Here is a 121,896-nt window from a genome sequence, read left to right as displayed (position 1 = left end):
GTTTTATTGGGAGTGAACAGGACGGGATTAGAAATGAGTACATCAGAGGGACAGCTCAGGCTGAGAGGCTGGAGACAAGGTTAGAGAGGTGAGGCTGAAATGGTTTTGACATGTGCAGAGGAAGGTTGGAGATTTATGGGACAAAAGGATGTTGAAGATGGAGCTGCATCGCAGGAGGAAAAGAGGAAGACCTCAGAGGAGGTTCATAGATAATCCACTGTGACAACCCCTAAAGCAGGGGTGGGCAATTCCAGGCCTCGAGGGCCGGTGTCCTGCAGGTTTTAGATCTCACCTTGGGTCAACACACCTGAATCACATGATTAGTTCGTTATCGGGCCTCTGGAGAACTTCAGGACATGTTGAGGAGCTAATTTAGCCATTTAAATCAGCTGTGTTGGTTCAAAAATTCCTAAAACCTGCAGGGACACCAGACCCTCGAGGCCTGGAGTTGCCCACCCCTGCCCTAAAGGAAGCAGCCAAAAGAAGAAAAAGAAGAAGCACATAAATCTTCACCTGCAGAAGGAATTCCTGCAAAGTGCTCCTCAAAGGATATCGTACCATGATGATATAAACATGAGAAATTTCACCTTTAACCTTTGGGATCAAAAAGAAGCCTGTATGACTGCAGAACTGTGCTTCTATCTTGTCCTTCTGTCTTTTTTCTTGCTTTAGACCCTAGACTCCAAATCTTGGGGGTTATCTACTGGTTTTTGGATTAAGATAAGAAGTAGGTTAAAGACTGAGAAACAATTGGGTTATGAGTGATGTTGTGATAGTTCTGATGCCCTCGGGGCGAGCATGAGTCCCCGCCTGTATTGATCCCTGCTGACGCGCTCAGAGCAGCACAAATCACTAGCTGTTATCCACACACACAAACAAGCCCATCACGCCACACAGAAGCACATTCACACACCACCACCGCCACCTTTTCCGTAGCCCATTAGATATATCGACAATTCCACATTCACTTTTGTTTTTGTCTTTTTTTTTTTGCTCTAATAGGTTTATGCACAGCTGACCGAGCAGTAACACTAATGCTGCCGGTATACTCTGTGACATTGCGTTGAGTACAGGCTCTCCATGGAAATACGGACTGCTGCTCTGGTTGTTCTTTCCAGCATCGATTCGCGTGCAGTTGCAGCAGCAGCTCTGCCTCTGTTCTCCGAGGGATGCCAGTGAATGTGCCTGTGTGCTGCTCACCTTTCCCTTACAGTATCAGGCCCTCAGTCTGCAGGGGCTCAGGTCACTGAAGCGCTCAGTCTCAACCAGGAAGGAGCAGTGCTGAGGAAGGATGAGGCCCTGGGTTCGCTCCAACAGGTCCAGATCAGTCCAGGTAAGGTTTGTGCTTCTAATTCAAAATGTAAACACGTGACACCTTGGGAGATAAAGATAGTCTTAACTGTCTTAAATTAGAGTAATAACTAATGTAGTTTAATGGAGTGTTCAAAAGAATGACAAATTACACTACAAGCTTTAGTCAGCGCTGCTATTAGACTATTCAGAAAACTCCTGATTAAAGTGTACAAACATCAGCAAAAAAATAAAATCAAAATAGAAAAATAATACTCTGTCCAATCCCATCCACACCCTCTACAACACAAAGGTCATAGTAAAGATTAAAGTGTTAAAGGAGAGAAAAGAGTACTCCTTTAAACGGCTTTACCAAAAACTGAACTTTACAACCTTCATGAATGCAGGCTTTGCTGCAGGACTTAGTCTGCATTAGCTTTAGAAAAAAAGGTGTTTGGGCTCTTTCTGTGAACACACTGCAGCAATAAATCTGCTTAGCAAAAACAAACAGCAGTAACCGGCTTTAAACTGCACACATCCCCCTCCTGGGCAGATGAGCTCATTAAATCCTGAATTATATTGTTTGGTGCATATATCTGTTTTCATATTTAATTTGCAAGCTTCCATAAAAGTGTCGGGTTTGAATTCTGCTGCAGATGCCTCTCTTTGCAAATCTTTCCTCATTATAACTGCGGCGGTAGAGACGATTCACAGTGGAGGTAAAGACGCTTTGATTGAATCAGCATGATACGAGATAAAACATGTGAATTTAAATTGAAAACAAAACAACACTGTACTGGTGATCATTGGGGTTCAGTGTAGAGAAGCATAAGATGGGCTTCTCTCTCTACGTGTGATCAGAAGTGAGCTGGGCGATGACCATGTCATGTCCTCTAAAGACTGTGTGAGCCAAGAGGTTTAGATGCTTTGGTTTATACTGGAGGCATCCTGGCGTGCTTACCTCTGGCTCTAAGCATAAAAACTCCTCAGATCTCCCATTCAAAGTTTTGTCTACTATTTGTGCATATATGACATTTTTACATCATAGGGATGACAATAAAAGGTCTGCAGTACAATTCAAAGCCTCCACTGTGGGGTAGAAAATGCCCTCAAAACCAGTAATGAATCAATATAATGCTGTAGTGCACTGCAGCTTGATTATGTAGAGGATAACATAGAAAGTGATAATATTTGATTTCCTGGGGTTTTGATTATCTGTCAATGAGCTCTTAAAGGGGGCATGTTTTCAGGTTTAGTATGAAACAGTTTTATTTGCTAATAGTTCTTGTCTGTTAATCAATAACAGCAAAGATATAACAGGAGACGTGCAGCAGCTGTTCCTTTCGATTGTTATTTTTTACTTGTTTTTAACAATGAGCAGACCTGCTGTTTAATTCATACTTTAAATTATCAACAAATGTTACTTCCTTTGTGATTTTCAGCAAAAGCAGAAACAGATTTCTGGTAATATTAGCCTGCTCTCTCTGTCTCACACACACACTCACACACACACACAAGCATGTCTGTATGAATGGAGTAATTGTGCCTTCATGCACACTGGGGGGGAAGGGTGTTGTGTTCTGATGCTGTTGGAAACGTGGTGTTTTGTTTTAGCTTTGCATGCACATGAAACACAGAGCTTAACTTATCTGGGTAAATATTTCAGCCTGCATGATCAGTGTCTTCAAATTTCAAGCAACCACAGAAATAAGGCTGGTGTATTATTCGAGCTCTCATTTACAGCCAGAAAGGGGCATAATAGGTCAGGACTAGTGTATAGGATGGTGACCTCAATTTATCAGAGGTCAGTCACCATAATGTGGTTCAATGACTTTTTAGGAGCCGTATCCTCGACATGGTCCCCAAAATTTAGGGTCCAGTTTCTGCAAAGCTCTGGCTTTTGGAAAACTACAGGCTAGAGGGATTAAACTTTGCCTTATCCCTATTTATTTTTCACAGTCCTTTCTCAAGTGTTTCCCTCTGCCTCACAGAGGCTGGCTGCAGATTTAGATATTCAAGAAAACAACAAATCCACCAGTGTCCTCTCACTTGTGCCAAACAAACACACATTTCTGTGCCTCACATTGAAAGGCTTGGAAATGCAACAAATTCACTCACTATTGATTTATAGTCATTAGTTAGTGTGTCTGTGGGCCATGCACATAAAACAGCCCTTTGTATGTTGTGTGTAATTTGTTAAAACTTACTTTAAATATACTTGTTATCTAATAAATGTTATTTTTAAAGGTACTTTTTGTAAATACTATCTATACAATTTAACCCGATCTTCCACCACCAGGGGGCGGTGTTTCACAGGTGTGCTTTTGACTTTCAGTTTTTAGCCCTGCCTTTTTTCATAATGACTTGCCTGATTGAATCGCTGCACCGTGTTCTAGTATAAATGAGCAGAAGTACCGATAATGACTCTTCCACAGTTATCAGCAGTTTTAATTATTCTTCAATGGCTGCCCTTTCTTTTTTTTTTCTTTTTTTTTTTCTTTTTAGAATTGATTTTAAAAATTTACTTGTTTCATTTAAAACACCGCATGTCTTGCCTGCTGCTTCCATAACAAAGAGAGGTTTTCAGCCAGAAACCTGCTTAATTTCCCACCTCACACTTATTAGTTATTATCATATCATATTGCTTTAAAGAATTTAAATAACTTTTACATTTCTTTCTGACTTCTCTTTTGTTTTGAAGGTTTAGATTATATATACTTAAAGATGTCATTTCTTAGCTCACGAGTTACTTTTAAGAGTTTCTCGTACGTTTTGCGTGGCTCTGTTTCAAACTTAAATGGTGGAACTTTTATTTATTTATTTTTCATTTTGTAAGACGCTATAAAGGATGTATCTACGCATTATGAAGTCACCCACTGGTTTATAAAGCCCAGAGCTAAGCATTTTCACCACTGCCATCTTAGTGTTTTGAAACTGGATGTGATATGTGAGTGGTGAACCTGATTGTAAAACTCCACTATCAGTGAGTCGTTAGTCGTGGGCCTATGTGAAACACAGAATGGCCAAACCTTTTAATTTTCTATGCAATATGAGATGAAAATAGCGACGGAGCCCATAAACGCACCAGGAAAGAGTTCACTGAGGTAAGGGTTGTCTCCTGCTGGTCATTACAAGGAATGCAGATAAAAGACACTTTTCAGGCCTTTTCTAATCAACCTTTATTAACACAATATATAGCTGTATGGGACATAAAGTCATAGCGGCTGTTTTCTTAAATCCTGCTGATAGCTTTTCTTCATCCTGGAAAGTTTACCATGGGTATCTTTATTTTCCGAGCTCTGATAGATTGCCGGAAGACAGATTTTTTTGCGGGGTCTTGAAGGCAGCTCGACAGATGAGAGAATAGCGCGTGTCTGTGTGCGCGTGCGTGGAAGGCAGCAGCCCTGCCTACCGTTGACGTTCCCCACTCTTTCTCTTGTCACTGTTTTTCGGGAGGCGAACTGGGGGAGAGGTCCGCTCTTCTCTCGTCTTTCTTAGAAAACAGATGGTGTGTTCGTGACCCGGCGGAGACGTATCTTCGCCCTCACACGCCGGCGACTTCTTCAATTACCGCTGCAGCACTTTTAACCAAATCAAAGAGGAGAGGAGCCAAGGGCGGACTGGACAGAGAGGAAGAACCAACCATAGGACTCACACACTGGGAGGCTGCACGTCCGCCTGCTCTCTTCAATACATTGATTTATTTAACCGGGCCCTGAACGTCTCCCGGCGTCCAGAAGTGCTGCCTCAGCCGGTTCCTGCTTCCTTTTAAACTGACTGCGTCTTCGTGGACTGTCCCCAGAATTATTCAGCAAGCTAACAGGAACACACAAAGTCCCCTGCTTTTTTTCTTCTGAATTCAGACCGTGGTGGCCAGAGGGACACTGAGTCCTCGCCTCTGTTTCCTCTTATCAGCCCCTATCGGTTGCTGTGTTTTCCACCGGCTGTGCGCGCTTTCCTCCTTTCTCAGCAGAAGACGATGCAGGTGGAGGTAAACCGGTGACCACAGGGGCTGTTTTGTTAACTATCCAGCAGCGTGTCAACAGAGATGAGAGGATAGCGTCTGGGAGGGGATTTGGGGGAAAGCGAAGCGCTAAGTGGGGGGTTCAGTGTTGGTTTTCCTTCTTCAGATGAGGCAGACACACCATAAAGACATGAAGTGGATGTAGCCAACCGGTTCAGTTTTTTTTAAAGCATCAGTTTAAGCTGGATCACTGTCTTGGTGATCTGTGCTGCCTTCACGGACTGTGACAATGAGGATTTTATGAGAAGTGAAGCCTTTCCCCCTCTATCTACATACAGCCAGGCTAGTCTGGGGTGGCATTTCTTTCTTTCTTTCTTTTTTCACCCGGTGTGAACACAACCCAGACTTTTTTTTCTCTCCTGGACGGCGAAGCTCACTCAGGGACAAAAAATGTCTTTACGCACAGCACTGCCTGGGAACGAGCGGAACCCGGACCATGTAAGTAGATAATTAAAAACCATAGGCGTCTGTCTGTGAGAGGTTGCACTTAGGTTTTTATTATGCTTTTCAAGGAGCTGATCATAATAACCCCCGTCAGCCCGCGGGCCCAGAGATTAGTCTGCCATGTGCAAAGAGCAGCTGCAATCAAGCAAGGCGACGTAGACGCGCTAATCTCCCCTAGCTCATTTGGGACAGGGTGCAGTTGGACACACATGCTGTCCAGGATGGAGATATGAAGATTAGACTTTCACCTCCACCGGTGTTTTCATTGCGCATGTTTACCCCCCCTCAGCTCTCAGCTGATCAATAATTAATGCATCTGATGCAAGACCACCCAGCCAACCCTCACCTCCACTCCATCACCTCCACCCTGTCTGGCCCGCCCAGTTTCCACTTTAATAAAACCGCGACAGAAAGCTCAGTGGGCAGCTCAATATTGCAAAATCTGCTGTGTCAGGCTAGCCTGGTCCATCCTGCTGATAGCCTTCTGTGTCTGTGGCAGCGTGGGATTTTGGCAGACTGTGTTTGAGTTGTTCTTGATTCAATTTTTAGTGTTTGTAAATATTCTTGTAATTACTGTGAACCTCTCTAATGTCCTATGACATCAGTTGAGCAGCTGTGCAGAATATCCCCACCTCTGTCTCAAGGGCACCCAGCTCAAAGCAGCTTCTCTTTTTGGATGTGAAGGTCTAACAAAGACCACTTCCTCTTAGTGCAGCTAACAAAACACTGAATACTTCCTTTCCTGCTTTTTAAGGTTATTTAAAGTGTATGCTGTCACTGCCTCAGGCCCTGGATATCTTTTGTTTAGATAGGTGCAAATATTTCCAATACCAGTAGTGTCTCTCACTGAATTTTCCTGCATCCAGGGTTCTCAAAGTGCAGACCCGAGGCCGGTGGTGGCCCTTAGTAACATTTATTTGTGGTCATGAACACGACAAGGAATGATAAAGCATACACAATGTTTCCCACATTTCACAGAGGGATTGTAGGTATTGGTAATAAATAATTATTGCAAACGTGTGGAAGATTTGGACTGCTGCACTACAACAATAAGAATGCAAGACCTTTAGAAGTGTAGCTAACAAACGACAGCTTTTAAACATGTAAACTTGAAGGGTTGCAGACGTGTATCAGTAGCTACTGATGAGAAACCTGCTTAGTGAAACAGCAACTGACATCCCAAGGAAGTTAACGTTAACAGCATCCATCCTCAGGACACTCAGACATAATAGACAAACTTTAGCCTAACTGACTCAGGATATATCAGAGGATCAGACTCATTCCAGTGAAAGGAGCTGAAATATATGATGCTGAAGTTGGTGGAGAATGATATACTGGAATCTAGGCAGTTTAAGACCTGAAGTTAGGCTCACAAACAGCATTCCTGTGAAGGTGTACAAATCTTCGAGCATTCAATGGGCGAATTAGACTTTACTTAGATGCAGTGCCTCTATGAATTGACAACAAGTGCATTATTAGCAGGACTGCAGCCAAAGATCATTTTGGTAGTCGGCTAATCTGCCAATTTTTCTTCGATTAGTCAACAATTATTTCAATAACTCTTATCTCCTCTTCCTGTGGGCAAACCTGTTCTAGGCTCCAGTGCCTCACCTCCCCAAGTCTACCCACCTGTGAATATCACCCTGTTCTCTCTCTCTCCCCACAGATTAGCTACTTAATGTTAGGTGGAAAAGGTTTGCTATAGTATTAATGTGTGTAAAAACTAAACAAACAAACTAGGAGACAGTGTAGCTATCTCTGTTTATTGGTTTACAATCGCATTTCACTCATTAGCTGCCAAAAAGAGATTTTTCTGCCAAAAACTGATTTCTAGTATTTGCCAAATATTAACTGCCCGTATTTAAACTGCTCTAAATAACGTTTTGGCCTATAATTTGTGAAACAAATGTCAAATGACCTATCAAGTCATCTTGAGCCACAAACAGCATTCCTATCAAAAGGTGGAAGCCCAAAAGTGACGTTTATATCCTTTATTTATCCAGTTAAAATGTCTCATTGACGTTAAAAAAAATATTTTTAAGAGTAATCTGACCAAGAGGATCGCAGAAATTGCAACAAATATAATAATAGGTTTAAAAAGATGTCTTATGTGGCCAAAAAGAACCGGATTGGTTTGAATGTAGGTACAATAACACAAAGTCATAAGATACTTGGAAAACAGGTAATTTTTACATTTTATATATAATCACTTTGTAAATCATGTTCACCAAAGTCCTATTTACCAATATAAGTAAAGACATGACACATAAAAACATTGGAAATCAGTTTTAAGCAGATGATCATTTTTTGGCACAACAGCGGCGTTTTTAAATGCTTGTGCACTGCAGTAGTGCTGTCTCTGCTTTGCACTGTCTGTCCTGATGAACAGAATTAACTGTTTGGGATTTCCTTACCTGGATCATTGAGCATGCATCAAGATCTTCTTCTTCGTTGGTATTGAGCGCATTCTTGGCAGACGATAAGGGCGATAATGGCCACCATAGCTTCCTGCAGTATATTACAGTTACAAAAACACATTTATGTGGTATAGTATATGACGCATCGACAATAAAATTCTGCTTCCGCGTCATCGAGTATGTTGATGAATCGTTGTAGCCCTAATTTTTAGTAGCATTTTTTTTAATCCATCCAAGACAACACTGTTATTGATTCATAATTATGCAGTCCTCTTGCTCTTATTTTAAAAGAGGATGCTAAATTGAACTTGCTAGTGTCTCCAGTCTAGTCTTTCCCTGCTGGGTGGCTTGTAAGGATGTCGTTGCTCTGAGCTGTCTTTACTGTCCGATCCATTGCTCAGACAGATTTGAAGTCCATTGTCTAGGATTGCAGCTGCCGGCAGTAATCTGGAACCTGCACCATATAGAAAGATAGTACACTACACTAAGTTCACAGAGTACCACGATTGCAAGCAGCAGTCCAGGACCATGGACTTTGAGTCCATAGACTGGATAAGAAACTAACTGGAGAAGCAGCTGACTAGTGCTCCATCATTTATTGCCCCAGTTTATATATCATTTTATAGCATATTAAATTATCTAAGTACAGTCAGTGGGAAACACTGATGTAGCAATGTAGAACCAAGGGAGTGTTGCTTTTAAATGTCACTTCCTCTGTTCTTGCCATCTTAAAGTACTTTTGTGTCGAGACGTGTCTAGAAATACTTCCTTGCTAATGTTTAAAAATTAGAAGAAGATTAAAAATGATAAACCATTCTCTGAACAGAAGCATTTCAGACACTGTAAGGCAGCGGTCCCCAACCGTTTTTGGCGCCACGGACCGGTTTATGCCCGACAATATTTTCACCGACCGGCCTTTAAGGTGTCGCGGATAAATACAACAAAATAAAACTAGTACCGGTACCAAAAAAAGAAGATTTAATCATAACACACGTGAAAAAACCGAGTTAACGATAAAACGATAACAAAATAACGCTGAAAACCGATTTAAAAACCCTGAAAACCATACATTTCACATCTGAGCCTCAACTCTCGCGGCCCGGTACCAAACGACTCACGGACCGGTACCGGTCCGAGGCCCGGGGGTTGGGGACCGCTGCTGTAAGGGATCGACTGCTTGTGACAAATAAAGCTTTCATTCATTCATTCATTCATTAGGTCACTCTGGTTACGATAATTTATTGCACAACTCATTCTGGATTGTAGCAGTTAGGTGTTTATTGTTTATACCGCTTGCTGGAACGCTGAGGTACTTTTAGAGGTGGCAGAATCTTCTTTGACTTTTATGCAAACCTGTTGTAGCTGGTTTGGACATTTACACCACATCCAAATAATAAAAATTCAAAAACATTAAAGTTAGATCGAGGCTTGTGTTACAATAAAGATTAAGACTAAAGAAGCTCAGTCTTCACATTGAGGAGAATCTGTTTTGTCCACACTGTGAGATACCAAATAAAAGCGAGAGCCACTGGTGGATTCTTTCCCCTGTTTTTTAATAACTGCAAGAGTCATAAAACGATTTCTCCTGAAGCAGAGCAGTAAACTAATAATAGAGCCTGTTAAATGCTTGATGCAGTCTACTCTTGTCAAAAATGATCCTTGTAGAAATGCATATGTAGCATTAAAGCTGGTGAGAACTCAGCATTGCAGGGAATAAACCAGAATGATTGCTGTCCTTGCTCAAACACAAGCCTTTTGTCTTAGTAACCTCACCATGGCTACAACATGGGGTCCTGCACACCCCACCCCCACCTTCCCATTATTCCTCACCCTCTCCTGTCCATTTTAACACACACACACACACACACACACACACACACACACACACACACGTTCACTCGCCGACTTTGTGCCTTCAACTTACAGACCTTATCCCATTTTGATTTGTAGCGACGTCCGTCCGGAAGCAAGTTTAGCCACTTGGCAGATATCTCGACAGTGCATCCTGGCAGCTGTTTTAAGGCCTTTATCTAAATGAATGGTCAGACATCAATAACTTATATTTCAGGCTTCACTGCATCTTCGCAGTCACCCGGGTTTGCTCGATTATAGAAAAAATCCCAGTCACAATTATTTTGATCAATACTGAAATCATAATTGACAGGATTACTTACAGACTCTGGAAGAATAGAAGAGTTATGGAAATTTCAAAAGTGGATTTCTTTGTTCTTTCATTACAATTTCATTAGAAAGAAAATGTTAACTGAACCTAACGTGCTGCAGCTTGGCAGGAGTTTCCTTGGAAATAAAACGGTCGCGCTACAAGAAAACAATAAGAACATATTTGACAACAAGCCAAAATTGTAATTGAAATTAAACGTTATCAGTTTGCACAGCCCTAGAATCATCATTCAAATCTGCTGAATGATGCTCGATTATTGTGCTTGGTGCACCTTCCTAGCAAAGTAACTACATGTCGACACAAATCAAAAACAGCTGCCTACAACTAGATCCGCTTGGTGTTAATATGCAGTGCAAACACAATATGTTGATTAGCACAAACATAATCACAGTTCAACACAAGGTAATTGGCAGTAAGTGTCTCTCACAAAGCTAATGCACAAGCTAGCGTTCTTCCAATATAGACATATGCCATTTTCCCATTTTCATCGCTCTGATAGTTTAGCTCCATCACCTCTGAAGTCTTTCTCCTTCCTGTGTTGTAGTAAAACTGTTGTTCAATATTTATTACCTCCAAGTCCAACAGGATTAGCCCTATTTCACTTGTGATTGCACCAGTGCACAAGTATAAACGCAAGCAGTGATGTTGCTCAGTAGGTGTAGGGGCTGCTGGGCTTTGATGCAGAACTCTAAACCCACCCAAGAACAGTTTCCAACACTGATTAATTAGAAATGTTGTTTGTGCTTCGGATCTTCACGTTGAATGCCAGATTTCATTACAGGGTAGTTACAGATGGTGGTAGAAAGACAAATAAAAGTAAATGGAAGTTTTGAATGCAGCACACATGTGGTTGAACATGTTGGTGCATGTATTTGTGTGTTCTGCATGTAAGACAGGAAAGTCTCACATGCAAAAGGCTCCGAGACCATCACAAATGCGCAGCGCATGATATTATCATGCTGTGGCTTCGTCTTCTGAGATCATCAACACCACATTGGCTTATCATTCAGTCACATCACACATGACACGACAGTCTGCACTTTCACGCCACGCTCTGCAATTTACATGTTCTTACTCTCTGTTCTCTGCTTTGCTCTCTTCTCTTGTTCAGTCCTGTCATTTCCTTTAACCTCCCCGTGTATATTTCTGACTCTGTCGCAAAAGTCACCGAAACCAGAACTAATACCTGACATGTCCTCCATCCTTTTCACCTTTATACCCCAAAGTTAAAAAAGTCCCTGCTGCTTTTTGTACTCTTTAACTGCTGTAAGTCCTTATAATTACTCTTCTGTATTTTATTGTCTTGTGTATTTTTTTTTAATCAGAAAATTGCTAGTTGTACAATACTTCAAACCTGAACAAACCAAACCAGAATATCCATAAGGGCAGGATTATGCTTCTCTGTAGGCTGTGAACATTTTAGTAAAGAATAACTGACAGAAGGCACGTCAACAGTTTGCAGTAGGCGACATGAATAGCACATAATTTCTAGGGTCACCTTTCAGGACGAATGAATAAATTACATTTTGCTTTTTACTTCCACTCTTATTTTGTGTGCTATGGATAATTGAATTGTTTTCAAGGACGTTGTTAATATTTTACATCTCTTTGTAACTTACTGAGCTCAGTCTTGAGCTTATTGTGACAGTTTTACATCTTTAATCTAAGGGTACAAAAATAAAACGACGTGAAGCAAAAACGCACTGATATAGCACTTTTCCCCAGTCAGGCAATCATGCATGTATTTGACCAGTACAAAGAAGCCAGAACATGCAGGAGCAAGCTGCCAGGATTCAAATCCTTCTTGCTATAGGCTTGTATTTAAATGAAATAAGGAAATGACAAAGCGTTAAATTCTTAAATTGAAAATTAATATTTTCACTAATATTTTTGTTAAACTTATATGAGGTGTTATTAAAACGTTCCAATAAATCAACGTGATCTGTTTTGAAGTTGCATCTGTGTCAGTGTTCATCTCCCTCTGTAGTTTCCTTGTTTCCACATGCGGGTGACTTAACCCAACCTGCTAAACCTGCATCTGCAAACGGCCTGTGAGAATTTTCATAGAATCTTAAATTTTTTATTTAATCACAGGATCTTTTCTCCTCTTTAACTTTGTTTTGATGTGTATTTGTGTTTTTAGAAGAAAAGGTTTCGTGGGATTATCTCTTGAGTTTAGAATATTTTAAAGTCTCAACAGCGAAAGTTAATTACAGGTGTAATAAACGGGTTTTAATAAACAATAAACAGGTTGCATTGCTCTTCTTAATGCTGAATTGTGGGAATGGGCACACTTTTTTGCTTGGGGCTAGTCATAAGGTTTTAATGTGTGTGAGAGAGAAGGAAGTCGTATAGAGGGTGTGGGTGAGTGCTTGTGTGCACATGCACAGCTGTGTTTTCTTACAAAAAGGCCAACATGTCTTTCAGTGCACGACTGCAGGGCACGGCGAGGCTTTTGTGTTTCCCTGGACAAGCAAAAAGATTCAAGTACTTGCTGTCCAGACATGTTACCCAAAAACTGGCACCCTCCTTTGATGCCCACGTTGGCATTCATTTCACCTAGAAACACTCCAGATACAGTCATAAACAGCCTTAGGCTTTAAATCATCTGGTCCGCCGAGGCCAGCCGAACCATGCATGATGGGTATGAAATTAAGCGGGCTGCTGTTAAATTGCTTGCCCAGTTTTATAGAAAAATGTGAAATAGTCATGAGAACTATTTGTTTGTGCTTATAGATATAAACTGTCATGTTGTTTTGTGACAGCACAACTCTGAAACTGAAATTTTTCAATAGGAGGTATATTTTGTGCACGTAGCACATATGTTGCCTAGATTCTTCAGCCAAGACGTGTCACTGAGGCTAACCGACCTTTAAAAGTCACGAAAAACTTTTTGTTTTTACCAAACCACAATCTTTTTCTAAACCTAATCAAGTTATTTTTAATTCCCAACCAAAACGAGTCGTCTTTAATAGCCTGACCCTGACATAGTTGTTTTTATTGTCTGAGCCGCTTCCAACAGTAACATATTTGAAATTAATGACACTTTAAAAATAAATGAAAAACAAATGAAATGGAAAGATTTGTTATTCTTGTAGCACTTTGACTGAGGTTTCTTGTGTGAGCAGCAAAACCCCACGAAGCCTCCGCATGTGGACCTTTCTGCCCTTTAAAAGTGGAAGACATCATTAGTACACATGAAAATTCATGCCCAGAAATACAAATCTGCAGATGAAAGCTTGTGATTATAGCACAAGGTGCATTGAAACTCTGTACTGATCGCAGTGCCTTGCTGATGTTTACTTTTTTGTAACCTTGCCAACTGAATCCAACTTAAAGGCGTTTTGGATTACAGCTGCAACAGCGGACCCAAAAGGTCAGAGAAGCAGAACACTTGGAGGGAAGTTTCCAGCTCAGATCCCTGGAGACGTGATTGAGTTACCCTCTGTTTAGCCTTAACAGCTACAGCAATGTTGCCCATGAGCGGGTCACAGAGCCCCCAGTTTCCCTGGTTATATTTTACAGCGTACAGTAGTAAACAGTGAAACTGCAGAAGCATGAGTGTAAAGCAGGGCAGCATCAGGAAAAGAGCTTAAGAGCTTACTGGACCTTCCTGAAAATGGCTTGCTCAAGAGCCTCTCAGTGGCAGATTTTTAAGGAAAATTTAAGGATTTGCATTCCCTGCTCACATTACCGGCTTAGAGGCTAATGTCAATAGTATTTATCTGTTGTTTTTGAATTGCATTTTCTAAATTACTTTTCAAACACCCAGTGTGCCATTCAATGGGCCGTATGGTTCCTGTTGGTTTCATTTGAGCAATTTCTGAAGATTTTTTGGGGTTTCATTTGTGCCCATAGCTACTGTTAGAAATGTAAAATCAACAAAAGCTACCTATAGTCTGATAGAAATGTAGTTATTTAAAAAAATGCATTGAAGATCATCATTGAAAAGGTCTTAAATTAACGCTGAAATGGGGAGATAATAATTGGGATTAGCTTTATGATCATTCCAAAGAAGGGACGCTGTGTTAGATGCAGGTTAAAGAGCCTAAGCCAAAAATAATAAACACAGTGATTAAACTTTGCTGGCACCAAATCCAAAATTAACTGTCTTGGCATTTTGTCAACACAGATTGTTTTCTCTCCAGCAATTAAGTAATTCTAGTTAAGTGGTTAGGCAACAAACGCTGAACAGGTGGCGTTTTCTGGAGATCAGGCTACCATGTGCAGAATGACACTTTTCACGGAGCCTATGCTAACTGCCAAACGCTCACAAAGACCCCTGCAGACAAGCAGATTTGCACAATTACAAAATCTGAACCAGGAGACAAGAAGAAAAGACACTCAGATATTCATAGTCAGAGCACACAGTCAGGCTGTTGTGTTCATTGTGTAGAGGGCCTCTTCGGCTGTCAGGTGTCGACTTACTGTCCTCAGTGTTTCTCCTCAGGCCTCAGCTGCTGCAGTTTAACCAAAAGCCCTTTTAGTTAACAGCCATCCAGTGTTTTTCAACCAGAAAGACCAGGTCGCTCTCCATGAGCTATAACTGCAGTTTTAGTGCTCGCTGGGAGGTCTCATCAAATTTGCAAAACTTGTGTGCCCCTTGAAAAAAATAATTTCATGCCCAATTTGGGTGTTCGAGAGGAGCCATAGAGCGAGCTGGATGTTTGGGAGTGAAGGTTCGTGTGATGTGTCATTCAGCTGCCTTCTTTGGCATCTTTTTCCCACGCCTGGTCAAATATCAGACCTAAAATATGAAACTCTGGTGGTTTCTACACAACTAACAACAGTTGGTCCTCATGTACTTAAGGCAAGGAGTCTGAGGCTATTCCCGATAGTTCTGGCCCTAAATTAGTGCTTCAGTTAAGAGAAGTGAGAAATATATCTGTCACATTTCTGGTGGTTTTTTTGGTGGAAGGCCAAAAACTCTGTGTGTGCTATGATGTCTTGTTTACAGATGAAACTCTGCTTACCAACTTTTTAAAGTTATTAAAAGCTGTATGTGATTATGATGGAATCACATGATTTGTGTGTGCATGTGATAATGTTTTAGTAACTAAAGTAAAATATTCAGCAGTCCAACATCTCTAGCTCATACCAAAAGTAGTTGGTTTTTTGTTTTTTTTAAATTGTGGTCAGTATAAACGCAGAGCCTGTGATGCAAGCTTTGTCACAATACTTCCTGTTCCTCTGTGTGTTTTTGTTTGAGCTAAGCTGACTTTTTTGCATTTATCATCTGGTTATAGACAGAGAGCTAGAAGTACATTGCAAGTGTTGTCAATAACTATAGTATGACTTCCCCTTGGCAGTGTGGTTAATAGCTTCCTGCAGCAGACCATAATCTCAAAGAACACTACTACTAACATTGACATCCATTATTTCACCCGCTTAGTCAGAGGGTCTGCAAAATTGTTGTCTGTGAAGCCAAACCAGCAATTACATTTAATTTAAGAGATGTTACCAAGCAGGTCATGTTTCTCTCCGATCAGTGTGCATGGTTTCGTGTTCTAGACAAATTGCTTTGGGCATGAGGAACAAACATAATTGTGAGAGGTTGTGTAGGTCTTGTAATTTTACATTAGGTAACAAAAAGGCCAGAAACAAAGACTGAGCTGTGGGAATGATGGAAAAGGGAGTGGGTAGAAGGTACTGAACAGAAATTAAGAGGTCAACTGTCAAATGATTAAGAGGACCTGACTCAAAAGTGTATGCTTATTTGACATAGACTGGTATGAATGTGGAAGTATGCCGCAAACTGTGAGTAAGACGGGCTGCTAGTTTCACAGATTACAAGTTGTCTTGACTAATCCAGTAATGATCAGCATCATAAGTTTTATGTATGAAAGGAAGTAAATATTTCATACGATTTGCCTAGTTTTAGCAATTATCACTCCCACCACTGGTGGTGGTCAGAGGGCCCGGTGGCGCCAGTGTCCGGCAGCCTCGCCTCTGTCAGTGCGCCCCAGGGTGGCTGTGGCTACAATGTAGCTTGCCATCACCAGTGTGTGAATGTGTGTGTGAATGGGTGGATGACTGGATATGTAAAGCGCTTTGGGGTCCTTAGGGACTAGTAAAAGCGCTATATAAATACAGGCCATTTACCATTTTACCAGAGATAACACTCGATCGCACTCATCTCTGACATTACTGAAAAAAAGCCTGATGAGCCGCTAGCTCAGAAAATGAATTAAAAATTAAAACATTATTACAAAAATCTTTCAAATGGAAACTATTATTATGGTTTGACTTCTATTCTGACTTTCACCCTGTGTACTGAACCTTCCATTATTACATGTCCACAGTTTTTGCTTGAGTAATACTGAATACTGCCATATACTTAAAACTAATCTTAGTAGTCAGTGTTTCCACTTGGGTGATTCCTTTGGTGAGGGTGGGGGGCTCCCCAGCTTTTCTATTTAGTACACAAAAAAACAGATGATACAAAAGTTTCTTCTGTTGCCACCTGGTAACATCTGGTTGCTATGGAAAAATGTGCATTCTCTGACCTGTTGGTGAGTGGTTGCTGGCTGTTGCTATGGGAAATTGGTTGCAAAGAGGTTGCTGTACCATAAACCTGCTTGTGATTCCTGTGATCACTAGCAGATCGCTGCGGCTGTCGTTTGCGTGGAAGATGCCGACTTGTCTGAAAACACTTTTAGATTAATTAACACATGTTGGGAAGTTTTCAATGTATTTGCAGTAGGCTGTCATGAACCATGTGCTGTTTTCATCTCACCGTTGTACCTCCCTTACTGTGCATGCTCAATCCCTCAGTCCTACCACAAACTATGAGAGAAATGAATGAGATCATACATGACTGCAAAAAGCAGCAGAGAGACTGACACTGTGAGGACATGACTGAAATGGACAGTAAATTTTTTCCCAAAGGGAATTGTGCCTTTTCTTTGCATTTATTGATGTAAATTTATACAGTGATGCAGGGTTTAGAGAGAGAGGAGCTGAGGTCTAGCCAAGGAGTGACTCAGCTCTTTAATCCGCTGCTGTTGATCCAAACAGAATAAATCTGACCCTTACTCAGCCTGTACTGATGATTACAGAGCCATGGCGAATGATATGCTGAGTAATGTGGCACATTTCCAGAGGCAAAAAGAAAGCGTGTGTGTACATTTGCAGTCCTGCCTTGTCCAGACAGAGGAATCCAGTTACATTTTGCATACTGTGGGGTCAGATGATGTCACACTGGAGGAAGGAGGCTGCATTTAACCCACAGTGTTGGGTAGTTGTCCTCTTAATATTTGTGCTGTCCGCTTCATGTAGGGGATGATATTTAAATGTCTTCTCTTAAAACCTCTCCGAGGTATTTCAGCCTAAGCGGGTAATGGATTTAACAAAAGGGGCATTGTGGTGCAGAAAACAGTAATTTATTCATATTCGGTTTGATTTTTTTTCAGCACAATTACTGCTTTTAGTGAAGACTTGGTCATCACAAGATGACTTTTTTTTTAAATGGGGTGTTTAATAACAGCCAGAGTAGCTGACACTTAACAGGGTAGTTAACATTGTCTTGATTTTTCAAATTAAGGTCAATTTAATGATGATTTTAAGCCTTAATAAGTGTTATAATCAAGGGTGCACATAAGTGGTCCGCAGGTGCGCATTCGCTGTCAAAATAAAAGATGCGCACCAGATAAGAAGTTGCAACGTGCGTTTGCGTCCATATAAAAAGCTGTTTTTGTCCGCTAGAGTGGGATTTTCACGGCACATTCTGCACCACATCTCTGTGCGTTCATCATTTGTTTGAAGCCAGCTCACCTCCTGCATCCACTTTTCCGAGAATACATGCTTCTTTTGCGGTTCGGACTCCTTCTGACATTTCTTTGGAGGTGGAGGAACACCAAAGTAGTTGCTTAAAGGAGCTTGCTTCTTGACATCTTTAAGAGTTCTAACCAAATGTCTGTCCTCCTCCAGAAAAGCTTATGTACACGAACGCGCATTGCAACTTCTTATCTGGTGACAGCTAAGACAGCAAATGTGCACCTGCAGACCACTTATGTGCACCCCTGGCTATAATGTACTTGGCCTGACCCGAGGGCCCAAAGAACCAGTTTTAAGCGTGTAAAAATAAGAAAATGCAAATCTCAGTGGAATCAAATCCGGCTGCTCTGAGTGAGACTGCTAAATGCCTTGCTGTATTATTGTATTTTGATCATAAATCAGAAGGTTAACATTGGACTTGCCATAAAAGACAGAGAGGGAGAGGAGCAACACTGGTCTGACTCAAGTCTGGGCTAATGGTATTGGTAGGAATTTTAGTGACTGTGGCAGAAGCCAACCAATGTCTATCTGCTTCTTTGCTTTAGTCATCCGTGGATAATCTGAAACACAAAAAATGCTTTAGGGATGTTCTGTTTGAATATCAGTCATTTATGTTGTTTAAGGGGCAACATGTGGAAGCAATGCTTATTAGTCACAGCGTGAAATAGTTGTGGGTTATTTAGACTCCCTTTGAAATAAAGTCAATTCTTCTTTCCGCTCTCATTTATTCCAAAAATACACACATTTTAGTCCAGTTTGACCTTCATCTATTCATCATACTCTTCTCTCACACATTTCCTGCCACTCTTTATCATCTGTTTACTAGTACAGCAGAAAGTGTTACAAAATGATTCATGAAGAAATATCAACTCCAAAAGATTATTTCCTGCGATGAACACAACACGATGGTGGTGACACAGTATAAGCGCTGAAATGTTTGAGTAAGGACTGATAATTACGCTACATAAATACTGTCAGTATTAAGTTAATTAGAACAGAACTCTTGAGCTTTACAGCATAGCTTTGAGTGTTGTGAAATAGATGAGCCATTAGGAGATTTCTTTTGTATATTGATATAGACTTAATATATGCTTTTTATAAAATGGAGCTGGGTAGTCTTATCCATGATGAGGGTGTTTAACCCTAACTGGCAACCAACACTGAATGGACATCGGCTAAACGACAACATTTGCCTCGACTTTCTTTACTTTTATTCTTCCGGGCTTTAGTTTTACTAACTTTGCCATGTTGTTTTTATATTTGCGTATAAAATGGTTGTGTTGTTCCTTCTCCACTCTTCACCGTGCCTTTGCCACCAAGACTTGAGTCTTTCACGCACAGATATCTATGCCTCGTGAGACAAAAATGTTTAGGAGAGGATGTAAATGACTGTCTCTGCAAGTCCACGGTTAACCACCCTCTATGTATGTTGCAGTTTGCATCATTTTCTAGCTGATTTTAGCTCTTTGGTTGACACTCTTATTTATCACACTCTCATATGTCAACGTGTATGGTCCCTGAGATCGTCATCTGTTAGTGCAGTACTGTTATGAACGGCAATATCTTGGAGTTTTGGCTTTAAAGTACTAGTTCCTCTTTCGTTCTCAGAAATAAACAGATGCAAGATGACTAATTCGATTTTCGCTCCTTTTTGTAAGCCACACAAAATGCTTCCTGCTTTTTCAAACAAATCCGATCACATTATGAGGGAAGTGAAGCTCCAGCAGCTGGTTGAGCTGAAGCTCCATTGCATCAGACAGCTTGTCTGTTATGGTCACTGGCATGGGTTTTTTTTTTTTTTTCAGCTCTTTCTTCCTTTTGGGGCCTGCCAGGAAATGCTCGCTGAGTGTTGCAGCTCAACATGTGACACGTCTGCTGTCATTGCTGTGACATCTCTGTCTCCAGAACAGGATGTGATGCTGGTTAAGTTCATGCAACTTCCTGCTGCTTTTGACACACACTCCTGATGGATGAGTGAGATGTGACAGGTTTATACAGGGATCCTGAGCTCTTAGAGAGGAAGAGGAAGACTGTCTTGCGAGCGTGGACAAAGCTAATATCTTTAATGTGTACTCCCACTAGCAGTTAGACTTAAAGTGTAGATTGCCGGTTGCATGAGAGGAATGTAGAGCTGCCAGTCAACCTCAAATTATATGATCTGGGGCCAGTTTCACAATAATAGAGTTTACTATGGCTTAGATAATGGAAATATACTTAAAATAGATGTGTAAATTCAGACCATAAGACCTTAAGACCTTAACTTTCTTAAGCAGGAGCACAATTAATAAGTAAATAAAGATACTTACATCAAAAATAATGGCACACTAAGTAGCTTCTGCAGAAATTGTTAGTCTAAAAAAAGGAAGAGGGACTAAGAAGCCTAAAAAATGCTGCTGAGATAGTGGGTAGTGTAACCCTCGTGTTGGTACTTTCTAATGGTCGAGTGGTTTATGTAGGCTAATTTTGATGTTGGGTGCAGCTGCTTGACTAATCATTTAACGCAGCTTAAAGCAGCTTATTTCAGTAAACACCATAAATTGGATTTGATAACAAAGTAGTGTTTGTTATGTGTTTATTATTCTTAGCAACACATGATGAGTCATGTTGGGTTTTTTTGGGGGGTGCTTCTTCTAAATGTAAGGATATAGTTAGCTTGGCTTAAAATAAGTCAATCTTTATTTTTAGTGGCCAGAAACCAGTGCTCCCCCAGTTGAATTCTCGTTGAAACAAATGATAGCATAAGGTCAGTGTAGACCACATGCTGTGACTCAGTTATCCACAGAGAAAAGCACTGCCTTGGACTAATGCATAGGAAAAGTCAAAACTGTCTCGGTGAAACTAGCACCTGGTCGGCTACATTCAAAACAACCTATTGGAATAAAGTCATTGTGGGACTTTCCTATCACTGCAATAAGTATGTATTTCCCTAAACTGGTTTGTTTCTTTGTTTCCCTTTAAATACCTTTAAGTTTTTCCCTCCTACATAGTTTACAGCTGAACATGCTTTAACCTCTCGGGCAGGACAGGGAATCTAACATATCCAACTCACTGTTACTGACAGCAATTTCTCTTTCCTTTTTTAGCATAAGATAAGAATCCTTCTTATCTCTTTGTTTTTTTTCTGTTATGTTATGGAGATGACGTGTCTGCAGTCATGTGTAATAGAGCCAGTGACGTACCAGTCTGAGGCCGAGAGCCTCTGGAGCAGAAGAGGAAGCTGTAGTGTAGGTCACTGTGTCTGTGACGATGGCTGAAGGTTACACCATTCCTCTGCTGGGCATAAGGTCACACATCCTGTCTTTACTTAGTACCTCCCTACCCAACACACACACTCAGAGCAAAAGTAAGTCCAAGACACCTCCCTCAGGGTGTGGTCCATTGTGTGGAAGCACATTTGTATTCGTCATAGTGGGTGTCTTGACGTAGTGTTGCCTGCCTCGCCTTTACATTCCTCCAGTTTAATTTAAAACTAATATAACAGACCACAGAAAAATCACATTTTAATTCTGCCTTTGCAACAATGAGCTGAGTCTTTTGAGTTATTTATGAGTCCCGCTACAACATATAAGCAATAATCCCTATAACAACAACAACAAAAGTTTAATTTACAGAAGAGAAACAGCATCCAGAGAAATGATAAACTAGAAAAGATGACAGGCATGTTCCACGGAGTATAAAAGAGGAAAATGTTCCTCAGGCAGATTAGGCCCATATTGAGAGTAGATGAGATTCATGAGTTTCCATTCATCGATTCATATCCATTTTGTTTGGCTCTACTCCCACACAGATCAGTGCAGATGGAAGATAACTCCTGTGCTGTACAATAGCCAAGCCAGACATGCAAACGTGTATGCCACCACAATGCCACCACATACCTGAGCGAAAACTTACCTCTTATTGCAAACTAAAAGTGGTTTCCTGTGATTTGTAGCTCATATCTCTGTAGTTTTTCACAGAAAAAGACGGGACCAGAATGCTGCAGATCTGCTTAGAAAAACCAGTTAAATGTGTTAGTGTTAAATCATTTTTTGCTCTTGGTTTAAGAACAGATCTTTGTCTGCTTTGTTGACACCTGATCATGATCATCATCCTTCAGGCATGTCACGCCATCATAAAGATCTGAAAATGTTGAGAAACTGCACAAGAGGCTGTAGTTTTATTTTATCTTATTAATTATAAGATAAAAATTATTCTGTTATAGCAGCCAGCTTATATTAAACTAACACAAAATCTAATAAGAAAACATCAGCCAAAAGCAAATAGCTCCACAAAATCAAATTACTCTATACAATAAAATGGCTACATGAAGTAAATTAGAGAGTAAAGCAGAAAACTGCAAACACCAGATCATATTAAAGTGTCAGAACAGAGAGTGTAAAGTGTAATGAGCACTGCAGGTTTGGAATAAAACCATTAAGGTGCTCGGACATACATGTGGTGTTGCCTGATGTGGGGAAAATGTCCTGCACCTGTGTATATAAGCTGATTATAGACGTGGATGACTATGCATAAAGTGTAGAAATTTCTTTAAACAACTTTTGGCAACTTTTCAAGCTAAAAGTCGGCGTCAGATCTTTCGGCATCATATCAGGCCCTTTGGCAGCTACGCTCACACCTTCAGCGCATTGTTGTTTAATTGACATCAAGCTGTCATTCGTGTAAGCCACACATGAATTTATAGGAAAAAGCTGGCATGCTTCCTTTGTTGAGTCATTGACAGGAGCCTTGCCTGTCAACAGTGTGTTCCTCTGTAAGATGATGTCAAAGGAATTATTCAGAAAGTAACAAAGAACATTTCAGCTTGTTTTTTCTTCATAGAGACTAAAGTGTAAACTGTAAAATGAGAGACTAACAAAACACCAGAATCTCACTCAAGGAAACTGAAGCACAAACTTCTTTGGTGGTCTTTAAGAGTCAACAAGCTGTATTGTCGGATAATTTAATTAAAAACGCTTCAAGAGGCACCAACAGTACACAGTGGAGCAGTCCACTTTAGTGACTAATTTTACACCTTAGCGGCATCCAAGTGGAGTGAGTTCTGAAAATAGCTTCCCACTATGCAGCTGTTATCAGCAGGGTTCAACGCTTTTTTGAACCAGACCATAAATGTGCTTTTAATGGTTCAAAGTTGGGAATTTTAATACTGGGATCTGGGGATACCCTAAGGAGTTACCCTAAGGATCATTAGAGGAAGTGGTGTTTTTGGTACTTTATCATTTTTCAGCTCCGGAGTATGCATACTGGACAGAAGCAAAATCTGATTTTGTAATAAGGATAAACATTGTATTGGTTTAACCTCGCATACGTTCTTGCTACGATTTAACGATGCAGAACATGGACACCAAATCTCAGTGCTTTCAGTCTACAAGGACAAGGTGCAGCTTGTTTGCTGAATGTGCAAATCATTTAGCAACAACCACCACACACACACACACACACACACACACACGGAGCCCTTCATCCATCTTCTATATCAAATGTCACCTTACACCCATACTGGAGGGGGAGGGTGGAGGCTTTAATCGCCCCACTCCCCACCCTATGATATCTTTGCTGCTGCAGTCTACCAGCAATATAGACTCCATCACATCTTGCTCAAGCACACACACATGCACGGGCCTGCTTGTGAATGAAACTGCGTGGTAATCAGCAGGATTGGGTGAATCGATAGACTGCACTCCCTGAAGATGGGGAGATGGCGAGATGGGAGTAGTGTGATGGAGGCCACCGGGATGCTCAAAATGATGAGAGGTCGCTGAAAATGAAGATAGCGTCGTGAGACAAAAGAGAGGGCGTGTCCGGGCATGGCGAGGAGAATGGAGGGAAAGGAGGCAAATTGATTTGTCTGGGGGAAGGGATGAACCAGAGGAGAGAGAGGAGGTGAAATTAAAGGGGGGAAGGGAGAGGAAGAGGAGAAAATGAAGGAACACATTTGCTTGGTGGCTATGGCGTTTTAAATATCATATTCCAACTCTTTAGTTATAATCCTTCAATAAAATATTAGTTTCAGTTTGTACTATTTTGGTCCGAACCTTGATGTGTGATCAGCTTCAGAAAGAGAGATGAAAGAATATCAGCTGAGGGCGATTTTTATTTGTTTTCTGGTGTACTGATTAATGTTGCAGACAGTCCACAATCAAATTTATTCTTCTAAACAATAAACTCGACATTTTGTTTTTTTACATGGTAGTTTAGCTTTTAATAGTAATTTCTTCACATAGCATATGAGCTAGAAACATCTCCTTTCTTCATTTACAACCAGTTAATGCCCCCCAGGGATGTAGCACATTTCTCAAAAACCTGCTTTTCTCTTTGTCTTTGCTGTTTTGTATTAGAAATATGAGGGAAAAATGCCTCAAGTGTTTCAAAAAAATGCATTTTGGAAAGCTAATAAAATCTAAGAATGGAAGTCCACAAAGAGAACGACAAAAAGGAGGCGCGATGAAAGCTTTTTGATGTCTGAGAGATGCAAACGGGTAAAACAGGCTGGGTTTAAAAGGTCCTAACAGCAATAACAGCAAATGGTGATACAGTCTGAGGTGGAATCACAGATCTTCTTGACTTGAACCTCATTTGTCTGCAGATTCTTCTTAGGCAACACTCTGCCAGTGATATTGCCTAATCTAGAAATTTACCAGTGATTCACAGAATATGTTAATAGTGATATTGCTTCTGTGGAGATATACTAACACGGCAACATTTACCAGACAACAATTATTCTCAAACCCATGGAAATGTGAGTTGGCTCCTGAAACGAGAAGCAAATATGTTCCTGCACTACTGAGTTGGTGGAAATAGGGTCGGCTGTTGAGTCATCTAAAAAAACAGACATGATTTTTGTAGAAATCTTTGGGTTTTTGTTTTTTTTTTTTTCTACATCACTTAACATCCATGGTGCTACAAGTCTCTGCAGTTTCTTATGACATGTAGTTTTGAATATTGAGTAATTCTCATTTTTCTAAAAGGTCTCATCTGACAGGGCTGGGCATGAACTTTTTCTGGCACTTTTTACTTTTTGCTTGTCCAGGCAGAGACGCCGCTAATCTGGGGTAGAAATGAAAGCAATTCATTTCAACTGAATTTAAAGAAATCAGGTGGGAGAAAAAAATTGCTGTCTCAGACGAGTGAACAGATCTTAATGCTGAACTTTGACATCTGTATGGAGTACTATGCAATTTATTTGAGCTTTTTCATTTTTAATTGATTGCAATGACGGGGCACTTTTTCGTCCTTTGAAAATAATGCTAATTATTCATGCTTTGCATGAAATATCACCCTGTAACACAGTGAGTAATGAACATTTAGTTGCTATTTACAGTTTTCCAAATGAAGCGGTTTATAGCTGGAACATTTCCTGATGGCTTTCACAGAGAAAAGTGGTGATTTGCTAAATATAGTGAAAAGTGTAGCAAGTCATTTGCAGGAAGGACTGAATCTCATTCGCCTTTGAGTTACAAGGTAAAAACTGATACAACTGTCAGGAACAAGGTTCTGCATCATTAATTGATTGTGAAAGTACTTTGTAGCTTACAAACAACATTTAATGCTGAGATTTTACAATAGTAATGTTCACCCTTCATTCCAGATGTTTGTTTTCATTGTAGTCAGGTCAGGTACCTGAAGCTTCCTCTATTTTCTTGTTTCTTTGTTCCGCATGTCATCCTTACTGCAGATGGGTATTTATGTGTCCATTCAGTGCTCGGGAAAGCAAATGGAGAGATTAAAACTTGAAGTAAAGCGGTCAAATAAAACCGACAGTCAAGTCTGGGAGATAAAACAATAAAGATAAATGATCAGAATACATTTGACTCCAATTGAAATATGAAACATGATCAATGTAAAGTCAGTAGAACAAAAGGCCAATGATAATAAGAATAGCGCTGCACTCATATTGCTGGAGTAGAGTTGGGTCTGGCTGACACACAGAGCGTAACATTTGTCAGACCTATATTACCTGTCTCTCCCTCATCACTGTGAGAAAATGACAAAGGGTTGGTTGGTTGGCTGTCGCAGTTACCCTGCTGTTTCACTCACCAATCTATTCTTTAAAGGGTGATTAAATTCAGACTGTTGTGGTAGTTTTAGATATGAGCATGTTGTGAGTATCAACAGACGCTCAGGTATGAAGGCCAGATCGGTTTCCCACCACCATCATTAGGAACACGAGTCTAACGTCACTGACCCTGCAGCCACACGAGTGTGCTGAATAAAAACATCGAGGGGTGCTGGGTGCTCTTTCTTTTCAACTTCTGGTGTCTGGTACAGGCTTGCAGTTACATAGTCAGTGTCACAAGGTATCTATAGGCATGCAAATCATTTGGAGCTTGTGACTCTCTTTCACTCTTTCAACATCGGTGCAAGTATTTTAAATACGTTCGGTCTGCTACTAGTTAAATTTCCACTTAAATAATAATTTAGCCAATTAAAGGTGAAAAAAATACTTAAAAAATCAATAGGTATAAAATTTAATAGGTATATTCCATCTACTATGATTTATTTTCAAGGGAGAGCTGCACAACTGAACTGTTTTGCTTGAAAAATTTAGGGTTTTTTTTTTTTTTGTTTTTTTTTAACCATTCAGCTCTAATGTTGTTTTTATTTAACGAACTGTGAGTGGGAGTCCTCTTTCAAGCAAAATTTGTTTTCTCTTACAGTTAGAGAGTATCACATCTAAGATTTCACATTGGATACAGTTCTTAAGATTCCACTGTGTTGTTCATTAAGAATGAATGGTGTCAGTCACAGTAGTTTATGTATTTATCTCTCTCTTTCTTCAGCATACCTCCCTGTCGGCCAGCCGCTCAGAGAAGGGCACGGGCTGGTCAAGCCGCTCACTTGGTGCCAGATGTCGTAACTCCATCGCCTTGTGTTCAGATGAACAGCCACACATTGGAAACTACCGACTGCTCAAAACCATCGGCAAAGGCAACTTCGCCAAGGTTAAACTGGCGCGACACATATTGACCGGCAGAGAGGTGAGTTCAAAGAAACAAGAAGGAGAGAAAAACAATGCACAGAAAGCAAAAAGCAGAAAAAATCCTGATAATTATTACGCTGAAGGGCAGCCGTGCACAGTGGCTCATATGAGGCTAAAAGAAAAGAGTTTAGGGGTTGGAGCAGAAGTAAATACTGCAGATCCTTGTAGCGCAGTCAAGGCCTTTAAACCTTTTGAAGAAAGACAGTGTGTGTGTGTGTGTGTGTGTGTGTGTGGGTGTATGTGTGTGGGTGTATGTCCATGTGTTTAAATACACTGTAGTCTTTCTTCTCATAAAACCCTTGACCTACATTAGCTCAGTTGATAACTCTGGGCTCAAGAAACTTTGTGTGTCTGCCACTGGCTTAATCATGTGATAGCTGCTGTGTCCACCCACATAAAGCAGAAGACAAATATGGTGGTTTAAAGTTGTACTGGTATGTCCGGGTCAACACATGCTGTTAAACCTCTTGCTTTATTAAGTAAGTTTTAGCTTTTATGTCTTTTCTGTGTTGTAAAACATGGCGTGGTTTGAACTCTTTGGCCTCATTACAGTTTGTTTTGATTCACTTGTATTTTCTCATTTAAGACTATTGGATTGTGTTGTGCTTGCTAGTAGTATTACCCAATGCTAAAGATTCTTCAGATTATTCTAGTTCAGGGTTTATTTAGTCCGGAAGCTGGAGTAAACTCATCATCTAAGCATATTTTTCAGTAGCCATCAAGTGTCAGACTGTCTTGACTGTCAATATGGACACTGAAGTGGCTGATAATAAATACAACTCAAAAAAACAGCAAATTAATTGATTAAAAAATGAAAGCAGTGGAAATTAGACGGGAAAAGCAAAGGGCCACGGATCGGACTCGAACTGCTACATTTCAGCCGTGTGGCATGCGATCACCTACTCAACCAGTGAGCTATGCTGGCGTTAAATAAGCCAGTTTTTGTTGGGCAAGTGTGATAAATTCTCTGTATTTATTTTGTTTTTGTTTTTTTCTCCCAGGTTGCAATAAAGATCATCGATAAAACACAACTGAACCCAACCAGCCTTCAGAAGGTGAGTGACACATTACTGGATCAGCCGGTGTATATCAGTTTAATGAGCTGGCCACTTAACGTTCAACTGAACTCTAGATTTAATTGTTGTAGTAAGAGTGCAGGATTTTTTTTCTTTTTAACCTGTGGCATCCTGTGTGTGCTTATTTGTGATGCCTTAGATTAAAACTCTCAGTTGAGCTTTGTGTGCTGTAGTCATCTGACCTTTTACCTTTTGGTTGTTATGCGGTTAAAATGTGAAAAACACAAAAGCAACAGTTCGGGGAGAATTTAAGCACTGAGGCATCTGCGTTGGCTTTGTCAGTGGTTGCAGGGAAGATTCATCTCTCCATCTTCAGCTCTTGCAGTGCTGCTTGATAAAAGGCTTGCCTGTCCAGTTTTATGGGTTATTTATATCTTTTGTGAACTCGGTATAGTATATTCATTCAAAGAAGCCAGCGAAGCAGTGACTTTTGCTTTGTGTCATTGTAATGCATCCGTCACATGTGCACTCAGTCCTCCAGAACAAAGCCAGACAAAGACTTGGAGTAACGTACGTCACCGTATGCTTCTGTGGTGACATTTAGGGTTATGTATTAACTACATGCGTTGCATTTGTGTCCTTAATGAGATTAAACCCTTTCCTGTCTCAGCTCAGACTGCTTGCATCTATTTGTGTTTTTGTGTGTGGTGCATGTGTTAATTGAGCACAATCTAATGAAACAGAATCGACCACTGCCTCAGGGCTGTCTTCTGTTTTCAAGCAGTGAAAGTTGCGGTATTTTCTCATTCAGCTATGATGGTGTTTAATAATACAGCACTGAATTATTAATGTCTTCACTGAGTGCATGATTTTATTATATTTTGCTCCATGTGATTTTATTGTGGTGTTGACCTCTTAGATAGTTGAGCAGTAAAGTTAATCATTATTCACTGGACTATAGTATCATACCTCCATTGTCATAATATCTAAAGCTTGACTGGGTAGCTGCTGTGACGTCACCCAGTGGTTAATAAAGTGTGAACTTTCACCGTTGACTAACCAATCAGCATACAGAAATATTCCTCCTTTCTGACTGCTGTAATGACCTTAATTTACAAAATTAGCTTCATGTTTTATTCAATAAAACCAGAAAGTCGTGACTGAGCCCATAAATCATCAGGAGATTGTTTACCAAGGTCAGAGAGCAAAGGAGCCCAGGGCTGTTTTTCCATAGATTTCTATATGACTGCAAGTGTTTGTGCTACCACATCAATCGCCCCCTGTTGGTCACTTTAAAAAAACAAAATGCAGATTTAAAACACTTAAGCATTGGCTATTTTTCCAGACCCAGAGGCTGCGTCCATATTTTTTACTGCCTATGCTAATGTCAAAGCTAGACTGTGGTTTAGACATTGGTTCGGTTATCGGTTGCATGTAGTACTAATATGCGGTTTTCACATGTGAACTCCAGACAGTGGCAGCTGAATCAGCTTTGCTTTCCCACATTTAGCCAGCAGATAGTTAACATCAGATCTTTTCTCACTAATGGAAACAGTTTGATTTAGGTGTTGGTTATTTTAGGACCACTGGCTGTGAATTCACCAGACAATCAATCAGACATCACATGGACTTAGTAGTATGAAGCTGGCAGGCTAAAGACAGTTGACTGTCTGGTCTCACATGCAGCTTCACCATTTAATGTCTAAAAATTGCTTAATTAAACGTTTGTAATTTAAAAAATACAATGAGTACTATAAAAAAAATACTATGGGTTGTAAAACGTGCTGCTAGTTTTTGTTTGCTCTGTTCTGGAAATGTTAGTTGGTTAAAGAAATGTGCTACTTATTTCTTCACCTTCAGACATCTGAAGTAGGAAATCGTTTTAATAGACTAAAGAAGCAGAGCTGTACCACAAGCTTTTATTCCCCAGATTGGCAGCAGGTTTTTCTGGCTGTTCATTTTGTCATTTGCAGGTTTAACCTTGTGTATTTGTGTGATGGACTAACAGCTGTAAGAACCGTTCCCAGAGTTTAACAAGGGATTTCTTTGTATAGCCTCAACCCTGCTGACCAACCTTTGTCCTTGTTCAATTATGACTTTACTTTATCGTGCACAACAAAAAGCACACTCTCTCACCTCATCTGGATCAATACTGCACCACATACACACATACAAACTGGCCTATTGATGAATTCTCAGCTGGTTAGGTAACTAGTCCAGGCTAGGTTTGGCTCAACTGATAACACAAAGTTGTGTTATTGGTGACGTATGGTTGTCCGTGACTATTGGTCCACTTGGCCTAGATTCTGGCCAGGATGACTGATTGATGACGCTGCTTCTCCACTTGTCAACAAAATGAAAACATAAGTTAGTTGGTATCCCAATCCAAGTCCTCCTATCAGTAATTAAAGGCAATTACTCTGTAAAATTCACCAATTTATTAACAAAAATTGGTGTCTTTTCTTTTTTGTTTTTCAAAAATGTACATTAGTATTTGGTGAAAGATAAATAACTTTATTAGACTGCTGGTGGCTTTCCTTTTGCCTCTGACAAAAACCTTTTTTTCAGGGGCTGCAAATAATTCCTCAATGCAGCGAAAAAGACTGTGTGTGAATCTGGGGGATGAATTTGTGGATTGTGTGTGTCTGCTGGGAACACAGACAGTGGTTTTGCTGAACAGCAGTCATGAGAATGGCCGGGCTTTCATAGAACAGAAATTGCCTTCGGTTCCGGTGGTGATACGCCGACTTAATCACACCATTTATCTGCTCTTCAAGTGTTGAATCTCAGATCCTGGTTTTATAAGGCGTGGTTCAGAGCTGTGTGTGTGTGTGTGTGTGTATTCTGCAGCCTGGTTGTGGTGTAGTGCTGCATAGCGCAGCTGTATCGGGGCAGGGGCTGCCCATTACGTCCTGTCCTGTCAGCATTATTGTAGCCGGTGTAGGACAATATGCATGCTGCCAGGTGACACTGTCACGATATCTCTCAATCTCTTTCTCTGTCTGTCTGCCACGTTCCCCCTCACTCACTCACTGCCTGTCTCTTTCTCCAGTTATCAATTTCTGTGTGTGCTGAAAAAGTGTTGAATTTCATTATAAATCAATTTCAATGTTATGTTTATATAATATAAAGCTCCAGCTTATGATAAATTAGTAATAAGTCGAACTTTGTTTGGGTTGGACAGTTGTGTTGTTAGCAAATATAAAATTTTACTGTTAACATTTACAGGTCTTAATAACCATAGGGGAAGAACCTTTGGTACTTTTCAACATTCTTGACCCCTCATAACTTCCTAAATAGGGCTGCCACGATTAGTCGACTAGTCACGATTATGTCGACTATTAAAATCGTCGACGACTAATTTAATAGTCGACGCATCGTTTGAAGCTTTGTAAGATCACAAAGGACGCAGGAATGAGTAGTAGGATTTAAGAGTGTAATAACGGACTGAAACAGAAGATGGCAGCACTGCATGTACAAGGATGCCAGCTGCCGTTAAACCCCGAAGAAGAAGAAGCTGTGTCCCAGAATTCATAGCGCAGCTGTCGACAATGGCGGCAGCTAGTTAGTTTTAACTTTACTCTTATTATTCTTTCTGGGTCACAAAATAAACGTTTAACATATTTTCAGGCGAGAATGTAGCTGTGTAAACCTCAAATATCTGCTCAGTTTATCAGGACACCACATATTTTCAAAAGCGCTCCGACGTTTTCGGAGACGTCTGTTATCCACTAGCTCGTTAGCTAGGCGGGGGCAAGGCTAACTAGAGCCGTGAGAACACCGGACTCCCGGCAAATCGTTTTCAAACCCACCGCCGTCTTTCGCTAGTCAGGTTAAACATATATATATAAGTCACTTAGATAACTTAAAAATGTTAGTTTGGCTTTCTTTAGTATTTTATTTGTTCCTGAGTAAATCGGTTTGGCTGAGATTAAAGTTATAGTTTTTGCACAGCTAAAACTGTCAAGCAGACAGCTGATTATCAGAAGTGTGAGACGCTGGAGAATATACTCCGGTGTCCTGTTATATTTTAGAAAGCAAGGAGTTTATTAAACTTCACCGAAACAATCTGCAAATTTCATTAAAAATTAATAAACTACCATCTTGTCTTTATTTTTAGTTAGCACAAACACTTCAAGCTGTAAGCTAATGATAGTTATATAAGACCAGATGCTGCTGGTGCAATAAGCTGTATGCTGTACGTCCAATGGATGATGATCTGATTAGTCGACTAATCGCAAAAATAATCGGTGACTAGTCGACTATCAAAATAATCGTTTGTGGCAGCCCTATTCCTAAAGACATCAAATATCCACAGGTATTAAAATGTTGGTTTAAAAAAGGCCTTTTATGTGCTGTAACTTGTTTTGATCAGCCAGTTATCACATCTGGTGGTAGGCTCTTTAGGCGTTTTTACCAATGAAGACAGATCAAACATTTAGGGTGCCGGGGTTTCTGTTACTCTACGTCACTGAATTGGTGCATTAAATCGAAACTATAGTATGTTCATGATATTGATGTTCAGAGTTGGTTATGATTTTGGCCTTAGAATCTAACTTGAAGTGGTTTTACTGATTCTGAAGAGGTCAAGTTGGGAGGGCCTGATTGATTTTCCATGGAGTGACACATAAAATGGGAACACTGTAAATAATGTTTTTCATTATTTTTGTGGATAAAAATACATTTTACTAGCTAAATAATGTGGTTCATCAGTTGACATGGTTTAAGTTTGGCGAATGTCCTTGTGAAACTAAAAAATGTCAGAACCTTCACCAATATGTCATCCTTTAAAGGAAAATAAGAAGTAAAGCCGTAGCTCAGAGTGAAGAATATTTGTCAATATTAATCAGTCTTTTGTCTTCCATGGAAGATTGTCGCTTTAGTGTACCTAGTGGAAAAGCACACAATTTGCATTTTAATTTTGACAGAATTAATATTCAAAAGTTGTCGTCTTCACAGTCGAGTTGAAATAGAAACACGCACGGGCTTCTTCCAACGCTTTAATTCTCTCCACGAAAGCTCTTCGCTTCATCTCGGTCTTCCTAGCAGCTCACGCTGCGGTGCCTCAATCTATGTTTTGTCAACTGTAGCTTTATGCCTCACTTACCTCTCTCTTCTCCCCGCTGCTCCACTTTCTCTTTTTTCTCCTCTTCGTCATCTCTTTATTTTGTTCTCTTTACTGTAACACTGCGTCCCACTTTTCCTGCCTTTCTCCCCGGGCGGTGTGTTCCAGTAGTAGCTCTACTGTAATCACAGCTGTACTCTTTGCCATCTGTAGTCTACAGTACACTTGTTTAAAGCTACAGGGACACAGGCACTGTCATGTTATAAGACTTTAAAAAGCGTATCCTGCTTCTAGAGAACTGCCAAATTTCCACCTTCACTTGCAGCTGACACACAACAGATCAACCACATGACTGATGCAGGCGTGATAAATAAAAGGATTAAAGCAACAGCTTCAGATTTCATCAAAATCAGATGCATATCTGTCCAACTACCTGAAGTGGCATTGATATATTAATGTGCAGTTAGACAAAAAACATTTAAGCACTGCGTCCTAGACCGTTATATCTCAGGGCGTCTTCTTACTGTTGTAGATGTTATTTATTTTCAGTTACTCTCTGTGGAGCATTTTGTAACTTTAAGAAAAGTGCTGTATAAATAAAGTGTGTGGTTATTGTTAATATTATAAATCCAGGTATTATCTTCTGTTGTTGTACCCGCAGGCTGTGGCCTTCAGCAGATTGCAGATCTCTGCCAGTGTTGCTTCTCTGCAGAGCTTTTCCAAATTACAAAGCTGCACCCTCTGTAAACAGTTTATGTTAGTTCAAAGTTTTAGGTGTTTATGGTCTTAGAAGAGATCGTATAATGAGGTGGAAATCATGATGCCAGACTGAGTGTAGCAGAACATTTACTGACATTTAAAACTGCACATTGGCAGGAAAAGAAGAAGAAGAAGAAGAAGAAGGTGTACTTTATTGGTCCCCGTGGGGAAAATCCCTCTCTGCATTTAACCCATTCACTTAGTGAAGCAGTGGGCAGCCATTGGGCGCCCGGGGAGCAGTGTGTGGGGACGGTACCTTGCTCAGGGGTACCTCAGGGTAGCTGTTCAGGGGAATCGAACCCCCGACCTTCCGATCATGGGGCCGCCACTCTACCTACTGAGCTATCCCTGCCTAGAGGCAGGGTCTTCCAATGATTTTTAGATGAATCTCCTTGTGAGTTTTTGGCTGTGGACTCCAAACAGTCTTGTGTTTGTGTTCATATCTTTGAGTTCTAATAGCAACATACAGGAACAAATGTCATTGTCCTTGTTTCCCCTGTGGTGTGTGTCGTTGGATAATCACCCAGACTATGCAGGGCCCCACAAAAAAGATTGGTGTTACTTTAAGAACAGGAGAATTTTGTGGGCAGCCGCTCAACTTTGTGAGTGTGCAAAAAGTAAAATAACTGTTTGAGCCACTATCTAATGCTGTGAAGTATGTTTTGTCCCTTGCCCAGGCCCCTTCAGCCAGGAGCTAAATTCCAGACAGGCAAACAAAAGAGGCCGTCATGTAGGGATGGGGAGGTGGGGGTGGCTTTGGGGCACTGGAGCAGGAGCAGGGACCCTAAGAGAGACAAGATACAGAGCGCAACTGAAGACAACAGACGGTGTTTGTATAAGACTACATGGGTTATAACAAGCAGATAAAGCCACTGTCCAAAACACTCTCGGCTCTGCCTTTGTATGCATGTGTAATGCCATTATCTGGATTGCTACGCTGCATATTGTTCCTGTGTGGGTGTCTGCGCATAATCATATTGTTGCTGCTGTATGCATTGTTGTTATTGTGCCGGTCTGTGATGGGAATAATTAGACAATAAAGGCACAAGAGGGCGGGCAGACCAAAAGCAGAAGGTTTTCTCACAAGTGCTCTCCCTCCGCTTACTGTGTCTGGTTTAGACAACCTCTATAAAACTATATGTCTCTGTTTTTATTAGAGCTGAGCCAGGATTCCTGTGATCTGGGTCAAACACCAAGCAGTAAAAGGCCAGAATTTAACTCCAGCGTCTCTTCATTAATGATTCATCTTCTCTTATCAACAGCCCTGAGAGCTCCTATTACTGCTGTGCATTCAGTGAATGGGGGGACTGGGAGGTGCTCATTTAGCAGGAGTTTAGTGGGAGCTTTTCCTTCAGGATCAATGATACGCAAGGTCAAACATGTATGCAAATGTTCCCTGGCAATGAGCAAAAGAAGCAAAACCCTTTAGCAGTGCAGCTTATTAGACTGTGTTTGCTTTAAACCGTGCTACACAAGCAGCCACGCATGCTGAAGTGCTTCATTAGCTTCAGGCTTTTTCTCAGATGTTTGCCTGGACAAACTTGATTTAAAATATCTCTAGCAAATCACTTTATCAGGTCCAAAGTTGAGATTGTTTATAGACATGTTTAGTTATCCAGATCTGAAATGATGCTGCTGCTATTATTATTATTATTATTATTATTATTATTATTATTATTTCTTCATCTGAAAGAGAAAACACTTGGAGTCCACACACATCAGCTGTTACCTCAGCCTTTAAAGCAAAAAACCCAACTTCATCTCGTACAATGACCAAACATTTTGTAAACGAGGGGCAGCTAATCAGAAATTAAAGTGGTTACAAGAGCTTGGCCTTAAAGGGGAAGAAACTAAAACACCTTGTTCTGAACTGAGGAGCTGCACCAAGATCCAGTACAAGATGAACAATGATTATTTTGAACTGTGAATCATGCAAAGCTTCTTCAGTGCAATCAGAAAATACAAATATGAAGCTGGACATGAGAGAAAGAAGTTCCCCTTAAGCTACAAGGCTAAAGTGTCTTTTTAATACATCAGCAGCAACAGTATCTCAACAAACTGTTGCTAACACATCAGGAACACCAAATGATCTGTAGTGTTTTGTGCACATGGACCGCCTTTGATCGAACTGTGCCGTGCTGAAGGGCAAAATGGCATTAATTGTGTGTTTTTGTTTGAAGAGGGCTGGTGCCTAAAAGCCTGTGGGCGTGACACAAATGCAGTTTTTGAATGTGTTTATTTCACGCGGACAGCTCACGGTAATGGATTTCAGTATAAAATAATACGATGTAAACATGCCAATTTGAGCTGAACTGTGGGTTACGTAAAGCTTTACAGTTAATATACAGGGACACGACAGAACGCACATAAACACACAGACGATGCATCGTGCTAAGTTTTAGAGCGAATAGTTCCCAACAACAGACTGACGTCCATGTTTCATGGGCTCAGGAGCGGGGCTCTCTCATTCAGAGTGTTCACACACTCACAGATAGAGGGTTATTCACAGCAAGTACTCTGACGTGGGAGTGGAGAGTTTATTCGTCACCATCATTCTGCTGCTCTTTGTCTTTCACTCTCTTCCCTTTTTTCCCCTCAGATTCTCTGGTCTTGTGATTGGCTTCAGCTGACGAGAGGAAGTGTGTTTCATGGTCTGAGTTCTTTAGTGTGTTAAACTGTACACCCTGCGGTGGATATTTGAAGGGGCCAGTTATCAATACCTCATTTCTCTATTTCAGCTTGTTTGCTTTCTTTCTGCTCCTTCGCTAACTCTGTGTGTGTTTGTGAGAGCATACTTGTCCGGATGGTTAGGGGGAGAAAACAGACACCCAGCATGGATGAACTGGTCAAAGGCTAATAGACTTGGCAGACCAGACACATTAATCAAAAGTGTGCAGTACTCCTCACATTATGAGAAAGAGTAAAAATCTGTAGCAGTGGGTCATTAAGTTGCTTAGTGTAAATCCTCAGAAAAGCAACACTGAATTCTGTGTCCTGGCAAGGAGAGAGAAATAAAGGGTGACAAAAAATGCAGAAATGCATTTAAAAAGAAAATAAAGCTGCTTAGAAAAAAACACAAGGAGAAGGCAGGGAACGTGAAGGCTGCATTCAGAATGCAGATTAATTTCCTGTGTAAATATTTGCATTTGGCGAACAATTCGCTTTCTAAACCTGAAAATTTTAGACCCAAAATCAATATTTTGCTATAAAAGGACCATATGGCAGTAGCTGTGGGTCTGTGTCTTCGCATGTGTTTGGCATTTCATGACTTCCCACAATCCCCTGGGCAGCAGGAGATCCAGGGATTATTACCTGGGTTTGCATGGCAACTGTGACGCGGAGCCATCACCGTGAGAGAGACCCAGGAAGTGATTAAATGGAGTATGAATTTAAGAAGGCACACAAATATTGAAATTAATTATGCATTTAATCACAATCCAAAAAAACCATTATAACATTACGCTAATTCTTAGTAATCTTCAAAATGGACCTAAAGTGCAATAAGAATCTTCATTATTGCCTCTACAGCAGCACAGCTGAGGATTAAATGGATCAATACTGGTGACTCAGCAATTTCCTGGCCAGCTGCTAAAGTCTCCTTTCACACATACCCCCATTTTGGAAACAATTCCCAGATGTCATTCACATCTTTAAATATGCAACATCTCAGCAAGCAGCGCTCACAGATTGATTTCTCACTTGGAAGACCGAGCAGGCAAGAAAAAGGAGAGAAAATGTGGGAGAGCGAGGGTTAGTTGAGTATGGAGGAGAAGGAGAGAGGTGAATGAGTGTGCCGGTGAGGGAGGACAGGCTTAACTGATAATACTTCTTAAAGCTCAGATGAACAGCTGATGCACGGTGCACCTAATTCAATTACACACACTCCCACTGGACTCACTGTGTCTGTGTTTATGACAATGCAGCTTCCCATTTTAGGAGCACAGGATAGATAAAATATCTAACAGAAGAAGAGAAACTCGTGTTAATAACACATTAGAGAACATCCTCTGTGGTTCTTATGTGTGAATGCGTCTCCTACACAGCGTGGCTCTTTGCCACACACGTTCACATCTGAGAGCTGTTTCTTCGAATCATTAATACAAATCTGTTAACAGTTGCACTTCATTATCAATTGATTAGTCTGTCATGTTTCTTTTCCAATCAGTTAGTGTCACAGCCTTGGTTTTATCTTAAGGTGACTTATTCTGTGTGACCGAGGATCCAAAACTCAAAAAAAGTGAAATTTCAGATGTGTTTATGATTTAGTGTTGTTAGGTGTTTTATTGCTTTTTATTCATATTAATGCTTTCTGTTTTATGTCTCCTTTTCCTGTTGTTTTCAACTCTGTTTACTGTCATTGCATGTTTGACATTCATATCCAGTTCTTCCTGTGTGTCAAAGCGTAAACTCTTAAATTAGTTTAACACTTCTTGCATCTTGGCTGTTAGCTCTTTGTCACACTTTTGACCAGTCGACAACAAACAGGAAGCTTCTGTGTTGGCTGCTCTAATGCGAATCAGTCTGTGAGTGGACGTCTTCTTATGTAGGCAAACCAAAGTGTTTATTTTCTTCTGGGTCCACTGGCTACGAGGAATCTCTCCGACACAGGTACAGGCACGTAAAGCACTGCTGCCTCAGGTGACTGTAATGTCGTCGGGGAACGTTTTTTATCGCAATGTGAAAAAGCAAATTCCTGGGATGCATGTCTGTGTAACCTCTCAGTCTACCAGGTCAAGTAGTCTTGAGAGCTTAACACCTCGGCTCATGTGAAGACTCGGATGATCGATAATGGGTCGATGACCCTCAGGACCACCTCTAAAGGGGACAACCCCGACCACGGGCTAAATACTTGAGACTCTCGATGATTTGTTTTTAGCAGTAAACCAGCCTGCTGTAAAATTGAATTTCTGTGAATCTGCAGCGTATGTAGATAAATGTACACAGACTAATCCCAGGATTACTGCATAAGTAATGGTTTTAAATTGAGAAATGTGTTGTTGTTTTTTTAATTCTTGTAAGTAAGCAAATGTCTGTTAAAGATTTATGTGTAGAAACCCATTGTTTAGTGTGTAATATGACGGAACGGTGGAGAAAGCAGTACAAAATGTCAAATTATACGTGTATTCATACTTGCAGAAAATAGCCGGTATGCCATCTGAAATATCCTTCGTTTAATTATGTATTGTTAGATGAAAAGATGCTGAGATTCAAAATGGAATTATAAGCCTGAAGCTGACGTGAAAACATGAGTGGCGTTGGGTTTTCTGTTCGATGAAAAGTCAGAGAGTGAGAGGGCGAGATAAGGGAGGAGCGCGTTTCCCAGGGCAGCTGAGGTTCTGCGACCAGAATGAAGGCATCGGAGCATTCCTGTTTTTGTATTCTGGTTCTTTTCACTGGCTTTGCTCTCTGTCTTTTGTTCTTTTTCCATGCTTTCACTTTTTTCACTCATGTGTAATATTTTCTCAAAGAATTGTTAATGAGGCAGGTTTGCGGCAGCGCTCTGAATAGGGAAAATGACACAAACAGTAATATATATGTTTCTATACCTCTGTTTAGTTTAGCATGTTTTCTTAGCTTCGCTGAAACACTCCTGTCAGTGAAGCCCCATTCCCCCTTCATAGTTAGAATCTCTCATTTTGTCACGAATAGCAAAATGAAACTTAACTGATGACTGATGAATGGAGTTAATTGCATTTGTTCAGTGTGCAGGTGGGTTGTTTGAAGTTTTCTCTGATGTTGACTCATTTCTGTGGTGAAATGAGTGTTTTTAAAAAAAAATTTATGACTCGCCATTGGGATGTCTCACTGTGAGTCCTGGCACATTCTCTCTGTAATCTTTTAAATGGTGTTCCCAGTCAAATGCATTACTTTAATGAGATGGAAGGAAAACGAGAGAGAGAGAGAGGGTGATTGCATAAGAGTGGCAGGATGAGGCAGCAGTCTGGAGCTCAGTGATGGATTGGGAGGGGGGTAGGGAGGGTCCTCAGGGAAAGCCACCCTGGAGAGGAGGCCTTATTGTCAGCCTAGCATCAGTGGGACGCTCCCTTGGGTGACCCCGAGCACTAGTGGTCAGAAAGATGAGCGTCTGTGTGTGTGGGTGTGGGTGAGGAGGGATAAGATGAATGATGGGAGCAGTATATACACCAGCTGTGAACTGTATGAACTAACTGTTCATTTGGAGAATAAATTAGAGTAATGATGGATATACCTGAATTCCTGCCCTTTTCTTGACCTGACCTCAGCTATAAACAAAATAAAAGTAGTACTTTGAAAGAGATTCAGATGTAGATTAAATTCATCAAGTTTGATGTAGTTTTAATTGCTGTGTCTTCTTTTATAAGTTTATTATTGTGAAATCTATAAAAAGCCAGATTAAAAATAGCTGCGATTCTGGCAGTTTCCTCTGTATCCTCATTAAGTGTGTGTTGTCCCTATGACAGGTTAAACGGTTCATTTAAAATTAATAAAAGCATTTTTTGATTTTGTGTTCTTCCACAAATAAACGGCTCCTACTTTGGTGTTATTTTCACGGCACGATTGACCAAAAGCAGCAGTTTAAATGACCTTCATCCTTTACATACGTTTGCATCATGTATCCATTTGAGATTTCTTTTTCTTCCTCTCCTGTTCAGGTGTTTCGAGAGGTACGCATCATGAAAACTCTGAACCATCCAAACATAGGTGAGTCAACTCGCACAACTTTTTGTTCTATATGTATGTTTCCACGATGGCCTTTGCGCTGAAATCTTTCTCTGTGTATTACAGTCCAGTTATTTGAGGTGATTGAGACCGAGAAGACACTTTACCTGATTATGGAGTACGCTAGCGGAGGTGAGTGACACCATCACCTCCCTCATCTGCATTGCCAAGTATAGATTTGTGCCAATTAGCTTCATTACTTCTGAACTGTACAGTCCAACCAAAGAGATAATTAACTTAGAGTATTTACTCCATTTGCATTAGTGAGGTCTTGCTTCACTACTTTAATGTTTTCTCCTCCGTCTTTTTCGGAGCTGTTCCTCTATTCATCTTGCACTCAGCCATTGTTCAGCAGTTTCCCAGGCACTAATCTATTTTTGCAGCGTCTTTATTTTTTTTTCTTCTGTCTTCGTGATCCCTTAATCTCTCTTCCCTGCTCTCTCTGTATGTTGTGTGATCTCTTACTTACAATGCCTAATAAGGAGACATCAGCTCACCAGCAGACATGCAGCTCAGATCAGCTCAGCCTGCTTCATTGTTTAACAAATTAAATGTTTAGAGGGAGGACGGGTAAACAAAATGATTTCATACTTTGTTTCCCGAATATAGTGTGTCCAATTACTTTGCTTATATTATGGCGCCTGTTGCTCGGTCAGACCTCTTCCGAGGCAAAGGGGGCCCTCGGGCCTCCGGCCTCTAGGCCTGCGGCTCTGTTCACTCTGGCACAGCAGGCTGCCGGCATGAGCCGGCGGGCACGCCGGTGCAGCCCCCTCTGGTTTCTGCTCCGTGGCTACTGGGTGACCCCTCGTCTGGGGCTCTCCTCAGCTCTTCCCAGGAGGGTGGCACGGTTGCCCCTCCGGTGGTCCTCCTTAGGCTCTCGCACTCTGGGGCCTCTGGATGTCTGGAGCCTGGATCTCCTCCATGCCTGCTTCATGCCCTGGGGGACAGGGCTATGGCTCTCTACACCCTCTAGCAGATCATTACATGGGGAAACCTTTTGAATACAAGCGCGCTGATCCACACAGGTGTGCACACGGGTGTTCACTGTTCATAGACATAAACTACACCTTTCTTGACTGCTACTTCAAGGCACATTGTGCGCTGTCGGTCCTGCGTGCTGCACAACAACATTCAATATTTAGTATTTACTGCTGTTTACACTTAGCTAGATTAATGCGATGGTGTTGTGCTTAGTATGTTGCTTTTTTTTTTGTTTTTTTTTGCTTGTTTTCTTGTCTTTTTCTTTCTCTCTTTCCTATCCCTCAGTCATGTCTGTCCCGTCTGTAACAACTGAAAATAAAATAAAATAAATAATAACAACAAAGGTCGATCAAATGGACCAATACGGCAAGGCCGCGATGGCCATAAATGCTCTAAAACACGAGATGGCCCAGGGTCCAAAGCCGGGCTGCCAAAGGGCTCTCTGGATGGATCCGCAATCTGTGAAAATTGCTGAATTTAATAAGTCGAATTAATAACTTCTGTGATGTTTTAAATGCACTGATGCTGCTTTTGGTCCCTTATTCTCAAGGAGTCACTACAGCAGGAAACGGCACATATGATTTGACAAATTTTACAAATCTTTTCCCCTCCTGATGCAACGCTAAAGAGATTTTTGTCTCCTTCTGATTTTGAACCAAATGTTGTTTGGCACATTTGTAAACCCACTCACTACAATCCTCAAATTTTAATGCAGTCTAATGATAGTAGATTGAGTGTTGAAAAAACTGAGAATTATTTAAGTACTGCTATTTTTTTTTTTTAAATCATTCTTAGTCTTTGTTAATGGGTGGTTCATTAAATAAGAACAATAAATGGCCTGTATTTGTATAGCGCTTTACTAGTCCCTAAGGACCCCACTGGCGCCACCAGGCCCTCTGACCACCACCAGTAAGAGTCTTGCCCAAAGACACAACGACCGAGACTGTCCAAGCCGGGGCTCGAACCGGCAACCTTCCGATTACAAGCTGAACTCCCAACTCTTGAGCCACGATCGCCCAACAATTTAACAGTCCGACTGGTGACTTCCACGCCCACTTTAAATACAGGAAGTTTTCAATGTTTTTGTGTTTTTTCAGGGGAAGTGTTCGACTACCTCGTGGCTCATGGCAGGATGAAGGAGAAAGAGGCCAGAGCCAAGTTCAGACAGGTCAGTGAAACTCCACAGCTGGCCTCAACCGTATGTCTGAGTGTGTCACAGCCTAAACCTGATGCACAGCTAGTCTTTCAGTTTTAAAGGATTTATCAATTTATTTATGAATTTAGTTTAGAAAGCGGGCATTGGCATCTTTGAATTGAGCTTGTAGTATAGGAGCCATTCATTTGAAGGACAACATTAGGTTCAGTTATGTTCTCTTGTATGAGCTCATTTTGTATTTCTGTCTCCTTAGATTGTTTCAGCGGTGCACTACTGTCATCAGAAGAACATTGTTCACAGAGACTTGAAGGTGATTACCCAGAATCTTGGCACAAGATATTAAAAATTCCTCCTTTTAGATAAGTGTAAATTATTTACAGAATTTACTGAATTACCTGTAACATTTTCAAAGCTACAAAGCTTAATTTAGGCCCAAAGTGTGTTATAGATTCAAAATAATAGTCAGTTATTCTTGAGTTTATGAACCTTGTCTGTATTCAGAGTTTTCTGTTGTCTACCATGTTTGCTGCAGGCGGAGAACTTGCTTCTAGACGCCGACTCCAACATTAAAATAGCCGACTTTGGCTTCAGTAACGAGTTCATGACGGGTAATAAACTGGACACGTTCTGTGGCTCCCCGCCCTATGCTGCCCCGGAGCTCTTCCAGGGGAAGAAGTATGACGGTCCAGAGGTGGACATCTGGAGCCTGGGGGTAATTCTGTACACGCTTGTCAGCGGGTCCCTGCCCTTTGACGGACAGAACCTAAAGGTGGGTGACATCAGGCCAGGGTTTTTCAGATTGAAATGTCATTTGAGGTGGCTCAGAGCTTACAGCCTTATCTGTTTGATTTTTTTTCATTTATTTTTTATTTTTTGAGAATAATCCATCACGGAGATGTTTTTGTGCATTAATTTAGATACAGTCACGTGCCTCTGAAGCCCAGATTATAGGAGAAATTTAAACAGTTTCGCAAAAACTAACCTTGTAGTTTACATTTACAATGTTAACTAGTTTTAATTTGTCTGAAGTCATTATAAATAGCTCTTAATCTCAGTTCTCTCTACATTTAGCCCATTTACAGCTGCAGGATCACATAATGTACAATTCTGAAAAACAATAAACTTCCATTTAATTGTGTTATTGTTTTTTTTTGTTGATGTCTTAGTGCACCTGTAGTTTAAACTAATGGTGTCCGGATGTGTGTTGTGTTCAGGAGCTGAGAGAGCGTGTTTTGAGGGGGAAATATCGCGTGCCCTTCTACATGTCAACGGACTGCGAGGGAATCCTTCGCCGCTTCCTGGTCCTCAACCCCACCAAGCGCTGCTCGCTGGAGGTGAAGACAGGTTTATTGCACATTTAGTGGAATAAATCCAAGGCGCATACACAGAAAATATCCAAAAAGAAAATATAAATGTCAGATTTGTGATGTTTTTTTTTTAATCAAACATGGCAGTTTTAAGCTTTCTGTGTTTTCTCTCATTTTCTTTCATGACTAGCAAATAATGAAAGACAAGTGGATTAATATTGGCCATGATGGCGATGAGCTGAAGCCTCACATGGAGCCTGTGGAAGACTTTAACGATACCGGCCGCATTGGTGAGAAATATCTTAATCACTAATGTTTTCTTAATAATTTAACATTAAATGATATCTTTTCATGAGGTTACTGAAATGAAGGGTTAAAGAAATATTCAGTAAGGTCCTATAGGCAGAGTTTTTATCCCTAAACCTTTGGAGGCATTCCTCTTTATTCAGTGGGAGGTTAAGATAAAAAATAATAGTGGGTGCCTTGATGTTCAAAAGTGGAATACTATAGGCTAAGCCTCTTAAGTAAAATGTCAGTACAATGTTACCATTTAGCACCATAATTTTAAACTGTCCAGAACGTTTCGTTGTACAGAAGTTCTGAAGTATTTTTTTGTTTTAGATGTGATGATTGGGATGGGATTCACCAGAGAAGAGATCAGAGATGCGCTGGCCAATCGAAAATACAATGAGCTCACTGCCACATACCTGCTGCTGGGACGCAAGACGGAGGTAAATCGTTTCCTTTGCTCCTGACCTTACGATGAAGCTGTTAATAAGCTGTCATGGTTAATACTTAGATATTATGCTTACATAGCAGTAAAACAGGGTTGAGAAGATAGTTTTGGTGCCATCGCTTCCTAATTTGTTTACAGTTGTGATGTGCTACAGTCATGACACCCATACTAATTAAGACTGACATATGAACTGGCCTCCGTTGCTCTCGGTTGATGAAGATCAATGATCGAGTCCAGTTGTAATTTTATATCGTTTGTGTGTCTGTGCATGTCTGTATCTCAGACGGAGGTCACTGACTCTCGGTCTAGCAGCACTTTAAGTCTGGCTCGAATCCGGCCCGGCGGCATCACCAACGGAACAAGCAAGCACTCCACTTCTTCTTGCTCCTCGGGTGCACAGTCTTCCTCTTCTGGCCATAAGGCACAGCGCAGTGCCTCCACGTACCACCGCCAGAGACGACACTCTGATTTCTGTAAGGCAAACTACTGATGACTTTTATTTGTTTCTATTCATCTTGAGACTTTGAATCTGCATAAATTTAGCTCACTGAGAACCTTTGCTCTGTTAGGCGGTCCAGCTGTTCCAGGATCAACACACCCAAAACGAAGTCCCAGCGGCGTAGCTGAAGGGGCGGGGCTTAGAGAGGAGCGGCTGTCGATACGCAAGCCAAGCACCAACACTGTTGGCTCCCGTAGCATCCCCACCCCCTCCAGTCCCATGGTTAGCTCTGCTCACAACCCAAATAAATCTGAGATACCTGACCGGCGTAAGGAGGTTAACTCAACCACGGTAAGCCCAAAAGGTTTATGTGCGGGTGGGAGGAACCGTCTAGTGAATCTAATCTGTCACTTTTTAACCCCCTTATCAATACAACAGATGGCAGAGCCCTAACACCCCACCTAATCCAATTACCTCAGATTACAGCCCTTTAAGGCTACGTTAAAATAAATATAATGGGAACCAAAAATAAAATATCCTCCACAGACTGGAGACAATCAGAGAAGTAAAACTATTACATGTTTTGAGATAAATCATCAAATTAGAAATTAATCATGAGAAATGAAGAGCATAGTTTGCATGCAAAGGGTTGAAGACTGCAGTCAGAATAATCTGAGATTAACTCTTTAATGTTCTCCACGGCAGATACAGGCAGAGCTCAGAGGTCAATCCAGGGCAATCTTTGTTTTCACATAATCTCACATAATTTACAGGCTTTTCTTCTCCTCCAGAATAACATCCCTGCTAGTGCTATGACTCGAAGGAACACGTATGTGTGCACAGACCGATCCAACTCTGATAGACACGCCCTGCTACAAAACGGCAAGGAAAACAGGTGAGAGTTGCAAATGTGTATATGAAGTATAAAATCCACCCAGCAGGTACTAATGAGATCTTTCAAAAAGCAGAAAATTTGTTTCTTCGCTATTTCCCTAGAGGCCTCTTCTGAAATCATTTTAAACTGAAAGGGGGCAGATTAGCTTTATTTGCGTGAATTTGGACCACATTCAGTAGCATTCATGTATATCAATATATTTATTAGTAGAACACAGCCCGATAAATCGCCCGCACTTCAAACCTCAGATCAGAATTTTGTTTAAATATGATAAAAATCTCTGGCTTCCATTTACACACTGTTAGGTCTGGATAGCTACACCCTCACCTCAGTTCAGACAGCTCTAAATTACACCCATTTTGTCCCTGAAGAGCCTTAAAGGCAGTGAGTTAAGTATAGAATTGAAGCTCAGGCTGGTGATTAAATGGCTGGTTTCGCTGGCACATTGCATCTTCACATTGCATCTATTTTAACTATTTTCAACACTTTGGGAAATGCGTTTGTATTAATTGCAAGTACAGTGGAACATGTCACTGTGATAAGTTTTGTAAAGACCGGTTTGACTGGTACAGCTTGTCCCCTTTTAGCACAAAGCTTAGCATGTTTCACACACACATTTTGTCTCTTCAAGACAGGATGAAGGGCTTAACACTGCACATCAGTGGCTTTGTCTTTGTTCTGTGTGCAGCTCTGTGTACCCAGTGTGAACTGTCTGTTGTTACGACAGATGGTTGTCTCCTTGTCGGTCTCTGAGCATGGCAGTCAACGTCCCCTCTCTTGCTGTGTCTGTCTCACTCTACTTCACTCTCTCTCTCTTTTCCTGTGGTCACTGTCTCACTTTCAGTCTGTCTGCCCTGTTTTCTGCGCCTCTGTCTCTTTATCACGCTTTAATTTTGTCTCTCAGAGGGAGAGCCTGAAGGTTTCTGTCTGCTGTCTGACCTCCAGTAAAAACAAATTTGCACACACGGGGCAGTTAGGGGTAGGCCAGGCGAAGGGTGTATCAAGTGCATACAAGTTTTCAGATCTTAGTCAATCAAATCAGTGCACAAAAAATGAATGAAGTGTTTGTGCAAGTCATTTTTGATAGGAGGGGGTATCATATGATGGCGACAAAGAAGTAGTGAATGTTGGTATGAAAAAAATGCCAACAGTGTGACATCAGTAAACTGCACAAACGTGTCTACCTACCATCATGCTTTTCAAAATAGATACGAGGAAGAGGGTTAAAAAACAAAAAACATCAACTGGTGATTTGGATGAAACGCTGAATCACTGCTGTTCAGGAGACGCTTACTCTCCTGTGAGCAGAGAAGATGACACACCCCACACTGTTCGATTTAGGCATTGCACCGAGGCAGCATCCTCTGCTGTAGCTCACTGTTATGATTTAACAGGTGGTGTTAGAGCGTGCAGGATAAATGTCTGCTCTAAACAAAGGAAGGTTGAGGAGAAGAGAAAGCAGAGGGGGGAGGAAGAAACGGGAGAGGAGGTGAACAGGAGGGAGCAGCAGGATGAAGTGAGGACTGGCGTTGCACCAACATAACCCTCCATTTGCCTCAGAGGCCTTGTCAATGTGATGCCATGCCAGAGTGGTTGATGGGAAAATCACGTGCATGGAAGAACAAACACACGCACAAATTGTACATGAAAACTGTCTAACCTGTAGTCCTAAAAGATCAGAATAAAAGCCCAAAACACTGCGCATGTTCGGTACTTGAATTTACGTGACTGTTCGTTTGTTGATTGCCTACATCAGGTCCTCCGCTGAGCTCAAACTATGTGTGAAGAAGCTGTTTTCACAAATGCGCTGCAGCCCTGAACATTTCAAGGCCTCACCTCACAGAAGTGCACGTGAGAGCACAAATATCTGATGCAGTCAGATCGAATATTAGCTGATTTCTAACCTGCCAGCAACCTAGGACATCGGATTCTGGGGATTGATGTGTGAGCAGGGCGGGTAATAGCTGAGTGCATTTACTGCTAGCAAGTGGGCATCATGTGTCCTGCCTCCTGCACGCTCTACCAGGGCAACTCCCTTACCTAAAGCACACAAAGTATTTGCAGTAATGACAAAGCATTAGGCGGGTCATTTCCTGGGGCGTGCTACATGTGAGAAAGGGAAGCTGTGTCCCGGATTCCTCAGACACTGTCCAAAGTTCATGTTTGAGGTCAGCTTGTGATAAGACTGGAAGATAAGGGACTTCATTATCAGGACATAATGCAGATGCTCTTTGGTATATGAAAAGAGCAATGGGTCAGCTGTAATAATCCATGTATACATTAAAAACAGAAATCAGAGGAGTTCCTCAAACTCTGGGATGTCAAACTTATTTTACATTTTACAGCCCATTTTTATCTTAAATGGGTCAGACCAATAAAACTCCCCTATCTGTCAATGTAAACAAGCTTAATTACACGTTTAATCCTCAAAATATCTCAATATAGGAGGGAACATTTTCAACAGTATGCCTCAGGTTTGTTTTTGTTTTTTTAATGGTGACCCCTATTATAAAAAAACTGAAATGTCTGTGACCGATTAAGATATCTGTAAACCTTTAATTGTTTAACTAATTCTTAATTACGTTGGTATTATACCAATGGCCAGAGGGGAGGTCTTCATCAGTAGGAAAACTATTAAAACCTCAGAAAAAGTTTATTTTCCAGAGCGATCCACTGGGTGGGATAGGAGTCTTTGCCAAGCCCATTCTGGTCCCCGGGCCTTAAGTTTGACATCTCTGCTTTAACTAATCAAGCACTGACATTAGTTTGAGGCACTGGTGAAACTTGTGTACAAAACCACACACAGCTACAGAACAGAAAATTTATTTTTTTCAACCATCCCCCGTCCCGCTGTCCTCTGCTCTCTCCAGCCCCCATGTGCCCCCTGAGGTGAGTCTCAGTAGGCAGCCAGTTCACATTGACGCTAAACGATTTTGCTCTGCAACGGCTGCGCTTCAGCTTAACCCATCTAATGGCTCTGTCCCACTTGAACCCTGTGTGTGGGTGTTATCTAGAGCGTTATGAAAAGCAGCCTCAGGCCACCAGCCAGCCTGAGAGTCAGGGGTGGAGAGGTGTGTGTGTGTGTATGTGGTTTATGTGCGTAGGTGCATAAATGTGTGACAGGAGAGGGGAACTGGACATGAGGTAGTGGGGCATGCAGGCGCTCACAAGAGAGAGAATATTTTGGGTTAATTTTCAGGTTAGAAAACAACCTGTGTGAAATGTATGACAGCTAGCTCTGCTGGTCTTTCTGTCTTTTACTTTTAGACTTTATTTCAGACTTTTCATTTTTCTTGAAAAGTCTGAAATAAAGTCTGTTTGCGAACAGCTCATTATAATTTCACCTGTTGACGTCTTTGGTTTGAATTGTAAAATCAAACCGGACAAATAATTATTTTTAAATTGTTAGGTTGTTAAATATACTCAAGGATAATTCACCTTTTATCAGCCAGCCAGTTATCAGTGTCCATAGATTTTGTTTAATACTGCAAACTAATGATGGAGCTTGTCTTTAACCCCAGTTTAAGCCATGAAGAAACCCAGTTACGTAATGATTGATTAAGTGTTTTTAAATGCACTTGGCATGTTAAATCCAACTTAAAGCCATAAGTCTGCTAATAATCTGCACTTGATGTCAAAAAATCCAAATGAAAGATGAAAAATACTTATTTTGCTATCGAGTGTTTTCTGCCACCGATTCATTCGAGCCTTTGTTTGTCACAAACACATCAGTGAGTCACATCACTGCTCGAGGTGGCGTGTTTTTCCAGTGAAGATGGGTCACACTGGTCTATTTGGGGTCTGAAAGTGAAGTGAAAATGCGCAGTTTTGCGATTGTTGCCTAACACTGGCTCAAACAGCCTACGCTGCAATTATAATGTGAATGTAACTTCTCTGGTTTGATTCTGTTTATGTTGAACGCGCTTCCTTCCAGATGTTTGGAAAAGCCGTAATCAAATATGTATAAATGGTTTGGTGCTTGTATGGTTCCTGAACAGTTGCACTTGTTCTAATAGTCTAACTTGCAACTTCTCCACCCTCACCCACCTCTCCAGTTCCACATCCCACCGCCTCCCCCCTGCCTCCCCCTCTACCCACAGCATTGCAGGTGCCTCTGGGACCTCCTCCTCATCCTCCACGCCTTCCTCCCGTCTGTCCCGGGGATCCACAGTGAGGAGCACTTTTCACGGAGGGCAGATTAGAGACCGCCGGCCTCCCTCTCACGCTCCTCCAGCGTCTCCTACGCTGTCCCACGATGCCAGCCCACTGCCCCATGCCAGGACCCGGGGTACGACCAACCTGCTCAGCAAAATCACCTCCAAGCTGACTCGCAGGTAAGAGGAGAAGCTAGATGTTTGAATGTCAAGTCTTACTGTTTTTGAAAGCTTTAAGTAACAAAGAAACAGGGAGTGGACGGGGCTAACTGGTAGAAACACAGTGGCTTGTTAATAAATCTGCACGTATTTTTGTTAAATGTTTAGTAATACTGCTAATCGTTGTGGTAAAGTGACAGTACAGGCCTGTCTGATTATGAGCTTACAACTAGACAGTGTAGTTCTGCACATGAAGATCATTTCGATAACCTTGCTGCCTGTCACGTCTCCTTAACCAGTACTAACCTACCAGCCTTCCTTCTCTAATAATTCAGCTTTACAGGCTTCAGAACTTGTCCTCCGGAGTGTCAGACCTGGGTCTAATAGTGTTCAAATATTGTTCGCCAATTTAATTTTCTCACATTCAAGATTCTCAGTCTTTTTTTTTCGCCACATCCACATCTTCATGGAAATATCCACCCACTGCTAACCACAGATTCAAACATCACAGAATACTAAAGTTACCGTTTACTGCACTAATTCATGTTTAGTTATTTAGATTTGACTGTGGGGGCTGTGTAATGTTCCAAGTGTGTACATCTTACTACACTACAAGACAAAATATGAATTACTCTGTCCTGAAGAAGTAAAGCTGTCTGCATGTAACAGTAAACCAACAGTAAACACACACATCCACACAATCCTGCGACATCGATGGACAGTATATGAAGACCAGTTTAAATTTATAAAAATTCGATTTTATTCAGCATGGTTACCTCCTTTTTTCAGTTCCTCCCATGAACTGTATTCCTGAGGCACCTCCGCCTTACTGCACCTTAGTGGCAATTAAAGCTAAAAAGGTAAATGATAACCTATCTGACCCAGGTCTGCACGCTAGGTGGACACACTGTATGTCTTTCACGGTTGTTCTTGGCTGCTTATTGTTGCTTTATCTGTTTGTTTGTTTGATTCTTTAACCACTTTGGCTTTTTCTTGCCAGTCACCTTCCAGTCTTCTATCCTTCTTTTCTTGAACTACAGTACCTGATGTTGAATTCTTCACCTCTTCTACCTGTGCTTCTTACTGTCACTCTGTGTTGTCTACCCCTTCACTTGCTTTTTCTTCCACTCACATCTCTCTTTCAAAAACTTTCAATTTTCCATTTTTTTCCATTCCTCTCATCCTCTCTTCACCTCCTTCTCTTCTTCCTCTCTCCTCCTAGGGTCACTCTTGACCCTTCTAAACGTCAGAGCTCAAACAAGTCCATGTCGGGCTGCACCCTCCCGCAGGGAACAAAAACAGTTAGTAAGTCTTCCTTTCCCATGTTTTCTGGCTGCTTCTGTCCATCTGACTGTCTGTCTGCCTGCCAGTGCTCAGTCATCCCCTCTACCCCTCATTCACTGTTGCAGTCTGTTGCAGGTCAGAGTTTAGTTATATGAAGTTTTATCTGAGGCAAAGCTACTCTAAAGGTAGTAATTAATATAAATAAGTCAACTGTCTCAGTCAAATATTTCCACTAAAATTTATATTTTAGCTTCATGGTGGTAAAATCAAAATTTAGATTTTTTTTTTTTAAGTGAAGAATAGTTGATAAAGGAAATAACATAAGCAGGTCTTAAAAAAATCTTAGATGGCTTTTGAAGTACTATCCAAAGACATGTATGCAAAACGTCCGGCCCCACCAGTGGATTCAAACCCAGAACCAGTTTGCAGGATACGTGTGAGAGAAAATATGAAAAAGCCTAATATGCAGTTGGAATTTGGGTATAAAGCATATTTGTCTTGTATATCTTGGCTGTTGAAATACACAATATGCTTATAGACTAAACGCGGGGTTCTTGTGAGCATTGAGTGTGCATGTGAAATGCTGCCTTTATGTTGGTCAGCACTATTTGATCTGCAGCATCGACATAACTGCTCAAAAGTTCTTCGATTTATTAAAGACATTTTTATTTTTGTAAAATCTCTTTATTATTTATTATTTTCATTACATCCATCTTCTTATCTGGATCAAGTCCGATCAAATCTTTTACTTAAATAAATGAGTACTCAAAACATAATAGTGCATAACTTTGGGCTACGTTGTGTTTTCTGGTTATTCATTGTGCATTCATACATAAAACGGATAAAAACAGTTGTTGCTGCATTAAAAGGTTTTTTAAAAGTCCCACGCTTAACTTGCTTACCATGCAGAAATTTGTTGTGATACATCTTCTCCTTTTATGTTACTTGATGTGCTTATTCACCCATGCTTGGTCACTGTTTGTACACACTCGGTTTTATGTTTCCATTAGCTGACGTAAAAGGTTATAAAAATCCAGGATTCAAACTTCCCTTTAGAAAGTTGAAATGCAGTAAGACTAAACTCTGCAGATGTGTGACTTAAAGTTGTGGCCAAGTCCACTGATGAAATGTTTGATGGTTGCTTCTTCCAGTAGAGCAGCTTTATCTCAAAACCAGCGTGTTTGTGTTTCTAAAACTCTGATCAGCTGCTGTCTGCTTTAGTGTCTCTTTGTCACTCCTCCCATCTCCAGTGGCTCAGCTTTAGGCTGTAGCACTCACTACAGGCTGTAAACAGCACAGCACCATTACCTGCTTCTAGCAAAGCACTCAAAAGCAACAAAAATGTGAATTATTTCTATTTTAAATGTATGTTTAAGTTTTCCTTTTTACTGTAGTATGGCTTTAAATGTTACCATCAGGTAGGATGCTAGGTCTTTTAGCTATTATAGCTAGAAATCACTACTCACAAACAAGCGCATGGACAACACGCACACTCTTGTTCATGCAGAGTGTAGAATAAACAACACTATGGAGATGTGTGTGTATGTTTGTGCGTTCCCTGGAGTATGAGTTTATTGCAGATCAACTGCACTACTTTGAGTCACAAAATCAACACCATATGTTTGTCCATGCTGTTAACAAATCATCAGTCGTGCAGCAGCAGGGCTTTGGATTCTCAGAGAAAGCAGAGAAACCAGGACAGAAAGGAAGGGGAGTGTATTTTATACACGAAAGACACAGGGGGTGAAGGAAGAAGAGCTGAGATGAAGACAGGCAGGTTCTATCCCTCTGAAAAGTGTGACATATGGTGCGTTCCTGAATGGGTTTTAGCAGCAACGTATGTCAAAAATATCACTTTTATCCACTTCTAGATAACTGTCTTGATTTTTTCTTCACATCTAATGTTATAAAATATTATTTCAAGTGTTTAAAAAGATATTTTTGACATCAGTCCACAGCTAAGGATTCTTTCTAGAGCAAACAAACTGAGGAAAGGTCTGAAGGGTTTTTCAGGTTGGTATTAGGAGACTAGAAGGCTGTGCACAGGATGCACAGGACGTTTTAATTTAGACTAAGGCAATGTGGAGATTGCTGTAATGGTATACAAGGTGGCAGAAAGCTAATGGATCATGCTGTAACTGTTGACAATTAATGCGATACAACAAATATGTTGAACCGTGACTGTAAATGTACCCAGCGTGCGTCTTAGCGCTCCGCAGGAGAAGAGGCTTGTAAGAAGCATCTGGGCCTGCTACAGTCATCCTAACCGACTGACCCAGCATCACTGCCGTCTTAAACCAGGATTAGTTATATAACCACAGTTTATCTGTGTCTTAAACTGGGATTGCGCGCAGCTCTCCCTCACGATACCAGCAGATTGTTCTGTTACACTGCCGCAAATTGTCTGTCTGTCTCTCGTCCCAGTTTCGGTCTTTTTTTCCTCTCCCTTTTTGCGTCCTTGTCCTCTTCTTTTTGTTCTGCTTCTCTCTCCCCCACACAATCTGTTTTTTTGCAGTTTACATACTTTAGCGTTTGCACACAGTCACTGACTCACAGCAGAGTCTGGTCAGTCTGCCACTCCACACTCGTTGCTCACAAAACACTTGAATTCCTTCATGAGGATGCGATGCTCCTTGTTTTGGAGGAGCAGGAGTGTTATTCTCGTTCTTTACACAGACAAGATGTCAAGGTCATAATCTTTATAGAGCACCTCAAAACTCTTCAATTATAATGGTCAAGTTTAGTGTTCTTAAACCTAAAGAATTCCCCTCGAGATATTTGCTCAATAATTACTTGGATAACTTTTTCCCGTAAAGGTGTATCCCAGTGGTTATTCCTGGGGATTAGGACAGATCGCTCTCTACTTTTTATTTTGTGTGACGCAGTCAAAACATTGAGCTACGCAATCTAAACATTTGTTTATCCCTGATTAAAACCTCTGCACCACAACAGCTCCTTAGTCAGAGCAACGGTCATCTTAGTTCATATTAGGTTTCATTTTTCAAACTTAATCTGTCAGTGAAAACTCACTGCTGGCTCCTTCAAAGTCACCCCCATTTCCAGGAATAGAGATCAGGTTGCCATGCTGGCGGGAAGGAAGCCATCAGTCAAGTGCGTGAATAGCAACAGTGGCCCCCGGTGGACACAGATGGGATCTGTATTAACCAGCCCGTCTGTGTGAGTGTAATCGTAGCAAATCATGTGGTCCTGGAGACGGCACAAACTACAGGAGAGAGCAGACAGAAAATCAATGACATGCAGCTATTAAAGAGGGTGGAGGAGAAGAAGAAGTGCTCAGTGCATCATGGGAACTAACTAACTATAAGCTTCATCAAAGAGGAAAGTTTGAATCCTAATCTTAAAATTAGAAAGGGCTTGGTCTCCTGAATCCGAACTACAGATGAAGGCTCTATGTCATAGTGTCCTATATCTACTAACCGGAAGACCGGTGGTTCAATCTCTGGCTCCTCTAGTCTGAATGTCCTCAGCGAGACGCCGAACCACAAATTGCTGCTGATGCATCCATCAGCGTGAGAGTGTGGGTATCATATAAAAAAAGAGCGTTCACAGAATAGAGCACTGTCTGAATGTGTGGTCTGCATGAGTGTGCGTGAATGGATGCATACGACCGCTCGCAGTGCAGTAGGAGTAGAAAATGGCAGTCTATTTGTCCAGTATAAGCTAAAACAAAAGTCGTGAAATGCAGTCGTAAAGCCTGTGAAAAAGCTGTCAGTACAAATGTATCTCATGAGTACCCTGCTGGCATCTTGCAACTCACTAATTTGTGCTTCTACCAGCATTAAAGTCTGCGTTTGCGTGAGTCGTGTAACACAAACTATGTGTTGAGACCTGGTCTGCTGCCATAAATTCACCCCCTCGGCATTTGTTCATCCTTCTCACTCGTTTTGTCGATTTTTGTGGTTTCACATCCATCCAGTGTTTCAGTGCAGTGAGTGCAGGTCGGTGATCCATCTGTGATTTGAAGATCATGTTCTGTGTCGTGTTTAGTGGATTGGTCCATTAGCTGTGCTGCTGATTGACAGGAAATGGGGGTGGGGGGTGTAGAAGGGGAGGGGTTGTGTGAGAAAGCGGTTGGCCGATTGATTTCTAACAGATAAATTTTTTTTTTTCTTCTTGAGGGTCACAGACGAACCTGAGAGAATCAGCAGATCTCCGGTCACAAGGTGAGTAAACATGTTTTAACCAGTACAGGAAATAAAGTTCCAACAGAGGCTATTTTTCACACGGAAACATGTCGAAGCACGCTGGAGGCAGAAAGACACATCGTGCACACTCACTGAATTCAGGGTTCAGTTAGCAGAGCCATGTTTTCACCAATCACAGGTTCACATGTGATGCAGGTTTGCAGCAGTAACCCTCGATACCCTACAAAGTGTTTTTTTTCCCCTTATGCAGCCGAAACAGGTCATGAATAATGAAACGCATCAGGCTATTTATAAGAAAGCTCAGCAGTGTGAGTGCCTCTGTCACATTTGTCGCCAAAGGTCAACGCTTGTGAACTGTTACAGATAAAAGGTGCTTCGCTGCATTTGTTAAGGCTTTAGTTACCAATTATTTTTCAAATTCAAATTATTAATTAAGGAAATTATCCCATCCATGTAGTGTAGATTAAGGAGAGAATCTTAGGCTTTACTGTTAGGTATAGATTAAGTTACTCAGCACTATAAAGAATAATTGAAATTTGGTTTGTTTTTTTCAGTGTATTGTATAATGACCTGCTCTATTCCCTCTCTACAGTCTCTATAATGTGCTATAGCACATCTAGATCATCTTAAAGTCTTTGTCAAGTTTAAAGGCAAATACAAAACTTGATACATCATGTAAAGTCTCTTCCTTGCAAGCATCTTAAATAAAAAATAAAAAGACGTATGTAAACCTCTGTATCAGAAATGTGACCTGCTATAAATGGCTGTTACTGCTGTCTATTCTTTTCTTCATTTATTTGTTACTGAGAGGCTACAGAGATGAAATCACACTCATGCTGTTTCATATTATTTATATGAGACATACTTTAACAGAAATCATGGCCAGCATACAGCACACAGAGATATTTTTCACCTCTGGATGAAATTCAAAAATATTTTTGTCAGTAATCAAAAGCCACATGAGACCACTGAATCATAGCTCAGAGGTCGCATTCATTTCTTGTACTGTAATCTCTGTAAACTGAGTCTCGGTCTCTCTTTATTTTACTCAAACTGGTGTGCGCTCCCTCTCAGCCTCAGCTGCTCCAGCCCAGTCTCAGGTTAAAAACAGCAGGTAAACCAGCTGCACCAGGCTAACATTAGCAAACGGACTGTGGTGGTAGATGCTGAGTGTGTCTCCCTGTGGTAGATAATAGAACTATAATGCTGGACTAATAGAAAATGCATTAAATTATATTTTTTACCAGCAGGTTTTATGCTGTTTGTTGTCACTTGTTGCTCCAGAACAAGAAGTCCATTACAGACGATAATTATTGATTACACTGAACACTGACCACTTTCATGTTACTCATTATAAAACATTTTTAAAGAAGAAATGTTTATTTTCATATCTTATTTGAACAGCAATTATGTGTTAGTGTAGAAAATAGACTTTGACTCATCTGTGTCCTAGGAACAGAATCAAAATCCAGTGGTGTGTGTGATATTAATTGTCTTTCTTCTCCTCCCCTCCCCCTAACCACTCATATTCTCACACAACCACACATTCAATCACTTGTCTTCACACTTTACCATTCATCATCCTACATTTAAATCTCTTCTTCTGCCTTTGCTCTTCTCTTAAAAACTTTCCATCTATCTCCTCCATTTGCATCACCCCTCCCTTTTCTTAACCTTTTCAGTCGCCATCTATCTGGGCATCAGAAAGCGGCCGAGCCCCGGACCCCCCGATGCGGCTGGGATGTGAGGGTACGGAGCCCCCGCGACCCGGCCGAGGTGGTGCTAGCGCTGCGTGAGGCGGCACAGGGCTGCGGCTGCCAGGTCCACCTGGCCGGGCCTTTCCTCCTGTCCTGCACCCACGGAGCAGCCGGGGCCCGCGTGGCCTTCGAGGCCGAGGTCTGCCAGCTGCCCAGCGGGCTGGGCCAGAGCAGCGGTGTAAAGTTCAAGCGCCTCTGGGGGGCACCGTTAGCCTTTAGAGACATTGCCACCAAAGTGTCCAAGGAGCTGGAGCTCTGAGGGCAACCGGGGGTGGGGCAGATTGACAACGCACAGGACAGGTTAATGAATGATGAGGGATGCAGAGGAGAAGGGTCACAAGCCCTCTTCTCTTCATCCCTGGGCTCCACCTCAGCTGGCGTGGCTAATGATGCCTCGCCTCCGCCAAAGACCCTCTTCTTCTGATGCCACCAGTCACAGGCAGACAAATGGATACACAGATGTGGATAGCCCACCGCTGCAGGCTTATGATGACCCTTGACCTTGGAGCTGTCAGTGACCTACAATCCCTGCTTAACACCACCACTATAAAAAAATGAGCCCATAGAGTCAGACTGTTTTTGTTTTCATGATTTCATATTTGATGATGATGATGGGGATGGTGCGAATGATGGAGCTGAATAAGTTGTTGTTGTTGACATTGTTATTCCTTTTGTATCATATTTGTTGTCATTCCTTTTTAAAGAGCTGCTATTTAAAGAAATGTTTTCATTTTTGTGTATTAAGTTTATTTTCTTTCTTTAGTGCTTTTAAAACGGGCAGACATTTGGCAAACGTCACATATTTAAGTGAGGGCGTAGTGTGACCTCCGGCCTCTAGAGGGAGACATGCAGAAATGCAAAGACAAGCGTTGCAGAATTTCTGCCCATCCATGAACAAAAGTGGTGTTTCTGCTCATTTGGGAGTCTGACGTGTTTGTATCGTTTCAGGTAAACTGCTTCTCTGCCTGCTGGGCTCATAGCTGGCAGGTGAAGCGCTTACAGACAAGCAAAGCTGCCTAATAATACAGGACCAACCTGATTATTTAAGCGTTCGCTCTGATCCTTAAAAACAAATACAACTTCACCAAATGTTTGTCCTTTAAAGTGCTAAGTTTAATGTGTTCCTTGCAATAGAAGAAATTAATTTTAATACCTAACAGGAAGTTCCTGTATCCATGTTGGTTTCATCAGTTTTATGTTGTATTTTTCTTAAAAAGACAAACAAAAACAACAAGCCAATCGGAGTGCATTATTGTGACACAGACACACAAGTTAAACAACCAGTGTGTAGGATTTTGTAGCATCTAAGAGTGAGGTTGAGGAAAACATCCTTACAACCACATGTTAGGCTCTCTCTTAAGCCGGTCTTTGGGTTTCTTAGTCTGACCCAGTTGACGGTTCGATGCTCTGGATGCAGGACAAGCTCTCACTGTGTAGATACAAATGGCTAAAGTTAAGCTAAAAATGTGCAATGCGTAGTTACATGTGCTTATACACTAATGTAAACATAACTATGAATGCCATATACATTTCTGCTAATGGAGCTTCGGGACTCCTACGCACTGGTCCTGATGAAAGTAGTTCCAGTAAATAAAGAGTAAAATGCATTTAATGAAAATACATTTTTGCCCATCAAAATTTTAAAAAGGAATACTTCTTTAAAAAAATGGCAACTAAAAAAATCCACTTCCTGTTTTACCAGGCTAATCCAAACACGATTTAACCTCCTGCTTCTGACAGTCTCCTGGATCACTCATGACCTGCTCAGGGTTTTGTTTTAGCCACATGCCACACGAAGTCTTATCAGTTCACCCTGGAATCGCTGTTTTCCCTTCACCTAACCATAAAGGCTTGAGCTGGCAGATGCTGAGAGGTTAAAAACTTGGTCCATTTTCCAAAAGTGATGACTCATATTTTTAATAAAAACATTCATAAAAGGAAGAAAGAGACCTTTAGGTTTTTTTCGTCATAATTTTATCCCCAAACATACTGTAGTGTAGGAGCTGATGCTTCACTGGGTAGTTAACAGTACGAAACAGTATCCCAGCTTTTTGCTTCACTTGAGTGTAGTGCAATGCAGACACAAAGCCAAGAATCAAGACTTGAATAAGCACCGATTACGATTAACAGGGCTCCTTGTTTGTTTTATTTTATTTTATTTTTTTATTGCTGTAACCTTTTTGAATTTTGTTGAGCACTTTCTTTTCTATTTTTAAAAACTTTTTCCCCTTTTTTCTTTTTACATCCCATTTTTTTCTTTCACCCATTTAAAGCCCACTACAAAGAATACTAAGAATCATCCTGAATGTCTTTCTTTGCTTATATGGCTGCTTGACTTTACATGGTAAAACCAGCTGTGACGTCTCCAGGTTTCCAGGTAGATGTGCCACTTGGTTACAGTGACGTTACTGTAACCAAATTAGAGGGAACCGATGTACAGGTACGTTTAAAAAGTACCAAATTTCTGATGAACTCTCAACTCAAATGAAAATCTGTCTTACATCAGTCTTTTTTTTTTGTGCTTTATTACACTGATTTCTTCTTTGAAACATCTTTACCAAACTGTAGACTTTATCCTCTGTTTACCAATCAGACTGCAGCACTGCTGGAAGGTGTATGACTGTTGACCAACCAGACTTAAGTATTGCTGTAAGAGGTTTTTGACTGTTAACCAATCGAACTCCTGCTTTATCAAAGCTTGTGGCTTGCGCGTTGATGAAGCAGTAGTTTAAAGGGGGAATGTGACCTTGAATGACCTTTAAGAATTCATTTTTCTTTTATAAAAACAACACTTTGCTGCTCATTAAAGATCATAGTTACCAAAATTATACCAACAGAGACTCCGCTTAGCGCTACGGTGATCACACATTGGTGCACGGACACTGATAACTCCAAAATCAAAAGGTTGTTGTACGTCTATTGTAACTCTATAAAGCTACGCAACTATAACTTGTCCTTTTCAAGTATGCAGCATCTGACAAAACACTGGGAATGGAAATGTTGGATGTTAGAGCAGATTTGTGATCTTTCACTACAGCAATTTATCTGTTTCATGGGAGATTTCAGCCGCGGCAGGTCTCCACCGCTGTCTGATAATGTGAAGCTGTGATTTAGGGCTAGTTTTGCAGATTTCTTTCTTTTTTGTTTGTTTTATTTTTTTATTTCGTGTATAACGGAGCCTCGCCCCGTGGGGCTGTTCTCTAGATACGGTTAGGGCCGCGCTTTAAGGCTACAGTTCTGTTGTGTAGTGTGTTTAAAGCCGTCGCTGTTATCAGTAAAACTTAACTTATGGGCTGAAATTACAGAAATGATCGACCTGCAATCCTGCATGTCTCCTTGGAAATAATGTGTCACACAAAAATAAAGACTTTCAACCTCGTTCTTATTTTATGTCTGTTTTGTGATTGCTGCCAGTGAAATTAATGTTCTCTTCTCAGGAGATCTCATAAAGAAAAGATGACATAACCAGGAAGCTTGATTGTCACATGGGGCATCATTTAATAGTCCATTATATTGTACAACCAAAAAAAAATTCCTTTGGTGTGCGTGTACATAGCCATGGTCAGACTATGTATGGATTGATCCCAGGATGTTACCGAGATGATGAGAAGAGAGATGGTTAGAGTTAGAAGAAACCAAAGACAGTAGAGGAGAGGATGAGAGGAGTAATGATGGCAGAAATAAGTAAGAAAGGAAGGAGGATAAAGAGAAGTGGAGTGTCTGTTGACGGAAAGAAGAAAGCAGAAAGTAGCCAGTTGGCCGAAACCAGTAAAATAACTTAAGGCTACCGCTTCATTTTTTTATAAAATAAAAAAACAAAACAAACTCCGACAGTCATTCGATCGTGGGATGTCTGTCCACTTTACTTCTGGGCGGGGATCATGCCATCAATGGACTCTCCCTTCTCAAGCTTCTTCTCCATCTCAACCATCAGCTTGACGCCATCGACCACCAGCTGGACCTGATCCACCTCAGAGGAGCCCAGACGGTCAGCGTTGGAGATGTCGAACACGCCGCCCACAGAGGCTGTGTCCACACCGCCTGTGTCAAAAGATGAGGACAATAAGAACAAGAAGGCTCAAGAGGAGGTGTAGGGGGAGGAGGAGTTACCCTTTAGCCACTGACGTAGTACATGCCATCAGCAAAGACAACTATTCCCTTTTATCAGCTTGTTTCAGAGGCACAGCTGGATGTCGTGAAATTAAAGGCTCATTCCCACATCAAGTAATTTTACTGGAACTTAGACACACACACACACACACACACACACACACACACACACACACACACACACACACACACACACACACACACACACACACCATCCGTCCCAAAAAAGTGACACTGAGGTGGTTGTTTGTACACTAAATGCTTAATATGTCTGTTTATAGCTTCAAAAGCATTTTTCCGCACCTGTGCCACGCTTCTGCAGACGCAGCCTGGTCAGGATCTCCTCAAACTTGGCGTGTGTGCTGAGCTTGGGCAGCTTGACGTGCACGCCACCACGCAGGCCGGTTCCCAGGTTAGAGGGGCAGGTCAGGATGTAGCCCAGATGCTCGTTCCACATGAAGCCGTGGTTGTGCTTCTTGAAGATCTCCTCAATCTGAACGGTGAAGAGTAAGAAATTATTCATCCTACGGTTGTTTAAGAGCCCAGCGAGTCCAAAAAAGGAAACCATAGAAGGTCCTGTTTGTGAGTATTACCTTCTGCAGGCCGACACAGAAGCGTTTGAAGACCTCCTTCATGTTGCCTCCCTTCTGCATGGAGATGACACGCAGGTGATCCTCCTCGTTCACCCAGACCAGGAAGGTCTTGTTGTCGTTGTGCCTAGAGGAATAAAACCCAGCTCAGTTTTATTTGATTTACAGGCAACAAGCAGCACTTCTTAAAGAAATTTGTGCCACACTTGCAGGCTTTCTCTCTATATTCAACCAATAAATTGTTAAGTTGACCTTGAAGATCTCTGTGGATATAGTCAAATGACTTACATCATTTGTAAAGGATGTAAGTTTAAACTGCAGCTTCAGCAAACATGAGACGCTTTAAGAGATGTTTAAAAGAAGAAATAATTGGTGTTTTCTTCATATTATGCAGACAGATGGTAATGATGTCAAAGATTTGCTGAGGAAGGGCAGATGGGAGAATTTCTCTCAGATGTTTCTAATGTGTTTGTGTTTTCATAAACGGAGAAAAGCTGCTGTCTCGGCTGATTACAGCACGTATCTGATCACCCTGCTTTTTAAAGAGGAGGAAAAAAATAGAATTGTCTTCAGATTTATTGATTTCCCATTTCTGTTTCTCACCAGATGCCTCTGGCGTCAGGCCAGTCGCGGGCCATACCGGCACAGGTCAGCAGGGGGGACACAGGCTTGTCAAACAGGAAGTGATCAGCGATCAGCTGCTCCTGCTCGGCATCAGTCATGCCATCCAGGGGGTAGTACTTTCCCTTGAACTCACCCTCCAGGCTGGACAGTGCTGAGGAAGGAAGGTGTGCGGCACAAAGATGTCAGTCTGTGAATAAAATGAGTTTTATAAACATGTGGGTTATTCTTATAGGTTTGACATTTAGTGTTTACCCTCGATGGACAGATTCTGGATGGCTCTGCGCTCTCCACGGCTGTTGTGGGGGGGCAGGGTGAATCCCTTGATGCTGCGGCCAGTACGGACACGGCTGGAGAGCACATAGTTGGGGTCCAGGTCATCACCACCCTGGAACACAACGCAGACATTATAATTATGTTATAGTATTTCATAGTATATATTTTGATTTCATTTCTATAATAAATTAATGTGTCTTTCATTGACAAACTCAAAGAAATGAAATGTGGACCCACATTTTGAGGGATGTGGAAGTTAACTTCTAAGTTAGTCCAGTTCAAGTACATCAGCTTTAACACAGTTTAGGGAATGAATGTGATTAGGCTGGTGTAAATGTGGAATATCGAACAACACTTGACTCTTCACCTTCAGGTTCTCGAAGTTCAGGTCGGTCTTGTGCTTGTCGGTGGGCTTGTATCCACCATGACGGTCGGAGATGATTGGGTCCAGCAGGTCCTTGAAGACCTCATAGGACTCCTCATCACCAGCAACGCAGCCCACAGTCATGATGAAGGGGTGACCTTGGGACAAGAAGGAGAGTAGGAAAGATTTTAACCATGCTGTATATCAAATAAAGTAGCAGTAAAATAAAAAGTATACAGGAAATGTCTTCACTCTTAATCTTTGTCCGTTTGGTCAAATTCATTAACACAACCAGCCTGACGAGCAGATGCTGACGAGTCTGGGATGTTGTGCTGTGTTGTTGTACAGGTGTGAACTTCTTCAATCTTACAGCCTGACTAACACTACCCGTATTAAAAGGAAACAAAAATTTAAATGCCTTTGAAAATGAAGTGAATCGTTCCTGAACCGGCAACAAAAATGTCAAACTAGGAATGAAATAAAAGTAAAACCTATAATGTCAGTAACCTAATCACAGGTCGTTGTTGGTTACAGGTTGTGCTACAGTTATTCATGTCTCGTGGTGCCTGTTTGCCTTTGCTTCTCACCAGGGTTGTCGACACCGGTCTGGATGACATCATCCACGGTGAAGCCGCTGGGGGTGGACTTGCTTCTCAGCTTGCCGTAGATCTCCTTGCTCAGCACCTACAGCAGATAACACACGCAGGTCAGCCATGTGACTCACCTGTCTTTACCGGGAAATCTAAGAGATCCCGAAAGAAGTAATCACCGCATTTTTGTGGCATGCATCTTCACAAAACCCTGAATCATGTCTCGTTGAAACGAAATAGCATCTAAGCCCATGTGTGTGGCAGTAAAGTGTCCATGTTTAGACCATGTCAGAGCAGGGTTTGTACCTTGGCCATGTGGTTATTGTGCTTGGTCAGATCGGGGTACTCGTCGTCCACCGAGAACTTCATTTTGTAGTCGTTGTGGCAGTTCTTCGTCATGGCTGTGATTCTTACTCCACCTGACAGGAGACGGGGGAAAGAGGACAGTGTGCTGTTTTAATTATTTAGGCGGGATCATGCAATGTTTCCCTTATCAGAATAATATGACATCCATGAAAAAAATGTGTTTACTTAATTTACCAGTTATCACTTGGTGTCTATCTGGTGTGGTTATGTAAGAAAAGTCCGTCTTCCTCTTTGATCTTTTATTTTTTACTTTTTAACTTCTCCCTTCTGTCTTCTTCACGTCCCCCCCCCCCCTCTCTCTCTTTGTCAGCTGTGCTATGTCCCCCCTGCTCTTCCTTTCTCCCAGACGTCTCACCACCTGTCTCCCCCTCACAGCAAACATTATTAATAGCATAGTCATGCCCCCTCCTCCACTGCACCTGTCCCACCTCAAGCTCATAACGATGATTGGCTTTCTCTCCCATCTCACTCAATTCAACGTAACGTCAGCTTCCAAGGGAGGCGAAAGCCTGCATGGAGTAGTTTTCCACAGAAGTAATTCAGCTTTTAAAATAGCTTTAACAAAATGAAAACAGCAGAAAATATTAATTCTCAGAAATAAATGAGGTTCACAGTTTTATTTTTCTATGCTCTATGATCTATTTTGTTTATTTCATTTAATTCCTTTTTATCTGAGAAAAAGCAGTAAGAAAGAAGAAAACTACTTTGGTCACATAACCTTTTTAACTTCTGCAGAAATTAATTCAATAACAGTTTAGGAATCTGAAAAGGCAACCGGCGCTGCAGCTTCATAATCAATCAGGTTGTTGTCAAGAATAAATATGCAACTCCTCCTCACTTCTTTCTTTTTCTGTTTGCTGTCAGTGTCTCTTTCCTTGAGGCCGAGCTCAGTTAGTGGAGGTGCATTAAACTGATGATGACACCTGGTGCAGCGAAAAGGTCAAAGCCTGCATGCCTCACAGACGGCTGTGCAAGTTCCATGACTATATCAAGCGCTCCTAAACTATTCAAAGACATACCTCAAGCCAGTGCTGCAGGCGTCAGCAACAGATGACAGATAGACGCAACTGCTGGCGCAACACTACAGCACTACAAATGGATATGCCCTCAACCCCACACTGCTGCTCACGTCCAAGAATCTTTCAAAGAAATGCCTACGTTTCAGGCTACAGTGTGCATCAGTAGAAGAGTATTTAAAGTTAATTTTAGTAGCTTCCATCCCAGAAAAAACGTTTCACAAAAATCCAAGACAGAAATGCAGAGGGGGAGTACGTTTTCACGGCTCGGTGTTCGCCAGCGGTGCGGAACCATTCAGTTTTCTGGTTTCCCTCTCAGACCAATTTTGTTCTCAAAAGGTTTGATCCATATTTAAATGGGAAAAACATCAGAATATTTCCCTTTCATTTACCAAAAAGTCAAACTGAAACATTGCATTCAGGGTTGTTTTTTTTTCTTTTACCTGCTTAGGAGAAAAGAAAGAAGTAACAGATCCCGGGATCAGATCCTATCCACCAAATATAGGGGTCGCCCAGCTCTACCAGGTGATGGACTAAAGTATTTATACTCAGACCTCTGCTGCTATTGGCTGACTGGACTTGGGGTCACCTCATTTGATTGGGTAGAAAGGGTTTTCCGTGCCCGGCTGAGTTTCTAAAAGGCAAGAACCGAGATCACACAACACTGGAGACAAGGGACAGACAAGGCAACAGCTGCAGCGGGAGGTCCAACCCTTCACCTTCTGTCTGCATGTAACTGTTTCATAGCAGCCTGCAGGAAAGGACACGGTTATCTGGAAATATCTGTGTATTATATGCATGCAAAGCAGGGAAATTGTGTCCACATGTTCCAAGTTATTTAACCTGGTTACAGAGTAACTGTAATTGAATTTAGATAAAAGGTACAAATGTCAAAATCCCAAAGTCATGCAGGAATATATGTATCTAGCGTTTAGTAAGATACTGTGAAATACTAATTTAGAAGAACATTTGCCTCATCTGTTGTTTTATTTTTTATGTTTAACATTTTTTTATGTTAACCAGTCCTTAAAATATATCTTGGGGGAAGAGTGGGAGGAGGAAATTCCTTAGTTCAACCCTTAAAATATGGAAGAACATCAATTTTTATAAATGATTTTAATTAAAAACATACTAAAAAGTAATTTTTGTTGTCACCAAATATGTTCAGGCTAATACTGTGCAGCCTTGTGTCGATCATGCATGAAGCTTTTAATCTGGTTTGACATGGTCACTTGTTACAGTAAGAGTGGGAGACTCTGATGGGCATTTGAACCCTGCTTTCGTGTTTCATAAGTGTTCTCGGAGCAGAGTGACCGGAGTTCTCCCTGTTATCACATTTATCAGCTAAAATAACCACTTTGTCTTGGATTACATCACCGTGATATTCTGGATTACAGATTGGATTTCACTGAGCTGTGGCCCTCTCATCGACCAATTTGCTAAGTGGAGGAGTCTCCATGTGTGACTTTTAGATATGGGGTACAGCCCCCTGTGTGATGTAGGGATGCATAGTGACAGGCTGTGCAAACTCAAAACATTTGGCAAGTCAGAGAAGAGAAAACCTCTTTACATGTTTATCTCTGAAGATGTGAGAAGTTAAGCGTCTGTCTGCTTCCTGTTCTCTCCTCTGGATTTTAACCAGTTCCACTCAGTATCCTGTCTCGTGTGGTTCAGATTGCTCAGGTCCTGCTCTGTTATGTACAAGCGCCAGCATCATTACCCTCCCAGCAGTAATATGATAAACCTGGGTAATCTACACGTAGACAGATGCTAAATCATCCACATCATGTGACAGAAAGTAGACATTGTGGGGTGGAGCTGAGAGGCGCTGTGACGCAAATGGCAGTCTCGGGTAAGATCCAGCAATAACTGAGATTACGCCACATTTCATATCTCACATATTTCTATGCATTCATATCAAGAGATGGATTACAATTATCCCTTCAATCTCACCAAATAAACCTCCTATCTTCTCAACTAAATGAATAATCAGAGTGATGGGAATAAAAATTGGTGCAATATGTAACAGATAAGTGCAAAAAAAAAAGCCTGGAGGAAATTTTAGTACAAAAGAAGGAGATTGTACAAAGCTGCAGAACCGGTTTGGAATCAGCATGATTACATGTTAGCAGGAACACCGACCCTGCATCTGACAATAATCACAGCTCTGCTGACGTCTCTGAGACTGTGGCAGTCATAGCTCATGTTCCTTCCTCTAAACTCTTTTTGGCTGCAGCTTTAACTGTTCACAGAAATTACTTGTAGCATACTTGTAAGTATGTCACTTGTACCATGGTTGCTTAAGCGTAAGCATGCAGTGTGTTCCAGCCTGCAGGACAAATGTTGACCTGCCGTCAGAGCGCACAGTCCGCCTGTGGACATCCGTCTTCCCAGTGAACTAACCGGACACTGTGTGCTGTGTATAAATGTTAATAAGTGTCATTTAATGCGTGATACTTGCAGTCTTCTTGTCTGTGTTCTTATTCTCTTTGAAGAATCGGACATTGGTTTTAGAAGACGAGTAGATTATGTATACATCTCTAGCATTACTTTCTTTGACCTCCATGTTTTAGAAGCAGCTCTTGTTGTCCTGAGAGAGGTTCCTGTAGTAAACTGAGATTTGCAAATCACTTATAAGTGTTAACTGCCCTTGTCTGTGTAGTTAGAAGTGATACCTGTCAGATGAGAGCAACAACTTTTTGTGCTACCTTTGCATCAAGCTGATGTCAGCTTGGCACAGATTTCCTTATATGGTCTTCTTGGGCACTGAGTCTTTGGAAGTGGAAGTGAGCATAGTAGGTCACCCTTAACTTGTGCCTCTGAAATCATTGTGAGTAGCAGTGAATGCACGGTAGAGCCCAGAGTGTGGAGCATTTAAATCAGCTTATTTTGTAGCAGAACAAGTTTGACATTCAAACCTGTAGAGAAAATAAAACCAAAGACGAAACAAAAGACGTTTCTGTTTAGTAACCGTCACAGGGACGTCATACTGTGTTCAGGTTAAACGGTCCACCGGTCATTTAAATGCCCAGTTTTCTAAAAATTTGCTATCACTTGAATATAAATGGATCATCTGTGATTCAGTGTACTTTCACAGTCATTGTGGAACAACTTTTGTCTTCACACAACACGTTTCTGCACATTTGTGGCTTCAGATTTCTGCAAGAGTGTTGTGTTCATGAGTGCAGGACTTTACAGAGTCACCCTGAGTCTCTGCTCCTTTGCTCTAAATCAACCAACGGGCTCCAGTTTCACAGCTGTGGCCTGACCATCCACAGACATGGCTTTCCAAATTAGTCTTTCCCTCATGTCGCTGCATGTTGCTCGCCCGCTGTTAACACGCGCTCGCATGAATGAATGTGCACCCACTTATTACCATAACAACCAGTAACAGGACGTCAGTGTGTGCTCTTTAATATAAACAGCGACACTCATGCATAGCTTTTAATTAGTCAGCAAACAAATAAATGTATCCCCTACATACCTCTAACATGAAAAACAAAGGGATACCCATTCATATCTGATTCAATTGCATGAATAATATAATATCTAGCAGCCCATAACTGGTCTCTAAACTCTATTTCACATTTTAATGTGCAGTTTTACCCTCCACTGCATCCTTTCAACATAAATCCTCCTCAATAAAACTCAAAGGTCAGGCTGACTGACGTGTGATATCTGTTGTGTGTGTGTGTCTTCAGCCCATTCAGACCAGTTAGTTCTGTAGCTCGTTTGCCACTGAGGCACAGCTCCAGCATCCCAGTTTAGACTGTCACCCTATCCCCCAGCACTCGCCCATACTGCACTCCACCTCTCCGCCCTCCAACACATCCCCAGAACCATGCAGCTGCCTTGGGGGAAACGGGCACCAAGGACAGTTATGTAAACCAGGAACACTGTGTGACTCATTTGTAATGATTTTCATCTGAAACTCAGAAGCACTTACATACCGAATAACACAATATTGACGTGAGCACATAATCCAAGTTTGTTCGTTTTTTTTCCCCTGATGTTAAAGCGTTGTGTTGTTAAAAGATTTGTACATCAGCTCTGACACTCATGAAGCAACAGGATAAAATAGTCTGCACAGATTCAGTTTGTGTGTGTGCAAACGTGTGCATGCATAGTTGCATAACTTATTATAATCAGTTACAACAGGCTTATATTTTTGCCTAGTTTTAGACTAACACTTAAAAGTTTACTTATTAAAAGTAAAAATTTTAACATCCATCCATCTGAAACTGGACTGAAAATAAAATAAAAACTGATTTAAAAAAAACACTCAATATAACAGCTGTGGGCGAAGCATTCATACAAACATGCAAGATCTCATAACAATCAAGGATGTGGCCTTTACCATTATGTTGATGTATCTGTTAGCACTGCAGGTTTATTTGTGCTTTTGAGCAGTTATGCTTCCTGATTCCCAGACATTGTTTTGAGCATTAAGGCAAGAGACACGGAGTATTTCATAAACTCTGTTTGGGTCGACTTCAGCGTGATAGTAGATTCTTATTCACAGCAAAGGCTTCAGGGAGCAGCTGAGGGCTACAAGCATTCACACATTCACACATGGGTGTTGCCAGGAACAGCTGGCAGCCTAGGCCACTGATGGCATCCCCTGATGCATGTTTGTGATATTTCTTTCTACGTTATTAAACAACAGCTTCTTAATTTGCTGTTGTGGTACTTCTATTCAGAGAAGAGAGATAAATAAAACCCAGAGGATTGAAAGTTTGTGACGCTTCAAAGGCGTGGTGTTGTTTCGAACTTAACCTGAAACAAAATCACCTCTTAATCCCTGGGATAACTTCATTAAGTCTCTCATGAAAGATGTTAGAAATCTTAGGAAGTGGCAGCAGCCAGGATTCGGGATGCTCGTGCCTTCTTAGCTTCTGATCTGGACTAACAGCTTCGAACTAACAAGTCCTGAGCCAGAGGAGCAAAAAATTATGTTAGCAGCTTGCGGCGCCTGCAAATAGACTCGGGCATTTGTAAGACAACTCTGTGGACCTGTGTGGATTGTGTGAAGGTTAAGGCTGTTACACAGTGGAAAGTGCCGGGCTCACTGAAGAAGAATGATGTATATGTATGTTTTAGTTTAGGGTAAAACACTGATGAGGACAACAAGATGTGCACTGAAGAAAAGCAACTGCCTTTTCTTTATCTAGGTGCACTTAGGTTATTTTAAAAAGTTCTGCACGTGAGTAATGTCACCTTCCGAGGTGTGTGTTATGTTCACATAAAATTCATGTTTAATTTAATTTAATTTCTATAATCTTAGTTTAGCTCTTTTTTTAAAATAAACTGGAAGTACAGAATTTACTCCATATGTTAGGAGATGAGATCTTAGTTTTTTCTTTTATCCATGTGTCCAGTGACTGCACACTTACAGGAACACTGGCTTTATTAACATTTGAAGAGCAGCACTGAACAGTCACTGATCATTGCAGAAGTTGCATTCGTGGTGGCCTGTTAATACGCTGTCCTACAAAAATAAAATAAAAACATTAGAAACTATCTGACACATTTAGACGAATTCAAGTCTGAACACAACATGAGTGGAAAAAATCATCACAATCACAAAGAAAATATTTTTCTTGAAATAACTGTGATGAATTTTTACACATCAGTGCAGAAATGTTTCATTATTGAAAAACAAAAGTAGAGATGCTGAACTAAACTAATACGTATGTGGCCGCAAAATGCAGAAAACGCAATAAATTCAATTTTCAATTCATTTCAATTTTATTTATATAGCGCCAAATCATAACAACAGTCACCTCAAGGTGCTTTATGTTGTAAGGTAGACGCTACAATAATACATACAGAGAAAAACCCAACAATCATATGACCCCCTATGAGCAAGCACTTTGGCGACAGTGGGAAGGAAAAACTCCCTTTTAACAGGAAGAAACCTCCAGCAGAACCAGGCTCAGGGAGGGGTGGGGCCATCTGCCGTGTCCAGTTGGGGTGAGAGAAGTAAAGGTAAATACATTTTGAATCAAGTAAAAAATTTATTAAACTTAATAAAGTCAAATGCACTAACTTACTCTCAGTAAGGAAATGATTTGCATGTATGGTTGGTTGAAATTAGAACATTTTTCAGAAAGTTCTTCCTGATTTTAAGAGACTCCTCTGTGTTTGTAAATCAAAGTCTGTCCAGATGTTTGGAAGTGTGAATCCTTATAGTCCAACCTGACACTGTGGCTAATGTATTAAATATATGTCTTTGTATTTTCATTTTATTTAACAGTAGAAAGTAAAAGATTTCTTTCTTAAACTTGCCTAAACTTTAAACACACGAAAATAAAACCTGAAAAATTATGTAAGTCACTGCTATCAGGGGTTGAATGTGCCCTCATGCAGCATCACCGGTTCTCAGAGCGTGTTTGTCAGTCTAGTGTCCACATTCAGTGATCAGTAAGTGATATCAAAACCAACAGAAAATGGACACAAAGCAGGGAGATTTATCGAAGAATGACAGGAAGATGATGAGCCATCACTGCAGCATCACTTTTGTGTGAGGAAAACAGTGGGAGGGGTTTTTCTGAATACAACATCATGCAACTAGTTTATACGCTTTTCAGATCCCAGTTTGCGACTGTCTGTGATCTTGGTGTGAATCCTGTGGAGGCTGTGGAGGTGAAGCTTCAGTGAAACACGAGCTGCTCGTGAGGGGAGCTCGAGGGTGAACCATGGAGGTCTATCTTTAGCCCCGCCTGACCGGCCCTCGGATCTCCAGTGCCAGTTCTCCTGATTGAATTGCACTGACTCAGCCGTAAGTCAGGCGTTCCCTCGCTCTGTTCATTCATTCGCCGTCAGTTGAGTCGACGGAGAAGAAGACGGTTTAACAGACACACACCAGGAAACAGTTAATATTTAACAGTTTTGTTGTAAAAGACATTGACGATTTATCTGGGATTAACTCACAGTATTTATTATTCATAATTTTCCTTCACATGTATGTCTTTATTTACTATCATGAACCTGAAAAGGCTTTTTAGGCACCTGCATCTTGTTTTTTTTAGCCATGCCAGCAGCACAGGGATAGCCCTGTTGGGTGAGCAGGCCACCTCTTTGGTTCACACCTGCTTCATGGATTGCAGTAAAACTTGATATTCAGAAGATGAATCATGTTGACCTTGATGATCTTGTCCTTTACATTTCATCTGCCCAGCTCTTTGGTTTCCAACTAAATGAAACATATTTCTGCCCAGTGCTTACTAACACAAATTATACAACCATGCTAAAATGAGATGAGGAATATAGCCTCAACATGCCCTCAGTGTAGAGCGAGCAGATCTGACACATATGTTCTGGCCTTGCCCACGATCGTCTCCCTTATGGTTAAGAATTTTTAACATTTTCAAAGACAATTCGTACATTATGCTCTTGCATAATCAACTACTTCAAAAATCAGTAAAAATTAATCTAAAATAAGAAAGGGGGGAAGAGCGATGTAGCTTCTAAAAACATGGATGTTGTTTCTGAGTCTGCAAATTGATGCTAATTTAAAGTGCTCTAAAGCTGCATTTTTAAAGGCCATCAGGGGGCGACACGTGTGGTTCCTAAAAGACTTCCTATAGCAATCTCTGAGGGAACAATGCTCTGCCCTGACCTTCGTTCACGCTGAGACTGAAGAAGTCACTTGGACGAGTGACGAAATGTTTCTCCCACTGAAAACGCTACGTCCAGATGGACAGAACCTTTTGGGACTTTTATGGGGGGACAATAAAGTATATTGTATGGTATCGAATTACTTTTTTCATTTTTGCTATGTCCTGCTGGGAAAATCCCCATGAACCTGCACTATTTCTGATGACCAGCAGGGGGCAATCGCTGTGGCTGCAAAAGAACAAAGAAGTCCATAGGAAAACAACTCTACTGCCCTAATTGGAGTTGAATGTATGTTATCTTTTATGTACAGACACCAAATACCTGTGGAATATCTGCATGCTGAACTTTTTTTTCTCTACCTTAGTCTTAGTCTACCCCCGATCATTTATTTCTCATTTTAAATCAGCAGTGTTGGCCAGACCGCTGTGTGTGTGTGTGTGTGTGTGTGTGTGTGTGTGTGTGTGTGTGTGTGTGTGTGTGTGTGTGTGTGTGTGTGTGTGTGTGTCCGTTGCATAATTCTTTGAGCATGCTCGTTTACATAGTGAATCCCTGAAGTGTTTTAATGTGTGTCCTTGTCCATGACTGTGCATGCAAACAGGGTGCAGGGACTTCCTTCCTGTCAGCTGCTAGTTGGATCGCCAGCATAAAATACCAGCACCTCTGTAATCCCAGCTTTGATGTCAGTTTCTCATCTACCTCGCCTTTGCACCCAACCCCACCCCCGCAAAAAAAAGAAGAAAAGAAAATAGCATTCAAAAAATATTCAGACATCTCTTGTCTTGTGTCGCAGTCACAGGCGACTCCATATCTGTCATACATGTGATATTTAGCATGTTATGTGTTCGTTAAAAAAGTGTAGAAAAATAATTAAGGATGCAGAGTTTTAATGTTGGTATTTTTAGTGTTGAGACTGTAATGATAGGCAGTGCTGCTAATGTGTCCTCAGAGCCAGTCACAGTGAGGTGACAGCAAAATGAAATGATATAGGATATCCAGTCATGAAAGTAAAGTGTGTCTCATTAGAGATGTGTGCGTATGAGTATGTTTGAAGATTAAGCCCCTCAATAAAAAAGCTTTCGTTGACATTATATTAAATGATTTAATAAATACAAATTTTAAACATGCCAATTAGAAATGGAACACTTTGCAGAACATTAAAGAAATAAGGCAATGAGTAAAAACTGCTGCCTTAAAGCTGGCATGACTTTACGTTTCGCTGACTCAGCAGCCAAGTCTTAACACATTATTATGAAGGTCATTTTGGTTTATAGAAAGATCTAGAGGGCTGAACTGATTCGGTGGGGCTTAACCTTTGCAGTGCTTGTCCCCACAGGTCCTCAGTGTATAGTTTTAAGGTAACACCAGTGGTTCCAGTGCAGTTACAGTCAGAGAACAGTTACTATTCATAAGCTAAGCCATGAACCAAGGAGAGAAAATTAACCAACCATCAGCTGTCACGGTGCAAAAAGCAGGCTACAAACTGGAAAGGCCACCAGTCTATCACAGGTCTAACACAGAGACCATTCACGCCTACAGCTGATTTAACCTAACATGCATGTCTTTAGACAGGCATGGGGAAAAGATGCATAAAGGCTCCAATCACCTGGTGGAGTCAAGCCCAGGACCTTCTTCCTGGGAAGAAACTGTGCTACCCACCAAACCAACATGCTGCCCTGAAAATAAAGCAATCATTTTCATTGTTTCTTAAGTATATACTTTAAAATGATTGCTTTGTTTTCAGTCGTTGGAGGACCTTTGTAATAAAAGTATATTATTAATAATAACTGCTGCATATGACTTCTTTCTTTTCATGCTTTTGACTATTGCCTCACCCCCAGTCCTTGTCTGGGGACTTACAAATGTGAAAATATATGGCCTAATAAAAATACTCACTTTCCCACAATCCTTCTCTACCTCTGCTGCTCCAGATGTGCATGACTAAGCCCATTAGGTCCTCCTGTGAGTCATGGTAAATCTAAGTGACAATCTACAGTTTGAATTACACATTAAAAGACACTTAAACGTCTCAGTCTGACTCCTCCATCAGCTGGTGGGCGGCGGATCTTTACTGATTCAGTTTCAGAGGCAGGACAGCTTTGCTCTTTATTATTGTGTTTAAGGCTGAGTGGAACTTTCTAAAGACCAAAATAGTGTCGATCATTAAGGCCATTGTGTAACTCCTCTGAGGGATTTCTTTGGTCTCTGGAGGGCGACTTTAAAGGTTGATCACTCGTCTAAACAGCTGTGGTTATATACATGTAACTCATCATCAACATCCCTTCATTTATCAGCATTTGCTTTATTTTTCATAATATGTTACTGTGGTTATTCTTGTATTGTTTTGTGATATTATGGTTAAGTTTAGCTGTGCTGCCTGCAGATGATCAGCTGTAAACAGTTTGCATACATCATTTCCACCGTGACAAACATCAAATGTGGTTTAAAGTCCATTGTAACTAATAAAATCAATTAATTTTAGTAAATTTCCAGTCTTTGCTGTTCTTCTGAGGCTGATGAGTTTCCAGGATGCACTGCAGACTTCAGTGATTACTGGGCTTCCTGTATTAAAGTTTATTTCTTTATCACAGCTGCACAGAATACTGAACCTAAAGTTATGTTAGGAGCCAGTGATGTTAGTAAAACTATTTAAATTAATTCTGGAACTGACTAGCTCTACTTTAAGACATATGACCTGCGTTTACCTGCAAAATGTCAGCGAAAGACAAACAAAGAGACTGCTTCTAGTTATTCTCACCCAGTCTGCCTTTGCTCCTGTAAACAAGGGTGTGTGAATTTTACATTGTCTCACACTTCCCTCTACACACACAGACCCACACATACACATTTTTCAGATCCTGTTTGTTTGCAGTTGTCTGTTGTTAAGCTGCTGAGCCGCAGCCCCGGTGACTCCCATTAGACCTGCTGTAATGCTCATTTGACTTTAATAAGACTAATGCTGGTTCAACAGTGACCTCTAGGTCTCTCTCTCACACACAGGCACACGCACAGACCACCCAGTTAATCTGACTGAAAGGATGTGCTAATCTCTGACAACGCAGCAACAATACAACAAAATGAGAAAACAGAGGAAGCAAACAGGAACTTAAATAAACCACAGCACCGAAGGGAGCCTGGCTGTCAATATAACTGCGTCTCCATGGATACATAGCAAAGCTACAACCACCAACCTTTTTAAACACGGGACTGTTTTAAGCAGCAAATAGTCTGCATTTTAAATGATAAAGAAACCAAGATCCAAGTTTGTTTGTTTATTTAAATAAATAAATAAGTTTACACCCACAGTTGTCACTTGTAAGGTATAAGAAGAGAAAGTTAAGAGCAGAGAACAAACAGATGACGTAAATATAACGAAATGTTATGTGAACATATGACTGATTTTACTTCAAAAATAACACTATGATGCTAAACTTAGCCTCAGATGTGCATTCATCCTCACTTTACCTTTACCTTTAATTTTTAATCGTTTAAAAGTTAAAGACAAAAGATAAAGACACCAAATTTTAAAATACACATTATTGTCAATATTTTACCATTAATATTAATATTAGAGTTATATTTGACTAATTCATATTAGCTGAAAAAAAGATAGATAGATAGATAGATAGATAGATAGATAGATAGGCAGTTCGTCTCTTCTGCAGATAGGTGGCTTTGTCCTGGGACAGGACGTCACAGTCGCGGTGTATGATGGGAAATTTGGGATCAGGTAAGCTTCTGCAAGTCGTTCAGCAGAGCGGACACAACAAACAGACAAATACCGGAAATCATGCGAGTTTACCTTCAAAATTAAAGCCTTTCTTTCATTATGGATTTCTCTTCCTAAAACGATTAATATTGGGGTTTTTAGAATCAGGGATCAGGGAATACAATTTCTTGATGTGCAATTTCTACAGTAATGTGGAGCCATAATACAGCTTCATTTGTCCATCGTACTGTGGAACCCTTGGGTCAAACACAGCATGTTATGTGTCTTTGCTTGTGCTGAGAAATGCCCATCATAAATGTGTTTTATGGAACATGATACCAAGGAACAGAAAGACAAATTATATTCTTCAGAATTGGCGAGCACCTTGTGCCAATTTAGTCTAACTGATTAATAACTTTACCTGAGGGAGAAATAAAATGCAAGCTGTGTTAAAAATAGTTGTGAGGAAAAATATTAATCCATCCATTCATCTAGTGACAGAATGCAGAAATCAAGCTCATCTGACAGGAATTCACTTTTCTCAGTGTTTCCAGTTACTTTTCTTCTTTCGATTGCTCCATTTATGACTCACTGTAGCGGATCATCTGTCTCGTTCTCACCCTATCACTAGCATCCTCTTCTGTCACATCAACATGACACACTCTGCATGTCCCTCCTCAATACCTTCTCTTTTCCTTCTGCCTGGCATCTCCATGTTCATCATCCTTTGTCCAACACATTGTTGAGGTATGCAGTCATTAATTATTTTATCACTAATAATTGCAGTTTAACATTCTTAAACTGAAAATAGATCCATTGATTAAGAATATATATGGATTAAACAACAATCATAGAAGTACAAGTGAAATCAAGAAGTACAGGGTCCCGTGTACAACATTTATTTTGAAGTCGATAAGCGGAAGTTCAGTTCTGCTAAAGCTAGCTTGATGCTATTGGCTGCGTAATGACAGGAGGAGGCGGCAGGTGAACGATTAACAGCGTTCACTTTTCTCCGTCCCGCCTCTTTAAAAATAAATAAACTGAAAATTACTGTGAGCGGAGATGTTCCGCAGTGACTGACGGGCTCCAGTTTACACATAAAAACCATTATTTCATTCAAACTGTGGATCAACACGAAAGCGCGCCGCGGGAGTTTGGACTTAGCAGGTAGGCTATAAATAACTGTCGGTTGTTGTGGATCTGAAATGAGGCGCAGCAGTCTGTGTGAGAGAGACATCTTTTGTTTTGTTTTTTTTATTGTGTTGTTGTGCAGGAAGATGTTTCTGTCTTGTAGCTGCAGCAGCCGGTGGTGTTTAGACTCAGTGGACACTTTTAAAACTGTTGACAAACACACAGCTGAAATGTGCTGTTGAAATGTGACGCAGCGCTGTTTGTGTCCAGCAGCATTGTATTATCACCAGCGTCCTTATAAAGGTTGGAAAAGACACTTAAATCCATCATGGCTGCTTGGACAGATGGCCAGACATCCAGTTATAAACACATGGGCGGATTATGAGATACTGGGGCCCTGGGCACAAACATGTCAGAGCCCCCCCAGAGGAACTGTCAGAGGAACTACAACCCCAGTGGCTGCCACTGTGGAGGGATAGGGTGGCACATGATACACACTGGTGCCCAATGAAAGGAGCCGCCAAAAGAAGAAGCAGCTCTTGTTTGTCCATGTAGAAGTGGATTTTCTGTCTTGTCAACTTGTTTCTATTATACATTTGTTTTTCTTAATCTTAAAAGTCTTAAAAGTGTGATCCTGTATTAATGCAGTTGATGGCATGACATGCAAAAAGAGGTGTTTAATAGTGACTAAAGTGACCTTCATGTTGTTTGTTTGCTTGTGAACCCTCGTATTTAGCTCCAGAGCCTCACTTTGCTTCTGTGTGTGATCAGAAAAGAGGAAACTGAAAGCTATGAGTTTTTCTTTGTGGTGAAGTTGCTGACAGCTGTGAATTGTGTTTCTGGGTTTTCTCCGCAACATTCCTGTAGCGGAGTAGCCAAGTACTCCCTGACAGTGCTGAATTACAGTGTTCTTTACATTTTTAATCCACTTTACATAGAAAAAAAGTGCATTCAGTGAAACCAATAAGAAATCTGCTTCTGTGTAGTTTTAGGTTGGAGTTACCTGTGAAAGGTAACTCTCCTCACACACTTTGCATTGAGAATTAATCACATTTAATACTGTTTAAAACCAGCAAGCCTTAAAGTGGACCGAGTTAACACAGGATCTGCTTTTATTCAGTCTTACTGACCTTTCACTGAGAACGAGTAGGTCTTTGTGTGGACACAAAGACCTACTCTATTTACCTTTGTAATCAAATTCAAATTCAAATTTTATTTGTCACACACACAACCATACACAGTATGACATGAGGTGAAATGCTTGTAGCTGTGCAATGCAATGCCCGACCATTAAATGACAGTGGTTTTACAGTATTTACAATTTACAGGTTATACAAAATTTACAGATTTAACTTAGAAATTTACAGTAAAAAAATGTGCAAATAGCAGAAAGAGATTATAAATTATAGGAAGTGTGCATGAAGAAAAACCAGAGTGCGTGTGGTGATGTGATATGTGTGGGAGAGTCCAGTCCTACACCTGGTTCAGGGCCCGAATAGCCTGGGGGAAGAAGCTCCTCCTCATTCTCTCTGTTTTGGCTTTAAGGGAGCAGAAGTGCTTCCCAGACCTCAACAGTGAGAAGAGTCCATTGTTGGGATGGGAGAGGTCCATCATAATCTTCCTAGCTTTGGTCTTGCACCGCTTGGTGTAGATGGACAGCAGGTCAGGGAGTTCTGATTGAATGATGCGTTCGGCTGAGCGCACCACTCTTTGCAGATCTCGTCTGTACCTGCTGTATTTATGTCTAGTGGTCCCTCACTCAGCGTTATTGTGGTTTTAATTCTTTGACTAAATAGAGTCTAATATTTTGAGACTGTTTTCTATAAAATGACTATAGCAGAAACGATTTTGACTCAGGAATCTCAGCTAGAAGATGAAACACATGTCAACATGTAGGTATGAATGAGACCTACAGGGTGATGTGACCCTTGAAGTTTCCTGAAAAAGCAGCAGACATGGTCTTAATGAATCATCTATTGCACTATAAGTCAGATTCTGAGTGGTTGTTCCTGTTTCCGTTGGTCCCAAAGCTTGTTGCTGTAGTTCTGCCACAGCCCTCGCACTGAGGGACCCTTCAGCAGGCACGAGGCTGACTCATCAGAGAGTCACTCCCTTCATGGGGCTGGATTCAGATTAAACATACATTATCAGAGTTTACTTTTGCTTGCATTTTTCACAGACCTTCCATGTAGTCTATTTATCCACCAGCTGTGTCACGTATACACTTCACCAACAGCACTTTTAAATTATGCTTTAAGCCACCTTTCATATTTTAGAAAATCCATCTGTGTTTACTATTGCACTGCTGCTTCTACTTCTAGTACTTCAGAGGCTTCAGTTACTGCTGCTGTCAGCTTCTGTTATCACTTTTACTCATAAATATTTCAGCTGCATGTAGCACTGATCCCCCTACAGCTCTCACTCTGCCGTTACTGCTAAATAAATGCATAATAAACTCCCACTGCAGATAATGCTGTAACGATGTGCTGTTCTCAGGTCGGTCGCAGTGAGAAAAGGAACCTCGGAGCAGCAGCCATGTTGTCGGGGGAGGAGATTCTGTGTAGCACGCAGCAGGTGATCGCAGGGCTGGAGGCGCTGAGAGGGGAGAACCGCAGCCTGCTGGAGAGCCTGCAGGAGGCGCTGGAGAGCCGGGCGGTGCCAGAGAGCAGCAGCGTTGAGCAGGAGAAGACCAGCATCATCCACCAGTCGCTGGAGAGGATAGAGCTGGGGCTGAGTGAGGCACAGGTACCACCAGGAAATAAAGAAGCAAGCAGTCGCAATGAAATCTTGTGTCACACGTCTTTGTCTTCAAGCTTTTTTTTAAGGCTGAAATGGAAGAAAATAACATTCCCAGATAATTTAAAATTGAACTTCTTGTACTTTACATATTAAACAAAGTGATTTTTTTTTATGAAATAGTTTTGAGTTTACGTTTAGTTTTAATTATTTTAACTGACTGTGTTTTTATTTGAACAAACAAACGTGTTTAGCTTGCCAGGCGCAGTTATTTTGAAAAAAAAAAATTAATTTTGAGACTTGCATTTCTGTCATGAATGGTTGATGACAAACTTAAATGAACTGACACATAAAAATATCTGATGTCTGTCATTTTTTATTATTATTTTTTATTTATTTATTTTGTTGTTGTTGTTCCTGTTGGTGTCCCGAGACACTGATGACTGTTTTTCCTTTGATTTGTTTTGTCTGAAGCCGGGCTGTTGACAAGTTTTGAGCTCATTTACTGAAGCATAGTCGTTAAGTCACTGATCTCCCTTCATGGTGCACGCAGTCTTCTTTCTGTTGTTTCTGTTTCTGTTGGGTTTACATTTTTTTACATTGTCTTCAGGTGATGATGGCGTTGTCAGCTCACCTCGGTTCTCTGGAGGCAGAGAAACAAAAGCTACGAGCTCAGGTGAGTTTGTCGAAAAGACCTGTATACTTGTGTTGACACTCATCATAGGCTGCTTCATTTGGTCTCCCTTTTTAAATGTTTGTTAAAGCAAACATCTAACTTAGCATTCACCTGTCATGGAGGCAAATTCATATATCCGTCTTTAGATTCAAGATTTGAAGCATCATATGTCTCGCCGAAGAAGAAGACGTCCTCTTCACCAAAGAAACAAAATGCAAAGGAGGAAACGATGTCTTAATAAATTGTCTTCCTCTCCCTGCTCATCTCACTCAGGGCTGTAACACATACGCATAAACATGCTAATCTAATCCTAATTTAGTCAGCAGATTTGTCTTGTCACACTCCTTTTACTCCCTCCACCACAGTAGTTAGAAAAGCATGCTTCACACCCGGCATTGACAGCTGAGGTAAACAGTGGACTGACAACCTGCCACAGAGGGGGAAAAACTGCAGTCTGGGGTCACTTTGCTATCTGTAGAAAACTCGCTACAGATGAACAGCGGCAAGAGCTTTTGAAGTGACTTGGATGAAAACATAACTGCAAAATATTTAAATGGCACATATTAGTTTTTTGTTTCTTATGTATTGATTATTGTTGATATTTTTCAAATATGTTAAAATAGAAGGTGTACAAAAGCTTTTTTTTTTGTAATGAAAACTGGTAGAAATATGCTGGCGGGATGTGGCTGAATGTAATGTTTTTGATCTCTCTTGGCTGACTAAAACATGTTTGTCCTACATCGGCCACCGTAGCTTAGATTAGCACTCGAAGCGCTAAGAAAACAGGATTCAATTGGCTGCAATCTGCATTCTCCTGATATCTACTGGTGAAAACGTTACACACTGTAACTTTAAGCATTTAGATATGGCAGTGTCTCCGTTTTTGTTGCATGGCTCCTTCATTCTCTTGCCTGTTTCCTTCCTCTTCTCTTTGTTATGTATCATCCTCGCTCTCATTTCTGCATCCTCCCTCTCAGGTTCGTCGTCTCTGTCAGGAGAACCAGTGGTTGAGGGATGAGCTGGCTGGCGCTCAGCAGCGGCTTCAGGACACGGAGCAGGAGGTGGTCACCCTCGAGGAGCAGAACAGACACCTGCAGTTCATGTCCTCCATACGCAAGTATGACCAGGATGAGCCGCCTCTGGTGAGGACAGAAAACATGCTAACCCACATATGTCTGCAGAAGAGTCTGTTGGTATTTACCAGCCAGCTGAGAGTTTGAGTAACAACAAACAACCTGCCCTTCAAGATGAGTAACAGGGAGAGTCAGCGCTTCGCTGTGTCAGCACAGGAATCTTAACCATGGTGTTTGTGTGTATATTCATCAAATTAATATGCTGAAAGTTTGTCTGCAGCTGGAGGTTTGGAGGACTTTACTAAAGCTGTTGTAATTATATACTGGGCAGAAGGACGTCATGTCCCATCTCAGCAAGTTTAGCAAGTTTTTGCTGATGTGTTGGCAAACTGTTTAAGCTCTAATGTCATAGAGCAACATTAGCATTCATTTGGATTCCAGCTGGTTTGCATCTGATGAATGCACCACCAGTTTTCACTCTCTCTGCTTTAGCTTCACTCAGCTGCCTTCCTGTCATTGCCAATTAGCGTGTAGGACAGTGTGCAGTTGCGGGTTTATCAGAGCTCGCTGACAAAAAGCAGCTACTGAAACGGATGAACCATATAGTCAACTTTTAAGCTTACCGTTAGTACTGCTGTCTTCTAAGTCGTGCTGTGTGTGTTTCTTATTTCAGGATGACAAAGACACTTCCTCCAACAAAGAGTCTCTGGATGACCTCTTTCCTGCTGAGGATGAGGAGCAGTCTTCGAGTGAGGCTCTTCTAGGCTTTGAAATGTGTTTTTATTATCGTTTTGAACACCTCCCTGTCTCCAAAATGACAAAACCCTTTTTTTGATAGATTTTTTTTGGATACAGAGGAGGTGTTGAGTAAATGCAAACTGTTTTTAATTTAAATTAGTCAATACATTGAGCGCCACTCTCATCGTGATTTAGTTTGAGTGCTTTGAGAAGTGTCAGCGTTGAAACTGGAGGCAGATACTGGTTTACATCTTCACTGGTCATAGATAAGCTCAAGGTGTAACTGTTGCTTCTAATCCTGATATCTGAGTAACTGCTGACACACAACAAACGCATTTTATCAGCTTACACATGAATTTAGAGCGCATGAAAGTGGAAGCATGAAAGCGATCTGTGAATCTCTGTAGTGTGAAATACGACGCCAGTCTGAAGTTATCTTTTAGGACAGCGGCTTCCTTTTAGAAAATGGTGAAACATGAGTACGCATCGCTACCTCCTTTGACTTTTGTTTTTTGACAGCGTTAAAGCCTGACAAAAACTTAAAGATATAAACTTTAGTGTTTTTAGAGGTTAGACGACTGCAGGTTGAGTGTGAGTGACCAGGGAGAAAAGATGAAATGGGAAAATTAAAAAATTTCGCCTGCATTTATTGTTACGCTTAAACTTTTCTATTATGATCAATTTTACTTAATTGCCTAAATAGCAGTGCAATTATGCAGCCAGTTTTCATGTAATACATCTTTATTTGGGCTTAACACCATCCATCCATTCGTCTAAAAAATAGTTTTCATCATACTTTATTTGTGAGACATACAGTATAGAAAACAGGTCAAATTAAATATTAGGTTCCACCCTGCCTTGTTTTTGGTCCTCTCTGTTAGACCTGTTAAAATGATCCAAAATGGAACTGGGCCCTTCTAAAGTCAGCATGGTCTTGCTTTTATTTGTTTGTTTGTCGTTTAGTGTCCCAGCCTCACCACAGCAGTGCAGCAGCTGCAGCCCAGCAGGGCGGCTACGAGATCCCCGCCCGCCTTCGAACGCTCCATAACCTGGTCATCCAGTACGCATCCCAGGGACGATATGAGGTCGCGGTACCGCTGTGCAAACAGGTGGGAGGGGCTTCCACTGTCCTAACTGTTGCTAACCAAAACAAATTGCCTGACAACCATTTAACATGACCTCATCGTGTCTCCGCAGGCTTTGGAAGACCTGGAAAAGTCCTCTGGCCACACCCACCCAGACGTAGCCACCATGCTCAATATACTGGCGCTGGTGTACAGGTGATGTCAGTTAGCATTGCAAAAGCGTCTGTATTGGTATTTACAGCTACCGCGGTGGCACTATCAAAGCTGGGTTAACCATTCGAGGTCTTCCAGACGACTCAGAGTTCATGCTTTATTTGTTCCGGTCGAGTACGTCATGTGACTCACCTTCAGTTCAGAAATGTCCTCGCGGCTTTCGTCTCGTCTAACCCATCAGTGCCGTTTGTCTAGCTGGTGCACGTCGTTTCCTTCAGCTCTGCCGGCAGAATGATGCACTTTAAATGTTAAATGTCTTCAAATGTTAAAGACGTAATGATGCTGCAGATAAAGTGATTTATTATTCAGTTTTAGATGGAAAAAATGGTTTGTTGTGCTTGTATCAGTTGAGGTAGGCGTATAAATGCTTTTCCTGCCCGGTTTGAGCCGAGCGTCCCGTGTAAGCAGTTGGTGTGCAGTAATTGAGCGGATCAGCTTCTCTGTCATCAGCATTAAATTGCTCTGACTGGTTGTGGCTTTGACTCTGGCTTGTGATACCTGGCAAATTTGAGGTTTAATAAAAGTTTCTTGTAATAGATGATAGATTATCTGAAACTCTTAGAGAGGAAGTGTCCTTAACAAGCCAAACGCTTCTCACTGGGTGAACAGTGTGGTTTGTGTTGTTTCCCTACAGAGATCAGAACAAATACAAAGAGGCCGCCAACCTGCTGAACGATGCTTTGGCCATCAGGGAGAAAACTCTTGGGATGGACCATCCGGCTGTAAGTTACTCGGCTGCACTGGAAGAAAACTTATAATGAGGCGGCTAAAACTGGTTTCAGCGTTCTCTTTCATCAGCGTAAACATGAAACATAAAACCTTGTGGGTTACAAGAATTTTGATCCTCATTTGTTGTTCGTTGCTTCCGACATGCCTGACCTGCAAATATTGGCTCCCTTTGTAGTCATTTCATGTGGTTTAGACTTTAGTGAGTGAGCTGGTGTGTATTTGTGTGTGTGCGTGCATGTGTGTATGCAGGTGGCAGCGACGCTCAACAACCTGGCAGTGCTTTATGGGAAAAGAGGAAAATACAAGGAAGCAGAGCCGCTTTGTAAAAGAGCTCTAGAGATCAGAGAGAAGGTAAGAAAACACCTTTGTATTACAACAGATATCCCAAATTCCTACTAATAACTCACTTTAACCTTAATCTAACCTAGATTATGGATGCCCGACTTATAACAGACTAAATGTTTTGCTAATTTACTTCCATCCATCCATTCTCTGCTGCTTATCCTTTTCAGGGTCATGAGGGGGTCTTAGGGTAAGAGGCAGGGTACACCCTGGACAGGTCACCAGTCTGTTGCAGGGCTAACACATAGACAACCATTCACACTCAGGTTAATTGGAAACTTTAAATTATCTGCATGTCTTTGGACTGTGGGAGGAAGCCGGAGTACCTGGAGAGAACCCACGCACAGGGAGAACATGCAAAGACCCCAGTCTGATGGTGGGATTGAACTCCGGAGGCAACAGTGCTAACCACTGTGCCACCGTGCTGCCCTTGCTAATTTACTTAAACATCTAAATATGTCCTCTATCTTTCGATGTCACAGAGCTGAGTGAGCAGGCATCCCCTGTATCACATACTGGAAGTGTTATGGAAAGAGTAACTGGTTGATCGTCCCTCACCGTGCACCTTTTTTTTTGTCGCCTCCTCAGGTTCTCGGTACAGATCATCCAGATGTGGCCAAACAGCTGAACAACCTGGCTCTGCTGTGTCAGAACCAGGGGAAGTACCAGGAAGTGGAGCAGTACTACGAGCGCGCTCTGCACATCTACCAGAGCAAGCTGGGACCAGACGACGCCAACGTGGCTAAAACCAAGAACAACCTGGTGAGAGGAAACCTCGTTGTCTGGATTACTGAGGCTGTTGTTATTTACGATATTATTATTTTTTTCAGTCATCATTTAAACCCCCCCCCCTCTCCCTCTCCCTCAGGCATCATGTTATCTTAAGCAGGGGAAATACAGACAAGCTGAAGCTCTTTACAAAGAGATCCTGACTAGAGCGCATGAAAAGGAGTTTGGGTCTGTTGAAGGTACAAACAGATTACTTCATGTAACTGCTCATGTTTATGTAATTGTTCTCGTGACACGATGACATTTTAAGAGCGTGAGATAACCACAAGGGATCAGTTCCACCACTGAGTACTGAGAAAACTACCTAACGCTGGCATAACACATTCATTTTTATCATTTTAACATGAGCTGTGATTCATTCTGCTCAGTTTTAGCTTTCTGTGTTGTCTTTGTGTATTCATGTTGAATTTGGCTAATGTACCTTTTTTAATGTTTGCATGATTCGCATTCAAATATACCCTATATTTACCCTATAAGCCCCGGAGTTTGTCCTTAGGGGCTTCTCTGACAGCAGATACATGACACATAATAGCTTCTTTGCCTCATATACTATTTCATCATATAAGTCTCAGTCAGACTCTGTGGAAATCTGTCATTTTTGTAGTTTTATTTCAGCAGTTTTCATATTTTTAAATGTAGGTCTGTCTCAGTCTTTCTGCAAAAACAGTTTTATTTAGATTTTTTTTGTATACTGTACAGTTTTATATTGTTCTTATCGTATTAATGTCCAACTGTGTCCAAAAAAAGAAAGAAACTTCAAATTTCAATGTAAACAATTGCTTGTTTTATGTCTGTTGTCCAGGTGACGGGCGTCCCAGCTGGTCCGGCGTGGTGGAGGACGGCGGGTCCACACAGGACGGACTTAAGCGCAGTGGCTCCTTCACCAAACTCAGAGAGTCGATCAGGCGAAGCAGCGAGAAACTGGTCCGAAAGCTGAAAGGAGTCGGAATGGAGGAAACAACCCCAAGGAATGCTGGGTAAATGCTCTGTAAACAAGGTGTTTTAGCTCCAGCTGAATGCTGAAAAGCCACCTGATGAAGTTTGTTCTGCCCCGTTTTCAGGATGAAGAGGGCAAACTCTCTGAATGTTTTGAACGTTGGCGTCAGAGAAAGTCAGGATGGCAGCGAGGTGAGCAGACTGTTAACCACACAGTCTGAAAACCAGAAATCTGCAAGCATCTCATGCACATTTAAGATAAACGTCACCTCTTAAGACACATTGTGTGTTTTTTTTTTTGTTGATCAGTCGAGCCAGCTGACGGATACTCGAGGCCTGAGCTCCAGCACTCAGAGTCTGATGAGAAGAGGCTCACTCGGTGGGAACAGCTAACGCAAAAATAAGAATATCCCCTAAAAACGCAACACCTTTCAAAGATGACGATCGGCACAGAGCAGTGTGTTTAATCAGTGTGGGAACATCAGGCCTGAGTGGATTCATCATTTTTAGTCTTCAAGGAAAAAAAGATAATTGACTCGACTAAGATGCTTCCAAAAATCTGACTTTTAAAATTAGTTTGTTTCATTCTAAAAACGCACAATTTCAGTTTTTTCTTTTTAAAAAAAACAAAACAAAACAACAAAGCATAAATAAAGGGCTGGGTCATGTGATGAATTTTAACTTGACGTTATCGGAATTGCACTATGACATTTTCTTCCGGATCACTTGAAGTTTTAAATCCCGTCATTCCTGGTTTTAGGTTCAGTTCTATGATTTCCAGTTAACTTTTGATCTTGAACTCGTAGGACCTGGCGTCCACATATGTGGACATCACATTTTGGGTTGTCTAGACCACAATACAAAATTTTTCCCCAATCAGCTCAAATAGCAAACAGAAATTAAAAATGCATGCCATGAAAGAGTTCGCGTCTTAGCAGGTTAATTTTAAGTTGTGCTAAAATCACTTTAATCTAGTTTAAATGCATTTCCCCTGCAGACTGTGTTTTTACACAAACGTGACCACGTTACACTAAGGAAAGCGGCAATCTGTAGGTTAACATTTGAACTATGGGAAATTTTAAGACACTTCACTTGATGCTTTGATACTAAAGATCATATTTTTTAAATGGAGTTGTTTGTAATTTGAGAAGCAGTGCAGGGATGTAAAGTTCTTTACACAATTTTTAAAATGTAAAGTGTAATTTTACGTTCGAGGAAGATGATAAGCTATCAAAGTTTACACTGTTTAAAGTAAAAAAAAAAAAAAAAAAGGTACGTGTATTTTGCCTTTAAAATGTGCTGGTCATGTATAATTTATATTGTTAGACTGCTGCGTTATTGGACCAGAAGTCCTGCTCGGACATGATGAAAATAAGGAACAACTTTAAAAAAAAAACAAAAAAACAAACAAGTAGGAGCAGTTTCAGGATTCCAGCTGTTGGTTTGCACCTTGTGAAAACAAATTGTCTTTACAAAAGCAAATATTTGACTTTTTAACTTAGTACTTTTTACAGTCAGTACTTTTGCACATATGTACATAGGTAATATCTTCTAACTGCTTATGGATGTAAATCATTCTCTAAGGCTACGTTCACACTGCAGGCGAACGCGCATCAAATCCGATTTTTTTGACCCTCTGCGACCCATATCCGATCATGGTGTGACAGTGTGAACGGCACAAATCCGATATTTTCAAATCCGATCTGGGTCACTTTCGTATGTGGTACTGAATCCGATACATCTACATTATTATGTAAATAACAAAATAACTTAAAGCAAAAATTGGGAAACGTCAAGTCCGAAGTCTTTATATTAAGGGCCATCAGTCAAACAATATTGTTTGCTCTGGGTCTAAACAGAGCGCGTTGTGTGTGACGTCTTCTTTTGTGCATGCGGGTCGCTTTGAGCGTTCACACTAGAGCGCGTTTGCTGTTACATTTTATTTGTAGTGTGAACAAGCAGACAAAAAAAATCGGATTTGATCAAAAAATCGGAATTGAGCATTAAGACCTGCAGTGTGAACGTAGCCTATGTTCAGTATTTATTGATTATCCGTTTGTTGCGTTTTGAATTTCAGATGTGTAAAAGTCTCCTTAGGTTTTTTGCTGTGTGCCCAAATGTCAGCTTTGGCCTGATAATATTAAACTGGTTTTGAGGTCGAGATGAAAGTCTTTACCGAAAGCCGCCGTGTAGATTTATACAATGTTTCCAAGGCAAAGCACAAGAACAAGTAGTAAAAATAGCAGCGGCGGTACAGCTTTGTAGCCAAGTTGAAAATGTTTCTGGCAAACATCACTGATGTCTAACCAGGAAAGTAATCAAATCATGAGACAACCAACAAGCAATGAGAGAGGACGGGTGGATCGCTCAGCAGCCGAGTGATACATAAATATGATGGTGCATTCGAGGCTTTCACTCTACGCTGGTAGAAGTAGCATTATCAACTACTGAGGTAGCCTACGTTTAGATATTGATGTAGTCTTCTAATGTTACATCTATGCTTTTCACTGAAATGCCTGAAATCTACTACTACAAAAAGATTCAAATAATGTGGAATGTCATTCTACTTTCTGATATTTATTAGAGATATTTTTTTAAACTAGTTGAACTGAAGATTTGTTACAAAGAGCGTTGAATAACAAGTTTTACACAAACCCTAACACCTGAGAATTCTGATAATAGACTGGGTCCCTGAAAGCAGCATTACCACCTGATCCATGAAGATTTTCATTCCATGAGACTCCTCGTAGGAATCTTGTTTTGCATTTACAGTGGTAGAAGACAGCCACTGCAGTCTGTTTAAAGGGCTGAAGTCGCACCGTGTTAGCTGCTGTTAAACGACAGTCTGTTACAAGCTGAGTGAAGCACATGTAAGAATGTGGAAAAGATGAATATTTGTTTTATATTTGCAAATTTGAGCTGTAATAAATTAAACTAAGCCACCGATAACCCTTGTATATGTGTGTTTTCTTTCCTCTGTTTGTCTGAAAATGTTTTCAGGGTTTCATAAATTAAAGCCCTTTTTTGTCTAAATATTAAGATCAGCGAGTGATGGATGAACACTTTCGATTCAAACACTTCCCACAGAAGAAAAACACAAGTCAGCTGTTAAATACAAACATTTATATTCCAGCTTCCTGGTTGGAAAACAGTATAAAACAGCATTTATGTACAGCTGCAGTAGAAAAGGAACCTGACAGTATTCTTGTCTGTATGACAGACGCTGCACAGACACCAGTGTTAGTGTCACATCTCTGATGCAACACGCTGACCTACTGACACATTTCACCAATCAAAAGAAATTTAAAAAAAAAACTAAATGAATTGAAACTTCTGCATCACAGTAATGCTGAAGACTGAAACACGCACATTTAGAACTTAGTCAGTGTATATTTGTCTTATTTCTAGTCAAAATTATCTCATTACACTTAAAATAAGACACAATCAGCTACAGGGCAACATTTCAGTAAGCTAAAGGAACTTGTTTCAAGACAGTGAATCTTGAAACTAGAGAAAAACTAGAGATTTTTCACTTGTTCCACTGGCAGATTTTTTTCACTTAATACAAGATATTTTAGCTTAAAATAAGTGAAAAAATCTGCCAGTGGAACAAGTGAAAAATCTCTAGTTTTTCTCTAGTTTCAAGATTCACTGTCTTGAAACAAGTTCCTTTAGCTTACTGAAATGTTGCCCTGTAGCTGATTGTGTCTTATTTTAAGTGTAATGAGATAATTTTGACTAGAAATAAGACAAATATACTTGGTAAGATTTTGAGTTTTTGCAGTGTGTTGCTGGATTTTCTGTAGCATGTGCGTCTGCAGAAGCAAAGGCTTCTTCCTTTGATTAATAAAGGGGAAAATAAGTTTACTGCTCCGTACTTCAGTGAAAAGCTGAACAGAGTACTGAAATATGTACTTAAGTGGTTCAAAGGTCTGCAGATGGTCTACTCTGCAGACCGAGTGCAACCTTAAATACTGACTGACCCATGAGCGGCTTTGACTGAGGCTCACATCGTTGGTGTGGGAGCGGCTCTCCTGTCAGAAGTCATTACTGTCACCAGCAGAGCTGAAAATACTTTAAATACTTTTACAGTATTTTTACCACTTGGGGAAAAACAGACACTTAAAACATAATTCTGAGTTTTTCCTTCCTAAAGTTAAGGTGGACCTGCCCTTTTAGAGCCGACCCATATTTAACCCTAGTCTGGTGACAGCTGATGACTCGGTTTATGGTGCTGCTGTGGTGACAATGTCATACGGTTCGTGTCACCTTCAGGTCTGATGAGCAATCTGAGTGATTTTCTGCAGCATTTCCTCCGACTCCAGCTGCTCGAGAGTCAGCAGAGACAAACCCAACTGGTCCTCCTGGAGAGAAAGAGAGAAGCAAGCATGGCTGCCTGGTCAGCTGTTGTCCGGAAACGTCAGCGCTCATAAGAGCTGTGCAGCTCCGTGCAATTCAAACTGCTTTACAGCAGCATTTATTCATCTGATCAACAAAGTCAGGTGGCTCATGATCTCGATGGCAGTGGGTTGATTGTTCTGGTGCCAGAGTTGTGCCAGTAAACAATCACACCAACAACTCGTCAGACACTTTAAGATTAATTTGCTAGATTATAAAACTTTTCCCCATTTAAGGTATTAAATTATAACATTAAGTTTCATTTAGCTTCAGAAATGAAGCAGACTCTTAGACAAGAGGACAGATGTTTGAGCCAATCACGGGGAGAAGATCACTAAACCCACTGCTTTGCTCCTTTTAAAGCCAGTGAGTTGTCCTGTGTTTGTTTACTCGTTGCAGTGGTGCTTGTGATGCTTGGCCGGTTGTACCTGTCTGAAAGGCTGAGCCATCTGCCGCAGGAAGTGCTTGGAAAGCTGCACGGCCTCGTCCACAGTGAGGTTCAGACTGCCGTCGTTGATGTGCTCCTGAATCCAGCGGGGTAGCTTCCCACGTTTGTCTGCTCGTGCGTAACGCTGCAGAGCACAGAGGAGGTTAGTACAGGCTTCGCTCAGCTACTCCAGCGTCAAACTCGAAGGACTGCTGCTGTGAAGCAGAGTGTAGAAGCCTGGAGTACTGCGGCAGGATCAGACAAATATTCAGACACACCTTGTCAGCAAAAATCATGAGTCCATAGTCAGTTTTGCCTCGGATGGCTCTGCCTACGCACTGAGCCGCGTGGCGCATGGCGTCAAACGTCAGAAAGTCGTTCTCCCTGATCTGAAACTGATCCCGAAGGTACTCCAGCCGAGCCTGAGTCGAGTTACAGAGAGAGAAAAACCCTTAGGGAATCACGACAAAACTATCCAGACTGAGAAAAGGGAAAGAACACAAACTAAAATGTGTGGTTTTGTTACTCGTTTGATAATATAAATCCTTAAATAGCAAACATCACACAAAATATGAATAGATTTAACTTTCTGAGCTTTGACCCCACACAGAGGTGACTCTGACCTTTAGGATGCGGCTCTGCGTATAAACATACGGCACTCCAAACATGATGACAGCACGGCCATAATGGTGCACTGAACAGAAAACACAACGAGACTCCGAGTCAGCGACAAAGCGCACGTTTGCTTCACCTTATCGTCTCCAGCCACGCAGGACTCTTCTTCTGCTGTTTGCTTTAATTTGTCCTGCTGGAGCCGCACAGAGCAACTCGATGACTTACCGAAATCGATCCCCTCAGACACTTTTCCTCTGGCCACAGACAGGAGGATTGCTCCTCGGCCGTTCTCACACGCCTAAACAGCAGAGACAGAAAGGTCAAAGGTCAAAGTCTGGTACCAACACAAAAGACCTGAACATCTGTTTGTTTGTTCACGGCTCAATTTATGATTTTGGTCTCTTTGTTAGTTAAATACTACTACAATAATGGGTCTGACCTCTTGGTATTTCTCCAGGGCCATGCTCGTCTCTGCAGCATCCTGAGTCTCGATGAAGATCAGCTTGTTTCTCTGGATATTCTCCAGGATACCCTGCAAGCGAACGTGACCCCAGAAACAACAAAAACACACAAAATTAATTTACTGTTAATATATTAGTTACTAAACGGACTGGGATTAAATAAGAGAATGCTTCTTCCTGCTCATTTTTGAACATGTAAAGTTATCTACTGTGATTATTTTTCTCTTTATGTTTTATTTTGTTTGTGTTTTTTTCCTTCATTGTTCTATTTTTTTACATGTTTAAAATAAAACCACTTCACAGATTACAGAAAGATATGTCAGATTTCTACAGCTTCACGAAAGAAAAACGGCGGTTGTTTCAGTTACTCAGATGCTTGTGGATTACACACACTGACCTGTTCATACCAGGACGCCACGATGTTCTCCATGTAGACGTAGCTGGTGAAAAACGCCACAATCCCATCGGGAACGATCGCAGACATCTCCAGAAGCAGGTTACCATAATTCCGAATCACAGCTGGAGAAGCAAACATGAAAATTATCTCGTTACATGTTGATGAAAACACAGCGTTGTCATTTGTAGTTGTACGGCCTTTGATTTGAGAGGTCACGCTCAAATAGCACAAGTTATTTTTACTAACCGAAATCTTCTCTGGTCTCAAACTTGGAGCTCAGGGCCACCTGGTCGTTTCCTCTGCCAACAATCTGTGGAAGACAGAAACAAAGTGATGGAAATGTTTATGTTTCTCTCCTCTTTTTGTTCATGTCTCCAAGGTGGTGCTGCTTTTGTGACTCCACCCAGGACCACAGTTGGGTTTTTTTCATATTAAGTGTTGTTACAGACCAGAGGGCAGAGGCAGGTGCGCGCCAGTGTCATGGTGAAGGACGCCATGGTAACCGGGCGAAAGTCAAGGATGCGGGGATAGATGTCCAGGGGGGAAAGTGTCTGAAGAGAGGAGAAACATCAGGGGTAAGATGGTGAAATTAGATCAGGCTTTCATTTAGATCCTTCGAATCAGATCTTTCATTTCAAAGGCTTCAAAGAGGCGATGACCTGATGTCTGTTGACTCAGGAACAAACGAGGTGCTTCTAACGGCTTCACTTAGACGTTTAAAACTAAGAACAAGACACTGTAAGAAGGAATTCAGACTCCTGCACATGTAAGAAAAACTCAGCAGTCACACGTGTCGTTGAATAAACAGCAGGATTATATTTCAAGACATAACATGTTGAATGGAAGTTTTACAGTATTATGATGTTATTATTGGAGGTCTGCAGGGAAAAAAATGAAGCGAGAACTTCACCTAATTTTGTTTCAAAGAATAAAAAGGAAACTTGATTACTTCACTCACTGTGCGGACGTCACCAGATTGTTTTTGTACCTTTAATGAATAAAAAATGTAAATTAAATGTCACCGGACTGAAATGAGCAGGAAGTACGCACCCCTGAGGTGATGACGACTGACTGGAATCTTTGGAAAACTGGTTTGATGGCTATAGACGGGTCCATGCAGCTGAGAGGGGAACAGACAAACACACTGACCTGTGATACACAGATATCAACCTGGCATCTCCTTTTGTGTTAAAACGCTTTGTGTAAAAGAATGAAACTAAATGACAGTCACAGGTAATCTCCTCTGCAGACGGCAGCACATGAACTTGTTCAGAATTCATTGTGCAGCTCACCTGAAATGCAGCACGGGGTTGGCGATGGTCGGAGTTCTGTCTTCAAAGGGCTCGATGATGATGGTGAAGCCTTTTTAGACACAGAGAGATACTACAGATCATAATCCAACAGCATCTGCGTTTATTAATGCCACCGTGTTACTTGGAGTTGAACAGAGGCGGGACTTTTTACTACCTTGGCTGTAGGTGCTGACGAGAGTGGCGAAATTCGAGATGAGAGTAACAGCTGAGAAGTCTGCGATGTCGGCGATCTCCAGAGTTCGAAGCAACGACTGCAACCGCTCTGCACAAAACCTGGAGATACAAGGAGGATGGATCGGTGATAAAGAGACGGGAAACAGAAACAACCAAGAGACTAAGCGAGGCTGTTCGCATTCGCAGAAAAGAAGCTGAAACTGACCTTAGAGGCTTGCGGTCGATGCAGACTTTTTCGAAAATGTCTTTAAGGAACTGCGGCGCGCTCTCCTGTACGACGTGTTGGACCCTCAGACGAGACTTCAGATACTCCAGGAAGCGTCTCATGAAACCTACAAAGTGCTCGGCTGTACGAATAGAGCCTGGCACCGCCTCTGACAGAAAGAGAGGAGGATAGTTTGTGCTCATGTCTACAATAAGATTCGGCTCTTCATCTAAACCGTCCAGAAAGATTACAGTTCCAATGTTTGGAGTTTGATGCGGACGGAGGACTTAATAGAGACAACTTGAAATGCTTACTACCAAACTCTACTTCTAAACCAGCGCTTCAAAATTTACTCTGAGCTGAGAGAACAATTAAAGGAAAAACCTTGAAGGATTTCATCAGGCAACACCGGATTTGCGAGGTAGATGTCGGTTTCTCTCGCCACATTGGCTTCCTTCAGCCCCTCCACCAAGCGTCTGTACTCCTCCCTCAGCTTAGCAGCATCAGTCTCCTTTATCCTATAAACACAGGCAGATTACAGTAGCTTAGATTAATACTCATTCGTAAGATTTCCTTATTTTCTGTCTCTTTAATCTGTTCTGCAAAATTACAGCCAGTAAGAGGAGCAAAGACGTTCCAATTATTGGTGCAATCTTTCATTCGTTCAGGAAAACATGGATGCATTTCCATGTTGCAAGTGATGATGCAAGCATTACTTGTGTATGGTGTTCTGGAGAGTGTCCACGTTGGTCTGACAGCGGTCCAGCGTTCGCCTGGTGATATTTACGCTCATGGAGTCGATGCACACGTTGTCTGAGGAGAGAGTGAAAGAAAATATGAATTATTTTAAATAATTACTGTAAACAAATTCCTAAAATAGACAAATACATTCAGTTAAATGCACCGAATGTGCATATTAGACTCAGATTAATTGCTCACCGATATTATGAGCCTCATCAAATACCACTACAGATTTCTTTGCCAGCTCTTTAGACACCAGATCAGCTATCTTGGGGTCCAGCAGGTAGTGGTAGCTGTACACCACAATGTTGGCATGCAGGATCTGAGAGAAATCAAGAGGAAACAAGCTTCAAGATACAACATTAAACTCTGGATTATTCAGTAATGAGAAGCTGGCGTGTTATCATTTATTTTCCAATTAGAGCAGCCAGTGAGAAAAATGTTTTTCCTATAAAAGCATGCAAACAGCATTTTACATGTAATAAAACACTCAAAATCTCATTCATGTTCATACACATTACATGGTCACGGATTTGGCGTTTTCACAGTAACTCACTGAATAGCGAGCCAGATAGTAAGGACACCAGCCCTTCCTCCTGCCAAAGGCCTTGAGGTCATCAAGGTTGTAGATGCCAGCAGGAAGAGGCACCTGTCGGCCGACTGAATCGAACTCCTGCAACACAAACCAGGTTTTCCTGTTTCCCAGTTTTCAGGCATTGCAAACCTACACAGTTTGTATCTGAGACTCATAAAACTTTATCAGTTCCTGAGTTCATGTAGGCGACAGCCAGAAAGCAAAAACACTTTTCTAATCTGCATATCTGATGGTGTCGAGTAGTGGCTGGATTTAGATTTTCAGGCTGATTAAATGCTCCTAACTAATCATGTCGAGCCAGTGCGTTGTAATCATCCAGCACAGAAATGAAAAGATTACTAAAGAATAGAAACCTGAACTTGTTTTTAAACTTTTAATCCATAAAGATCAAACCCCACCCGTTACGTTGAAGCCTGATGCTGTCATGTCATCAGCCATTACAAAAAACAAAACAAAAAATAACTTCTGCTTCTGCTGAAAAACACCATCTGATGTGAGTTCTTACCTCGTAGAAGCGACAGACGGGCAGGTTGGGGTTGCTGTGATGTTGTGCGCGGACGTACGATGCTGTCAGACTGTGGCACTTCCCATCGACTTCCTTACCGAAGCGCAGAGAGCTCACCTGTGTGAAGACAAGCGTGTCGGTCACTTTTGAAAGGAGAAAGCTGAATCCTGAATCGCTCCTCTGGCTTTGTGGGATGCAGGTGTTCATACCTCAGGGTGGATGCAGAGGTTCTTCCTGGAGGAAAGAGCAAGAGCCAGGAAGTTGTTGCTCTCTCCTGTTTCTTTAGTGTAAAACTCCATCAGCTTCCTCAGCTCCTCCACAACCTCATCGGAAAGAATCAAACACAGTCTGAGACGTCGGGGCTTTGAAAGCTTCTTCTTGTTTAACTCAAAAAGAAAGTTACACAGTAGAAACACGCTTCACTGACGACTGATTTGACGTCCACTCACCTTCTCGATCTCTGGAACTGTTCTAGAGCAGTAAATTAACTTGGTGACCTCCAGAGGGAAAGCCTGAGAGAGAGAGAACATATTTACATGCTAATCTGCCACCAGCTGTTAGTATGAACCGTTTATGAGAGAGGCTGAACTCACCCTTTGGTAGGCCACAATGAGGGACAGTAGAGAGATGGTCTTCCCTGTTCCCGATGGCATCTCCAAGACTCCATGACCCTGAACGGGAACAGGTTCGGTTAACACAGAAAGCAGCAGCTGAAAGTAAACACTTTTAAACACGTGTGTGTGTTTGTGTGTCAGTGGACACACTGTACTTCCCTGAAGGAGCAACACAATACGACACGATGACACAAAAGGTAAAATCTGGACTAAACACTGTAACTTTAGGAATCATCTCTTCACCTCCAAGGAAGAAAAGGAGGAAAAAAGTAACTCAAATTTCAAAATACATACATGCATGACTGGAAGAAAAATGTGAACTTTTCTTTAACTGGAAACAGCAAAGAGCAGAAAATATGATCATCCTAAATAACTGAAATAACAACTGGATAAAAAAGATGACTCGTCTTCCATCTTCTTCAGACCAAAATGAATTTATCGCATCGCTTCCTCCTCTGTCCCCAACAGCAGCTGTACAGGCTTCATATATCACATGTCCTCCTTCACCACATCCATTTCTCTGAGTCCTTCCTCTTCTCTCCTGCCTGGCAGCTCCATCTTCAACACCCTCTGACCAATATATCCACCATCCCTCCTCTGCACACGTCCAAACCATCTCAGCCTCTCTAACTTTGTCTACAAACAATCTCAACCCTCTGATGTATTCAACTGTAATCTAACCAGCCTGGTCACTCACAATGAAAATCTCAACATCCTCAGTTCAGCCTCCTGTCTTTTTTACGGTGCCACCGTCTTCAAACCAAACATCATACCAAGTCTCACTACCATCTTGTAAACCATGCCTTTCACTCTTGCTGATATCATTCTGTCACAAAACACTCATCTCCATGCAATCCACCTCATCTCCACTGTTCATTACTCTCGTTCACACGTGTCATCCAACCCAGGGTATTTGTGTAGATAGGAGCACTGTGCATGAAAACCACACCTTCAGATTAACCTCTAACGCCACCCACCTTGGCATCCAGCGTCCTCTTCAGCTCCAGCATGTAGGAGTACTGCTCGGGGTAGATGTAGTCATAGGGAAAATACACCAGCAGACCCTCAATGTTGAGCCTGCAAGGAAACAGCAACGATGTTAACAGTGCACAGCAGCTGTACAGGCTTCATTCTGGACTATCTTTAAGCCAAGTATGTGTGAATGAGTGCGAGACATCTAAAATAAAAGTTAAAACAGTGATTTGGATAAACTAGAGCCACAAAACTCTGATTTTATGTGGACTTGGCTCAGGTATGTCACAGTTGCTGGAAACGCGCTAACACTGAAAGCCCATGTTGTCTGTTTGTACTCAGTAAAACACTCACTTCATCTTCACAGCACGTTTAGCGGAAGCTCCTCTTCTTTTTACGTAACTTGTGTTATTTTAAAACAGTCATTAAAATTTGAATGTGCGCCAAAAACACAAAACAAAACGCCGCATTAGCAACGCCACAGCCTGCTACAGCATTTAATTCTTCTTCGTTTATCGTTTGAACGCTATCAGACTGATTACCGCCCCCTGCAGGCCAAAAGGAAAACTAAATACTCCTCTGTAATGCTTCGAAGTTACATTTAAAACCCGTTATTTAATCAGTTTATAGTTATTATCGCCTTTTATTTATTTTATTTATGTATTTACATTTAGATTTGACTACGACTACTTCAACTGGAAGTGTTAGCCTGCTGCTATCGACGCTAACTTTGACCACATGCGAGTCATAACAATTTCATTTCCGGTGAATAGTTTGAAAAAGAAACGCTAACATAAATGGTATACTGTGTTGCCAAACATCGACACAAACAGCTGTTACATCTTACTGTGTAGCTGTAAATGTGACTTTTCGGTCGTCTTGCTTGTTACGTTATAGTTGTAATTCACAGCTGTGCTTTCTCCATGCTTTCGTTCATTATTTGGGCTTCAGCGTCTACAGCAAAGGCATGCATGTGTTGGGTAATTTCATTATATTTTGTGTTATTTGGAATACCCTATTATATAACTTTATTTTCACAAGCTTTTCCGGAAGTAGTTCTAAGTCAGCTGCATTAATGAGATTTTAGTCATTTTAAAGAGTTGCCATTCCAAAGAATGACCACACGGGGGCAGCACATGGCAATAAAATCGCCCTTGTGCACACTAGAATCACTACAGTCCTTTCAAAATACTCCTATTGGGATGAGTTTTTCATCCGCTACCAAAACAAAGCAATCTGAATTCTCAGAATATATTAATAAATAATTTTAAATAGCCAGTCAACAAAATTACAGTCCTCTGTTGTTGTTTTTTGCTTTCCATGTTCTTCAGTTTCACACATATTAACATTTATTATACAGATTTACACTTTTACTGCACCTGCGCTGAATTGAAAACTAGTTTTTAGTGGTTTGAAATTTAATCTGAAAACTATTAAAAATGAATCTTTTTGTATTTTTTTTTGTAGTTACATCACTGTGGTTCAGGTTTGGAAATCTTTATTCACCTCATCGCTGCATGTGAAAAACACCCATAAAGTATGCCTACTAGTGTTAATGTCTGTAAAGTGTGTGTCTGCAAAGAAGCAACCGCAAAGTTTTTGCAGTAGGAAACATTTTATTCGTACATTTACAGATTAATTATACATCATAGATGACATTTGAATAATAGGCTACTGTGAACATGCAGACAGTGAACGTCAGGGAGGCAGAGAGTGAGCCACAGCATGTATAAAGACATATCTCAAAACTCAAAGCAGCACCTTTTCTTATTCTTACCCTTAAAGCTTTTAAACAACACCAACATTAAGCATACCCAGCTTCTCTCTGATGATATATTAAAAAAAACAACAACAAAAAAAACAAAGAAAAAACAAAACACAAGGTTAAACCTGCCAGTGAAATGTTGATTAAATGGGATACAATCATATTAGAGGATGACAGTAAAGTCAGCAGCAGCAGAGTTGATGTAAAAGAGTGGAGATGTCAACATTTCATCCCCAAATCACACCTTAGAAAGCAAAGATGAAGAATTTAACCTGCAGCATTAAACTAGTAGTATTAGCAGTTTGTAGCTTAGTCTATGTATGCAATGTTAACTCTGCTGCATAAATACACATTTATCCTGAAAGAATTAATAGCTGTGCAGCTGGAGATTCCTCCTGTTTTCCCAGGCCGATCTGGAGACAAATATATTTGACTCTGCAGAGAAGTGAGCAGGAAATCCTCAGTGAGAGTCAGATTAACAGGCGATACAGATTAAAGGGAGCAGTGGTGATGTTACTGCAACTGTGCTGGTTAACTTGGAGCAGGGGCTGCCAACTTTCTGCTCTCAGTTGGGGTGAGATGAGGGCAGCGATGTTTATGTGGGACAATTAAACACACAAAAATGATGCATGTCACAGGTGAAGGACAGCCTGCATTTCCTCTGATAACTTGTTCGTTTTGCACACTTCTCTATCCCACGCTCTCAGCTGGGATGTACTTGTGGATCAGCGCAGCGGTTTTACTTTTCTATACTAGGTCCATTAAAAATGTGGGAAGCTGTCTCAGAATGTGGGACAGTTTTAAAAGACGATAATCTTTTTTGTGTCATTTTTGGATGCCTCCTCGCTTTAAATAACCCAGAAAGAGGAGCAGCGACGTATTTTAGGTAATTTTCAGGATAAATCTGCCAAATTTGTTTTGCTGGTAAAAATTCTAAACGCCTCTTGGCTTATTTTATTGGTTAAATTAATGATTAAAGATGTCGTCGTCCTCCTATACAGCCTGCTGTTACGGTAAACATCCATAAACACTGTAAGTTGAAAAGTTTTTTTGAAAAGCTTTGTTGCAGGGTTAATTAATAGTTCTAAATAACTAATACAGTTAGCTCTGTTGGACTGTTTGGTTAAATATGTGCAGCTGTTTCGCTGTGGGGACTCCCACATGTATCCTTGTGAAGCTGCAGGTATTTAATACACTCACAGGAAAGACTTCCCCCATCAGCTGAAAGCAACAGGATGCTTATGGACCTGTTTTGGTTCTAAAATGGGCAGAAAACACCTGCCCAAAAATAGATGCAAATGGGTGTATTTGTTTTAAATAAAGGAGGGTCTGCAGGTTTGTTTGGACACCGTGAGAATGATGGTGTGCATGTAACCGTTGGCAACCCCGTGTTATAGTTTAAATGTCTATGTGCATGAGGTTCAGCTTTGAAGGCTCGAGCAGCAACGTCCTGCATTTCAAGCTTCTTGAAGTCTTTTATCACCTTCAGACTCGGCTCTCAGGAGTTGGTGAAAAAAAAAAAAAAGTTCTCCTCCCTCCTCCGTCAGTCCCTCCATCTTTTGTCTCCATCAGTCTGTTCAGAGTTTTAAAGGATATATTAAACCATGTATAAATATATCTTTTTGTCTCATTAATCTCAATCACAGCTCGCAGTGGTTGTCCTCAGCTTTGTAGCGGTCCATGATGCTCAACACATCCTCCAGGATGGATGGGCCCAGATCCAGGTTCAACCCCGCAATGGAGTCAGAGCGCGACACACCAGAGGGCTTTGTGAGGCCGGCGTGGTGGAAGACGGTGCAGGGCGACTCGCTGCGTTCGCTCCGAAGATCCTCGTTGCTCAGGTAGGTGTCGGAGTCCAGGCTGAGGCCCCGGCGAACGTCCTGTGGCCCGCAGATCTCTGACATGGAGTCCTCGGAGGAGCCCTCAGAGAGGGAGCCGGAGGAGGGGACGAGTCTGCGGATGGCTGGGGAGAGGGAGATGTCACGGCAAGGCTCGGACGCCAAGCGACCCACCACGCCGTTCTCACAGAGCGACACAGTCGGGTGCTGCTGGCGCTGACCGTCTCTCTGGCTGCAGCCATTGTTCTGTTTGGGGCTAGCCGCAGGAGGCTGCTGATGGTGGTGGGAGGGACCATCCAGATGGAGGCGCGGCGGTTTGGGTGGAGCCTGTTCGTGAGCGATGAACACAGGCATGGAGATGGTGTTCTTCAGCAGGCCGCTGGACGAGTGCTGGTAATGGAAGCCGTTAAAGGCGTAGCTGTGCACGTCATCTTTCGCGGTGAGGCCCTCTCCCAAGTCTCTCTCCATGCTGTGCGAGCGGGCGTGGCCGTTCTGCGTCCGGCTCGTGGGTGGCAGCATGTCCATCTTACCCTGGAGGAAGCCCACGTCTCCAAACATGTCGCCCTCGCCTTCGGGCCCTACGTGTGCGCTGTGACGCACGTCGCCCAGCGGGGGGCTGATCATATCACCTGAGAGGACGTCCCGGAGCTTCAGCTTCTTTCCCTTCTTGGGAGTCGTTGTTTTTAGGTACATGGGCGTCTTTGCAGGCATCTTGATGTGGCGGTTGGGTTCCTCAGGCCGTTTGAGCTCCAGCAGGAGAAATTCAGCGGGAAGCAAACAGTGCTGAGTTGATAAGAAGCTCTCTTGGCTGTTTTTCCCCACTCTCAGCTCAGATATTCAGTCTGTTCTGCTTCTCCAAGCGAGTAAACAAGTATTTAGGTCGGTCAGAGTAGCGATAGCAACCCGGCGGTTGAGCCTCACACTGACATGTGACTCAGGAAGGGAGAGGAGAAAGGTCTTGATCTCAGATCAGCTCCCTCTGTCTTCCCCTCCTACGCAGAAAATCCATATCAAAGCGAACGCCGAGCCCTCGTCTCCTCAAACTCTCGTCTTTATCCCGGCTCAGGCAAAGAGCACGCAGGGGATCAAGAGTGGGATCTCTGGCTGCCTCGCCGTCTGCTGCCCGGTCGGTCCTCCAAGTTCCTCAGAAACTTCAGGAATGTGACATCAAAACACTGGAGATCTGTGAGGAGAAATCAGAGCGAAAAGGGAGTCAAAAAGCGGCTGAAAGAGATCGAGGGGGAGAGGAAAAGCAGATAGATGGGACAGAGTGAGGAATGAAGCCGGGGGGAGATTTACAAGCACTTTTTCAGAGAGCCAGAGGACACTTGAAGGAAAACACTCCAAGAATCCACAGTGTTTGCTCAGAGGGCCCTGCCTGCCCCACACTGTGTGAAAATGTGTGACTGGAGGTCCTCGGGCTGCTCTTACAGAGTCACGCATTAGTCTTGCATTCCCAAAGACCCTTCAGCCTCATCAGTGGAAACAAATTACCACACTGAAACTGTCGGTTTCAAAACACCTCGTGCCTAATCACAGCATCTCATCAGGAAATAAAGTGTCTTTCCCGAGAAAGACACAGGGAACACCCGAAGCCTCGAGATCAGAACTCCAGTTATTTAACTGGTTAAACATGTAGAAGTGCAGGTTTTTCAGGACCACAGTTTATCCACAGCTCTTCAGTTTCCACTCTTTTACTTCAGTCATAGCAGATTAAACCTACTAACACTGAGAGTCGCCTCACCAATGGTTAGAAAACAATAAAGGGGTGAAAAAACAGGGAAATATCCGATACTGACAAAGTGTCTGAGGTGAGAATTTGTTCTATGCTCAGTAACACGCTGACATTTTGCATCTGTGTTAAATTGCTTAGGAATGGAAAAAACCAGCTAGTGTGAATGGCTGAAAGAGGCCAGTAGTAAAAAGCAGTTTGTGTGTTCAGTAAGAGCAGAAAAGAGTCAAGTGCCAGTCCTTTTACTCACTGAAGTCCAGTTTTTACACCTACAGTGCTTAAAAAAAAAAAAAAAAAAAAAAAAAAAATGTATTAGAGCATCTGTCATAAAGACAAGTACACAAATAATTTAGATATCTGTCAGAAAAAAAAAGACTGAATTTACGTTTAGATACCCAAATCTGAGCCGGCAACCTGAGAAGTGAGAAATTAATCAAGCATTCAACCGCTAAAACTAATGTATTGTTCGTGTTTGCAAAAAAACTAATTTGGTGTCTTAATTAAAAAAATGTTTTAATATTTTTTCAGTATTTTTGGTAAAAGTACATTTGAAAATTCACAGATAACAACAATTATTATAATTTAATATTAAAAATTTAAAGAGTAAATTACCATTAGACAAAAATAATAGCTAATTACCAGTTCTGTTAATTTAGGGCAGCTGAGGCATAAACCTTAGATTGGGTGATCTTACAAAAAACAAAAAAAACAACTGTTTTAGTTTTTGATTTTAGTTTATTTAAGGTTACTTTAATAACCCTGGAAACGGCAGTACTTCCCTTGGTAAAAGCTACACTCGCTCTCTTGCTGTCATTTTTGACACCGTCTCTGCTGCACAGAGCTGTTGCTTTTGCTTCTTCAGTGACCCAAAGACTTGCATTCAGACAAGCCTCCATCATTTAATAGGCGAATTAGAGAAAAGCTTTCCATGCATCGTTTAGAAAAACAGAAACAGCAGAACCAGTTCAGAGCCATCTGGTTGTATGTTAAAAACCAGTTGACCCACTTTTGGTCAACCTTTGGAAGAATTTGGTCTTGAATAGTTTGTTTTCTTGTATAATTTTCAGATCTTGTGAGTCAAATTGCTGCTTTATGTGCGGTCTCCGTGTTTAGAAATGAGAGAAGCACGCTCGCAATGAGCATAAAAACATTTTTCTTTAAATCGCACAGCCGTCATGTGTTTCTTGTGACTGCCCGACCCTCACTGGGTGTGTTTACTGAGAATACTTTGGATTGCTTAAACAGATCTCTTTCAACAAATAAAATCTGCCGTCTTGAGTCATATTCGTGCCTCCGTCTGAGTGAAAAAACTGTTTATCAGCAGGGTTGATTTGTGCAGCTCTGAATCGTTACTGTCCCGGTGTTAAATCTTTGTATTTCTGATGACTCTTATCAGTTCTGACTCAGTCGTGGTTATTTTTCTTTAGCTTTTTAAATACGTAATAAACATTAAAAATACCAGAGTGAGATTTTTAGCTCAGCTTCAGAGTTTCCAGCACATCACAGAGGCATCTGAAGGGGACCTGTGAATCTCACACTGGGGTCAGACTGAGGTCAGGTTAGAGTACAAAAAACATGCGGCTTGAAATTTGAAAGAGGGTCTGAAATGAGTAAACTTTGAGTTCAGTTTGAGATTGAACTGTTTGCTTCTTTTATACAAGTTGCTTCACTTCTTCAGAAATTCTCAGTCCTCCTGTGATTTTGCTCTGGGACAAACTCTCATCAGTTATCAGGATTTTATTTCCGTCTTTTGGTATTTTCCAGCTGCCCCGTCAAACGGAGTTCTTGGGAAACCGCCGGCACAAACGGGAGAACTTCAGCTTTGGTGGAGTCTTTTCGCGTTGCAACATGTATCCTGCGACACATGCAGGCCACCCAGGGGACACGCTTTAATGAGGCCTGAAGTTTCAAAACACTGCTATGTGGAAAAAAAAGATTCCTCACAGGTTACACCCTGGAATAAAAACAGTCAAACGAACAGGAGCAAACACATGCAACACAAGTGAAATTTGCTTTTCTCAAATTCAGTGAACAGAAGGAGAGGGGGAGGTTTCTTTAACCAGCATTCAGAGTGTGAAAACAGAGAGTGTGGCTCTGGGTTCAGGTTCATTTAAGACCGAGGTCAAACTTCACTGTGCTGATAAATGATTAGAAACTATGCAGCTCTCATTTATTCTTTTAATCAAACCAACTGGATGTGTTTTAATAACATTACAAGTAGTTATCCTCTCTGTCAAAACAGAGCCCACTGAGCATTGGTGTTTTTTAGATATCGGAGTGAAAAAAGAAGTGAAATCTTATTTAAAAGCTGCTAAAAACAACTGAGATACACTCCCCGGACGCTTCATTAGGTACAGCTTGCTAGTACTGGTTTTTCGTTCAGAACTGCGTTAATTCTTCATAGCACAGGTTCAACAAGGTGCTGCAAGCTTCCCTCTAATATTTTGGTACATATTTAGTTGACAGCGTCACACAGTTACTGCAGATTTATCAGCTGCACATCCATGATGTGAATCTCCTGTTCCAGTACATCACAAAGGTGCTCAATTGGATTGAGGCCACTTGAGTAACTGTCTGAGATGATTTGAGGTGTGCGACACAGTGTGTTGTCCTGCTGGAAGCAGTTATCAGTAGATCAGCATGGCTGTAAAGAGATGGACGTGGTCAGCAGCAACACTCAGGTGGACTGAGGACTTTAAATGTTGGTACTAAGGAGCCCAAAGCGTGCCAAGAAAAGCTGACAGGAGTGCGCACTGTGGTCTTCTGCTGCCATAACACATCTCCTTCAAGGTTTGATGTGCTGCATGCTCAGTGATGCTTTTCTGCACAGCTATTTGAGTTAGTGCTGCCTTCCTGTCAGCTCAGCGCAGTCTGGTCTTCTCCTGTGACCTTTGACATAAACAAAGCATTCTTGCCTAGAAAACCGACGCTCATTTTCTCTCTTTTGGACCCTTCCCTGTAAATCCTACGGATGTTTGTGTAAGAAAATCTCAGCAGATCAGCAGTTTCTGCAACACTCAAACCAGCCCGTTTGTCACCAACAACCACACCACACTCAAAGTCACTTAAATCACCTTTCTTCCCTTTTCTGATGCTCAGTTTGACTTTTAACAGGTCGTCTTGATCATGTCGAGAGTTGCATTAATGAGCATGTGAACAGTATAAAATTAAATTGCTGTCTGTATTGAAGGATGGTGCAGGGAAACGGTCCGGGCAGTTAAATAAAGTGGCTCCAGTTAAGCAGACCTGAATCATTTGTTGTACCGTCTGTTTTAATTAGCTCAGCTCTGACACACGATGGTCTGATGAACTCAAATCTCCGGGATGAAGACACACGGCTCTCTTCTGTGATGAGCAATCGGAAGTTCAGACAGTGTCTGACGGGTGAAAACACCTCAAACCCTTCCCCCGATACTGGCAAAGACATGAAAGGGTAACTTCCCCACTTATTATTAACACTCCAGGTGTTTTCAGCCCAGTTAGCGTCAGGCCTCTATGGAGGCCTAAAGACTTTCTTAATGAGTTTATGGTTTAAATCACGAGTTTGAAGTCTCAATTAACACTATATGATATTCACTCAATATTTTGGTTTCCAGGAATTAGACCAACAAGGAAGATGAAGCAGAGTATGAGTTAGGGTGTGGCTATTTTGTGATTCACAAGTCATCATGAGCGGTTTCTCCCTCAGTTCCACCCCCAGCTGAAAAAAGTCAAAATGGTAAAAGGCTTCAAAAGCCCACTGATGGGTGACGTTACACTGGTGACATCCATGCTTCTTCATCATCATCGTCATCATCATGTTTCAGATGTCAGATCTTATCCTGCACGACAGCAATTACTGCAGGATAAACATAGTGTAGTAAAAAGTGAAATGGTTCCTCCTGAGTCGTAAGAATGTGGCTAAACTCCAACAAGACTATTTAAAGAAAAAGACACAATTGAGGTCACAGATAACCACGGGTCAATAAAAGCCGATACAGGCCTGATCTGTAACAACTACTGAAACCTCCTAAACCAACGTGGAAGTGCCAGAAACTGCAGTTCAATGAATGACCTCTTGATGTAGCCGCAGTGACGTCACCGGTAAAGTCCTCTGATGAAGCCTCAAGCTGAGGTATCCAACTTTGAAACGAGGGTCACTGCGTACTCATATCCCAACTAAGGCCAGCTATGAAACATGCTTTATCCTCCTTTGTGACTCTAATGCAGACCAACAGTGCAGTTTAACATAGTCCAAGTTCAAACACGAAACTGATGTAACGCACATAAGTTTATAGCTATTGCTAATTTTCAACAATTGTCCCTTGTTGGGCTGACAATCAAAATTTCCAAAAATAAACTTTGCCCTGCGTTCAGTATCACTTCAACCAAGCAACTGACACAACAAACTCATCGGGAAGGTGTTCACCAACGTCATAGAGCGAAGGGGACGTTTTCTATATATCAAGTCGCCCCCTGCTGGACAAGTAAATGCCAGTTTAAGGTATAAATCACCCATTTAACCTGTTTTCAGGCTCTGAGCTTGAAATTATTATCTGAATGACAAGTGGATGCATGCACTGGTGTAGGCTGCCTCTCCACTAACTCACCTCACTGAATTGCACGTCTTGAGTGGAATTTTTGGAGCATTTTGAATGATAAATAATGTGGGTTGTTATGTGGATATTGGTTCTATGAGCCCATCCAAGAAGCTCCAGTTCTGATGGGTGAAATTGAAGCCTATGATTAGGGACAAAACAAGACTTCACCATCCCATAGATGACATTATGGCATCTTTTATTGCCTATTGTACCAGATGTGATTTACACCCTCATTTCCTTCATTTCTCTCTCTGGTCCTACAACAACACTTTGCACAAACAGCTACGAGCAGCAAAGGAACCGAGCAGGGCAGCAACTCTCTCCGTCTGACAGCCAGAACATTAAGATGACATCATAAACAGCTCCGTCTAATTTGAGCCTCTGAGAGTCATAAAGAAAGCGACATTAACTTGTCAGCGCTCATTTTAACACAAAGGGGGCAAAAAAATACCAGTTATATTTATGCAGCACAAGTCCAAGCAAAGAAACACCACACCTGATGAACTAAAAAAAATATATATATAATGAGACTGACCACGACTGTACAAAGACAAACAGGAATAATGGACCGGTCAGAACTGGTACAGAAGGGTGGAGGCTTCTTCAGATGCTGGAGAAACAGTTTCTCTGGATTTTTATGAGTTTTATGGTTAAATTTGACTCAAAAGGCCTGGAAAAGGAGACAAAATGCTTTATTTTTTACCCATATTTTAATGGATCTCTACGTGTCAAAGCTTTGTACGCTATTTATTTGTTATTTTCACATTTGCCAACTAAACTTTCGATAACATGGCCATCAAAACGTATTTCCAGCAGCTTCATGGTCTAACAATCCCAATATGCATCTACAATTACAACACCTACAGACTCAGGAACAGCTGAGAGCAGCAAACAAACTGCTGGGCCTCTCTTTTTGCTGGGCTTTTTACTCTGGCAAAAATACTGTGACAGAAAAAGTCATGTTTGTCCACTCACTCTCAACGAGTTATTCCAGTTAATTCATGAAATAAAACGTGTAAGATGCTTTTAAAAAAAATAGTATCAGATATAACTCAATTTCTAACTAACAGGCTTCATTATTAGTTTTGTGGGATGGGCATGGCTGGCTGGCCTCCTTTCTGAGTGACTGCTTTGATCCGGTGATGAAATAATGGGGGAGGTTTCTTCTGGGATGAAAACAGAGCCTGAAGGTTCAGTAACTAGTCTGATTAGTTAGAAAATGATATGAATCATATTCTATTCCGTCACAGTCATCTTGACATAATTGAAGTGTTTTTGGCAAAGTGCTCCCCACCACCATCATCAAAACACCGAATGAGGAAGAATGGCACTCCTTTTCTCCTCTGGAAAATCATGCCTCAAAGTAATCAAGCTGTTCTGGCCCTGACTTTTCTTTCCTTTTATTTTAATTTGTCACCCATTTGTAGGAGAAAACGTGGTCATATTCCTGCAGCGAAGGCAGTTTTGTGTAGAAGGAGTCGCAGAGCTACAAACTTCGCTTGCATCTAAGTGACAGAGAGGAGACTGTTGTGTAATGTTATTAGTGAGGAAATTCAATCACTGAAGTCATCACCATCACACAGAGAGACGCTCACACTGATGGCTGGGACAGACTTGAATTACTTAATACAAGATCACAAGGAGTGCAATTAATTATGCAGCCAGTTCCCAAAAGATCAGACAACCAATCGCAGCGCTTCTCATTTTTTAGTAGATCTCTCTAAAACCAATTTCTTATCCCTGGCTTTTACCACACACACGTGTCGGGTATTCCTGTCTTGTGGGGACATCTAATGCTTTCCCTAGCCCCTTACCCTAACCATGAAAAATGAATGGCTAACCCTCACCCTAAACCTGACTGTAACCCTGTCACCAAAAGGACATTTTGAGTCTCAAAATGCCTTCAAACTGGTGGGCACCAGGATTTTGGGCCCCACAAGTAGTAAACTTTCAATTTTTGGTACCCACAAAGATATGAATACACGCTTATACACACGTACCCCTACTGGGAGCTTTGTAGTGTCGATGAAGCGTGACTCCAATGTTTGTTGTCCTTGAGCTCAAGCGTGGGTTCCCAGCGCAATTCTGTCTCAACCACAACATCAACATAAAACTGACTGACCTCTGAGCCTCACTGCGACACACCGAGGTGGGCATCACATACATGTGTACTCCTATTCGCCCTATCAGCCTAAATACGAACGGAGGGAGAAACTCTCAGACGGCTGGTTGGGATTTCTTTGCATCACCTTTCCTGGAAGCTGGAATTTGGGCCACTGCTGATGATGCAATCAACCACAGAGGAGGCCGAACTAACATCTGTTTCTGCTCTCAGGCCCAGTTTGTTTAAAGTCTCTCCACCAAAACGGACCGGAGCCACCCATGAGTCCTGTCATCTCCTGGGACAAACACGTACTACACGCCTGAACGCGCGACTCTGCGGCTGCTTTCATTGTTGTTATTCTCCGCAGAGTGGCGCGTAATTGCGCTCAGCAGGCGACTGTTGACAAAAGCTTTTATTTTCTCCTCCATTAATCCGTTTATTTTTGCCATAAAAGCAAAGCTTACTCCGTCTGTTATCTGGCTGTTTTCCCACAAGGTGGTTTCACGCTAATGCAGTTTGTGTCTGAGAGCTGATGGTGACTAATTTTCCATCTATCATTCGTGCCGTGGGTGTACATCCAGCCTGCTTCTCCTTGGCTGATAACTCACAGCGATTATTGCTAAGTACAGTAAAGCAGACTTCATGTGAAACCCCAGGTGACGCAATGTGCGCTGTAACGAGTCTTTAATGTTGAACAAACCCTTTTTTCTGGCTTTAGGTTTAACGTTACTGTTCCTCCCCCACCCGCTCATAAATGTCTGGAGGATAATAATCAAAAATATTCTATTTTTCTATTCTATTCTATTCTAAAATGCTGCCAAACTGAATGAAGGCGAACTCTAGTTAACTTCCCCTCTCTCCCTCCGTGCGCGTTATGTAACTGCAGCCTCTCAGATCATCCCATGTCCTCCTGAAGCCTTCCTGCAGCTGACTGATTGGTACCATTGGAGCAAATCGACACATGCAGCCACAGATACAGGTCCAGTCAGCTCTGACTGACCCACGAGGCTTTTGTTTTCAAGTATTAATAAACTTTAGCCGATATACATACATATTTTTTACAAAAACAAAACATCAGACTCTTACAGCGAGTGTCTCCTGGCTGTGACCTCCACTCTTGGGTAGTAGTTTGCTCCTGAAGCAGCACATGTAGCAGTGACGTGCTATAAAATAGAGTAATATGTCAGCCTCCCCCGTCTGGGGGGGGGGGGGGGGGGGGGGATGTCTAAGGCGCTTCTTCTGCAACACTTAATCTTCTTAGAAATTAGATCATCACGAGCCCAGATGGGGAGCGATTGTCCAACATCGCCTATTCTGTCACTGCGCGGTGAGTCAGAGTTGACTGGTGGATGAAATAAGAGTCTGGCTGTATTGTGTCCCCAGAAAAAAGTATTTTAGAAATTAAATTCATTAAACACGCATAGCTTTACGTTGTTTATGACGTCAGGAGTCGGGGACACGTGCTGAAACCTTTATTTTTAAACACTGCGTTCCTTCAGATTTGTCTGCTCGTTGAGCCAAACTGCGCAGGCAGCGCACGCTGAAACTAAAGGGAGTGCCTCTCAGAAAACACACACACATGTTCATAAATAAAATCACACACTGCTTCATTCTTCTTATTTTTGTTACACAAAACTACAAATCTCCTCAAAGTGTAATCTATGACCACAAATCAACAGCTGACCACACAAAAAAAGATAAAATAAAGTGATTTATCTGATATGTACCTACAGTTCCGTCATTCTCCGGGAAATAAACCCACTCTTCTAGTTTGGTTGTAAAATCCACCGACGCAGGGCTGAGGTGCAGGGCAGGTAAACCTCTTAGTGACGGCTGATTACTGTCTCTTGAGCGCTCTGAGCGGAGAAAGTAAACTGGTCACCTCTTCTTCCCTTACAGGAGTCAAGTCTGCAGCACTGAACAGGGAATGCTTCCGGTCATGAATTTCAAAATAAGGTAATCCTCCTCTAAAGCAGCGGTCCCCAACCCCCGGGCCTCGGACCGGTACCGGTCCGTGAGTAGTTTGGTACCGGGCCGCGAGAGTTGAGGCTCAGGTGTAAAATGTATGGTTTTCAGGGTTTTTATCGGTTTTCAGCGTTATTTTGTTATCGTTTTTATTGTTAACTCTGTTTTCCTAGGTCTTTTCATGTGTGTTATGAATAAATCTTTTTTTCGATACTGGTTCTAGTTTTATTTTGTTATATTTATCCGAGACACCTTAAAGGCCGGTCCGTGAAAATATTGTCGGGCATAAACCGGTCCGTGTCGCAAAAAAAGGTTGGGGACCGCTGCTCTAAAGCGCTGTCGCATTTTGTATCACCCACCACCCTTGGACTCAGTGGGGACACTAAATAAATAAATAAATAAATAAATAAAAAGAACTAAGGCAGTATAAAATAACCTTAAACGTGATATTTAATCTTGAACATTTTTTGAAATAAGTTACTTGTTTTATAAAATATAAATATAAAAATAGCCCTGTCTTTGAGAATCACTTTGATAATGAACCCATTTAACGCCTTTTAATCAACACAGAACTCATTTTGGCAAAAACGAGTGTGGGCTTTTATTTTTTAAAGGTAAAGATTAGCTTCCGGTGGCACTGAAGGCGCAGACGCTGTGATTAATAAACTGTTACATGAGCACGTGGGACTGAAACTACCAGAACTTCTCAGATAACACACGAGCGACAGTGTTAATCATACAAATGACCGTGAAAGAGCAGCGAAGCCGCCGAGACACTGAGGCGATGAAACACCTCTTTGATCTACAGGTGCGAAACCATAAAAGGTCACAGGTCACATGGTGAGAATTAGCCTACTATCAGGACGTAGATCTCAGTTTATGACTTCTTTACTGCAGAATGAACTCGTTCATATTTAATTGATCAGTAATTAAATCATCCCCACTGACCCAGAGTGAAACTGAGCAGTTTACTGACCATCTGTTCACTTTAACCAGCCAATTACAGAGCTCTCTTACTGTTGATCTCCTGATGTGACAGACTGTGTGGAGGTGATGAGGGTACTGCTCTTTAATTTGATTAGCAGCAGGCGCGAAACTACAGACCTGCTGCTTTGCAGTCAGCAGCCAGCCTGATGCAGAGTGATTCAGAAAACAGAGCAGGTCTCTCGGATGCCTCACCAGACTTTGTTTAGTGTTCATAAAGAAAAATATGGTGAGACGTTTGGAGAGCTGTGAGCTGCATTCAAAATCTCAGCAATTCACCCTGCAGTTTCTTTTTTTTTTTTTTAGTTGAGCACAGAAGATAAATGCTGTCTGTATTAATCTGTTTAGACATCATCGTGCTGTTAGGTTGGGAAATATATCTGACTCAAGGAATGCGACTCACTTAAAAATATCACGACAGAAAAACATTTTGCTTCTGCTCAACTTGGTTCTGTAGTATATGAAGTTATCACAGTTTTTGTGTACGTGACTTCATATACCGACGGCTAACGGTTATGTTAATGTCATATATCCTTCTGTTGTATCTAGGTCAGTGAAATAAACATTTATCCTGTTGTCTCCACAGAGCTATAAAGTCTCAGCATTACAGGGAATAATTATGCATTTTAATTGGCCTTCAGTTTATTTTACTGCTGGAGCACAAAATTTGGAGGCACAGTCTGGTGCTCCCAACAGCATTGGTGCTGGGCATAATTGCTGCAAAGTAATGAGGACTCAACAAATGGAGAATGCAGACGTTTGCTGTTCGCAGGTCAGATTGCAGACACATCTTGTTTACAGCTCCTGAAGGACGCCTGCAAGGCAAATTAAACCCATTCCCTCTTTGCTCATCCACTCGAGTGTGCTTTGAGCCCTTCTGCAAAGAAACGCTGGCGTCTTTTCCGCTGAAGCAGCATCACACAATAAAACTGCACACGTGCAGAACAACCTCCAAAGCACAGGAGATGTTACTTTGGGGATTTGAGGTTTCATTGTGTGCGTTTCTGGAAGCGCTTCATCTTCTTCTGTGACACACAGGGAAGCAAAAAGGGTCCCAGAAGTTCAGCAGCGGTTAAATCTCAAAGTTTTTGGTGGAATTCCTCAAAGCGAGACCAAAACGACTCTAGCTTTATCTCGCTTGCCCACTGTATTACTCTCACTCGCTATCTGCAAGTGTTTGAAGGCGTGTGGAATGTGTAAACTAGATAAGCAAAGAATTACACAAGATGTGGTTAGATCACTGAATCGCAAACACACACAGATTTATGACATCACCTAAGTAATTCAAGATGTAATCAGGGCAGTATGGGGTGGGTCCATCTGCAGATCCATGAGACCACTATCATTTGTCTCTCCCTGACACACACACACACATACAAATGCACAGGCCGCCAGGCCCCCCAGGTGCTGCCCCATGCAGAGACCCCCTGAGAGGTTGGTGTTTCTCCACTTCTTAAACACAAAGTCGGGGGTGGAGGTTTGTGTTTGCATTCAATAACAGAGCTTAACCCCAAAGCAAGGACGAGTGTGAGGTCTGTTTAAGTTATTCATGTGAGAACAAAAACAAGAAGGCTATTAAATTAAATCTAAAACTATGAATTGCTTTCATATGAAGCGTTCTGCTTTGTTTTTTTGCCTGCAGTTCGTTAAGAGAGGGAAGAGAAACAAGAAGCAGAATTGCAGGAAGAAGGAAAAAGGTTGCATTTCCTCACGCTCTGGAACATGGCACCACGTTGGTCCTGGAAGGCGATGCTGGCAGGCAGGAGCACAGTCAGGGCCAGCCTGTCCTCTCTTATTGTTGGTTATTATGCAAGAGGCTAACTCAGCCAGGTGGAATTAATCTGTCCCCACGAGACACAGATTTCACAATAAAAGACCTGAGATTAAGTTCCAGTGTCAAGTCATCTCAAGACTCACTTCCCAGGAAGATTACTTTCTGTTACACACAATTAAATCTCCATAAAACTCATTTAAATGTAGATTCTGATCATTTAGTATAAATAATACATATCTGCTGAAGTTACACAATATTTTTAGTCTACAGTATAAAATTTAGCTCCCATGGTTAGTTTCAAGTTCATTATTTAAGATTTGTATTGATGTGAAATGAACAGTGCTACTTAACATCTGCTCATTTATTCTTGTCCTATTAGCGCTTGAGTCAGTGTGTCTTTTTTATCTGTATTAGCTTCCTGAAGTACTTCAGATAAACCCAGAAAGCCATAAATCTGAAAAATGCTGTAGCCTCACTGGTCTTAACCCACACAGTCCAGCATGCAGCCCTGCAGTGGCTCTTGGTGAGCGTAGGCGTGTACTTCCATTTCCGAGCAGCGAGAGTCACGAACAACATACCACGGAGACACAAAGTGACCTCATAGGCAGGAATTCTGGGAATCTGTGAGTAAATGAGCCTCCATGTGTTTCCATTTAGTTTGCAGTGATTGAAGCAAACTGCTGCTCCTCAGGGGTGATTGGCCGAAGGAAGAGGGAGAAAAAGAGGAAAATGAATCCTGGAAAACAGACGAGGAAAGGCAAAGAGAAGAGGAAGAAAGACACCAGCTTTGAAATGAGGTAAAGGAAGTTAGTAATACTGACTTGGTTGGAAGTTAGAGGAGTCAATTTCAGATTATATTTACAAATTTCTTTGGAAATTTTATCAAGCCTTAATAATTTAACGGTAATCTAAAAGATCAAACTGGAATTTTTAAAAGAAAAACACAAGTACACATTCATAAACACAAACACGAGAGACATAAACAAGCCCTCTGAGTTTCAGCAGTGAGTTTCGGCCCTTGACAAAGATACATGTCCACTGTGAGGACCTGCAGACTGGCCATTTCACGTCTCTTTGCACGTGTTTCTGATTGTTTTGTGGATTTTCACTGCCTTTGTGGTCCTGTGTCTCTGGGTAAGGTGAGAGAAAATATCTCAGAAACTACAGGGTTTGAGATTTAATATAAACAGTCATGTTCCTGATTAATCCTATGAAATATTTTGTTCCTCTAGCTCCAAACGCAGGACAGAATTTGCATTTATGTTGCATTTATTAGGTCAAAAACCACTTTACAGCCACCTGGGTAACATCTATAACACTCGAAGCATTTAATGATGCTGGTTTCTCTTTATTACAATTCAATTCTTTCTTATATTCTTCCTGGCAACAACAACAATGCCTGTGGTTATTAACCCTGTATCACCAAGTCTATCATCTTTGATACACAAGCTTTTGAGACCTCTACATCATTCATGCATAAAATACTGGATGTAACAAAAATGATACAAATTAAAACTGATATCTGCAAATTGATATTTTGTTTCTTTTTTACTTTTAATTTGTCTGAAGGTTCACAGTTAAACTTGATTTTAAAAATCAATACACGCTAGTTTACACCCAGCGTCACGGGTGGATGGACTGAATCTATAGGCGGACGCTCCAACGGTAGAATGTTGGTCGAAATTTAACTTCGAGGGGATAAAAGCTTTTTCAAACTTTTTTTTTTGTGCAAAGCTAAGAAAGTTTTCAAGCTTTATTCATTTATTTAAAATGAAATGTGTCAGCTGAGCTTATAGATGCGGTTTTTATGTACCAGTGATTGTTGAAGATTATTTTCAGCTCCAAAATAACTGCCCTGATAATTAAAGTAGTCTCTCATGTGCTATTGGAGGGAGCTTTGTGAAACTAATAACATGTAGATTGCATGAAAAAAAGGCTGACTCAGCCGCTGTGACGTCACCGGCTGTGTTGTAGACAGTTTGAGAGCCTTTAGTTTGGGATTTTGGTCATTGCCATATTTATCCAGCATCTGTTACGAACCATCATATCACAGTAAATGTAAGTCATCGCGTGTAAAATAAAACAATACTGGAAAAACTGGATGCTTTAAAATGTGTTTAGTTCAACCAAATGCTGACACGAGGGCTGGATGTGAGGTCACTGCCTGCTCATCATGTAGTGACTTGTATCCACTTAGAGTATAAAATAAGCCTGTGGATAAACTACTATAAATATTTAAATCAACCTAATCTATCTGTTGTTGCAACACAGGCAGCCCCTTTGATAAATTATCTTGAACATCCTCAGACTGAAGACATAAAATATCAGAGAACAAGTAAATTCAGCAGTGAACAGTGCACCGCTCCTTTAAAAATAACCACATGGATCAAATTAGCCAGATAAAATCAGCTGGCGTGGCTTTGAACTGTGGGGAGTTAAGTTAAAGTGCTTCATGTGCCACTGGGCTTCCCTGCAGATTGACACTGTAAATGTCACGCCATTTTTCCAGCTGGGTTTCCCAGAGAGTCGCCCGGCGGTGGAAACCAAAACAATGAATGATGTAAGAGGACTGAGGGCATGAAAACACAGGACACCGTAAATGTGTCACTGTGGCCTTAAAATATTCAGCTGTTAACATAAATGCTTGACAGAGACGTGCACGCTTACACAAATACATACGTTCACCTCGACAACTGCAGTGTGTCGTTGCATTAGACATAAACCTTGCTCCTCCAGCCTCTTCAGCCTCCTTCCTTTCCCACAATGCTCTCCTCTTCTTTGGTCTCCCTGCGTTCCTCCCTCTCTCCCTGCACTCCTTCCTCTTTTCCCCCTCCTCTTCTCTGTCAAGGCTCAGAGGTCATGTGGAGGGTCAGAGCCCCCGCCCTCCTGGAACAAACACACTGAAATAAATAGCAGCAGAGAAAGAGAGGAAGGGAAGCGGCCGGATGATTGCTTTTCTACTTATCGCTGTGCCTGAATGAAGCAGGGAAACAGGCTGTACGTATGCGTCCAGAAATTCATTTTGAAATCTCGAAGGTGAGGATGTGTAGCATGGTGCTCACTTCCTCACAGGGGTGTTTCAGGGTCGAAGTGCAATTCAGATGAGCTGGCAGAAGAAAGTTTGCCCGCTAGTGTCAACACACTTTTCAAAATACTAGAAGTGCACTCAACAAAACTGGAGGTGTGTTGGTACAATCAAACACACAAAAGTCCTATTATTTCATTTTTATTCATATATATCGCCAAATCACAACAACAGTCACCTCGAAATGCTTTATGGTAAGATAAGATAAGATAAGAGGGTTCGAGTCTGACCTGCGGCCCCTTGCTGCATGTCTTCCCCTCTCTCTCTGCCCTCGCTTTCCTGTCCTTTCTCCACTGTATCTGTCAAATAAAGTTGTAAAAGGCCAAAAAAAAAAAGGTAAGCTAAAGAACCTAGTAGAGAGAAACCCCCAACAACCACTGATAACCAAGCATTTGGTGACAGTGGGAAGGAAAAACTCTTTTAACAGGAAGGAAACCTCCAGCAGAACCAGGCTCAGGGAGGCATGCGTTTAATTACATTAAAGGAACAAACACCACAAAGACGGCTGATAGACACAGTTCAGATTTTAAAATGAGTTTATGCTTGAGCTTATCACACTGGCACTCAGGGGTTAAAAGTGACATCACAGCTGACACGTGCGGCCGTTTTGCCTCATGCACCTCGATCATCAAGACAGTTGTTGCTGTTTTTCCTAAACCAGCACTGATGCTGTTTTTTCTGAGTTGCAATCATGAGGCGTATGCTGCAGTAAGTCTGGTTCTGAGGTGCCATTAAAATCGTTTATGGGGCTGCGGTGACATCACAGTTTATGTGAGCGTTCACCAGTATCAGCCATATTCGCTGTTTGCCTTGCGGCCTAGATGGCGCTCTCCTGTAGGCACTATTTACTAATCACTACACCTGAAGCACTCATCAAAGCAGACTAATGCATGGGTTCAAGCCTTAATGTAAATTAAATAAGTGAGTTATATAGTTAAAAAAATCTCCCATTCACTAGAGACCAAAACTGCAGTTGTTTATTTCTGGGATTTTTACCATTACGGAGTTTTGGAGTCAGCCTTATGTGGCCATTAGAGGAACTGGAATTCTGAAGTAGCCTCATTTTTTACAGAACTTACAGATTTTCAATCTATCGATGCAAAAAAACTTTCCAGCTTTCCAGTTTCCAAGTTTTCTCATCTAACATTCGGCTGAAAAATAAATAGGTGGATTTCCCAAAATATCAAACATTTCCTTTGAGGTTCAGTTCAAGGGTTAAGGTCAATTAGTTTCATGTTAGCGGCAGGTTCAGGGGCTATATGAAGAGTAGTCGAGTTTACAGTCCAAACACGTGTGTTTATATGCGAGTGATTGACAGACAGCATAAACCTGGGAACCTCAATAGTTGAAATACAAGACAAACAAACATCCAGCATGCTTTGTTGGTCCTGGAACGTTTCCAGGGCAGCTAAGGTGTGTGTTTGTGTGTGAAGCGTAGGAAAAGCAGAGGAAGCTTTAAAACAGTCACCAATGTTTATCTTGTAAAACATCAGGCCTGAGAAGCAACCGGTGCTTATGTGCATGTGCTAAATCCAGCGTATGTGTGTGCATGTCTGTGTGTGTTTGTGTCATTTGGATTAAGAAGTGTGTATCTCCATTCTTAAGAAACATCCAACAGAGGCGAGTCCAAAGTCCGGTGCCAATGTTTACTGCACTGTCTGTTTAAGTGTGTGTTTGTATGTGTGTATTTCTGCGTGCGTGAGCGCGGTTCTGGGAACACGCCAGCTGTGGATAGCTACTTTTAAATTTGGCCTGTGGACTGGTTCAGTTTGCTCCACAACAGGAAGTTGAGATGTTGATGTTGGGAGTCTCTGGGAACGGAGGCCTCGTGCAACACTACAAGCTGTGCCGACGTCATCTGAAACGATTCCCCGGAGTTTAATAAAAGTCGGTGAGCTGCAGCTCCGTTTGAGGAATGTGTGTTCAAGCCTCTGAAATGTGTTCACGTAGCTTTGGCAGCTTTCTGAATGGCAGGTCGTGCTGTCATCTTCATTTAAAAAATATTTTAATTGGTTCGTTTTCCTGCTCTTACCAGCAAACTTAGCTGAAGATGATTGTGTTAAATGGTTTAGGGTCATTCAAAGCTACTGTGTGTATTTTCCATCGGCATGCTGCGGCATGCTTTAACAACGCCGAGGCATTCTTTGCTCAGGCGATATCGTCCTGATCGCGCAATCAGACAAACTAGAGTCATGAACACTTGGGTGAAAAAAAATAACATCAGCTACCCGCTTTATATTCCAGTCAGACACATGGGACATTTTTCACAAATGTAATTTAAGATTTTAATGTAATAATTACTACAAATAAATCTTAAGCAGATGAGAATCATTGATATTTCTATGTTTTGGGTCTTAAAATGATTTAATGAACCTCTAGGCTTGAAAAATAAGGCCAGCGTGGAAGGGCCAAAAACAGCACTTCCTCTTTGAGGCTGACTTCCAACGTGTGATGACGCCCATGTTGAAATACTACTTTACAGCTGAAATAAATTTGTTTATATTCTGGTGGAAAATTTGTTTCTTCCTTCATAAAAACTGTGCAGTGCAAATATTTTTATAACTCATCCAGGCTGTCAAGTGACAAGTGTTTTGATCCAAGAAGGCGTAGTTCTCTGCTGATTAACAGAGGTGTGTGTCTGTGCATCCATCTGTGGAGGGCTGCTTGCTAATCAAGTTCGCTAGCGTTACCTGTTAGCTTCACACGCCACCCTTTTGTCCAAAAATGGCACCTTCGACTTCCATTAACTAACACCGTAGCAGCAAAAACACAAACGCTGAGTCTAAAACCAATGGTGACGTCACCGTGGCGATAGCCATCTTACATATACAGTCGGTAAGTGGGTGTATTTATTTACGAGCTTTTTCTCCTTCAGTGATTCACACGTATACGGCAACTATATACAGCCTAGACCTGCTGAAGTCTGCTCCATCCATACTTTGGCTTCCCTCACCTCCATGCGAGGGTCAAACCATCATACCTGTGATTTGACAAAGCATTCATCATCCTGAGCCACAGCAACCCAGACAAGATGACACTGGGAAAAATAGCACATTTAAACTGTTTCAGGCAGTGACACGTCCTGCACTGGAAGTAACAAAGGTTCTTTTCCCCTGTTTTCCAGTTTTTCTTCCACAGGTTTATAAAGGTGACGTTTAGTAGTCCTTGTACCCGACCATTTTCAGGTGAATGTTTCTTTTGCTCATTAAGCCACTCAACACTGATCTATGAATCATTTAAGGATCAAAAAAGACACCTAACA

General features: G+C 41.5%; 5 protein-coding genes across 13 annotated transcripts; 2 read left to right on the top strand and 3 right to left on the bottom strand.

The window, feature by feature from the left end:
• Window positions 1–474: 474 nt before the first annotated feature.
• Window positions 475–58,374, top strand: mark4b (MAP/microtubule affinity-regulating kinase 4b). Of its 5 annotated transcripts, none has more exons than XM_026191566.1 (19): window positions 475–1,333; window positions 26,911–27,108; window positions 28,112–28,165; window positions 40,583–40,631; window positions 40,716–40,781; window positions 42,728–42,798; window positions 43,040–43,096; window positions 43,319–43,555; window positions 44,001–44,120; window positions 44,284–44,383; window positions 44,715–44,824; window positions 45,113–45,302; window positions 45,399–45,619; window positions 46,060–46,163; window positions 50,219–50,497; window positions 51,699–51,781; window positions 55,900–55,944; window positions 57,001–57,040; window positions 57,609–58,374. In XM_026191566.1, the coding sequence occupies exons 1-19, from the start codon at window positions 1,292–1,294 to the stop codon at window positions 57,940–57,942; spliced, it is 2,400 nt and encodes a 799-aa protein (XP_026047351.1). In that variant the 5' UTR covers window positions 475–1,291; the 3' UTR covers window positions 57,943–58,374. The 5 variants fall into 5 exon arrangements, with proteins under 5 accessions (XP_026047351.1, XP_026047350.1, XP_026047353.1 ...); XM_026191565.1 differs by lacking the exon at window positions 475–1,333 and adding an exon at window positions 4,620–5,752; XM_026191568.1 differs by lacking the exons at window positions 475–1,333; window positions 57,001–57,040 and adding an exon at window positions 4,622–5,752 and having other exon boundaries at window positions 57,609–57,741.
• A 2,783-nt stretch (window positions 58,375–61,157) lies between these two features.
• ckmb (creatine kinase, muscle b) lies at window positions 61,158–66,143 on the bottom strand. The gene is made up of 9 exons (XM_026192212.1): window positions 66,060–66,143; window positions 64,541–64,653; window positions 64,232–64,328; window positions 63,648–63,802; window positions 63,260–63,392; window positions 62,987–63,158; window positions 62,387–62,510; window positions 62,097–62,286; window positions 61,158–61,724 (listed from the first exon to the last, which is right to left on the bottom strand). Exons 2-9 carry the CDS (start codon window positions 64,631–64,633, stop codon window positions 61,546–61,548), a joined length of 1,143 nt encoding a protein of 380 aa, XP_026047997.1. The 5' UTR covers window positions 64,634–64,653; window positions 66,060–66,143; the 3' UTR covers window positions 61,158–61,545.
• Window positions 66,144–77,885: 11,742 nt separating this feature from the next.
• On the top strand, window positions 77,886–89,019 carry klc3 (kinesin light chain 3). Its single transcript, XM_026193245.1, has 14 exons — window positions 77,886–78,109; window positions 80,570–80,818; window positions 81,420–81,485; window positions 82,463–82,627; window positions 83,232–83,307; window positions 84,260–84,405; window positions 84,494–84,576; window positions 85,229–85,316; window positions 85,573–85,674; window positions 86,254–86,427; window positions 86,534–86,633; window positions 87,257–87,431; window positions 87,516–87,582; window positions 87,700–89,019. Exons 2-14 carry the CDS (start codon window positions 80,609–80,611, stop codon window positions 87,781–87,783), a joined length of 1,536 nt encoding a protein of 511 aa, XP_026049030.1. The 5' UTR covers window positions 77,886–78,109; window positions 80,570–80,608; the 3' UTR covers window positions 87,784–89,019.
• Window positions 89,020–91,129: 2,110 nt separating this feature from the next.
• On the bottom strand, window positions 91,130–99,349 carry ercc2 (excision repair cross-complementation group 2). Its single transcript, XM_026193292.1, has 23 exons — window positions 99,162–99,349; window positions 98,813–98,912; window positions 97,815–97,892; window positions 97,671–97,733; window positions 97,431–97,544; window positions 97,222–97,338; window positions 96,678–96,794; window positions 96,320–96,443; window positions 96,097–96,193; window positions 95,765–95,898; window positions 95,381–95,549; window positions 95,156–95,274; window positions 94,981–95,050; window positions 94,739–94,808; window positions 94,138–94,239; window positions 93,935–93,998; window positions 93,689–93,810; window positions 93,270–93,362; window positions 93,056–93,128; window positions 92,839–92,909; window positions 92,494–92,637; window positions 92,217–92,360; window positions 91,130–91,754 (listed from the first exon to the last, which is right to left on the bottom strand). The coding sequence occupies exons 1-23, from the start codon at window positions 99,164–99,166 to the stop codon at window positions 91,662–91,664; spliced, it is 2,283 nt and encodes a 760-aa protein (XP_026049077.1). The 5' UTR covers window positions 99,167–99,349; the 3' UTR covers window positions 91,130–91,661.
• A 1,054-nt stretch (window positions 99,350–100,403) lies between these two features.
• On the bottom strand, window positions 100,404–115,593 carry LOC113036348 (cdc42 effector protein 3). Of its 5 annotated transcripts, none has more exons than XM_026192647.1 (3): window positions 115,488–115,593; window positions 112,554–112,742; window positions 100,404–103,593 (listed from the first exon to the last, which is right to left on the bottom strand). In XM_026192647.1, exon 3 carries the CDS (start codon window positions 103,119–103,121, stop codon window positions 102,213–102,215), a length of 909 nt encoding a protein of 302 aa, XP_026048432.1. In that variant the 5' UTR covers window positions 103,122–103,593; window positions 112,554–112,742; window positions 115,488–115,593; the 3' UTR covers window positions 100,404–102,212. The 5 variants fall into 5 exon arrangements, with proteins under 5 accessions (XP_026048432.1, XP_026048431.1, XP_026048433.1 ...); XM_026192646.1 differs by having other exon boundaries at window positions 112,558–112,742; XM_026192648.1 differs by having other exon boundaries at window positions 112,558–112,682.
• Window positions 115,594–121,896: the final 6,303 nt, after the last annotated feature.

Source organism: Astatotilapia calliptera, chromosome 14, assembly GCF_900246225.1.
Source record: "Astatotilapia calliptera chromosome 14, fAstCal1.2, whole genome shotgun sequence".
Taxonomy (NCBI): domain Eukaryota; kingdom Metazoa; phylum Chordata; class Actinopteri; order Cichliformes; family Cichlidae; genus Astatotilapia; species Astatotilapia calliptera.
The sequence above is the reverse complement of the archived record's forward strand: the minus strand, read 5'-3'. Positions and strand labels throughout refer to the sequence as shown.

What these genes read in the sequence shown, in the direction of transcription:
- mark4b (XM_026191565.1), top strand. Translation starts at nt 5,705, where the DNA reads ATGTCTTTACGCACAGCACTGCCTGGGAACGAGCGGAACCCGGACCAT. An exon ending in TCTGAACCATCCAAACATAG is followed by an intron (nt 40,632 to 40,715) that starts GTGAGTCAACTC and finishes TGTGTATTACAG; the next exon opens with TCCAGTTATTTGAGGTGATT. An exon ending in TAACGATACCGGCCGCATTG is followed by an intron (nt 44,384 to 44,714) that starts GTGAGAAATATC and finishes TTTTTGTTTTAG; the next exon opens with ATGTGATGATTGGGATGGGA.
- ckmb (XM_026192212.1), bottom strand. Translation starts at nt 64,633, where the DNA reads ATGACGAAGAACTGCCACAACGACTACAAAATGAAGTTCTCGGTGGAC. An exon ending in CCAGAATCTGTCCATCGAGG is followed by an intron (nt 63,159 to 63,259) that starts GTAAACACTAAA and finishes TTCCTTCCTCAG; the next exon opens with CACTGTCCAGCCTGGAGGGT. An exon ending in TCTGCAGAAGCGTGGCACAG is followed by an intron (nt 61,725 to 62,096) that starts GTGCGGAAAAAT and finishes CTTTTGACACAG; the next exon opens with GCGGTGTGGACACAGCCTCT.
- klc3 (XM_026193245.1), top strand. Translation starts at nt 80,609, where the DNA reads ATGTTGTCGGGGGAGGAGATTCTGTGTAGCACGCAGCAGGTGATCGCA. An exon ending in ACCAGGATGAGCCGCCTCTG is followed by an intron (nt 82,628 to 83,231) that starts GTGAGGACAGAA and finishes TTCTTATTTCAG; the next exon opens with GATGACAAAGACACTTCCTC. An exon ending in CTAAAACCAAGAACAACCTG is followed by an intron (nt 86,428 to 86,533) that starts GTGAGAGGAAAC and finishes CCTCTCCCTCAG; the next exon opens with GCATCATGTTATCTTAAGCA.
- ercc2 (XM_026193292.1), bottom strand. An exon ending in ACTATCTGGCTCGCTATTCA is followed by an intron (nt 96,444 to 96,677) that starts GTGAGTTACTGT and finishes GATTTCTCTCAG; the next exon opens with ATCCTGCATGCCAACATTGT. An exon ending in GTCTGAGGGGATCGATTTCG is followed by an intron (nt 92,910 to 93,055) that starts GTAAGTCATCGA and finishes TTTTCTGTTCAG; the next exon opens with TGCACCATTATGGCCGTGCT.
- LOC113036348 (XM_026192647.1), bottom strand. Translation starts at nt 103,121, where the DNA reads ATGCCTGCAAAGACGCCCATGTACCTAAAAACAACGACTCCCAAGAAG.